Genomic DNA, 129325 nt, shown 5'->3' on the forward strand with positions numbered 1-129325 from the left:
TGGCAGTCTTAGGCATTCGAGGCTGAGGTTTGTGGCTGCGTGACTCCCATCTCCGCCCTCATCGTCACGCGGTCTTCTCCTCGTGTGTCTCTGTCTTCGAATGGCTACTGTCTTCTTCTAAGGACACCGGTCATACCGACTTCATCTTAACTGATTAGACCAGTAACAGTCCTATTTCCAGATAAAGACAAATTCTGAGGTGCAGAGACTTCAGCATATGCTCTGGGGGGTGGGCACAATTCAACCCAGTTGAAGGGGACCAGGTAAACATCACACATTTAAGTCCTAAGGGCAGCTCATAAAGCAGCATTTTTGTTTCATGAGACAAAATCTTATTTGCAAGAAGTACAGAAAACACAGAAGCGTAGTTTCAAAACTGCAAATTTCCACGTAACCCCTGTTCAGGTTATGAAACAGAATCATGCTAGTAGCAGAGAACCCCTCTGTGCACCCCTCCTCCGTCAGAACCCTCCGGGGTCCACCCAGCCTCCGACACTTAATTCAGTGGTCATGTTTCCTGGTCTCCTTCAATCTGTGACGGTTTCTCATTCTTTTATCTTTCATGACCTTGATATTTTGGAAGAGTTACTGGTCACTTATTTTGTAGAACGTTCCTCAATTTGGATTTGTCTGAGGTTTCCTAATGATTGGGTTGAGGTTATGCATTTTTGGCAAGAATCTCGCAGAACTGTGCCCTTCTCAGCGCCTCCCATCAGTTGGTACACGATGTCCTCACATCTTATTGACCATTTGATGAAGGTGGCGTCAAGTTGGCCAACCATCAAGTTAGTATTTTTCCTTTGGTGAGAAGATCTTGTGGGGATACACTGAGCCTGTGTACACATCCTGTTTCTCGTCATGCTTTTGCCCACTACATTTAGCATCAAGGATTCCTATCTTTAACAGTTACTCTGTTTTAGAGGATCTTCTGTTCACATCATGCCTTCTAGCTCTAGTTGGTATTCTACCATAAAGAAAAGCTACCTCTTCCCCTCATTATTGATGTCTATTCCATGGTTTATGATCCATTACTAGCACGAGTTGTTTCTTCAAATCGTTCCAGATTTGGCCATCGGAAGAATTAAATTGGCTCTGGAGTCCTTTTTCATGTTCCCCTTTCCATCCCCGTGATTTTACGAGCACTCTCTTACTTTTTTGGCATCACAGATGTTCTGGGTTTGTTTTAGAATTTCCCTCCTCCAGCCCTGGAATCAACTATTTCCCCTAGGAGAACCAGCTCCCTTTATAGGATAATGGTATTTAGAAACCAGTATCTCAATACTTGGTGTGCTCACTGCTGCGGGGTGGGGGGGGGGGGGGTGGGGTGGATCTTTACTTTTAGACCTTCCTCTCAATAGACAAAACTAGGAAAGGTGTATATCTATTCTATCTCTATTTCTCTATGCACCTGTACATATACAAACCATGAGTTCCTAACATCTCCAACTTCAACACCACAGGGTTCAGTCTAGCCTTTCCCAACTTTTGTTTATATAGAGTCAAATCCTGTTTTCCAAAGTTGCTGGCTGTATGCTAGTTTTCTCTCCTATTCCCCTTCAGTGTGGTACTGTCACTCATCTGTAATATAGGCAGGTTCATTCATTACTTTGTATTTCGAGTTCCCTGAACATGGTTGATTTTAATTATTTTTGGAGTATTAGAAACATTACTATGGCTCTGAGTCAAGAGCTAAACAAAAATGTTTACTGAAAGAGGGGTCACTTGTCCTGAATACCTCATTCCCAATCCTTACTTTCCACACTAAACCCACTAGTAACCAGTCTCATTAGTTTCTAGTTTATTCTCCCTTCCCCCGCCCCCCCCCCCCCTTAAGTTCATTTATTTTGAGAGAGAGTGCACATGTGACTGGGCCAGGGGTAGAGAGGGAGAGAGAATCCCAGGCAGGCTCCACACTAGGAGTGCAGAGCCCGACACAAGGCTTGAACCCATGAACTGTGAGATCATGACTTGAGCCAAAATCAAGAGTTGGACGCTTAACCAACTGAGCCACCCGGGCCCCCCATGCGTATTTTCTTATATTGCCTTCTTTATTACATGATGGTAACCTGTAGACACTCTTGCACTCTGTGTTTCTCGCCTCGTAGGTCCTGGAAATGACATCAATTCCTAGAGCTCTTCTCATACTTTTTTACATCTGTAGGACTCCCTTTGCATGGAAGTGTCATGGTTTATTCAATCACTGTGTTTAGACATTAAGGTCACCTCCAAGTGTTTTGCAGTTACAACCAACGTTGCAGTGAGCAACTCTGTGCATATGTGCTTTTGCATTGTTGGAAGGTATCATCAGGGTATTTTCCTAGAAGTGACACTGCTGGGTCAACAGTGCGTGCGTTTTTGGTTTTATTAGTTTATGGCCAAGTTCCTCTCCAGAAAGGCAGGACACGTTTGCACTTCACCAGCAACATCTGAGTTTCACCAATGGAATGTGTTGTCAAATTTTTCTTAACTTCTGCCAGTCTCCAACCTCATAGGTGAGAAATGGTTATCTGTTTTAATTTGAATTTCTCTACGTTTGAATTTTTAAATTATATTTTAGGGACATTTAAAAATATTTTTAAAACTATTTTTTTTCTTGCATTTTCTAGGACTTTAAGTTTATTTATTTTGAGAGAGAGAGAGACAGAGAGAGAATGCAGGGGAAGGGAAGAGAGTGACGGAGAGAGAGAATACTGTATATATGCACGGGCCCTTTGAAGTTTCCCATCGTGACTTCAACCAAGTAAGTACTCTTATCTAGTAAATACCAATACAATACGAGATGCTCTACTATGGGACTAGGTTCTATTTTCATTTGAACACCAAAGCACATGTAAATTCTTATTCCCAAGAAACACAGGTTAGGTATATCCGTTTGACTCTCTGTATAGTCAATTGTTATTTATTATAAAGCAGGGTTTTCTTTCTTTGCATTATTGTCGTTTATTTATTACATTTCATTATTTTATTACTGACTACAATCAAACCCTATGCTGTCAACCTTAGTACTGAGCTTCGACACGGTTTAACTAGCTGTAAGAGAATGAATATTTAATATGTTCCAAAGCCAGACATAATTCATTGTTTGAATGATTAGACACATTTTGGGATCATTTACCTTCCCACCCTCTTGACTGTTAGAAGATAAATAGGGACTATTTTCCTGCTAACAGGCTATTTTAAAATTAAAAACAACCTGTGTATGAAGATCGAGTTCAGCTCCCATGCTGTTTGAATTATATTATCAAATTATATGCTACTTTTTCACAAAGCTGCTCCTGATTCAGTTGTCTTTGATTCGGAAGACAGATAGTAACACTGCCTTTATGAAGATGAAGTCCAAAGGTAACTTTGGAATGTTACCTGTTAAGACATTGAAAGTTGTTATTTATTTTGTTAGTGACTGATTTTCTAGCTCTTGAATGTATCCGTAGATGCTGCAAAAGTTGATCAAAGATCAATTAAAGACTCAATGATGGTATTAAACATTCCATGATGACAGGGGCCAACATCACATGTTCATGACAGGGATAAGAAAATGAGCGAAGAGTAGAAACCAGACCCTGACACTGCTCTTGTCAACTGACGCGGAGGGATTCGTCGCATGTATTTCTGAAGGGCAGATGAGATTTGCAGAGAAAAGTAGTAACGAATTATAGAAGTCTACTACTCACCCCTGCTGCCCAAGACTAAAGCCGACTAAGGTTGCTGCGGTAGGGGCCGTAGGAGGGCTCCGTGTTTCCTTAGGGTATGAAAATACACGTGCTCATCTGCTGTTGTTTTTACCAGGAGTTTCCCCTCTTACGCTTAGGGGACACAGCGTGGAAAAGAAACACGTTAAGCTTTTGGAAAAGTTAACAACGGCTTAAAAGCAGCAGTTTCCAAAGACGCATCCCCTTCCTGGCGTAGAGCATAACAAGCCCGTGTTGCCCCGACTTCTTCTACTCATCACTGAGGAGCGTGAATTGTTAAGAGCAGTACATTTGAGTTGTGCACGTTAAGGAAAGACAAGTTGATAATAACAATACTCGGGAAACTTGATTTTCTCTCACCTGTCCCTCTGGCCTCCAGGAGCTAGTGAAAACAAACCTAAGATAACACTAGGTGATTTCCCGCAAGAGTGATGTCAGACCTTTGACAGAGTATTGCTGAATCTTCAGGGAACACCTGCGGAGAGTTGCTGAAGTGAGTGAATTCAAAGTAGGTTCATACTCAGAACTTCTTTATTAACCCTTCTTATAGTTTGTATGTACCTTTGTGCTCACCGAGAAGTAGGAAATACTTCCTTCCATCGTCAGCAACCAAAAGAATTTCAGTATTGAAGAGGGTGATCACATTTAAGCAAAATTTTTACAAAGGGTGTTAAACATGCTGACCCTTTAAAAGATCTGCTTTTTAAATAAGCGTAAAAGCTGTGGACTACAAAAAGACATTAAAAAATGATGTGGTCATAATAAAAAAGAACACTTTTATACATAGGATTTTATTTTGCACTGCTGTAACAATTTCATTATAGAACAAGGGAGAGAGAGGAAAAAAAAAAAAGGATAAAAACCACCACACTGAGTAAATTACTAAAGCTTTTCTACTTTCAACAGGATTTTCCATCTGGTAGATTTATTGTCGTATCCCCTTCAAAACAGACAAGATGCTTACCATATTTTAAAGATTATAGGTTGCCACTGAAAGAAAAATTTTACACAGTCACTGTACATCAAGGTTGAAAAACTGTCCTGCATGAAAAATATACTTAGAAATCATGGGAATAAAAGCAAAAGAAAACATTATTGTGTTGAAGGAAAGATTAAAGTCCTCACAATGCGCCATCTAAATGTGGACATTCATTCTTCTTGGAGTCGCTCAGGTGTAGGGAGTTCGTGCTTCTGCCCAGTTCACTCATTATACTGTGTTTTTACCCGACAGTATTCATTAAGGCAAACAAATCCTTTTCTGAAGAGATCTTAAAGAAACTGTGGACATACAGCAAACTTTTGGCATTAAAACAGGTTAACGCACACATAGCCTTTAGTAAATGTACATTAAGCATATTTTCTTGGACTAGTGACAAGAAAGGATGAACATGCTTGTTAACAATGTCAAAAAGTTTAAAATTCAGTGTCCGAGCAATTCCTAACAATGCTTCTGTAGCTTTAAGCTCTAAACAGTATAGAATTTATGCAAATGCATTAAAGAATTCAAGCTTGGCAAATTACACCCAAGCAGGTTAAACTGTATATACAGAAAGTAAATGATAAATACAGAATTAAAGGAGTCCTGGTTTTCCTTATAGCCTTGAAAACTGACAAACTTCTTGAGGACAGTTCTGTAATATTAAACATTAGGTCACCACGGGTGTTGGGAAACCTAACCACACAAACTGATTTAAAATGCTCAAGATGACTCTGTAGTGTTTAATACAGTTCAGTTCATAGGTAAGGGCACAAGACAACATTTAACAAAAATAATCACATCAATTGACCTAGAAATCAAATGCAAATAGATATGAATACAATCTCCAAAATCTGTCTTTTTAAGTGAACATTAACCATTTATTCAAAGTTATACAAGAATTTGAAGGATTAAAGTCTCCTGTGACATAAAGCCATTTCAAACAGTTTCATGTCGCAGCTGAGCAGGAGGACAGAGTGAAAGAGGAAGTGAGTAGCCGCATTGGGGCAGCGAGACAGTAAACAGGGACTCAACAGCAGCCACCCCCGGCCTGCTGTCCTCCCTGATTGCCCGCGTGTGTGGCATTGGTAGCAGCGTGCTGAGGGCCAATTTTAATGCCGTTTGCCTGAAATAAAAGGGGAAAGGGATTAAAAAAAAAAAAAAAAAAAGTTAACGGGATCCAACCAGATAATACGGTTTAACTAAATTTAAAGAACCCCGTGGAATTCCCAAGGACATGATTTTACCCAACAACTCAGAAAAACAATACAGATGAAGCAGATTTTCGCAACACTGGAAGGAGTGTCTCCCAGGGGCTGGGATTTCCTTCCTTTTAAAAATAATCCTGTGGAAATGTTTCTGGAAAGAATTCCTCATCACACCAGGTACTTAGGAGTAAAAGGGAACCAGGCAGCGCTGCCCTTCAGGGCATTCTCACGACGGAGAAACCGTCTGAGAGCGGGTCTGCCGGTAACCTTTGAGAGAGAAACGCAAGGCAGAGTCTGCGCGGCTCCACGATACAACGTAAGGCCTTTTCTCTGGACGGCATTTCTGTTCCGTGTTGAGTCAGCTGTACGGGCTAAGGGCATATGAGTGTTCTGTGTCATCAATAATTTCTATGATCCCCAAAGACATGGCAGCTTGCCAAGAAGCCACACACAGAGTAGTTCTTTCATTCATCAAACTCACACTTCTGTCTTAACCCGCACTCCCTCAAGTGGGTTTTACCTAAAAATACAACACTTTGAGCAAAGTAATACGGTAGCTTCAGAAATTAAGCTCTTAAGGAAACTTGACGTCACAGTAAATCTCAGATTTATAGTGCTTGGCAGTTGTTCTGCAACGGTAGTGGCCTTGGGGTTTCTGGCACTAGCTCAGTATTGACAGCAGCTGATGTGGTTTCTTTTCGCTCTTTTGACTCCTCTTTAATAAAAAGCATGCCCTATGGCTCATTGGTTTTGCCCCCTCTGGGCTGGTAGCAGCTTCTTGAGGAATCAAGGAGTCAGACTTGGCACCGGGCCAAATAAATCGCACGGCCTGTTGGCTCCTGACAGCACATTACAATCAAAGCTGCGGCAGGCACAGCAAAGCAGTCAGCTACTATATGAAACCAGGCAGAAACAGTGAGCGTGCCCTTTGAAACAGAGGCCCAGTGGCTGTTCAGTTTCTATGGCATTAGTCTCCGCACGGTGTCGTCTTTAAATTAACTCAAAATCTACTGCCGCGTAAGCTCAGAAGATAGGATTGAGAAAACATACTCCTCCGAATTAAAAGAAATGAGAAAATCGAGTACTTTCTGGAAACCTCAGGCAAACGGTCGTCTGTTTTAGCAAAGAATATGGAGGCAAATAATGAAGAGCCTCGTTCATGTACAGGCCAAGAGCCACACGTGCAGTAAAGGATTTCTAACACGAAGCTTTCCTAATTGCAACTGTACGAGGAGTAAGGGCTTTTCTCTTGGAAGCACAAAGTCTTACCACGGGAATGGCAAAAATATTTATGTAAGACTAAATAATACACTACATATTGACATAAACATTCTGAAATAAGTAAGAATAAATGCATAGTGGGGATTTAGGTCAGAACGATGCCCTTCGGTAAACACTCTGGATTGTATGCTTCGAGGCTTTGTATTTTATCCTAATCATATTCATCAAAACTGGCTCAAAATAGTTCTACAAAAAGGACAAAAACAAAACCAAAAACAACGCTAATTGCCAATTACATACATTAGTCTCATGAAAACATACGATGCTATACAGGGAGTAATTTCCAAACTAGATATGTCCCTCTTTCATACTAGACAACAGAGAGAGCATCCTGCATTAGTAGCATAGTATGGGCATTTACACACTAGAAAATGATTCCCCAAAGCAGATGACACCAGATGGACGTGTGGATGAAAGTGGAATTTCTCCTCTCTTGGGAGGATTTATCTTATTTTGCATTGCTTGCAATAAATGGATAGGGTTACTTATTTTAATCCATCTTCAGAAAGTGATGCTCTATTAGAACATAAACATTTACCCATTAGAAACATATAACACATTTTTGGTTAGATGATCATAAACTTAGTGTGTTAACTGATGTCATAAATTCATTTTAGGAATTAAAAAGAATAGAAAATCATGAATCTATGTAGTAACTAAAATTCAATTCTAAATTAATATTAGCCAATAACACACACACACACACACACACACACACACATACCTCATTATTAATGTCAAAGACTCCTTCTTGGATTTTTTCATAAATTTCTTTCGCTGTATTAATAAATGCCTGAAATATAAAGTAGAGAAACTGATTCCAATTATATAAAACCACAACAGTAAAACATTATATAAAAACTCTGTAGAATATCATGACGTTCCATACAAGAAAATCAACCGATGTAATACACCATATTAACCAACAGAATAAAAGAGAAAACCCATATGATCACTTCAAAAGAGGCAGAAGCCGCATTTAACAAAATCTAACAACCTTTCATGATAAAAACACTCAACAGAATAGGACCACAAGGGGATTTCCTCAACCTGATAAATAGCATCTATGAAAAATTCACAGCTAACATCACAGCAAGTGGTGAAGACTGAACATTTTCCTAAAGATCAAGATCAACCACAAGGCAAGGATGTATATGAATGTTCATTATTTGTAACAACAGCCGAAAAGTGGAAACAACACAGATGTTAGTCCACTGAGGAATGAAAACCAAAAGGTGGTATAACCTTATAATACAGTATTACTCGGCCTTCAAAAAAAAAATGAAGTACTGATTCATACTACAATGTGGATGAACCTTGAAGACATCATGCTAAGTAAAAGCAGCTACATATAAAAGACCACGCATGGTAGGATTCCATTTACTGAAATGTCCAGAAGAGGTCAACCCGTGGAGAGAAAAAGTAGATTCTTGGGATTAGGAGAAATGGAGAGTGACTGCTAATGCATATGGGCTTTCTTCTGGGGTGATAAAAATGTTCTGGAATCAGACAGTAGTGATGGTTGTGCCACTCTGTGAATACACTAAAACCCACTGAATCGTACCCTGAAAAAGGGCGTATTTTATGGTGTATGAACTATATCCCAAAAGAAAAATTCATCCCTGGGGGGGGCAGGGAGGGGATGTGCCGCAGAAATACCATAACATGGGAAGAGCACACGCGAGGAAAAGACTTCAGTGAGGATGAACTCCAAAGGCTTCCATGCTGAAACGAGCTTACTTTCAGAGGCCACTGTTCCACACAGGATCGTTTTTGTCAGGACAATGTATTACTTAACACACAGTTTAAGAGGGAAAGAATCAACGGAAACTTACGATAAAGAATTAAAAGCTGTTCAACTTTTATGCCACACTGAATAAAGTTTCACCCTTTTTCCACATAGCAACTACTAAGTTGACAAAAAAAATCAGTGTTAAAATACCAAACCAAATTAAGCCTCTAAATACCAAAATTAACCCACAAGCGTTCTATATTTACATAAAATATTAAGCAGTCGGTAGAGCATGCGACTGACCCTTGATCTCGGGTTTGTGAGTTCTAGCCCCATGCTGGGGGTAGAGATTACTGAAAAAATAACTAACTATGGGGCGCCTGGGTGGCTCAGTCGGTTGAGCGTCCGACTTCGGCTCAGGTCATGATCTCACGGCTCGTGAGTTCAAGCCCCACGTCGGGCTCTGTGCTGACAGCTCAGAGCCTGGAGCCTGCTTCGGGTTCTGTGTCTCCCTCACTCTCTCTCTGCCCCTCCCCCGCTCACCCTCTGTCTCTTTTTCTCTCTCAAAAATAAATAAACATTACAAAAAATAACTAAAATAAAAAATAAATATTAAGACATTTTACATAAATATTGCCAATGCTACAGAAGGGGTTTATAAACTCACGTTCTAACCAATCCGACCTGAGAGGTCACAGATCATAGTATTAATATTATAAACCAGGTCCTCTTCAGTGGGCAGTCTATGAAAATCCACAAAACCAGGCTATTCCCCACCAGCACTGATACAGATTTAATCCCAAATTTAAAAAGTAAACAGGTTCATGGGGAGGAACCAATCATACCTTTCGTCTTTTCTACACTGGAAGCATCTGACTGCTGAACTTGCCACCGGAGCTTTTGTTTCCTAATTAACAGGACTGATATGTTTTCACCTTTAAAGGCCTTACAGCTCCCCAGAGTAATCAATCTACTGCGGCTCAATTACTGCACCAAGAACACACCAGTCAGCGAAGGAGACGTGAGCGACTGCGGCAGGAGCGCAGAGATATGAATATGCATAAACTCTAAGTGGCTGATCGAATCATCAGAGAGGGTCATGAGAATTTGCAGCAAAATAATGAGAAGAATTAATCACTGCAGATTCACAAGGCACTTAGGAAGCGAGTGCGCTTTTCGTGTGTGTGCTGAGTTACAGCGACGTGAAGGAGACACTGGCTTCCGGCCAACTATGAATTGATTCACGTTCTTCAAAACTGGAGTTAACCCTTATAAATAAAGGAAAACTTAACTTTATTTCCAATAACATGTCAATTATGGCGATGACCTTAGAAACCAGGCTAACTAAATATTGAAGTCAACAGATTCATAAATTCACAGGGCTGGAAATCCTTGAAGGGACACCCGCATGTGTACATCTCCCTAGAACATCAGACAGAACTGCAGGATCCCATAAACGAGTTCATACAAACAGGCATTTGTACCATGAAAGTCATTACCTGTGCCAATTTATGTAATAAATGGACTTTTTTCCTAATCTGTTGATGAATTATTTTAAAAACTGGCTCCAGAGAGATATGCTATATGAAATTTCCTAAGTCACTTCTAATTTTATTACATGAATAGTACTTAATACTTGATTAAGTAGCTTTAAGAACAATTGTACCCAATGAACTTAAGATGTATTTTGGATCTGAAAAAACGTAGTTAATTTCATCACAATTGAAATATAACAAATGGTTGTATTTTCTTTCATGATTCCCACCATCTCAATGAAATCGTCTTCCATGCTACATTTACTTGCCATCCAACTCATGATTATATATTGCAAACACTAAAATATCTTCCACCCCCTCCAGGCATATATTGTAAGAAGAACACACATATATATATGTTAGAACACTAACATATATGGTGTTATAAATACATATATAAGAACACACACACATATATATGGGTTGTTTTATCTACATGGCAGCAAAATTAATAATACTTAATATGTATTATTAAATGATTAATGATTAATTTTAAGGAGTCCTCAGTTTAAAACCCAATATAATAAATATAGACATCAGTGCACGTGTTTTAAAAGTCTGCGGCTATAGACAAATTGTTGAATCCCCAAATATAATGAAATTACCCAAACACTGTTAAGGCTTATTCGCCACGAAATGAAACTTCTAAGATAAGAGCCTTGGGTGTTACAGACAATAGCTGTCCCCTAAAGCTGCAAGCACGTTAAGAAGTCGGAAAGACAAGACATACCTCTTACAATAATTGGCTAGTATTTTAATTGCTCATTTTGTTCTAGTCACTAAAAAGCAGTCCCCATATGTATTTTTCAAGGTAGAGATGTAACAATGTGAAATGCCTCTAGAACACAGACAAAAATGAGGCAATGAGCAATGATTTAACTAGATACTACTACAAACCTTTACATTAAAACTCATTGTGCTTTCACAGGACAGTCTTAAACTTGAAATTCCTTCCAATTTTAACCAGTTTCACCTTTTCAATTTCCCAAGCTATACAAACAAATTCTGAGGTGGGGGCAGGGGGAAGAAAAGGGGAGCCTGTGTGAGGGCGTGTCTGGGAGTGGGAGGCGGGGATGAACATGTGCAGTATCAGAGGCAGAGGCAATGGGGGAGCCTGCATAGGGCGGCAGCTGTGGGGGCAGCAGACTTGTGGAATCTCACAGCTCCTGATGGTGGATGGAGTACGGCGCTGTTGATGATGGCTCGTCTTTAAGGAGAGGCTGTAACCTAGGGAATTAATCTGCAATACCTATTTATTATCAGAAAAATGAAGCAAGCTGATGGCACACCTACAGAAAAGTTTTAACATTAACTTAACATTAGTGCAATACTTTCAAAACAAGATCACCGCGGGCTTTGTGACCCATCAGTCGGAACTGTAAGCAGGAACATCAGAACGACAGTCAAATCTGAATATTAATAAAGAGGGTGCGGAAGAAGAAGAAAACATTTGCTGAGAAACCCAGGTCAAAGGATTTTGTTATTAGCACTGTGAAACAAACACTATCTAGGCAGGTCCACAATTATGCACAGGTAGCCAAGTGCATTTGGTAAGCCTCTTGCTTTCCTGCCCGGGACTCACGCCAGTATCAGAGGCCCGACTCTCTCTTCATTTCACCATTAGCTCTCCCTCTCTGCCCTACTTTGATTAATTGCCACGGTCAGTCCTTCACCTTCGTTAGCCATTAATTGCCTTCCACCTCTGACACTAATCTCTCAACCGTTGGCAGTAGTTATCTAATGGTCCTAATACCCAAATTTAAGTAAATTTTCAGTGACTTCCATAGCAAACATTAAAATAAACATAACCATAAAGAAGTACAAATGCATTAAATTCAAATAAATATTCAACACACAAGCTGATGCATAGCCTATCATTTGTCATTTCACCCTTGGGTGAAAGGGCACCTATTAAATTGTTACCTTAGACTCAGCACTTCCCTAGGTACTATGGAAGATACAGGGAAGAGGTGGATACAATTCCTACTGCTGCCAAACTAAAACAATTTAGTTGGGAGAATCTGAGCACAGGGGCTTAAATCGCTATTGAAGATGCAGGAAAAATACACCTTCCGCGCTGACAGAGGGAGAACGTGTGCAGGGCGGGACTAAGGCAGGCCCAGATGCAGGCCAAGGACAACGTGCCTTTCTTCACAGCCGACGAGACAGAATAGAGGCAAAGGGGAAAATAGAGTAACATGTCATTTTTCTTATGGTTTAACAGTTTTTAAAGCAAAATAGTGAAAATAAATTGTCTGCAACAGAGTAGAAGATTTTAAATTATTTCCTTATGTAACATGCTGCCATCTGGTGGCAAGAAAAAAATGTCTAACATCTGCGAGGTAAGAATTCCAAATAAATCAAAGTATCTTAGTTTCATTTAAACATCTTGAACAGGTGCACTCGGCTGGCTCAGTCGGTGGAGCACGCGACTCTTGATCTCGGGGTTGTGAGTTCAAGCCCTATGTTGGATGTAGAGGTTACTTAAGAATAAAATCTTTAAGAAAAAATAAACATCTTGAATAGATGCTAGACAGTAAAGTATCCTGTGAAATCAGTGAGTCTGGTTTCTTTTTGAGAACGGGGAAACACGAAGTAACTAAAATGCTGTTTAATTTTCTTCTCATTTCCTAATCAATGCCATGAACATTACAGGTGTCCATCTGACCCCTGAATCTAATGACAACCGGTATTACTAAGTACTCACTATGGGCCAGTCAACCTGCTAAGTCATTTGCACAAGTTTGCATTATTTTTGAAAGAAATTTACAGTATGTATAAAAATAAGGAAATGCATTTATTTTCTTTCATTTGTCTCTAAGAAACTCTGTGGGATGAAGCAGTTATGCCAGGAAGGCTAGCGGAATGGCCACAAGTGGGGCTCTAGAACCAGACTGTCCAGGTTCAAGCTCCAGTGCCACCTCTTACTGGAGGTGTTGCTCTGGACCCACTGCTTCACCTCTTGTTAACTTGAGGATAATAATGGTGCCTATGTCATAGAGTCTTTGGGAGGATGAACGCAGACCACTGAGAACAGTGCTTGGCGCATACTTAAGAACTCACTTCTTGCTAGCTTTCGCCATCAGGAAGGTGTGCGGGCAATGGCGTGTGGGGGCAACAGAAGAGGGTACACGTGCTGTATGTGAATGTGCCTTGACACATTGCAGACTAAAGGAAAGAAACAGTGATTGATACTCTTTGGTGAATTAAAATAAAAAGCAAACATTTAAAAAGTAAGTGAGAGGGGCGCCTGAGTGGCTCAGTCGGTCAAGCGTCCCAACACTTGATTTTGGCTCAGGTCATGATCTCATGGTTTTGTGGGTTTGAGCCTTGCATCAGGCTCTGTACTGACAGTGCAGAGCCTGCTTGGGATTCTCTCTCCCTTTCTCTCTGCCCCTCCTCCACTTGCTCTTGCTGTCTCTCAAAATAAACTTAAAAAATAAAGTGAGCAACATAAAATGTGTATAGTGAGTACTGAAGAATCAAATATATTGAGAGCAGACTTAAATATGCAAAGACAGGGAAGACTTGTGAAAAGAACATTAGACTAGAATTCAAGATTAGGCAGTTTAAACACAAAACTCCTTCAAATTCTGTGGCTTTAAAATGTTCTGATTCTAGAGGTGCCTGGGTGGCTCAGTTGGTTAAGCATCCAACTCTAGATTTCGGCTCAGATCATGATCTCACGGTGAGACTGAGCCGCGTGTCAGGTACTGTGCTGACAGCATGGAGTCTGCTTGGGATTCTCTCTCTCTGCCCCTCCCCTTGCTCTTTCTCTCGCTCAAAATAAATAAATGAACTTAAAAAAAATGTTCTGATTCTATTTTAGTTTCACTGAGAGAGAACTCATACATACATTATCCAATACAATGGCTTTCAAATTATATTTCATGCAGGGGCCACCTCTTGGGGTGAGGAAGGAAGTAGGGAGAGCCCTATGAACCTCCTCTTTCCTCCTCATTTTTCATGGCATATCCTTCTCTGTCTTTATTTTTTTAAGTTTATTTTGAGAGAGAGGGTATATGTGTGTGGGCAGGGGAGGGGTAGCAGGAGAGAATCCTAAGCAGGCTCTGCACAGCCGCACACAGCCTCATGTGGGGCTCAAACTCACTAACTGTGAGATCATGACCTGAGCCAAAATCAAGAGTCCGTCGCTTAACCGACCGAGCCACCAGGCGCCACTCTGCTTTTTTTCTTTCACGGTTTTCTGTGTTTCATTAGAAGCAAGAGGGCCACTGCTAAACCCACTGATCTACAGAAGCTCTCATTGTATAGAGGGAGGACTCTCTAAGAGTGGGCTGCAGAAGGAGAAATGACTCGCCCAAGACCACGCACAACTGCAGCAGTAGCAAGATTAGGAGGATTAACGTCCCGTCCAGATGTATCTTCCTTTTATCAGGATCACTTCTTAGCTTTAACACAACTCAAGGGAATTTTCATTTATATTATGTTTCATTTTATTTTATTATTTTACTATGAAGAAAGGCTGGCTGACAACAAGGAGACCAGTACAGTCTAAACCAATAACCCGGGTAAGAAATGAAGGCCTGCCAAATTAACAGTGGTGACAAGAATGGAAAGTAAAGATCAAACTTAGTATCTACTTTGGAGAAATTAACAGGACTTGGTAAAGAACAGGGCAAGAATGGTAAGGTGTTTAAGGATGACTCCACTTTTAGCTGAAGTGACTGACATGGAAGGGTATGCTGTGAACTGAGGTAAATAAAAAAGGAAAAAAAAATCACATTTCAAGGAGAGAATGAAGAGTTTGTTTTAGACACATGGAATTCTAATGCTTATGTCACATGCAAGTGGGAAATTCTTGGTAGTTGATCTACATAACTGTGTGCCTATGTATGAATATGCACAATGAATGTGTGAGTGTGTAAGTGTGTGATATGCACTTATCAGCATGACTTTCTCCAGTAATGTTTAGCTACCTTGGCTTAGGAGAAAAAATGGTTATAACTTTCAAAATCAGCTTGGCTTAGATGATCCTTCAAGTTCCCTAAGGGTGATGGCCAAACAAGGGGGCGAGGAACTGATGCTAGTCAGCAAAATCTTCTAACCAGGCGAGGAGAGTAACAAACATTTATTAAATTAAACACTCCTCAAAGGACGCTGGAAGCCTCGTAAGGTCAAGTCAAATTTCCAGTGGAAAGCTGTGTGGTAGCCTTGGCACTGAGAACAGGGTTAAGGGGAAAACAAAGCCTTCAGTTCACACCACATTCCAGCTCTACAGCAACGCCTGTTCCACCATTTAGAAGGCAGCCCAAGGCGAGTAAGATGTCCTCTCGATGCAAATTGAGTCTGTTGGTTTTCAAGTACTGGGGCAGGACACAAATACTAGCGAAGGGCCTTGAAACTGTTCATCTTTCTAGTTACACAAGTCATGTGTTTTCCCTAGACATAGAAATCCACCTATCCTATCTGTGTGGATGGCTTGGCAAGTTGCTGTAATCTGTCTGAGCGTCGTTAGCTGACCGTGCTTTCAGCTATTATCTTGGCTCTATCTTTTAGGACGTTAGCAGCTAAGCCAGGAATTTCCAGTCTTGATTTTCCAATGTTCCATTTTTTTTAAGATTTGATTTTTTACAGTTTATTTACTTAACTCATCTCTACCCCAACATGGGGCTCGAACTCATGACCCCTAGATGAAGAGTCATATGCTCTTCTGAGAAGCCAGGCACCGCTAAAGATTTTATTTTCTTATTTTTTTAAATGTTTATTTGTTTTTGAGACAATGTGAGAGACAGAGTGCAAGCAGCGGAGGGGCAGACAGAGAAGCTGAAGTGGGCTCCAGGCTCTGAGCTGTCAGCGCAGAGCCTGATGCAGGGCTCGAACTCACGAACCATGAGATCATGACCTGAGCCGAAGTTGGACACTTAATTGACTGAGCCACTTAGGCGCCCCTAAAGATTTTACTTTTAAGTCCTCTCTACATCCAAAGTGGGCTCGAACTTACAACCCCAAGATGAAGAGTCACAGGCTCTACTGACTGGGCCAGCTAGGCACCCTAATAGTTTAAGATATTTTAAATTACTAGACTTTTGCCTCAAAAATTTTTGATGTTTATGTACTTTTCTGATTTCCCATAAACTTTCAATTCTAAGTAAAACTGATGAGTATAGGGAAAAATAATTCATCAAATGGCTAAGAGAGTGAGAATATCTGATAAAGAGACACTGTTTAGAAAATGGAAAGTCTAACCACTATTCACACCACAATCACCAGTAGGTCTCACAGGAAATATAATACTGTGAGTTTGGGTAATGTACAACTCTGAGAAAATGAAATTTTACTTTATTGCAAAAATACACAGAGAAAATCAGGGAAAGAATTACAGGAAAAAATATATATTTATATATATATATATTTATATAGAATTTCACATATATTTATATATGAAATTTACAAAACTATTAATTTATACAGTTATATATAACTATATACATACACATACACAATTATATATATAATTACATATATATAATTATAATACCTCACTTCTGGGGTATTGTGAAATCATCAGAAAGTTAGCATGAGTCTTTTCGGAAGGGGTATTTTTCCTAGCCTGCCATAACCTTTGCTACATTTATCCCTGGATCTAAAAAAAACTTTTCGAACTACAAAGACCCTAGGCAGCTACTGAAGGAAGCTCCTGATCACAGGAGGAGCCAATCTGATCATTTGGGTTTTCAAAAATCACACAGCTTTTAGAATGCTTAGGGCAAAGTAAATTTAGGACAGAATTCCACCTACATGTTAACCAGTGGGACCAAAGCATAACCTGATTAAAGGCTGAAGTAAGAGAGACAAGGCTGAAGTAACGAAATAAATAGTGAATCATGCAAACATTTGTTGTCTCCCGTGCAGGGGAGACCCTGTGCAAGGCGCTGGGGATGCAGAGATGAAGACAGCCTGGGTTTTCAAGGAACGTGGCCAAGTGTCATGATAGAGACCTAAAGATAAATTCATGCTCAGGAGGAGACTGGAATGAGCACAGAGAAGAGAGTATACAAGTTTTAAGTGTGTGTGCACGTACGTGGTGGCTGGGGGGGAGGGGGGGGGGCAGGGAGGGTGTGTCATGGCATTCCAAGAGGAGGTATGAGGCTTCATTATATCCCTGAAAGAAACAGTAGGAAGAAAGGGCATTCCAAGGGCAGAGAGCACTTTCTGAGGAGGTGGGTTTAAAGAGCGCCACCCAGCTGATAAACTCGTAGTTTAATATAGAAAGCACATCGCGTGGTGTTGGCAAATAAAGGGACTTGTCTTCCAAGCTAAGGAGTTTGATTCTGAAGAGGTGGAAAACCCACCACACGCTTTTAATAAAATTGGGGAGCAACACTCAATTTTCATGTTTTGAAAGATCTCAGAGGTACCAGTGTAGAGGACTGAAAAATGTACAACCTGGAGAGAGATTTAACAGTAGAGATAACAAGACACAACCAGAAAGCAATATACATTAACTGAATACATGACTATGAAGGGGTAGGAAAAAGGACATAGGCTATTGAAGATTCAAATATCCCTAAGGGACTGTTTAAGGTAAGAACAGAAAAGCATTTGTTAGGACAGGCAATTAGGAGGTCCAGGGTGACCTTGGCCAAGGTAGAGGAGTCAACCTGTGAACTGAGGTGTCAAAAAGAATGAGGAAACAGAGATGGAACTTACTAGAGGATGGAGGAGACCATCCAAGAACTGGGAATGACAGGTTTTGCTTTTCAAATGGTTGAAATTTGATTATGCAATTACGTGCTGAGAACCAAGAATCACTAGAGAAAAAGGATGAAAACATTTGAAGGAATGTCTCTGAGGAAGAGGAAAGGACACTAGTGGGCCAGGTTCTTCTGTTAGGTAACAGAGCTGAATGAACTTCATTGTCTCTACACTCCCCAAAGCCCGCCAAGGAGCAGCAGCGCGGTGACCACCACTTCCAAATGCAGGCTCTCAGGCCACACCCTGACCTACCAAATCGGAATCTGCATTTCAACAGGATTCCTAGGTGATCTGAGAAGCACAGCTCTAAACACAACTGACTTGGCAAAAAAAAAAAAAAAATCCTTTCCTTTTAATTTATTTATTACAACTTTTTTTTTTGGTAAATGTTTAGTTTTGAGAGAGAGAGAGAGAGAGAGAGAGAGAGAGAGAGAGAGAGAGAGAAGTGAGTGGGGGAGGGGCAGAGAGAGAGGGAGACAGGATCTGAAGCAGGCTCTGTGCTGACAGCAGACAGCCTGTTGCAGGGCTCGAACTCATGAACTGTGAGATCATGACCGGAACTGAAACCAAGAGTTGGATGCTTAACCACCCAGGGGCCCCTAGAATAGCTGTCTCATTCTTTTAACTCCTCATATGATCCACTTTCCCAGAAATGGGCCCTCCAAGGTTAGGCAGTAAGCTGAGAAGAAATTCCTGTCTGAGCCCAGAGCATGAGGTTCAACCCACTGTGTTAAACTGCCTCTCTCCTGGAGGATGGCATGATTAGGCGAATCCAAGTCCTTAGAAAGCAAGAAACAGAAGACACTGTACTCAGAGCAAACGTCCCTGAAATTAATTTCCTATGTGCTCCAATGCCGAGTCTGAGCCACTAAGAATCTATGGACCCCGTAAAAGTAGCATATTTAGCTCTTCTGTTTCATCGTGATTCCTCTTTCGCTCTAATTCTAGCTGGCTAATTCTTGCTCACATCTTGGAGACAGTATACTGCAATTTTATGAGCTGTGTCCTTTCCCACTGAGGTGTTGGCTTTCCTGCCACAGGCACAGGCACTGGCACTGAGCACGTATCACAAGGCAGATGCCGGAGAAATGCTTAGCTCTCCTCCTTCCCTCTTCTCAGGGCAGACACAACACCTGTTAGTCTTTTCTGACCTCGGAGAAACTAAGTACTTGTTTTCCAACATTAATTGCTGAATGAAATAAAAAGCATGCCATTCATACTTGATATCAGATATTATCAAGGAATTACTGCTATGTTTGTTAGGTATAATAATGGTATCGCGTTGTAGGTTTTTAAATTACTGCCAATGAAATATTTATAGGTAAAATATTTCTGGAATTTCTTAAAAAACAGAGGACATAATAAAACAAGATCATCAAAATGTCAAAATGGTGATAACTTCTAAAGCCTGATGACAGATATATGGGTTTACTTTTTTAAATGGTGACAACTGTTTAAATTGATTTAAAGTAGCAGTGCCATGAATCTTATTGTGAGCTGACCAAAACGCTTTAATACAGCTGATGTAGAAAAATAAACTCATGCATAAACATATACCATCATAAAAATGCTCTTTAATGATATACCTAATTGGGTTTTAAAGTGTGACACGCACAAAGGTCATGAATGAACTGAGTTTGCTTTAAATATTAATATAACTCCTTCTTTGATTACTTCTGAGCAATCTTACTAACAAAGTCTATGTATGCATAATAATCCCAACAATAACTTTATTATTTGTTAGGCATAAGCTAAAACACATAATGTTTAACATGGAAGAACCTGGTTGTTTGTATAAAAATCTGCTCTGTGCAGAAATGTGACAGAGACTCATCAAAGAGCCATATTTAACAAAAAAAATTAATAACTTAATAATTTGAAAAAGAAATGTGTTCTTTGTAAATTCAAAAAATATCACTTAAGCTTTTATAACTGTGCTCCATATCCTCAAACTAGTATTTTTAAAAAATTTTTTTAATGTTTATTTATTTTTGAGACAGAGAGGGACAGAGCATGAACGGGGGAGGGTCAGAGAGGGAGACACAGAATCTGAAACAGGCTCCAGGCTCTGAGCTGTCAGCACAGAGCCCAACGTGGGGCTCGAACTCACGGACCGCGAGATCATGACCTGAGCCAGAGTCGGACGCTCAACCGACTGAGCCACCCAGGCACCCCTCAAATTAGTATTTTTTAATAGAACTGTGAGGCTTCTTAATCCTTAAATTTTTTTTTGTTTTAATTGCCACTATGATCTTTAAGAATAGGTTAAAGTTATTTGTATGTGGTTATTGTGTATGTGTATTTGTATGTATATTTTGATCAAACTTTTTGAGATAATTAGAGATTCACATGCAGATTTAAGAGATAATACAAAGAGATCTTGTGTAACCTTTCCCTGGTTTCCCCCAATGGCAGTATCTTGGAAATGTATAGTACGTTGTCATAATCGAAATGTTGCAAAGGGACACAGAACATTTCTGTCATAAGGATCCCTCATGTTGTCTATTTACAATACACACTTCTCTTCCACCCTCCTTAAACTTGGCAGTGACTGATCTGCTCCCATTTCTCCAATTTTGTCATTTCAAAATCAAAATCATATAAATAGAACCATACAGTATGCAACCTTTTGGGACTGACTTTATTCACTGAGCAGTTTTCTGGAGACTCATCCGAGTGGTTGCATGTATCAATTGTTCCTCCCTTTTTACTTGTTGAGTAGTATTCCATGGCATGGATGGATGTACTGTTATCACTTTGTCTAACCATTGGTCTGTTGAAAGACATCTAGGTTGTTTCCAGTGTTTGGCTATTGTGAATAAAGATGCTATGAACATCTATGTACCAGTTTTTGGGTTAAACAGAAATCTTCATTTCTCTGGGATAAATGCTCAGAGATACAACTGATAGGTAATTGAATGTCTAGGTTTATTTTAAATTTTTAAGTAATCTCTACACCCAACATGGGCTTGAACCCACAACCCTGAGATCAAGAATCGCATGCTCCACTGACTGAGACAGCCAGGCACCCCTAGTTTTTTTTTTTTAGACATGTATTTATTTTTTATTAAGTAAACTCTACCCCCAACAATGGGGCTCAAACTCAGGACTCCTGAGATCAAGAGTTGCTTGCTCTGCTGCCTGCCAGCCAGGCATCCCTAAATTGTTTGCAGAGTGGCCATATCATTTTACATTCCCACCAGCAATGTAGGAGTGATCTAGTTTCTCCATATCCTTGTCAGCATTTGATATTGTCGCTTTTTTATTTTAGCTATTCTAATGGGTGTGTAGTGTGCTATCATGGATGTTTTAAGTTGCATTTTCCTAACAGCTAGTGATGTTGAATACCTTTTTAAGTGCTTATTTTCCATTTACATGTCCTTTGTGATGAATCTCTGGTCCCAACTTTTGCCCATTTTCTAACTGGACTGACTTTTTTTCTTTTTTTTAACTATTGAGTTTTGAGAGTTTTTTTTATTCTAGATACTAGTCTTTTGTTGGATATTTGGTTTATAAGTATTTTCTCCCCGTCTGTAGACTGCCTTTTTGTTCTCTTACCACGATCATTCACAGAGCAAAAATTTTAAAGAACTTACCAATTGTTCCTTTTATGGATTATGCTTTTAGTGACAAGCATGCCTACCACTAGATGAAGATTTTCTCCTTGTTGCCCATAAAAGTAAGTATCTGAATGTTTTACATTTAAAAGTATGATCTCTTTTGAGTTAGTTTTTGTGTAAGATGCATTTTTTTTTTTCTGTCTATGGATGTCCAATTGTTCCTAGAACACCATTTCTTGAAATGGCTATCTTCCTCTGTGAGTTGTTTCTGCACCTTTGTTAAATCAGTTGGGCATATCTGTGTGGGGTCTATTTATGGATCCTCTATTCTGTCCCACTGCCGTATGTATCTGTTCCTTTACTGGTATCACATAGTGTACATTAGGGCTTGAAATCAAAGAGTGATTCCCTTATTCTTTTTCAAAATTGTTTTAGCTACTCTAGGTCCTTTGCCTTTCTACCTATATTTTAAAATAATGTTGTCAAATATCTACAGAAAAATCTTACTGGAATTTTGATACGAACTGGGTTAAACCTCTATGTCAATTTGTGAAGGAGTGACATCTTTATTAGGTAGGATACTCCAAACAATGAACATAGTATGTCTCTCCATTTATTCAGATCTTCTTTAATTTCTTTCATCCGCATTTTGCAGTTTCGAGCACACATGTCCTGTCCTGTCCATGTTATTTTTAGATTTATACTAGGTATTTCATTTCCTTTTTGTGGGATTATAGATGGTATTGTATTTTAAATTTTGGTGTTCATTGCTATACACAGAAATACAATAGATCTTTTAAAGTAAACTCTATGCGCAACATGGGGCTCAAACTTATGACCCTGAGGTCAAGAGTCACATGTTCTACTGACTGAGCCAGCCAGGTGCCCCAGAAATACAGTATGTTTTTATATATTTGTCTCGTATCTTGTAATTTTGCTGAACTCACTTACTAACTAGCTTTTGTGTGTGTATGTAAATTCCTTGGAATTTCCTAGAGACAATCCTGTCAGCCACAAATAAAAAGTTTTACTTCTTCTTCTCTGCCTTATTTCCCTTTCCTGCTTTATTGCACTAGCTATGATTTCCACCAATATCTTGAATAATGATGAGCACAGACATCCTTGCCTTGTTCCTGATCTACGGAGTAAAACATTCAGCCTAATGTTAGCTGTGGGTTTTTGTAGATGCTTTTTAGTAAGCTGAGAAGTCTTCAATTCCTATTTGAGAAAGTACAGTATGTTGTAGTTCATTTTCATTCAAAGTTCAATGTATTTTTAAATTTCCTTTAAGACATCCCCTTGGCCCAGATTATTCAGAAGTGTGTGTTGTTCAGTTTCCAAATTTATGGAGATTTTCTTTCCAGTTATCACTTATTGATAACCAGAGCTAACAGAATTGAAAGGAGAAATAGGCAAATTCATAATCATAATTGGAGGCTGTTATCGATTTCTAGTTTAATTCCACTGTCTAGTTTATTTCCAGTTGCTTTATTGGTTTTTGCTTCACATTATCTTGCAGCTGTATTCTTTGGTACATACACATTTAGGATCGCTAGGTCTTCCTGGCAGACTCTTCTTTTATTATTATATAACGTCCTACTCTGTCTCTGGCAATTTTCTTTGTTAAGTCTAAAGAGAGCCACACGTGCCTTCCTCTGATTAATGCTTGTATGATCTATCTTTTCCAATCATTTTATTTTCAACTTGCCTGAATCATTGTATTTGAAGTGAGTTTCTTGTAGACATCCAGATCGTTGTTCTTTAATCCTCTTTGCCAATTTCTTTTGATTTGTGTATTTAGATCATGTACATTTCATATAATTATTGCTATGTGAGGGCTTAAGTCTGTCATTTTGATTTTTTTGTTGCTGTTTTTCGTTTTCTTTTTTCTGCCTGAGGGTTAATTGAACCTTTTTAAAAATTCCATACTGATTTATCTATTTTTTAGTGTATCTCTTTGGAAATTTTTTAGTAGTTACTCCAGGAATTGCACTTATATGTATAAACTTTATATAGACTTTACATATCTACACATATAGATCTACACTTTATGTATCTACACATATAACTTATCACAGTCTACTAGTGTCATTTGAGTGTCATAGGAACCTTACCTCCCCTGATGTCCCCTTTCTCTGCCATGGTTTATGATATTTCCTATATATATACCATTAACCATACTTTTGGTTACTGGTATTCCTTCAAAGATTCCTTCTTGTATCATTTCATTTGTTAGATAACTTCCATTAGCCACTGTTTTTGTAGCAGATCTTGTATTAGTAAATTCTTAGTTTTCTTTCATCTGATGTTTTCATTTTTCTTCATTCTTCAAAGGTATTGTTGCTAGTTCTAGAATCCTGAACCCTGTTCTCTTTCAGCTCTTGAAATTGCTGTGTATTTCTGACTTCCATGGTTTCTAATGAGAAATCTGCCGGCATTGAATTGGTAAGGTGTTTCTCACTGCTCTCATAATTTTTGTCTTTAGCTTTCAGAGATTTGACTATGGAAGAAGTTTGGCTTGGTGTGAATTTGTTTGGGTTTATCCTGTTTGGAGTTGGCTCGGCCTCTTGAATCTGTAGGTTTGTATCTTCTGCCACATTTGAAAAGTTTTCAGTTGTTATTTCTTTGAGTACTTTTTCAGGACCATCTTTCTTCTCTCCTTCTAGGAATCTGGTAACACAATGTTAGAATTTGGGTTATGGCTCCACAGGTCCCTGAATCACTGCTCATTTTTGTTTTCCAGTCCATTTTCTCTCTGTACTTTAGACTGAGTGGTTTCTATTAGTCTACCATCCAATTCACTATTTCTTTCCTTTGTCCCCTTCATTCTGCTGTTGATCTCATCCACTGAACCTTTGTCAATTATTATATTTTTCAGTTCTAAAATTTCTATCTGGTCCTTCTTTTTACCTATATTTCTTTTTTTTAATGTTTATTATTATTATTATTATTATTATTATTATTATTATATTATTATTATTTGACAGGGAGAGAGAGAGAGAGAGAAGGAAAGGGAGGCACAGAGAGAGAGGGAGACAGAGAATTCCAAGTAGGCTTTGTGCTGTCAGTGCAGAGCCGTATGCAGGGCTCAAGCTCACAACTGTGAGATCAAGACCTGAGCCGAAATCAAGAGTCAGATGCTTAACTGACTGAGCCCCCCAGGTACCCCTTACTTCTATTTCTATTGACGAGACTATTTTTCACTTGTTTCAGGCATGCTCCCGTTTGTTAAGGCATTTTTATGATGGCTGCCTAAAAAATCTTTGTCAGATGGTTCCAACGTCTCTGTCATCTTACTATTAATATCAATTGATTTTTTTTCCCTCATTCAGTTTGAGATCTTCCTGGTTCTGGATATGAAGAGTTATTTTCTAATGAAATATGGACATTTGGGGTTCTACATTATGAGACTCTGGATCTTATTTAAACCTATACTTTTGGGGTGCGTGGGTGGCTCAGTTGGTTGCGCGTCTGACTTCGGCTCAGGTCACAATGTCACAGTTAGTGAGTCTGAGCCCTGTGTCGGGCTCTGTGCTGACAGCTCAGAGCCTGGAACCTGGAACCTGCTCTGGATTCTGTATCTCTCTTTCTCTACCTGCTCATGCTCTGTCACTCTCTGTCTCAAAAATAAACATTGAAAAAAAAAATTTTTTAAACCTATACTTTTGCTGGCTTCCTCTGACCCCAATCCCACAGGACAATGGTGAGTGTGGGAGAACCTTATTACAGCAAGCTGATGGTAGAAGCAGCACCATCATTTTCTGTCATGTCTGGCTGTAGTAGAATGGTTATTTTCTTGCTAACAGGCTTTCCTGGACCTTTGACTAGAAGGTAGGCTTCTCTTTTTCCCCCTGCACCTGCTGGTCTTTCTGGATTGCCAGTTTTTCTAGCGCCTGATCTGAAGAAAACCAAGGGAAATCACTGCTGTGTCACTTTCCTCAGATCCCAAGGTCTCTAGATGGTGTTTTCTCCACCTTCAGGTCTTCTTATTGTTTTACATATAATGTTCAGAGTTTTAGCTTTAGTTGGCAGGTGGAAGAGGTGAGGAAGTCCATTTCTATTTGTTCTAGATGCAGAAGCCCTTTGGTTATTGCTTTCATGGTCAATAAGTTCCTAAGTCATGTAGAGATTCAGGTTTGATTTTGCTCTTTGTGGATCACAGAATGGTCCTCCACCTTCTCAAAATACTTTATCATGAAATATTTTTAGCTATTAGGAAAAATCGCATGGATGATTATATTATGTAATGCTTGTCTATGATCTTTTAAAATGGGATTTAAAAAGATTATTTCTTAATATCCTTGGCTTCTCAGAGACAAATTAATTTACATAATTAAAGTTCTCTCATGAGTATGGGAAATTCCTGCCCAGATTGATTGATTGATTGATTGATTTATGTTTTTAATGTTTCTTTTTTGAGAGACAGAGCACAAGTGGGGGAGGGGCAGAGACAGAGGGAGACACAGAATCTGAAACAGATTAATTTACATAATTAAAGTTCTCTCATGAGTATGGGAAATTCCTGCCCAGATTGATTGATTGATTGATTGATTTATTATTGTTTTTAATGTTGTTTTTTTTTGAGAGAGAGACAGAGCACAAGTGGGGGAGGGGCAGAGACAGAGAGGGAGACACAGAATCTGAAACAGGTTCCAAGCTCTGAGCTGTCAGCACAGAGCCTGATGCAAGGCTCTAACCCACAGACTGTGAGATCATGACCTGAGCCGAAGCTGGGACGCCTAACCGACTGAGCCACCCAGGGGCCAGAGCCCCAAGACAAAATGTATGTAATTATTATTAACCACATATACGGGATTTTTGTAATAAGTGCTGCCAAAACATTAATGGAATTTATTTAAGTGGTCAGCTGAATGTCAATAGTAATTTGCTGCTTACAAATAAAATACCTATGGTTTCTGGTTACGAATAAGTAAAATGAACAAAATCATCAGAAACAAAGCCAGAAATCTGGGAGTACTTTATAGTAGTAGATGCTCTGTCATCCGACTTCAGAGTAGTTTTATTAACTTAAGTATCTCTACACCCCATGTGGGACTCAAACTCACAACCCCGAGATCAAGAGCTGTATGCTCTTCTCACTGAGCCAGCCAGATGCCTCATAGTATGTTAGTTTGTTTGTTTAACTAAATGTAGACAGTTTTGGCTTTAGAGCTCTCAAAATAAATAAGAAAATCAATAACAATCAATAAGGATATGTTTCAGAGGTCTTGAAATCTCCACAACACATCGGCCCTTATGGTTTCAAATATAACACCTCTAGTAAAGGAGTACCTCTCTGAAACAGGTGCCTTTACATGTCTATTCTAAGTTGAACAAAGAGGCAGAACAAGTTTCTGGATTTGCTGTGCAAAATGCAGTATTACTTTTGTACGTTATCAAACTGTAATTACTGGCAACTGGTAAAGCATTAATTGGTGGTTGTAGGAAATGTAGGAAATGCATTGAGGACAGTCATAGAGCACTTCTTCAAGTAGAGATAAAATCTTACCTAAGAAATAATTTTCCAGCAAAAATATCAATGCTGTTGAATAATTGTAGTCTATTTCTGGGTTCAAAAGTTAATTCAAAGAGCTCCAAGTACATTCTTAATAAATATTTACTCACTGTTTACTACATGAAAGGCATTGTGTTAGCTACTGTCTAGGACCTCATCTCTGTTATCCTTAGAAAAAGGAGATTTTTAAATCATTTAGTTTCTAGAGTCCCTTTTTGCAGCTGCTGCTAAGATTCTTACCCAGAAGGTGGCATTACTCTAGGGAAATTACTTATTTTCTTAGCCTCTTCCCTGCTTTTTTTTTTTTTTTTTTAAGATATTGTTTTTAAGCAATCTCTACACCAAACGTGGGGCTCAACCTCACAACCCCAAGATCAAGATTCACATGCTCCACTGACTGAGCTTGCCAGGTGCCCCAGCCTCTTTCCTGCCTGTTATAAAACAGAATGTGGCAATACTTTTACCTTAGAGAGAATTAACTGCCTACTCATCTATGGTATATAAATACCATACCCAAATACAAAAAGCATAAAAGAACATGATGTGTTCAGAAAACTTGTAGCAGTTCAGGCTGATCAATGAAAATCACGGAGACACTTTAAATTTTACTAAAGATGGCAGAATTCCCATGCTTTGTATGCTACATAGTAAGAATACTTTCCCTATTTAAGAAAAAGTAGATACAAATAGCTACGAATGTTTAGTGTCTTGATACCTTTCTCAATTTCATTAGTGTTATTTTTTCCCTCTCAGGATAAATATATACAAAGATGTGTTAAAGCATTTTGGCTTAGAGAGAAGGTTCAGAATATAATTTAGGAGTCTGATTTAAGACGAATGCTGTAAGACAAGGCATTTCAAACAGAAAGAATCTTCCTACTCTATGATAATAAAGACTAAAAAGGTTTAGAAGAGACATCAAAAAGTGAATATGAAAGCACACAATACATTCCAATTAAGTAAAAAAGATGATGAACATTTAAATGGGCCATTTATTTACCTCTTCTACATTGGAAGCAGTTTTAGCAGAAGTTTCCATGAAGATAAGTCCATGTTCTCGTGCAAAAGCTTCACCTTCTTCTTTTTTCACTTCTCTTCTAGATTCTAAATCACTAAATATAAGGAAATAAAAGGCCACATTATTAACCAACACAGTATAAACAGAGGCATCGGTGGAAAGTGCACCATGGGATTCAAAGTTGTGCTATTTTTTCAATTAATTTTTACCACATTAAATAGCACAACTGCACTATTCTAGGTCTTATGAAGGTCAAAACAGTTATAGCACAGTGCTCAGTTTCAAAGAACAAACAATCCAACAGGAGAAAGATTCTGAGTCAGACTTCTACAACGTTAAAAGTAAGGGAAACCTACTTAGAGCGTCTACCCAACACTCTGCTTTTGAGTATAGTGGGTTCCCAAAGAAGGCAACAGTTTTATTCAAAATAAAAATTTGAATTACACTACTCTCATCTTTCAGTCAGACTGAGTTTCTATGAATGTGATTAAAAAACAAATCGCATAGTTTTCAGAAGCTCTAGGAAACTGCTCAATAAAATCCAAAGCACTAAGGAAACATTAACTAGATTATTAATCTCACTTGGTTTAACTCCTAGTAAAATCATTAACAGAGATATAGAGAAAGAAACGAAAGTCTAGGCCAGGAGTTTTGGGGGAAAGCATGGGATTCATTTTTATCCTACAGGAACCGTTCTGGTAAGGTGGGGGGAGAGTAGCAGTCTTTCGAGTGTGTTTTACTATAAGAAGTTCTAAGCTTTAGTATAAAATGTTATCTTACTGCAAAAGATTTTAAGCACACAGGAAAGGACGAAGAACAGACTCCTCAGACTTCCACCTAGCCCTGACATATTAGTTTGACATTTGTATTAAATTTCTTTCCTGATGAGAAATAAACTCGAGTTACAGCTGGTTCACCTCCTGTGTGCCTGTCTGTTCCTGATCTCATTCTTTTCCCTCTTACATCTAAGGTAACCACTTGTCTGTATTTGGTGCTTTCACTCTCATGCGGGTCTCTTATATGTATACTTATGTTTACAGCCATACAATAAAGAGGGTTTTTTGCACATTAAAAAAAATTCAGGTATAACTATCATTCTACAACTTGTTAATTTTGGTCAACATGATGTTTTTCCATTATCAACACAATATATGTAGATCTAGTTTCTTAATGTTTTACTGCTGTATCATAGTCCACTGAATGCATGCAACATTATTTATTTTTTAAATATTTGTGTGTGTGTGTGAGAAAGAGAGAGAGAGAGAGAGAGAGAGGAGCGGGAGGGGCAGAGAGGCAGACACAGAATACGAAGCAGGCTCCAGGCTCTGAGCTGTCAGCACAGAGCCCGACATGGGGCTCGAACTCACAAACGGTGAGATCGTGACCTGAGCCGAAGTCGGACGCCGAACCAATTGAGCCACCCAGGCACCCCAACACAATTTGTTTTTTAATTTTCCATTTGACAAAGTAATTTCTAATTTTTCATTATTATAAACAATGCTGCGATAAAAAATTTTCACACATGTTGGTGTACATGTGCCAGAACTTTTCAAAGGCAGTGTTTTTCAAACTGGGCCATGACTCAGTGAAATAGTAAGGAATAAAAGAAAATATCAGAGTGCATCACCCACTGTCTCATGGAATTTGTTTTTACGTAAGTACACACATACTAGGGCATGATATAAAATGCATTTATTTTAAATCAAATCAAAAAGCTCAAAAGCCATTGTACTTGAATATATACTTAGTATAAAGTTGCTTCCCAAAACAGTTGTGTAATTTATACTCTCAGCAGCAGTGTTTGAAAGTTCCCATCGTATCACAATCCTCATCAACACGTGATAAATTCACACCCCTTTAGATCTGGCACTCCGAAGAACATGACCAGTATCGCACATCTATGTTAATTTTCCTTTAGTTCAGCATTAGTTTCATAAACGCCTAGTATCATCATTATTAAATTAGAAATACAGAAACATCCGGGGCGCCTGGGTGGCACAGTCGGTTAAGCGTCCGACTTCAGCCAGGTCACGATCTCGCAGTCCGTGAGTTCGAGCCCGGCGTCGGGCTCTGGGCTGATGGCTCAGAGCCTGGAGCCTGTTTCCGATTCTGTGTCTCCCTCTCTCTCTGCCCCTCCCCCGTTCATGCTCTGTCTCTCTCTGTCCCAAAAATAAATAAACGTTGAAAAAAAAATTAAAAAAAAAGAAATACAGAAACATCCAAGAAAAGGAAATCATTTCATTTGACAAATATTTACTGAACGTCTTTTATAAGCCAGGAATTTTACTAAGCGCGCTTGGGATGCACTAGTGAACAAGTCAGACAAAAAAGGGCGCATTCTGGGTAGAGGACGGACTAGACTACTGAATAAAGAATATAGTGTGACCGAGTGGTCAATGCAGAAGAGCAGAGTAAGCAGAGTGAGGAGAGCCAGGGAGAGGCGGAAGGTTACTCTAGAAAGTAGGGCAGTCATCCCCAAATCGACTTACTTCTAATTTCTTTCTTCTTAGTCCTGGTTTTCTACTCCACAGTGACCTTTGTCACACATATGCATAACCATGCTCCAGCTGCAACTTCGCGCCCTACTTTCCTTCACCTGTCCCTGCTGCCTGTGTCACGACCTCTTTTCCATAAACACAATTTTTAGTGACGAATTAATAATATCCATCACAATTCACTAAACCATTTTTACTAATGGATGAGGAGAGTGACACGGAATGAACTTGGTACTGTGTGAAGTGTTTTACATGGATTATCTCATTTAATTCACTTGACAGATGAGGAAACAGAGGAACAAAGAGGTGAAATAAAGCATCCAAGTTCACATTCTAGGAAGAGCTGGTAGAGTGATTCCATCCAGACTACTATTATATAAGGATTACTATTCCTGATAAAAACTGACTGGAGAACTTTTTGTCAAATATGGAAAAATAGAAAGAAAAAAATTACCCATAATTTCACTTTCCACAGGTAATGAACATCTTGGTGAACATAATTCTAGATTACTCCTTTATTACTGTCTATTTCTTCCCATTGGAACATGCTCATACCCACTGTTGTATTTTGCCTTTTTCTTCATTTCCTGTATATTGTGGATCACTTTCCCATATAATTTTGCAGTCTTTCACAGCACTATTTTTACTGAGTGCACAGTAAAGAACGTTAGTATTTTATGCAGATTTACATTACACAAACTAGAGATGAAACAAAGATGTTTCCTCTATCTAATGTTAAAGTAATATCACTGTTTCACCTTTACAAAGTTCACCAGGAACTGGATACCTTTCAAGCTGGCTGACCAGAATAAGCTGTCAATTATGTTTACAAAGTTGTTACTCAGGACATCATCAGTCACCACTGTTTATGTAATTGAACCTTCTGAGTGATTCTGTAACTATCACAGTTGTTACACGTTTAAAGTAGTTTACAATTCATAAAATGTCATCTAAGCATTCGGTGGTGCAAGTCTCAAAAAAATACTCCTGAAAATCTGAAATGTTAGAAAGTTTGATATAGAATATTACAAAGGGAACCACAAGGGTATGTCATACTACTGTTCATTTAGATGCCATGCTATGAGATGTTAGTGGTAAGATGAGAACAAAAAAGGAAGGCAAACTAAGTTTACAAATATTATAGCACAGGCAACTATCCAACTATAATCTGAGGGCTTCCTGTGTGCCAAGCCCTTTCCTACATTTGGGAACAGACCACTCAGCAAAACAGACAAAAATCTAAAAACCCCTGGCCTCATGGAGCTTACATTCTAGTAGGAATAAAAAATGGGGGGAAAACACTAGCAACAGTGATGTGGAAACATGTTCCTGGAAATCAGCCTCCTCTTCTATCATTCTTAAGGGAATATTAGCTTTGAATTACACGAAATCTTCAAGAAAATACCTTTCCCCTCAAGTACCTTTATCCCATTTTAAGCATAAGCCATATTTAAATAATACCTTATTTTGGGATAAAATTACGGTTTTCCACTCCCGCTATCTCTGATTATGTCTGCATTTGCAAATGTTATCTTAGCAAAGAGGATTAAAGACATGTACGTTTGAGAGATTGTTAAAAATAAAAAAATAAATAAGTGGCAATTTAGGATGCACGATCTTTTGGGGCACCTGGCTGTATGAGTCAGTAGAGCATCTGACTCTTGATCTCAGGGTCATGCTTTCGAGCCCCACGTTGGGCATGAAGCCTACTTAAAAAAAAAAAAAAAAAAGGAAACATAAAAGGCAGCACAACTTTCTTTTATCACACCCTTCTTTACTTGTTTCGTCAGTTTTCCAGGCATAAAAATCATATCGTTGTCTTTGACTTTCATTCCCAATAATCCCACTTAAATGGTTTCCATTACTTAACTATCCTTCCTTCCTAAGGCATTCATAACCTATACCCCCTTTTTGTTTAGGGCTTGTATTATAACCCTTGACTACCAAGAATTTTTCATCTTTGTAGGCTCTGCTTCCTATTTCTTGTGTAACCAGTTTAAAATGCCATAGTAAGAAAAATCTGTGTCATCTGTCACTCTGACTAGGCCACTGCCCTTCTCAAATCCCTTCACTGGCTCCCTACTGCTTAATTCATCTAATTCAAAAATTGCCTACTCCCTGTTCCCATGTCTACCCCAATTCACCTCATCTAATAATAATTACCTCATTTATCTCTGTTCATTCCTATTCACTCTTTGCATGTCATACATTCTTCGTTCCTTTCTCCTAGTTTCTTCCTTAAAATGTCTTTCCACAGCTACTATGCTTAAATTATAAGGGCCACCCATCTCTACTCATTAGAAACACCTCTTGTATACACTATGCTTTTCCTTTTCACTTAGACTATAAGCTCCTCATGGGCAGGAACAAAATTTAAGCCATCAGTAAGTGGCCACCCACCATGTTTGAGACACAAGGAAAACACTGGTGAGATTATAAGTATGAAAATTCTCTTTATTCTCCAAAATTCTTCTCTTATTATTTCATACCTCACCACTGAATGGTAGTAAGAATACTTCCATACTACAAAGACTAAAGTTTCCCTACAAAAGCCTTAATCTTAAAAGGTTTAGTGAGGTAATTTAAATGAAGAATAACCACGAAAGGCCTTGGGCAAAGGCCAAGATGATAGACACTTCTAGTCACAAAGAAGTAACAATTGGCCTTTTATAATTGAAATATCACTTAATATTTTCTCTTGACAGCAAACCTTGATTTCTATTAAAATAACTTTTTCTAAAATGAAATCTATACAATACAATGCTATTTGCTATCTTACTGGTTTGTTTCTACAACTTTATTGTAGTATAACTGACACAGAAGAAACCGCACATTTAGTATAAAATGGTGAGTTTGACAGGTTGACATGTTTACCGTGAAGCCATTCACGTCTCCTCCTTTTCCTCACACCCCACTATAATCCATCCTTTCCTTCCACTTTACCCTAGGCAACTTATGATCTGCTTTCTGCATTTTCTAGTATTTTATATATGTCTTCACTACTATAATTTATATAATTACACATCTTCATTTTTGTCTGGGTTTTTTCACTCAGCATAATTATTATTATTTTTTAATGTTGATTTATTTTTGAGAGAGAGAGAGAGAAACAGTGTGAGCAGGGGAGGGACACAGAGAAAGAGGGAGAGACAGAATTTGAAGCAGCCTCCAGGCTCTGAGCTGTCAGCACAGAGACCAACACAGGGCTTGGACTCAGGAACCGCGAGATCATGACCTGAGCCCAAGTTGGATGCTTAACTGACTGAGCCCCCCAGGCACCCCTCAGCATAATTATTTTGAAATTCATCCACTTTGCTGCATATATCAATGGCTCTTTCTTCTTTATTGTTGAGTGGTATTCCATTGTAGGACTATAACACAATTTATCCATTCACTTATTATTGGAAATGTGGGTTGTTTCCACTTATGAGCTATTATAAACCAACCTGCTTAGAGTATTTGTGTGTAATTCTTTGTGTGGCCCTACGAAAACGTGTTTACATTGAATAAATACCTAGGAACGGAATGCCTAGGTGTTTTATCGTATGCATGTTTAATTTCTAGAGAAACTACCAAACTGTTTTGCAACTGGCTGTATCATTTTACATTCCCATCTGCAATATGAGAGTTTCAGTTCCTCTACATCCTTGCCAATACTTGCTACGTTAATCTTGTTAATTTTAGCCATTGTAATGAGCGTGAAATGACTGAGGTTTTCTTTAATGTTTATTTATTTTTGAGAAAGAGTGAGAGACAGAGTGAGAGCAGGGGAGGGGCAGAGAGAGGGAGACACAGAATCTGAAGCAGGCCAAGGCTGTGAACTGTCAGCACAGGGCCCGATGTGGGGCTCAAACTCACAAACTGAGATTGTGACCTGAGCCGAAGTTGGACGCTTAACCGACTGAGCCACCCAGGCATCTGGTCTCCCAGATTTTTAAAAAAATGCTTACTTATTTTGCGCGCAAGAGAGAATGCACATGCGTGAGCACCAGGAGGGGAGGGGCACAGAGAGGGAGAGAGAATCCCAAGCAGGATCTGCACTAACAGTGCAGAGCCCAGCATGGGGCTTGATCCCACCAACTGTGAGATCATGACCTGAGTCAAAATCAAAAGTCAGACTCAGCCACCCAGTTGCCCCCCCACCTCCAGTTAATTTTTGTATATGGTGTGAGGTAAGCGTCAAGGTCCCCCCCACCCCCCCGCGGCTATCCAATTATTTCAGCACCATTTGATGCTTTCCCCCACTGAACTGTCTTGGCACTTTTGCAAAAAATTAATTGACCATGTATGTATGAATCTACTTCTGGATTTCTCACTCTCTTCCACTGGTCTATGTCAATACCAGACTAAACTGATTGTAGTACTTTTATAATAAATCTTGAAATCAGTACAGTGCAACCAGTGAATCCCCCAACTCTGGCTATTCTATGATCTTTGCATTTTCATACACATTTTAAAATCAGCTTGCTAGTTTCCACCTTCTTAAAAAGCCTAAAGAATTTTGGTTGTGGGGCGTGGGGAGCACCTGGGTGGCTGGGTCGGGTAAGCGTCCGACTTCAGCTCAGGTCATGATCTCACAGTTTGTGAGTTTGAGCCCCACGTCAGGCTCTGCACTGACATCTCAGAGCCTGGAGCCTGCTTCGGATTCTGTATCTTCCTCTCTCTCTGCTCTTCCCCTGCTCACATGCCATCTCTCTCTCAAAGATAAATAAAGATGAAGAATTTTGACTGGGAACACAATGAATCTTTAGATCAATTTGGGAAGACCTGCCATCTTAAAAATGAGTTTTCCAATCAATAAGTACAGTGTATCTCCCCATTTATTTAGGTTTTGCTTTTTTTGTTTGTTTTGATTAAAGGACTCTACATATAAGAAAGTAATCATCTAATATTGGAAATGTAGGAAGACCATGGTAACTAGCTTAGAGTTGGGGGGATCAAGTAGATGTGACGAAAATACTTTCTTAAGAATTGTTTAGGGATTATTTTTTATTGAGATATAATTGATACATAATACTGTGTAAGTTTAACCTGTACAATGTGCTAGTTTAATACATTTATATGACACAGTATGATTACCACCAAGGTGTTAGCCAACACCTCCATAATCTTAATTATCATTCCATTTTGTAGTGAGAACACCTTTGTACATATTATGCTTTTCCTCTGCATACCGGGACTATAAGGTCCTCAGAGGCAACAACCAAATTTAAGTCATCAGTAAGTTGCCACCCACCAGGTTTCAGACACAAGGAAAAACACTGATAAGATAGAAGTCTGAAAATTTAGAATACGAGTTTTATTTATTGCCACTGTAATTTTCTACTAAAATTAGTGAAGCCTTTCCCACACTCTGTAAGTTTAGAGAAACTATGGCCAAAAAAGTTTTCCCGTGTACTATTATTTTAAATGTAGAACACAAAGACGTTCGCTGCAAATAATGCTCCCTAGAGATATAAAATGAAATGAGATTAAAAAAACAACATTAGGATAACATGAATATAAAGCCTTAGAGGTAAGTTTAAAAGTACTAATGTGATATCTACTAAAGAGTATTAGAAGTGTTTCAGGGCTTTCATGAAAATACACCTGAATAATATATGTATTATATGAACTTTTAATGCACATTAAGTCATAAAAAAAAGAAAAATATTTTTTCTTAACTCTGCACACATTGTTACTTCTACTGTGAAGTATTTAAAATAATTTGGATAACATTTAACAGTGATCTACAGTGTTTTATTTCAATTATGAATCAGATGTACTTCCTTCAGATTATTCTTTAAAGTTTGCCTTCCAACCAAAACTATTTCTAATAATAATAATAACAATAATAATGATGACAATGATGATGATGTCCCACAAATCGTATCATCTGTATTTTAAAACTGGAAGAATCACCTTAGGATTTTCAAAATTTTGCAATTTAAGACACCAATAACTTACATTTGGACAAACGTAGAAGATAAGCACTCTAACAGTTATCACACAAACTGCTATCCACAGTCTACATCGTTAATGCAAAAAAGCTTTAGATAATCTTTTTACCTTTTATTTCCAATAAGCATAATGACCATGTTGGAATTGGAATGCTGGCGGGCATCTTCTAACCAGGTTGTTAAGTGGTTGAATGTATCTCTCCTAAAAATAAGAGAAAATTTGACCGCTATTTTCAAAGTGTTCCCCCTAGTAGTGTGCAATGAACAGCACACATTCCATTAAAGGTTACTACTTTTAGCCATATCCACTTACGTAATGAGAAACAAATCTCAAGTATGGTTACCTGGAAACGAAATGTAACCCCACTTTAGAAAACTCCAATGTGTAAGTAATATTACCAAATTGATTAACTTAGGTGTTTATTTACATAAGAAAATAATTTAGTTGCAGATTTCTGTAGTAAATTTAAATTCAAGACACCTCAGTTTTAAGGTCAAAGGCAAAGCCATACTCTGATAACCGGCAAGTGTATTTACTTAGAGGAAGTCTCTGCACTGACCAAATGGATGGACACATCCCACGTTCTCACCTTGTAATATCATACACTAGCAAAGCGCCTGCCGCACCTCTGTAATATGACCGTGTGATGGAACGAAAGGATTCCTGCCCTGCCTGTGAGGAAAGAAAAGGTTGAGAGTTTTCTTTAATAAACTGTCCTCTACGTTTTCTTTTCATTCATATATAGAATATGGGCAGGTAGGGAATGAGCGTGCAAAGGGAAAGAAAATCTAACTTCACCAGTCTTAGGAAAAAGTCACAAAATACTACCACGACTGCTCAAGTCAACCAGACGCACATGCCCCACCCCCCCCCCCCCCCAGCCGCCCCCAACAAGACCTCTAAACCTTTTTTGGCAATCCCTGACAACCCAATTTACTGAATGGCTTCACAATACATGAATCATTATTAGAACACAGAATGGACTCCTAGCAACTAAGCTCTGAAGACAAATTTGAAAGGAAGCAAATAACCCAGAGCCTCACATTTGAATTCAATAACCCACTCCCTGGGGCAGCTGTTGACACTAGAATAAATAAAGTCCATTGTAAATAAATGATGAATGACATCTTTACGCCCACCATCTGCTGGTGTAAAGGTTGTTGGAAGGCCAAGGATGCAGATTTTATCAGTTATATCATAAACTGCAGTGAGCTTTCAACAGTCATCAGATGGAATTCTTTGAGCAATCATTTTATTATGAAAAACAGAAAATCGTTCTGAATTTAATTTATATAATTTTTTTCTCCACACTTAATCAATTTCCTCTGTATTTGATATATAATGCTTGTCAAAAAGCAACAGGATGTAAAAGTCTTCTTTTATCCACTTGTGAAAACAGACTTCAGAGATTATGCAAAATTAGCTAATTTCTCTCTTTTCCGGGTGGCACTAAGGCTGGTGAGGGATATACGGATTGCCTCAGGGTTTAAAAGTGAGACAGGTCTTATCAAAAATACTCACATTTTTAATCACTTTTCTACCTTTAAGAAAAGATACGTATGTAAAGTAAGTAAACACAAAAGCCAGTTTTCACAATGTTTTATATTCAAAATCTACTAACCTGAAAAATATTCATGTTTGTATTCTGAGTTCTTACCTTCCAATCTAACTACTCAATCCTTCCAACCCTCAGAATTCACACAGCTCAAGTTCTGCCTTGTTCTAACACTCAACACCGTCATTCCTTGTCTTCTTGGCCCTCCCACTATACTCGTCCCCTCCGGTGCTCCCCCGGAGACGGTGCACCCAGCGTCTAGAACCGGGTCTGGCACACAGGCATGCGGAGAAAGCCTCTCAAATGAAAGAATGAATCCTAACGTCTTAATCAAGTACACAAAATGGTCATTACTCCATTCCACCTAAAGAAGAGGACACTGGTAAATCCTAACATGCGAACATTCAGTAAAAATAACTTCCCCTATGTGAAAACTAAAAATGAGACCTTCTCTTGGTAACTTGCAAACAATTCTGGCACTTTTAGAATAATGTCTTATGCTAAACTGAATACGGAGAACATAAAAGAACTGTACAAATAGCCAACTCAGTTCATATAGTTTGAGGTTAAAACATTAGGTGATACTAGCTGGAAGCATGAAATTCATTAAAATTGTTTTTATGTTATTTATTGAGATGTATCTTTCCAAAGAAGTCCTTTCAAATCCAAGTTCAAAATGTAAGCATTGTGGGAATTTTTTTCAACTGCTTATTAGTGTGGGAAAACTAAGGACTACATTTTTAAGAGAGTCATTCACTATGAATTATATATACCAACACAGGAGTCTTGGTAAATAATACAAAAAAAAAAAAAAGATTTTTAGTAAAAGGGAAAACAGATTTTTAAAAAGAAGAAAAACAAATCTATACACCGTTTCCATTCTTCCCGTATTGTTTTACCAAAAACAAATGTTCCAGTATGGAATTTTGTACACGATGCATCATTTTATACTGAATCCATTCAATCTGGTTTTGCCTACCGTTACAAATTAAACAGAAACTCGAGCAAATAAAAAGCCAAACATCCCCAGTGAGGACTATGAACATAACTATACATCTTAGAATCTAGATTACTTTATAATAAGCAAAGATCAGGATTCAGAATAGTTCTGAATTCTTGAGACCTGACTGGTAAGAAAGACATCCTACACACTGGTCTAGTGTGTTAATGGCATTGATGGCCTTGAAATAAATCTTGCCCAATAAAGTTTTTTTTTTTTTTTTTTTTTACTATGGCGTCCTTAACTATTCACAAAATGTTTTAACATTTAACAACTACCTGCATAAAGCTAGCCCAATGGTTAATTACCTTGAACATATTAAGGCAAAGTAATCTAGCTTTTAAAAAATACATTAAGAGGGGCACCTGGGTGGCTCAGCTGGGTAAGCATCTGACTCTTGATTTCGGCTCGGGTCATGATGTCATGGTTCGTGGGTTTGAGCCCCATATCGGGTCCTGCACCGACAGCGTGGAGCCTGCTTGGGATTTTCTCACTCCCTCTCTCTCTGCCCCTCCCCTGCTCACGTGTTCTCTCTCTCTCTCTCTCTCAGTAAATAAACATTAAAAAAATAAAAATAAATAATTAATATAACCTGACCAAATGATGATCAACCTATAATGTTTCACACAAAAATGAATGTCAACTTAGGAAATATAGATGTTATTTTGATCCTCTACAATATAAGGTGTTGGCCTCAAGAAATTTTAGAAGCTTGAAACTGAACAGCATTTAGCATTATTTGTAGAGGGACTCCTAATAGTAGCTGAAGGTTTTAAAAAAACAAAAAGCATTTAATGAAACTGGAAATTGGATGACTGGCTAAGTGAACAGCACCAAAAAAACCTGGTTAGAGCAGCCATAAGTTTATCAGCTCCCAATATAGCTGTTTGAGTTCTGTAAAAAATCAGCAAGATGCCCAGATATGCAAAAAAGAACCGAGCAAGCCAGCCTTGCCAGATAATGGGAGGTGCTCATTTTCAGTGATGCTTAGTACGAAACAGTCATAGGGCGTCTGTGAAAAAGAATCTTTACAGACCTTTGTTTTCCATGTGAGGATTGCTAAATCAAATAAACTTGATTCTTTAGCCCATTCATTGATTCATGTGTTAATTTTAAGTGCAGTCTCCCCGCAGTGTGGGGCACAAACGCATGACCCCAAGATCAAGAGTTGCATGTTCTACCAACTGAACCAGTCAGGTGCCCATAGCCCATACCTTTAAAACTGACTTCGGTTGGCAGATAAATATCCCCCAAATTGGCTTCTCCATGTGCCTGTCTGTCGCTAACAATTTTTGTGGTAACCAGGCCGGGAACTTAACTCCTCCTCCTCTCTTGTTACCTCTAGAACATACAACTTTACACACATCAAGCTATCGCTCAAAAATTCCTAACCACCCTGAATTTAAGTCTTGATCTCTTGGGAATCTGATCTGTTTCTCTAGAATTGTATCTTCTTATTCGATAAAAGTCTTGTTCATACAGCCAACTTTTTTTCCTACTGATACTCTGCCTATCTTCTGAACATTCCTGCCTTTGTGCCTGTGTAACTCTGCCTGAAGAACTGCTTTCCTCCACCTCCCCAATTTCCATTTCCTCTGAGGACCAGTTCAAGCCCCCTGATTCTCTCACAAAGCTAGGAAGCTAGTCTACCACAGCCCGTAGTTATCTAGTTCTCCTCACACACCCAAGAGCACGTCCATGTGATCATTTGGTTCTGGTATTATTGATTATATAAAAGGTACACACTGTTCAAATGCTGGTCTTGTTTCCTCCTTAGTTCTCCTTGAGGGATAGCCTAACTCAGAACACTGAAGTATATATGGCAGGCTCTCAAATTATGTTACCTTGATTGATCCCAAAGGGCTGATAAAGTTAGAAAAATAAGATTTGTGACAATCAGTATTATAGTAATGCCTCTGTTCCCCGTTAGTCATTTTCTAACAATCCAGCTATATAGAAGCCAGCCAAGCACCAAAAAAGAAGAAAAAAAGGATTTCTAAGTAGCCAAGTTAAGTTGTCCAGGCCCAAGAATGAAATCTCAGGTACCTGACTAACAGACTCAACCTAAAAATGTAGACCTGTGATCAAGGAACTGCTCTCATTAAGGAAAAAGACTTTGAAATCTACATGCATGACCAGACTTCTGTTTTGGATGACAATAATATCAGTAAAAATCAAAGTGATTTTTAGGCTGCCTCAGTCACCACAGCAAGGACACAGAAAAAGTCAACCTGCACGATTTAAAGCTTTTTAAGGGAGTTTCCTACACAAACCAAAGTAGATCATCTTGAGAAGAGAAACATGGTTGTGAATATCTACGTTAAATTCTTTCAAAAAATTAAGAATATTTACTTAAAAAAAGAGAGGATTTCAGACTCTTTTAACACCACCACTTAAGAGAAACTGGAGACCGCAGATGGGAGGTAAATAGGAGAGTAGAATGAATGTCTAAGGTATTTTCCTGCCCCTGTAGTTGTTCAAGAGAAGGCTGATGACAACTGCTGAAGGGGGCAAAAGCCTCCCCACTCCCGGGGCGGGTGGGATGGGAGCAGAGAGGAGGGGCAGAGGCAGGACTGTGTCCCAGTGCTTGGTTCTAGGCCCTCTGCCTGGTCAGCCATCCTTACCGCCGCACTGAGCTATAAAAAACACCCATTGTTTTTGGTAAGAAGTTGAGTTATAAATGGACACATTTTACAAAGGACCAAAAAAGGCCTGTGAGGTGCTAAAAAGGTACTTTTTAGCATGCAGGCACATGACTTCGCACATTTACCAATAATACTAGTTCCAATGTATTGTTTGATGTATAAAATATCTGTAAACTTAAAGTATTTTGAGGGACGCTGAGAAGAAACCTAGACTTAAAACATTTACGCTACAAATTTGGGGGGAGAGAATTAAATTTTTTTGGATATACCGGAAAAGGTAAATGAATCAAGAAGATGTGGTATACATATACAATGGGATACTACTTAGTGATCAAAAAGAATGAAATCTTGCCATCTGCAAGATTTAGATTCCATCCAACATGGACAGAACTAGAGTGTATTATGCTAAGTGAAGTAAGTCAGAGAAAAACAGATACCATATAATTGCATTCACATGTGGAATTTAAGAAACAAAACAGATGACCATATGAGAAGGGAAGGAAAAATAAGATAAAAACAGAGAAGGAGGCAAACCATAAGAGACTCTTAAATACAAAGAACAAACTGAGGGTTGCTGGAGGGGAGGTGGGGAGGGAGATGGGTTAAATGGGTGATGGGCATTGAGGGCACTTGTTGGGATGAGCACTGGGTGTTATATGGAAGTGATGAATCATTAAATTTTACTCCTGAACCAATACTACACTGCAGGTTAATTAACTTGAATTTAAGATAAATACATTTAATTAAAAAAAAAACTCTACTTTGATACATTTTCCACCTATCAGACTGCAAAAAAGAACACCCAATATTCTGGCGGCTCACTGTTGACAAGGCTGTGGGAAAACAGCACTTGCTGTATCAGTGGACGCGCAAAGTGGAAGAATCATGGGTTAATCTCCAGCAAGACCGCCTATGCATTTATTTTGTGCCTAAACAATCCCACTTATAGGAACCTACCCCAAAGACATACTGGGTGAAATGCAAGTTAGAGGCAACAAAACAACTTCAGAAGGTCAATGGGGCTGGGGTGGGGACTGTTTTAGATTAAAAGAGTCACGATAATCAAATGCAAGGGAGATCTTGATTGAACCATGGAATTTTTTTAAGTGAAAGTACTTTTTTTTTTTAAATGTTTATTCATTTTTGAGAGACAGAGAGAGACAGAGCATGAGCGGGGAAGGGGCAGAGAGAGAGGGAGACGCAGAATCCGAAGCAGACTCCAGGCTCCGAGCTGTCAGCACAGAGCCCGACACGGGGCTGGAACTCACGAACTGCAGAAACATCTGACGTTTCGTAATTCAAAAAAATAAGAAATGAGAAATCCCTAAAACTTGAAAACAAACAAACAAATGAACCTAACTGTATCAAGTTGGTGGCACAATCGATTCAGATGAGAACTGTTCCAGGTTAGGTTAAAATAGTACTTTCATTTGATGCCTCCAGGGGTACATGTATGCTAAGGGAAAAAGAAATGCAATAAAATCTTAAACTACAAAAAAGAAAAGAAAAGAAAAGAAAAGAAAAGGAAAGGAAAGGAGGAAGGAAGGAAGGAAGGAAGGAAGGAAGGAAGGAAGGAAGAAAAGAAAGAAAGAAAGATGTGACAAAAAACATAAAGAAGAGTAAGAACACAAAACAAAGTGGGTAAAAGCTGGATGAGGGTGTGAGAGCGAGAGTGGACTTCTTCCGTCCTCCTTCCATCAGTCACGGAATAAGAACTGGCTACAATTTGTTTTCTTCTTTGATTTACCCTGACAGAGACTAAGAACATCACACAGTCGACTTCTGATAAAAGAAAAAAAAAATTTGCACAGGGCCCAAGGAAAGTGCTTTAAGGGAGGGACTGTTACACTGTTACCACTGCTACCAGCAAGCCCTCCGGGGACTATCTGCTGGCAACTATACTTACTATTTTCAAAAAGGCAAAAAAAAAAAAAAAAAAGCAAAGACGGTGGATGTGGAAATTCTGGGAGAAAACTCCCTATTTTGTGTGAATGGAAATGGATATACAGTGGATGACAAACATCCTAAGATACTGAGTCACTGGGGAAAAAAAAAATCACTTCTTTAAGGCTGATGAAACAAATAATAACATTTGGCATATTTTTCCCTGAAGGCTCTAGGATGGTTTTGTAAATGTTCTGAGCCAGGAATAGACACGATCCTTGCTACTAAAAATGTAGTTTCCTATCCAAATGTATAAGCACGCTGCAAAACATTAACGATACGGAAACCATGTTCCATTCAGATATAAAACTAAGCGTGGAAAGAACCATAATGTGTGTAACAGAGCATCTATTAAAACAGTTTTGGAAGTTAGGTACGAAAGTAAGATGAAAACCTCTAAGGCAGAGATTCAAGAAGCAACTTTCAATAGTAGTAAGTTAACAAGAACTACCTTATGACCGAGCAATTGTACTACTAGGTATTTATCCAAAGGATACAAAAATGCTGTTTCGAAGGGGCACGTGCACCCCAATGTTTATAGCAGCACTATCGACAATAGCCAAAGCATGGGAAGAGCCCAAATGTCCATCGATGAATGGGTAAAGGAGATGTGGTGTGTGTGTGTGTGTGTGTGTATGCACACACACACATACACACACATGCATACAATGGAATATTACTCACTAATCAAAAAGAATGAAATCTTGCCATTTGCAAAAATGTGGATGGAACTGGAGTATAGTATTATGCTAAGCGAAAAAGTCAGAGAAAGACAAGCATCATATGACTTCACTCCTATGTGGAATTTAAGAAACAAAACATGAACATAAGGGAAGGGAAGCAAAAATAATACAAAAATAGAGCAGGAGACAAACCATAAATACTCTTAAATACAGAGAACAAACTGAGGGTTGCTGGCAGGGTGTTGGGTGGGGGGATGGGGTAAATAGGCGACGGGCATTAAGGAGGGCACTTGTAGGGATGAGCATTGGGTGTTACATAAGTGATGAATCATTAAATTCTGTTCCTGAAATCATTATTACACTGTATGTTAACTAACTTGGATTTAAATATATACATAACAAAAGTAGTAAGTTTTCTGAACACTCTTTAAAATCTGAGACAGGCTACTGGTGCCTAGCACCTGCCATGCGGGAGGCCTGGAATTCTTTCCTGGGAGTCATGATGTCTTCAATGGTACCAGTCTCTCCGTTTTAGATAGAGGAAAGAAGACTATCACTCTGCCTTTCTAGAGGAAGTATGAACAAGGTGTTGTTGTTTTTCTAATTCTCTTTCATGCTGTCCAAAATAAGCAATTATGACAGCAATTATTAAATAACCACAAGAACCTGGAGCTCAATACATAACACAACAGATTTCTTCTGACAGATCACTGAAATGTAAAATAATCAACTCATAAGCAAGGGGGGGAAAGACAGGACTAGTTAACCTACAACAGAAACAACTGGGGAATGAATGACTTGTTCAAGGTTCAAAAACTGGAGGGCAGGGAATTATTTAAGAGAACACCTCAAGGACAGAAGGACAACCGGATAAATGAGAATAAACCACAACAAGGTGCTTTGTGTCTATAACGTCACATAATTTTCACTATGAAATTAACCTTCCCTATGAACTATGTACGTTAGCAATAACGTCTCTTGAATGCATCCAATGATCCTACAGACTGTTTAGAATGAGATTCTTTACTTACTCATTCAATAAAATTTACCAAACATCAGCCAGTACACTATGAATGCAAGATACAAAGTTGAGTAGGATACAGAGGGTCCTTTCCCTCATGATTATTATGAGGCTGGTGAACAAACAACTATGATAACAACAGGAGCAGAGCTGTAACAGAAATATACATAAATTATGGGGAGAATCAGCTATCTCATGGGTGTCACAGAGGCTCCAGAATTGACATCTGAGCTGGTCTTAAATGGAAAACGGGGGGAACGTACTTCAAGCACAGCAAGTATTCATGCAAAGTGCAAGGTATGAAAGGCATACCTATTACAGAAGAGCAAGTGGTTTGGTTCACACAACCCTACACGGCAGGATGTGTCCTGCACGAGTTTATTAGCTAAGAAAGCAAGCTAGCTTACATAAAACCACCCACTTCTGAAAAAGAAGAATAAACTCTTTTAACACAGGAGAGAATACTTCCTTTCGGCTGGAGAGCATTAATTTTAAATCTCTAGGAAGGAAGGGACTTTGCATATTTCATTTTTCTCTTTTCCAAGCAGTTCTGAAATCATGTCACCCGAGAGAATATAAATCAAAAAAGCTATGAGACACTACAGGCTCGGGGTGGGGGAGGGGAATGCTAAGAAACAGTAAAAGCATAAATCTTCACTTAAAAAGAAGAGATAAGAAACCACAAGAACCTGGAGTTCAATATAGAACTCTGGAACAGAGCAAGATAGAGATTTAGGGGTTTCCATCTCAGGGATTTACTATGTGATATGTAGGAAGTATCAGGAAACCTAGGTGTCACAACAGCCTGCAGCAACTGGCTGGGTCTTCTTGTGAGATATTCTCCAATCTGTGAGACCGAGAATCCTCCAGGTTCCTTTCTTCAATAACTATTATAGGTGACAGCTAAGAAACTAAGACTGAGCGACAAGAGAAAAAATGGACAGGGGAATATAATGATAAAATTCCCCCATCTTTTAAATTTCATTTACTAGTTTAGAGAATTTGCTTTGTCATAACAGGCGACCTTTTGGGTTTTCTCAATTAGGGTTCTGTAAAGAATTAAGTCCTAATTGCCCTACGGCAGTGGTTCTCAAAGCGTGATCCCAGGACTCCCGGGAGTCCCTAACCCTTTAAGGGTCCATGAGGTTCTCCATTTCCCAACTACTTATTTGTGTGAGGTTGCATTTTCTTTTCTTTTTTTTAATGTCTATTTATTTCTGAGAGAGAGCGCATGCTGGGGGATGGGGCTGGGGGGGGGCGGGGACAGAGCATCCTAGTCAGGCTCTGCACTGACCGCTCTACATGGAGTTCTAGCTCATGGACCATGACATCATACCTGAGCCGAAGTCGGGCGCTTAACCGACTAACCCACCCAGGCACCCCGAGGTTATATTTTCTTCATATACTCCAACTAAACAATACACATTAGACCCTATGCAGAAGCAGGTATGAGAATTCAAGCTGTTTTCTATTAAGCAGACAGTGAAGAGGTTTTTCAAAACGTAACAAAATGACACTCTTCTCACTAGAAAAATAAAGTTTTTGTTTTGGAAAACCAGTCAATTCTCATAAAAATTGCTTTGTTGATCCTAACACATAAGAAGTTTATTATACTTATCTTCAAGTGAATTACTAATTGGGTATTTATAAGTTTCTCAGTTTTGTAATGTAAATATTGATAGCTATAAGGCACATAAGCAAAGGCTCTTTGGAGTCCTCATTAATTTTTAAAAGTATAAAGAAAGGGATTCTGAGACCAAAAAGTTTGAGAACCGTTACCTTAAGGTATCCATTGTATGTAACAAAGTAACTTCTCTATTATACACTTAAGTCGGGAGGAAAGAGAAAACAGTATCCTGTTGTGCCGTTTAGATCACAAACTGGTGCTAAAAACTCTATAGCACAGCATGGAACAGACACTCGGTGAACATAAATGGGAGGGAGAATTAGGGCTGGGAGCAAGGCTGCTTCAAGTGGTTGGGACTAAATCAAACTTCTATTTCTTATGTTTTAAACCAAACTTTTAAAATTAATAAGCGGTCAGATCAAGTGACTCTATCGTGTTTACATTCATATTTTATTTCGTAGGTGTACTTTAGATACGCTGCTTTATTTTCTTAAAAACAGTTTCTGGAGCATTTCCATTTAGACCACACAGCATGAGCATGTGTTCAGACACGTTCACCTACACCCAAGGCCTGTGATACACCTGTTGAAAACACTGCATAAGAACACCTAATCTTTTCTGGCACCACATTTCATCTCACGGCTATGTGGATGCTGGTGCCTAACAAATCATAATAGGCATAAAACGACATTAAAACAAACAAAACAAGACACTGTACTTTCATAGAACAACTTTACTGAGGGCATACAATGTATTTGCTATACTTACCGTATCCCATATCTGAAGTTTTATCTGTTTTCCATCAATAGTTATCATTCGAGCACCAAACTCTACACCTGAACAGACAAAAAAATGATTTGTTACACAAACTAGTGGGACTATATTTCACATTTAAGGATTTTTTTAAAAAAGGATGTTTATTTCCAGGACATACTATCCCAGATGATACATAGATGAACTTTACCAAATATGGCCCCTACCCTGAGAAAACAAATAAACTAAGGCAGAGGTGCTAAAAGGCGTAAGTTAAAGACACAATTAAAATACTAAGATATTCAAGTCTAGTAGAGTTAGAAAACAAACTGTCGTCCTCATGTTTTCATAGGTTCCATAATATAAAAAAACTAGAAATGAGATTCAAGAACCGTAATTATTAGTAACAATATTAAAATTCCTTGAAAACTATTAATATGGTATAAAAATCACTAAAGGGATAGAGGCCCTTCAACATCATAGCTTTGGTTCCCAGCATGGGTTATCAACTAGTAAAGAACTCTCCTAATCCCACTCCAGATAACCACTGTTTAAACATACTTCGAGACGTTGCTCTAAGGGAAGATACACACAGAAGTGTACGTACACTCTATACAGATGGGGGCACATAAGTGCCGCTCTGCAATTCGCTTCTCAGACAATAACAAACATTACTCCGTATCACAAATCTCATTACAAATCAATCAGTCAATAAACTATGCCATTACTTTTGGTGACTGCATGTGTGTGTGTGTGTGTGTGTGTGTGTGTGTGTGTGTTGTGTGTGTGTGTGTGTGTGTGTGTACACACACTTTACTAAGTTGGTAAGCTGGTTACAAATACAGGTCATTGCCGAATTTTCTCTAAGTAGCTAAAACTGAAATGAACTTTCTGCATACATCTTTCAAAACTAAGGATTATGACTAAAGGCAAATTATATGAAATAGAATTGCAGGTCAAAGGGAGTACAACCTTTTTTTTTTTTTTTTTAAACATTTTTTTTAACGTTTATTTTTGAGAGACAGAGACAGAGCATGAGCAGGGGAGGGGCAGAGAGAGAGGGAGACACAGAATCTGAAACAGGCTCCAGGCTCTGAGCTGTCAGCACAGAGCCCGACGCGGGGCTCGAACTCACGGACCATGAGATCATGACCTGAGCTGAAGTCGGCCGCTTAACCGACAGTGCCACTCAGGCGGTCCTAGGAGTACAAACTTTCTTAACACAAGTTAACTACTCTGGCTTTTCTCCTTCATTTATCTTTTTTTTTTCCCTCCTCCCCCCATATCATCTTTTTTTGAAAGTACTCAGTCTGGGTGGCTCAGCTGGTTAAGCAGCCAACTCTTGATTTCGGCTAATGTCATGAATTTGCAGTTTGTGGGATCGAGCCCCACGCTGTCAGTGTGGAGCCTGCTTGGGATCCTCTCTCTCCCTCTCTCTCTGCCCCTCCGCCACTCACATTCTCTCTCACTCAAAATAAATTAAAAAAAAAATTTTTTTAAACATAGGAGGAAAAAAAAGGGATAATTTCAGAGCAGCAAACAGCTGTGAAGGAGACTCTGAAAGAAGTCTATCACTTCTATTACACTGAGTCATTACTGCTTGGAGTGCGCTCCATCAGTATTTAGATCAGAGTCGGGGTGAAGGGAAGACACACATGGTCCTCAGAAACCAGATGTCAACTTGGCAGAAAAACAGCTTCTAGTTGCCCAGGGGAGGGCATAATGCCCAGTGTCAGAATTCCATTTCAGCAGCTCCTGTAACTCCCCCGACCATGATCAGGAAGATGGGACAGACAGGTAATTTGTTCTTTCGTGATACGTAACTCGGTGAAGTTTTTACTTTACATCTTAACAATGATTCCATCCCGGGCCAGAGTCAATACCAGGCAACTAATGGTACATTTCTCAGAATCAGAAATAAAGAAGAGTTAGGGAGACTCAGGAGTCATGATGCACTAGAATGAAAAATGCAAAACTGCAAAATTCTGCCACACAACCATTTTTTATACCTGCCAATCTACATATTAATTACAAGTATATACATATATAAATCTAAAAATATATATAAATACATACATACATATTCACACGTACTCTGTGCCACAGGGTGGGAGACACAGAAAACAACCGCCCACCAGCTTACCATTAACATGAAAATGGGAGTGGCTGAAGGGAGAAACCAGCGGCTAAATACTGTACAAGTGCTCTTTGAGGTATCCGGTATTTAAAAGGAATGTACTAACGTACAATATTCTACGTAGCTAGATATTTAACAAAGTGGAAGCTTTTTCGTGAATCTATTTCGTTTGTAGCCACAAACTAGAGAGAGAATGCCTACTTTTCCTTCCATCATCACAGACGGGCTTTTCACCTCAATCTAAAAATGCGGCATCACTCACTGGGATTAAAGATTTCTTCAATCTAATGCATAATGTCAGACTGGACAAAAAACAACTACAAACTGAAAACAGACCCTTGACTCGTGTTGGATGGGCAAGGCCCAGGGAGTGACATCTTGGGCAGAGGGACACAGATCTGAAGAATGACTGGCATCCACTGTGTCCTGGCAGATGAGAGGCTAAGGACACCCGTGCTGCGGGACCACTGCTATGGTTCCTGCTTCCTGACTCCAAAGATGCTTCGTTCCTGCCCATTCCCAAGTGTAAGCCTTCACTCTCCTGAGGGTTCCATGTAAAATTCCAGGAATTCTAACATATCCCCTTTTGCTTTACCTAGCCACACTTGGGTTTTGGTATATTTATCTCTTTAGTCAAAGTAAGCAGAGAAAGGTTGTTGAAGCTTGAAGTCTTTTAAACAAAGATTTTGCCTGTAAAAATATATCCAATTTTATTATTATTTTTTTTAAGTTTTATTTATTTTTGAGGGAGACACACACACACACACACACACACAGCGTGAGTCAGGGAGGGGCAGAGAGAAAGGGATACACAGAATGCGAAGCAGGTTCCAGACTCTGAGCTGTCAGCACACAGCCCTATGTGGGGCTTGAACTCACAGACCAAGAAGAGATCATGACCTGAGCCGAAGTTGGACACTTAACCGACTGAGCCACTCAGGCACCCCAAAATATATCCAATTTTTAAGATGTTAAATGAAAATCGTATCATATGAAAATCAGAATTTGTTTCTAAAGCAGGGAAATGTCATAATAAAATTGATGTTTTAATATTATTTATCAATAGGGTCAGGATACAGAATTTAAAAACAAGAGGTAAAGAACTAACTAGTTCTTAACAAGACTATTGTATTATCCAGGAACGAGATAAAGAATGCTGGCAGGAAGAAAAATACACCTTTTTTAAAATTTTATTTTAGAGACAGAGTGAGGGTGTGAGTGAGGGAGAGGGGAAGAGGGAAAGAGAGAACCTTAAGCAGGCTCCATGCTCAGTGCAAAATCTGATGAGGGGCTTGATCCCATGACCCTGGGATCATGACCTGAGCTGAAATCAAGAGTCGGATGCTCAACTGACTGAGCCACCCTGGAGCCCCTTTTTTATTTTTTTTATTTTCTGAAAAATACACATCTTAAAGGAAAAACTGACAAGCACTGATTACTGAAAAACTATGATTTGTTTTCCTATCAAATGAAACAAAAACAGAATCTGATTTCAGTTTCAGAACTGTAACTCCTTCTCATTAACCTACTTGTAACTGGGCTCAATACATTGTGTGACTGGGCTCAATGTAGTCTGTGTGGCAAAAGAAAATGCTGAAACTTAAGTGCACTATAAGACTCAGAAACAAAAACTGAAAACCTTATTTCTTTTCTGGGTTATTAAAAATTTTCAATCTTTTTTCTTAAGTGTATATGGGTGTGTGTGTGTGTGTGTGTGTGTGTGTGTGTGTATTTATATATATGCTTAAGAACTCAATTTAGACACACTTTCCTATTTTTTTTCAAGGGATAAACCATCATCCCCTATGCCCTTGAGGTTCTCTTCTCAGATGCATTTTCAATTAACAGCCAATCTGGCTGCCAGAGAGATGGTCTGTGGAGCCAAATGCAAGAAGGCCTCATTTACCTGATGTTGTTAGGGAGCGATGCTTATTTTTTCAGTTATGTTATTCACTTGCAACCTTCCAAGACAAAATAGTCTGAATGTAAATGGATACTTTTTAACTGCCTCTAGATCATTATCATCCTTGCGCAGTAAGAAATGTGAAGTCTTGCAAAAAGAAAACAGAAAAGAAAAGAAAAGAAAAGAAAAGAAAAGAAAAGAAAAGAAAAGAAAAGAAAAGAAAAAAGAAAAAAAGAAAAGAATGTGAAGCCTTGCAGGGTAACCACTTGTTGAGCATTCAAAGATCGATGTCTACTAATTGTGGGACTGTGTGCAAAATGTTAAATCTCTTCTGCGTCAGTTTCCTTATCTGTAAAATGATATTAATAAAACCCATCTCATAGGATTTTTTTCAAGATTGAAGGGTTCCTACACACAAAACAAGAGCGGGGCTTGGCATACAGTAAGTACTCAGTATGTGTGAGCTATAATTATTATTCCCTACTCTACACCAAAATTTCTATACCACCACTCACATAACTAATGATGCCTAGCCGTTTGAGAAAGGGCCACTTGTCAGAGCCAAGTGACCATGGGGCTGTCACAGCAGAGAGCAGAGCCACAACAGCAGAACACAGGGACCTGTGCTGGGACCTAGACATTGTGGAGGTTCAAAACAGAGACTTGTGGGAAGAAAGCTTTATGTCCCTAGTTCTAGAAACAAGGGAAAAACTAGATTATTGAAGAGTAACTTCCTTAACTTTCCATGAAAAAATGAATAGCACCTTTAAGGTAAACCACTAGAAGTTTCCAACTGCAGAGAAAAAGATCATCATGCCCTCAACTTGTAAACTATTCCAGAGATTTTGGTCATAAATTACACAAACAAAACAAAAAGGTGCAAATATTAGACAAGGAAAAATTTATGACTTACAGATAGGCCAGTCTGGGCCAGTCTACCCAGAGCATGCAAAATAATTAATTTCACAAAAGTAATGGTGAAAAAAAAAAAAAAACCTACCCACAATAGTAACAAAATAAACTTACAAAAAAAAGCACAAGGCCTATAAGAAGAAAATTATAAAACTTTACTGAAGAGCATTTAAAAAGTTGGGGGGAAACGGGGCACCTGGGTGGCTTGCCTCAGTCAGTTAAGTGTCCGACTCTTGGTTTTGGTTCAGGTAACAAAACCCACAGTTTCATGGGTTCGAACCCTGAGAGTCGGGCTCTGCACGCCCTGCACACTGGCCATGTGGAGCCTGCTTGGGATTCTCTCTCTCCCGCTCTCTCTGCCCCTTCCCCTCTTGTGCTCTGTTTCTTTCAAAATAAATAAACTTAAAAAAAAAATAAAAACAGTGATCAAGAAAACTTCAAAAAGGAAAAATGTCAATCACATATTAATTATACTACAAAGTTACTATAAATATCAGTAGTATATTTTCTCATGAAATAGAGAAAAACAGCAACAAAACAAAAACCCAAAACATAAATGGAATAGATTTGAGAGTCCTCAAACAGACTTGCTTACCTATGGAGACTGAGCATATGACAAAGGTGATGGTTCAAGCAGGAAAGAAAGATGGATTATTTAATTAATGGGTGTGGGGCTACACGTTATATATGGATTAAAGAAAATCATATACGTGGCCATACACCAGACAGGGTATGAATTTACAGTATTAGAAAAGTACTTAAGAGAACAGGAAGTAATTTTTGTACTGGGGAGCCTTCCTTAGTGAGGCCTGGAAGCCAAAAAGAAAACCATCAACAGATTTGACAAAAAAAACCCCACAACAACAAACCAGTAATAGAAGGGGCAAAGATAAAAACAGGTAATTCAAAGAGAAAAGACACAGAAGTGGATCTTAAACATATGAAAAACGCTCAGCCTCACTAAAAATTAGAGAGCAGGAAAGTAAAATAATCACTGTTCTCTGCCCATTTCACGAAGAGCAAAAACACGACTAAGCCACAGCGGAGGGAAGGCCCAGGAGAAACGGGCACTTCAGTAGCCACCGGTGGAGGGAATGCACATCAGAACAGCTTTGTGTGTGTGTTTGTGAATACATTTAAAACCCTAAAAGGCTACAAACACATCAGTGGTTGCTGGAGGGCCAAAGGAATATTATATAGGGAATTTAACTTTCTCTGGAGTTTTGTACAATGTTTTCATAATAAGCACACCCTGTCAAGGAAATACATTTTACTATTCCAGTAACATAGACTCTGAGATCTAAACTCGATGTTCACAGAGTGCTTTTAAGCTATCTCCCTAGTTCTTGGCAATGTTATCTCAGAAAAGTGAACCCCAATTAAATGAGGGGTATTTGTAACTGATCTGTGGGAAGCCTGACACAAGAAATGATGCTTCAATTCTACAACCTTTACCCCCAAAGGACACTTTCACTCCTCAGTCATTTCTTATAGGACGGCTGCTTTAAGGATGTGGGGGAGTTAGGCAGGAAGGTGGCACAACATATGCCTAGCCTCTATATCACTGTTTGTTGAACTGTCCATTAATAGATAGTGAAATAAATGTAGTGGGCATCAGTGGGCTATAACTAGAATTATTTCTACACAATATAATTGAACAGCATTAATCAAATGTATGCATCAAGCACTGTCATGTGAAATGTTTTTGAAATTTTCTCCCCAGAGAGATAGTATATTAATTTAGAAAACATTTACAGAGTCTTTTTATGTACCAGGCACTGGAGATACAGCAATGAACAAAACTGATAACAGTGCTATCACGAACTTTACTCTTATCCTGGTGGGAGACAACATTCACTTATAATCACCTGTATAAAAAGTTAAGGAGAAAAATAAATCTAGGCAAGAGGATGGGTTTGGGTGGGGGGGGGGAAGGCTATGTGTGTCCACGTGCACTTGTAAAGGCCTAGGAGGGAAAAAATCAGGAGCTATTTGGAACACGTTAAGTTTGAGATGCCTAACAGACATCTAAGAAAGGAGATGTTGAGTAAGCAGCCGGATATGTGCACATGGGGAGAAGAGAGCCTCGTTGGAGTGAGTTCCAAAAAGAAGGAGGGGAAGAGAAAAACCAGAGACAGAAATTACCAACAGTCCTATCTGAGGACTTTTGCCAAAAGGAAACAGAAGGACTGAAAGCTGGAAAAGATAACAGTCATGAAAAATGACAATCAAATGGGGAAAAATGAGTGACATTCGGGAAAAAAAGAACTGCTGAAGCAGTGTTCTTGAGTGGGCCTTGGCTAGCAACTTGGAGTTCATCCACAATAGCGAGGAGAAGGCTAAGTTCATGGGCACAGCGCAGGTAGGTGGGTCTGTGTGGTGATGGAAACCTGTGAAAATGCTCCTGTTCGCCTTTGAAATTTCCTGAAATAGAGACCAAGGCTATCACATGAGAATGAAGACAGGAAAGGTGGTGCCTGATTACAGAGCAAGAAGGTGTAACACAGTGGTACAGGGAAGTGGAGAATGAATGGATTGGAAACAAAGTGTAACTGTCAAGTGGTTAGAAGTTAGTGTCCAAGAAACTAATGAGACTAGTTAGCCGGGCTCTGGGTTTTTCAACCAGCAGGATGGAGTAGATAGTTAGAGTTGACCTATGGGTTAGCCACAAAAGTGAGATGAAGCAAGAGAGGGGGCAGGAGTTGAGTGTGCATGCCGGGGTGATGAAAATGACAATTATAATGGTTAGAATTAAAGCTGGGCAAGGAGGAAAGTAGGACCACAAGAGGGGTGAGAGTACAAAGACAGCAGGACCAACGGATTATAGGACTGATGGGACAAATAAATCATTAGTGTTAGCAACTAGAGGGCGTGAGTTGGAAGGATGGGAGGACAACCAACCAGATGCATGACACTCAGATTCTGGAAGTGGTTCCAGGTACCGGTAACGACCAGGTCCTGGGTGTGACTATGGGAGTGAGTAGCTGAAGTAGAGAGGAAGCAAGAACGGAGAGGCCAGGATGTGTGTGGGTGTGCACTCGCATGTACGGACAGGTCAACTGGTTTACAAAACTGGTAAAAACCACTGCTCCAATGCTTCTCAAGCTTTTCATATGAGTCACTGGGAGATCCTGTTCAAATGCAGAATTTGACTCAGTAGACTCTTTAACAAGCTCCCAGAGAATAAAGATGCTGCTGGTCCAGTATAACAGCACTTAAATACACCCAACGTTCTACTCTGGACCTTCAGTGTAATTATATCCGGGAAGCTATCTGTAAATTGCCTCTTTGATTACTATTGTTAACAATTCTCACTGAGATAGTAGTCAAAGGGTAATGAGTATTTCACGGACTCATCCTTGTCTTTTATTTCCTCTGTTCCATCATTTAATACTTGGTCATGACCTGACCTTAGCGTTCTCACCTTCTCCTATTCATCAGGCAAAGTATGCAGCAGAATCAAGATACTGTCTTACTCACATCTATTGCAGCAAACATTCCAATGTTCCTTGAAAACAAATACATGCTAATGACCAGAAAAATAAACTGTCCGGATGGGTGTGGCAAGGTAGAGCAGTCAAGGTGGAACCAGAAAAACAGAAACCATATTTAAATATTTAAAACAGAGGCAATTTAATGTAGGGAGTTAGTTACAGGAAAGAAAAAGCTGAGAAGCTCAAAGAAGGGATGGTAAAGAAGCGGAGACACTGGCACCAGCCGGAAAGTGCTGCCATCTCTAGGCTGGGGGGACACAGAGAGAAACCAGGGTTAGCAGAGCTCAGGAGACAGACCATCAGTGGGCCTGTCGCCGCCAGGGGTGGGGCTGGAGTCTTACGAGGACGAGACAGAAAAGAAGTCCCTTGGCTTCCCTTGTGCTTTTAGCTTCCTACCTCCTGGAGGGAAGCCACCGGTACAGCTGCCTGAGTTGCGGTTTTCCAAACAGCTCCCTTTGGTCCAACCCCTTCTCTCTCCACAAGTACAGCCCATGCCGCTTTCTGAAAGTAGGCTCAGGCCCAGCCTCTCCATCAGATGTGCCACAACACCTTAGAAATTTCTATGAAAGCTTCAATGAGAAAAGGAAGACACTCTTGTTTAATTCCCTACGCTAAAAACCACTGTGTGCTTAGTTGTGTCAGGACTGAATCAGGCTTAAGACACCGCTACCGAGGTTCAGACTTACTGGGCAAAGAGCAGATCGTACACAAAACTGAGCTCACCAAAGTTAACCTACGGAATGGGGACCAGCATGAAACAACAGTACCTGTCTCACCCTTCATTACTGTATGTACTTAAAACGGAATTAAATGAAATCAATTAAAATGGAATCGGAATATTCTGACAGGATAGCCATCTGGGAAAAGATTTCAAGGTATCTACAAAATACATGTGGCTTGATTGAAAGCTATTAATTTATCTAATAATTTGATTAACAAACTCTGTTTGATTTGGTATTTTAAAAGCACATAGGACATGAGACTCAACTTGCTTAACGGTGATCTAATGATACCTGTGAAAAATAAGCAGTCACTGGCTGAGAAGATACACCAACCTATTAGTTGTAAAATCTAAGTAGATTTCAGTCTAACAGTTACCGGTAACGGTCTCATTTATTCTTTGCAACTTAGGACACTAAAACTGCCTCCTGGCAGTTTTTCTCGATTAATAATTACTATCTAAGTAAACCGAGAGCGTGTATCATGCTGCCAGGCACTGTTCCAATGTTTCACATTTATTAACTCATTTACTGCCCACAGTAACTTTGTAAGATTGGTACCACTCTTATCCTCATTTTACAGATAAAAGAATCTGAGGCATGGAGTGGTAAAGTGGATTACCCAGCTAGTTAGTGGCACAGCCTTGATCTGAACTCTGGCAAGCTGGTCAGTCTCTGCTCTTACCCCTGTGCTCTCTTGTTTTGCAATCATTTGTTTCATCATTAAATACAATCAAAATCTTAAATATGTCTTCTTGCTGTTTTCTGACCATTTTTATAAAGTTGGATGATATTACTTTCACTATACTTGTATTTTTTTTTAAGTGATGAAACTAACCTCTGTACAGCAACAAATCTAGTGTCACTGATTCTTTCTGACTCATCACTAATAGAATGGATCCTCTCTAGCACATTCCATTTCCACTCCCCCCAAATTTTTAATGTTTCTCATTTCTTGTGGAACACTTACCGATAGTAAGGTCATGCACTGGCTGAAACCTCTTGTCTGTAAACTGTAGCAATAAGCATGATTTACCAACACCTGAAAGTTAAAAAAAAAAAAAAATCATGAGACAAAACTCACAGAAATTAAGAAACACTTTACAAAAGCACACAGAAAAGAGGCAGCCAGGGTTTCTGGTGCTCTGTGAACAATCTATCAGAATTTCTCGGTGTTATAATTTCTTGGGAAATTACGGGATTGATGATTTATTTGAGAGAGAGAGAGAGAGAGAGAGAGAGAGAGAGAGAAATATCTTAAGCAGGCTCCATGCAGTGTGGAGCCACTGGGATCATGAGTTGAGAAGCTTAACCACGCAGGCCACCCAGGCACCCAGGGATTGATGATTTATGTAGAAGGTGTTAATCAATCCCAAACACCTTCTCATCCATTGTTATTCATTTGATATTCTAATCCGAAAGATAAGTGGCAGGAACTCCTTCCTACAAGACACCTAGCTGGTCCCCCTAGTAGCCCCTTCCTACCACAGTACTCCAGCCATTAAGGGTTCCTGCACTTTGTTTTTCTTGTCACAGTGAAAATATGTAAAAACAAGGTAATCTCCTTTGGTAGTTTATCTTACCTACGAACAAACTAGCAGTTAAGTGCTGGGATCAACTTCGGTCTATTTTCTGGCTAATTCATTTCAGGATCGACTAATCTGAATTGTGTCCCTTCAGGGGCACCTGGGTGGCTCAGTCGGTTGAGCGTCCGACTTCGGCTCTGGTCATGATCTCACAGTTCATGGGTTCGAGCCCCGCATCAGGCTCTGTGCTGACCGCTTGCTCAGAGCCTGGAGCCTGCTTCGTTCGGATTCTGTGTCTCCTTCTCTCTCTGCCCCTCCCCGGCTCACGCTTTGTCTCACTGTGTTTCCCAAAAATAAATAAATGTAAAAAAAAAAAAAAAAATTAAATTGGTCCTTTCCCTCTACTACCAAATTTCACTTCACTAAGGTCATGAATAACTTCCTCGGCCCTAAATTAAAGACAAATTATCTGTATTCATCCTACCTGTCCTATGAGAACAGGTTTACTGAACACCACACCATTTTCCTACTCATTTTCAGGCCCTTTTCTTCATATATGCCTCCGACTGCTTCCTTGAGAGCACCCTGCACTTGGTTCACCCTTTCACTCAAAAGGCTCTACTGAATGCTAACTGTGCTCTGCACTTGGGACTTGAAGACACAATCCTGTGGAATGCTTCCTTCGAGTACAGGTAGAGAAAATAAACAGAATGAATGCCAAATAATCTATACGCACTGCAATTTAGAATTATAAATATTGCCTTTTGAAAGAAGAGAGTACTGTGAGGAAGAGTAAGAAGATACGTAGACTGAAGGGCTGGAGAAGGTCTTTCTGGAGACGTGACACTTGAACCAAGATGTTCAATGTCTTCTAGATTATAAACTCAACGCAAGAAGGATGACAAATATCTTGTTGTCTTATGCCAGAGATAAGGCCATTAAATGATTCTGGTGAACAACTGGCCCTAGTGTCAAATGTCACAAAGATTGTCAAAATGCCCAATAAACAAATCAAAGAAATTTGTGTGTGTGTGTGGTTATGGTTTGGGAAATACTTTATTTGTTCCATGTTTTTGGAATGTTTTAACCAAAATAAACTGGAATTTCAAAACATCTGACCTGAGTTTTCTTCTCTTTTCTTTGATCTATGATTTCTTTTTTTACATTACAAAAGGTGTAAAGCCAAACTCATTTTAGCAGATTTCTAGCTTCTTTGAAAAGCCTTTCAGGTCTGCGACAGAAAGGAAAATTATTATTTTTTAGGTGTCAAAGTACAAAATAAGTGAACATTCGCGATATGGATCTTCAGGGTTATTATTATTATTTTTTTTTAAGATTCAGAAAAAAAAAATTAAGTACAATCTATACCCTAACATGGGACTCGAACTCATGACCTCAAGATAAAGAGTCACATGCTCTACTGACTGGGCCAGCCAGGCACCCTGAGGGGATTTCTTTGTTTTTTAAAAATATTTTTCAGGGCAGTTATTTCGTTTCACAGCAAAACTGAGCAGAAAGGACAGCCAGTTCCCATATATTCCCTGCCCCACAGGAGCATAGCCTCTTCCACCATCACCATCTGCACCAGAACTGGAACTCTGACTACAATCCATGAACCCGCAATGACACGTCATCATCGCTCAAAGTCCATGGTTCACGTTAGGGTTCGCTGTGGTGTTTGCCTATTCTATGGGTTTTGACCAATGTATAATGTGTTCCCCGTTATGGTATCATACGGAAGAGTGTCACTGACCTAAAAATTCCCTATGCTCTCCGTCCCTCTCTCACCCCTAACCCCTGGCAAGTGCTGATCTTTTTACTGTCTCCACAGTTTTGCCTTTTGCAGAATGCCATATAGCTAGAACCAGCCTTTTCAGACTGGCTTCTTTCACTCAGTAATATGCCTTTAAGATTCTTGTGTCTTTTCTTCATTTCTGTTTTTTAATAGCCCAAATTTTCCCATACAGAAAAAAAACGTAATTAATTAAACATCACAGATTTTATTACTGGGAGACCTCAAGAATCACCTAACAGTCTGGTAAGCACGTAAGTGATACAAGAGCCTGAAAACCGTTTCTTACCGCACAACGGGATGTACTGTTTTAGTACCACTAACACCACTTACTCTGACCAGGTGCAACTTACGGATAGAATAAGGCTTGCTCTTTGGTTCTTCGTTTAAAGACTCTGTATTCTTTCCTCAGGTAACCACAGTACTTTTCAAGTTAGAGGGTTTTGGTAATTTGCATACTCTGCAGGACATCCTTTATTTAATATCTGTCCTCTTTATGATATAAAATTGGCAAAAAGCTCCAGCGTTTCTTTCACCAATTTTCCAGAGTCTCTCTTAATCCTTGATATTCAGAAAGTTCTTTAAAAGCATCCTCCCTATCCTTTCAGCTGTTTGTTAGTCTAAATGTCAGATCCCCATTCATCAATGGCAAAAATGTGCTCCGACATTTTTACATACTTGATGAAATTCTATATATTTTGTGCAATCTGTAACTGATTTATCTTTCATTTTCATGGAAAATAATAGTCAAATATGTTGATTTTCCTGGAGGGAGACACTTACAAAAAATAAATGAGGAATAGTTTAAGTGGCCAACGAATATTTTCATGTTATTATAACTGTATTATCAAGAACTTTGAAATATTTAATAATTATGATTCCCAACAACAGTTAAACTTGTACAGAGCCTCCCTCACGCCAGATATCGTTCTAAGCAATTTCCATATGTCAGCTCATTTAATGCTAAGAACAGCATAGCATAGGGGTTAGATTTCTGACTCCAAAGCCACACCACACTCCTTGGGTTCCAATCCCAGCCTTGCTAATCACTATCAACAGAACCTCAAGTGAGTTACCTTCTCAGTGCCTCACTTTCCTAATGCGTAAAAAGGAGGAGAATAATAGTACCTATCTCATATGTTTATTGGAAGTATTAAGTGAGTTCATGCATTAAGTGCTTACCACAGTGTCGGGCACATAGTAAAATTCAAAAAAGAACTCAACAAATGTTTGTTACCATTACTACTACCACTATCATTTATTACTCTATGTATACTTTAAGCTCCCTAAAAGCATGAAGCACCTTTATTCATTTTCAGTTTGACCACATGTACTTCCAACGATTTTCCAAAATTCAACCTTGCTAGAAATATTTGGATACGTACTATGTTCTGAGGTTAAGCAACTGGAATGTATCAGTCAACAATAAGATAAAGGCCCTGACCTTCTGGAGAAGAGATCATGAACAAACTTTTTTATTCTTTTAAGTGTGTGTGCGCACATTTGCACGTATGTGTGTATAGTGGGGGAAGAGGGGAGTGTGACGGACGGACGGATGGATGGATGGATGAAGACGTGGTAGTGTAGAGTGTTACTTGGTATGGTACAGAGAAAAAGCAGAGCAGGGGCGGCTGGGCGGCTCAGTCGGTTAAGCCTCCTACTTCAGCTCAGGTCATGATCTCGCGGTTTCTGAGTTCGAGCCCTGCGTCGGGCTCTGTGCTCACAGCCAGGAGCCTAGAGACTGCTTCGGATTCTGTCTCCTGTCTCTCTGTCTCTCGATAATAAACACACTTTTTTTTAAAAAAAGGGGGGGGGAAGCAAAGATATGCAATGCTGGGGGGAAGGAAAAAGTGTGGTGTTTAAATGAGGTGGCTGCTCACTGAGAAGGTGAAGTTTAAGTAACAACTTGAGGAGAGGAGGAAGCAGGCAGGTGGATTACTGAGAGAAGAACACTTTAGGCTAAGGAAACGGCCAGAGGAAACGCTGTCCGTGGGATGTGTGGGAGAAACTGCGATGAGGCCAAATATGGCTGCAGCTCAGAAGGCAGGGGAGAGTCCTGTCCCTAAGAGCAGAGGTTGCAGGCATCATAGGGGCCTGGTCACACAGACCCCACAGGACTTTTAACATTTACTTGTGATAAAACGGCCGACTCACTGGAGGGTCTTTAGCAAAGGAGTGACAGAATTGGAAGTAAATTCTAAAATAGTCGTTCTGGCTGCTGCAGTGAGAATAACCTGTGAGCACAAGCAGAAGCAGAGAGACTGGTTAAGGCGGCTTTCCTCAGTCAGGCAAGGAATGGTGTCTTGGACCAGGGCAGCAGCAAGGAGGGGTCTGAAGTGACTGAATTCTATGCCCGGTTTGAAGTAGAGCCAGGATAATGTGTTGGTCGTGTGGATGTGGGTTTTGAGAGGAGAAAAGCATGAAGCACAGCACCAATGTTTCTGCCTGATCAAATGGGGGAATCCGTGAGATGGGGAAAATTCTCAGGAGAGCAGGAAAGATCATCAATTCCAGTCCAGTTATCTCGAGTTGGGGTGAGCAGGCAATAGAATATAGGAGTTTGGTATGTAAGTTTAGACTACAGGGAAGATGTCGAGGTCGGAGATAAAAATTAGAACTGTCAGCATAAGATGGTATTTATTTTTTTATTATTTATTTATTTTTTTAAATGTTTATTTATTATTGAGAGACAGAGAGGCACAGAGTGTGAGCAGGAGAGGGGACAGAGAGAGGGAGAAACACAGAATCCAAAGCAGGCTCCAGGCTCTGAGCTATAATAAGCACAGAACCTGACGCGGGGCTCGAACTCACAAACTGTGAGATCATGACCTGAGCCGAAGTCGGTCGCCCAACCAACTGAACCACCCAGGCACCCCTTTAAGATGATATTTAAAGCCACAGAAAGAGAGGGACCAGCAAAAAGACACGCCGTTTTATAAAAGCACGTTTGTTTTGTAACAATTAAACAGAAACCAAGCAAACATAAAAGCGGCCCCTCCAAATCCAACTACTACTGGTTTTCATTCTATACCTGGAACCTGAGAGGCCTTCCTGCGTCCTCTTCTCTGCCTCTCCATGCAGACAGACTCCCACGGCTGGTTTCTCGCCACCACAGACGCCTTCTCTGGCCATTCTATGTTAAGTAGCTTCCATTCCCAATCGCTCTCTATCCATTAGAAGTTTCTGATCTTTAGCAAAAAATCCCCAAATCCACATTGGGCCTCACCCCCAGAGGTCCTGACTGAGCTGTCAGCATTATGCAGTGGTTACAAGCACTACGTGGGTGGCCTTGGATGAACCTCTAACCTCTGTGGTGTTTTTGCCATGTAGAAGCTTTTATAGTTTCAGTGTCCTGCTTGTTTACTTTTGCTTTTGTTGCCTTTGCTTTTGGTGTCAGATCCAAAAGTCATCTCCAAGACCAGTGCCAAGGAGCTTATGGCGTATGTTTTCTTCTAGAAGTGTTATGGTTTCAGGACATTCAAGCCCTTAATCCGCTTGAGTTAATTTTTGTGTGTGATGTGAGACAGTGGTCCAGTTTCATGCTTTTGTATGTCACTGTCCAGTTTTCCCAACATCTTTTATTAAAGCGACTGCCCTTTCCCCACTGTATATTCTTGGCTCTTTTGTCATAAATGAGTTGACCATACATGTGTGGTTTATTCCTGGGCTCTCTATTCTGTTCTATGGACCCTCGTGTCTGTTTTTATGCCAAGACTCCACTGTTTTGATTACTACGGCTTTGTAATATAGTTTGAAATCAGACAGCATGATGCCTCCAGCCTTGTTCTTTCTTAAGACTGCTTTCGCTACTCACTCTTTGATTAATACAAATTAGTGTACTTAATGCCACTGTCAGAGTTCCTACCATGAAGTCACCTTAACTTTTTCTTTTACTTTGGGTCCAAGTCACCATCATCAGGACAGTATTGTGGTGAGGACTGAGTACCTAAGTCCCACATGAATGCCAAATAAATAAAAGCAATACTCATTAAACTGCATTCCTAAAGCCTCACCCTAGAGATTCTGATTCAGGAATTCTTTGGATGGACCCCAAAGTCAAGTTAATAAGCCCCCTAGCGAGTTTTAGGCCATGTGCCCTCCACAAAAAACAATGGCCCTAGTGCCAGGTGTTCTACTGAGATTTATTTTCTTAGTCGTCAATTGACCTCACCAATTTCAAGATAATTTTAAAAAATTGATAATGGCTCTGTTTTTAAAATCATAAGGCACACAGTTTATTTTAAAATAAAAATTAGGGGCGCCTGGGTGGTGCAGTCGGTTAAGCGTCCGACTTCAGCCAGGTCACGATCTCGCGGTCCGTGAGTTCAAGCCCTGCATCAGGCTCTGGGCTGATGGCTCAGAGCCTGGAGCCTGTTTCCGATTCTGTGTCTCCCTCTCTCTCTGCCCCTCCCCCGTTCATGCTCTGTCTCTCTCTGTCCCCCCAAAAATAAATAAACGTTGAAAAAAAATTTTTTTTTAATAAAATAAAAATTAAAAAATTTAAGGGGCACCTGGGTGGCTCAGTCAGTTGAGTGTCTGACTTCGGCTCAGGTCATGATCTCAGAGTTTCTGAGTTCGAGCCCCACATCAGGCTCACTGCTGTCAGTGAGAATTCAGATCCTCTGTCCCTTTCTCTCTTTGCTCCTCCCCTGCTGGTGCGCTCGCTCTCGCTCTCTCTCTCTCTCTCTCGCTCTCTCTCAAAAATAAACATTTAAATTTTTTTTAACTTAAAATTAAAAAAAGTAAAACTTGAAAAGTACCAGAACCAATTCCTAACCACTTTTGTCCAACTATCATTCTGAAATCATGGCTGCCTATTTATATCTATTACACTTGTAGATGTAACAAAATTTAACAAAAGTTCCATGAATGAAGGACCTATCTCATGACTAAAAGTAACTCACTGAAGAACTATGTATGTTATTTTTCTGATTTTGAGTCTTCTCTTTTTTTCTTTTTGATGAGTCTGGCTAAAGGTTTGTCAATTTTGTTGATGTTTTTAAAATTTATTCATTTATTTTGAGAGAGACACAGAGAGACAGAGAGAGAGAGAAAGAGAGGGAGAGAGAGAGAGGGAGAGAGAGAGAGAGAGACAGAAAGAATGCGAGTGGGGAAGGGCAGAGAGAGAGGGACAGAGAATCCCAAGCCAGGCTTCGAGCTGACAGCAAGGAGCCTGATGCAGGGCTCAAACCCATGAACCATGAGATCATGACCTGAACTGAAATCAAGTGTTTGAACGCTTAATTGACTGAGCCCCACAGGCGAACCCCAATTTTGTTGACCTTTTCAAACAACCAGCTTCTACTTTCACTGATCTTTTTTCTTTTAGAGAACTGTATGTTTTAAAGTCATACCAAAAAACTGACAGACCTCCGACACAGATCATTCAGAGATGTGGTGAACTGGCTGAAATATTCGTAGCTTCTTTTGCAAACAGGAAATTGTATTCTTCTCTGCACAACATTCCAAATTGAGAAACACGAAAAAACAATAAAGTCTGCTCTTTTTAAACAGAAAACTAATAAACTCAGCATGGTAGGTTAGAAAGAACACAAGCTCTCCAATTGAAACACCAGTGTTCAAATCATCTATATCATTTTATAACCTGTGACCTTGGACAAGTTAGATAGAGAAACTGAGCTCCATTTCCACATCTGTAAAATGGGAAAAAGAAAATAAAAATATAGTATTCCTACTTCAAAAGCATACCATAAAGCTTAAATGTGGAAACTTCAAATTTTGCAAATTCACAAGTTAATAAAAATGTTAAGTTGAGAATTCTTCCAGATGAATATGGCTGAGGAGCAAATCTCCAACCAAATCTACCTGACCTTGAGTTCAAAATTTTAAAAACATATTTTCTACAATTAAGTGAAGAAAACATCCATAATCTATAACTTTCTTTCAAGTAAAATGAATTCAGAGTCACTCTTATGCTACTGGTTTTCCACACACTGTCCCCGCCTCACAACTAAGACAGCAATCCTCTCGACCACTTCCATTAGGTACTGATCTGGCCCCTTATTGTAACAGGCTGAAGAGTAGCCCCCAAAGAGAGATGTCCAAGGGCTAACCCCTAAAACCTGTGAATGTGACCTTGTTTAGGAAAAGGATCTCTGCGGATGTAATCGGGGATTCTGAGATCATTTCAGCCTGGATTTTGGCTGGGGCCTGAACCCAGTGACAAGTGTGCTTCCAAGAGAAAGGCAGGGGGAGACAAACATACACACAGGTGACAGGCTATGTGAAGACGGAGACAGGGACCAGAGCTGCGCTATCACAAGCCAAAGGACACCCGGAGCCACCGGGAGCTACAGGAGACACGGGAGAAGTTTCCCTGGAGCCTTCAGAGGGACAGCGGCCCTGAAGATAGCTGGACTCTGCACTTCCGGCCCCCAGAACTGTAAGCGAGTTTTGTTGTTTGAGGTCTGAAGGCAAGTTCGGGGGCATTAGTTACAGCAGCCCTAGGAAAGCAACCCGCTTCTCCAGAGTCATCGTTCTTTCCTCTCCTCCTCCTGGGACTTTTGTGTTGTTAGTCTTCCAGGTGTGTTGACTCCACCTGTAATAATGTCTACCGTAATCAGTAAAGTGCCTCAAACACCAGAAATCGTAAGAGCAGTTAAGGGAAGGGGAAACAGGGTCTACAGAGCACTTATGGCACAAATCTATCAGTGAAGGCTAGGAGGAAAGGTGAGAGATGGCCACTCAAAAAATATTTACGGAGTACTTATATTCCAGGCACTGGTAAAAATAAATGAATAAAAATAGAGAAACTAGACAAAGTTTCCAAGAGGATGCAGCTTTCAAAACACGGGATACCTTTTCCCTGAAAATGGGAGGTACAGAAACAAGTAGGCTGATGACAAGGCTGAAAGAGTTGCTGAAGAATCAATCAAGTGAAAAGGAAATAGGAAGTTGTGGGGATACAGCCCTCTTTCCCCTGAAGCAAATCATCTGCCACTACTTCTGTACCTCTGGTTTACAATATTAAAGTACTTCGAGTACTTTAAACACTTCTGGGATGAGACCAAAACAATGAGTATGAGTAGAGCAGATCATGTCAGTATTTCTCACACATCCGGCCATCTGCACATATTTATTTAGCATACTTTAAGTGTTCTTTCCCCAAATACTCAGTGACTTTTTTCCATTTAGGTAATGGTTACTTATCTTTACAACTTAACTCAAGTGCCTTAACCCCTAGGGACCTTCCGTAATACTGAATAACTTCCCTTCACAAAGTGAGTTAGGTATTCTTCGGATTTTGAAGTATGGAGACTTTCTGGCCGTGTGTGGTTTCAGAAGAAAAAACTAGATGCTCCGTTGTAAACGCTGGAAAAGAAGAACACTAGTGGCCGCCTGTGATGATCTCACTCACCTTGGGCATGGCATGGACTCTACGAAACCACGTCTGGACTTGAGCTCAAGACCAAGAGGTGAAGAAGTCAGGCCTCACGGAGGGCAAAACTCATTTTAAAAAACAGGCTTAGGAAGAGCACCAACCCTACTCCTTACTCAGCTACTCTTTGCTGAGGACCCACGACGGACGCCTTAACTTGATAGCTTACCCCTTACTCTGCATTCTTTATGAAACCTCTTTGCTTTGACCTCTCCCATTGTATTGATTTTTTCTCCCCCTTAGTTTTCACCTAATGTCCTTTTCTGACTCAGGATCTCATCAAGGACACCATGTTAACATTTGGCGATGATGTTTCCTTAGGCTCTTCTTGGCTATGACGGTTTCTCAGACTTTCCTGTTTTTTGACCCTGACAATTTTTAGCAGGACTGGTTAGGGTGCCGTAGAATGTCCCTCAAATGGAATCTGTCTGACTTTTCCCCACATGACTGACTCAAGTTACTGATGTTTGAGAGGAAGACCACAGAGATAAGAGTAGTTTCTCACCTCTACAAAGGTACCTACTATCATAACAAGGGTACATACCATCAACATGACTGATTATTCCTGATCACCTGCCTGAGGTAGTCTGACAGGTTTCTCCACTGTGAAGTAACTCTGTTTCCTTCTCTTTCCATACTATACTCTTTGGAAGGACATCACTACGCTTAGACCACCCCTTGGGGAGTGGATCTTACCAAAACTGTAACTACTGATCTGTTTCTCTTTGTAAGTTGTCATCTTTTACCACCACGTCTCACTGCTCCTAGCCAATCTTCTGCCCTTTCATAATGCTTTAACATTACCATTGTATTTATTACCTATATATTCAAAAATAAATTTAAAAAGAGCCTGTATTTGATGTACTCTTCTGAAATAGAAAAGTACCTGAAAATTACCTTCATCTTTAATTTTTGCTTCTTTAAGTTTATTTATTTTTGAGAGAGACAGCGACAGTGCGAGTGGGGGAAGGGCAGAGAAAGAGGGAGAGATAATCCCAAGCAGGCTCTGCACTGCTAATGCAGAGCCCGATGTGGGGCTCGAGCTCACAAAACCGTGAGATCATGACCTGAGCCAAAGCCAAGAAACAGACAGATGCTTAACCAACTGAGCCAACCAGGCACCCCTTTAATTTTTCACTCCATGCAACATTCTTTCCTAAATCCTGTTAATTACTACTCTCATCAGTAACTACTTCATTTTCACTATCACTGCCTTAGATAAGGCCTTCATTACCCCCTACCTGGACCACCATAATAATCATCTAACTATACTCCAGCTTCCTAATCTGTCCTATGTATGACTGCACCAGGGATGAATGAGAAAAGAAGGAAGGGATTACATTTAACATCCAGTATGTCTCTGCCACTGTACTACAATATGAATATACACACATGTGTGTATTTAGTATCTTTAACTAAATTTTTTTGTTTATTTACTTTTGAGAGAGAGACAGAGACACAGACAGAGTGTGGGTGGGGGAGGACAGAGAGAGAGGGAAACACAGAATCTGAAGCAGGCTCCAGGCTCTGAGCTGTCAACACAGAGCCCGATGTGTGGCTCAAACCCACAGACCATGAGATCATTACCTGAGCCAAAGTGGGACATCTAACCGACTGAGCCGGCCAGGCACCCCTTTAGTTTCTAATGTAATCATAATTCTAGTCTGGTATTCTTTTCTTTTAAAAACTTCCACCTATTCTACTGTCTACAGAATAAAGTTCAAATTCAACCATACTCTATCATGATTTAGGTCCAACATGTGTAATGAATTTATCTTTCTGAAAATCTTATTTCCAGTAACTATCTGACACGGGACTATACTACAGTTAAACTGGATAGTTTAGGGGCACCTGGGTAGCTCAATCGGTTAAGCATCTGACTTTGGCTCAGGTCATGATCTCATGGTTCACGAGTTCAAGCCCCCCCCCCCCCCCACATGGGGCTCTGTGCTGTCAGCTTGGAGCCTGCTTCAGACCCTGTATCTCCCTCTTTCTCTGCCCCTCCCCTGATCGCACTATGTCTCTCTCTCTCAAAAATAAATACACATTAAAAAATAAAAAATAATAAACTGGATGGTTTATACTGAAGAACATATAAGGCATGGCACTTAACACATGTATAATAAATGACCACTAACTTGGTTTTTTCCTATTTGTACATTCTGATTATTTACCATTTCTACTTGTCTAAATAAACCCTACCCATTTTTCAAGAACCAGCTTGAACACTATCCTTTTTTTTTCTTTTCTTTCAATGCTCAATTTTTTTTCCTGAAATGCCATCTTACTCTGAGGTTTCCAAGAAGAACCGGCATTCTGGATTCTGGAACTTCTTTATGATAATTCCAAGCTTTTCCCAGTACCTCCGTCAGAGCCCTTGTCACATTCTATCAGCACTGCTAGACTATAGACTCCTTAAGTCTATACCTAATTCACTTTTAAATCCTTCACAGTAGAATCTGGTCCTGTGCTTTACATTTGGAAACTTTTACTATAAAAGCCTTTTGCATTTCAAAGTACACCGCCAGTTTAAGAGAGAACAAATGTACCGGACTAGATCTGGATCCTGTGCAGGACCCTGGAAGGAAAAGCTGTTTCAGGTCTCCAGGCCTTGTTTGCTTGTCTGTATAATGGCAACCATACCACTTACCTTATCCGTAAGGTTATTTTGAGGAATGGAAGAGAGAGCACACAGATCACGAGTCTGTGCTTCTTTTCCCTTCCCCAGCACTGAAAGGCAGGTTGACACTTTATCCCATGCTAAGGCATAGTACTCTACATAATGCTTTAGTAAGCACTTATCCCCTTACACTTTTATTATTAATTTACACATCTACTTTCCTCCCTCAGGAAGAAATTCACCGCTTTGTGTTTTGAAAACCACCTTGCACTGTGGCCCCGCCTAGAAGACACACGCTTGCTTAGTGCATGTGGCATTCACGTACTGCCTGCTCACTGAAAAGGTCACACGGTGAGACTAGCCTTTTCTATGTAATGACAAGCTCTAGTAGTCTACATTAAAACAACAACAACGATTTCTCAGAAAATAATTTACTAATAATAAATAAAAGCTTTTTACTCGACAGTGGATTTTTCAGGGAAGAGATGCTAGAGAATGAAAACCTTACTGTGCTGAATTAGAATCCCCTCTCTGATTATCATCTGCCAACCTCAGTGTAATTTTCCTTTGAAAAGTTCAGCTTTTTAGTGTGTACACAAGTTATCAATCAAGCGCCTCCTAGCTCCAAACCTTCACTGCCTGCTGGAGAGACCAGAACATCTCTCCCTTGCCAGCTGGCGTGACAGCAAGTGTCGTCGGCAGAAGGCAGCACTCCGTAGCTCTCCTAGGCCAACCTTCCCTAGTGTTCCTTCAGGCCGCTTTCCCTGAAGGTCCCAGCACAGCTCCTCCCCATGGAATGCTTCCCAACAGCACACGGACTGATGGCAGCTTTCTAACCTACCATGGCCCGTGGGTGAAATTCTCTGCCACCCAGTGGGCCTCGGCCATGCCCCTCCAAAGAGGTCTGGACTCCAGACTGGCTCCTTCCTTCCACGCTTGGAGGATGTGCCTGTCTGCCACGACTGTATTCATCGGAGATCTCTTTAACCTCGTAGCCAACTCCCTGTTACTCTAATCCCACGGTATAGTTAATGATTCTTTACATCAGACTTTCCCTGCTCAAATTCCTAAGCGGTCTCAGTCTCCTAGCTGGAGTATGACTGATCCAACCAGTATGGTTAACAGAACCTTCATTAAGACAAACCAAATTTAATCTGGCGAAGTTGAGGGTTTCTGAATATAAACCAAGTTTAGATTTTCTCAGGAAAGGCCTAGTTTGTCTTTTTTGGGGAGAATGCAAAAAAAAAAAAAATACAAAACCATATGCAATTTAAATTTTAAAAAACTGTAAAACAAATTGGAGCACCTGCTAATTTCCATGGGGAACAAATAAAACATTAAATCTACTAGCAAATAAGACAGCATAATGTGGTAAAAACGGCATACCTTTCCTTTCTTCCAACTCCTGGGACCTTCCCCCACTCATTTTAATGGTGGAAAACGGCTAGAGTGTTTGAGAAGAATCAGAATGAAGAAAACTGAAGTATAACTACCTCTCAGAATCTTAAGAGTATCACAATTTGCTAGAATCATAGAGGTCCTCTGTGCTCTGTTTTGTAAACAGCAGGCTATAGCCAGTTAGGTCATGAAATCAATTTAGTGGATCACAACGAGCATAAAAAAAAGAACTAGAAAATAGCAAATATTAGACCGTATGTACTGCACAAGGGTAAGTACTGTTTGGAAACATCTGTTTTAAAGGGATGTATGCATTGGGGTGTCTGGGTGGCTCAGTCCGACTCTTGACATCAGCTTGGGTCATGATTGTGAGATTGAGCCCGTGTTGGCTCCCACTGGGTGTAGAGCCTGCTTTAGGATTCTCTCTCTCCCTCTCCCTCTGCCCCTCCCGTGTGCACACACACGCACATGTGTGCTCTTATTCTTTTTTTTTTTTTAAGAGAGACAGATGCACTTACACGTACATCTGAACCCTGGGCTGCAATCAAATATGTACCTATTACTGTGACTTACAAAAACAAACACCTACCCAAATAAATAAATACAATTTAGGTATCATGAGTCATCTACCAGATGATGATTCTATTACAGAAACCTCTTTGTAAAAAGATTTTCCTGTTAAATGAAATTAGGATGACCCCATCCCTGCTTTGCCAGGGGAAGGCTCAGTTGTTTTCCTGACAAATTCTGAATCCGTTTGGATGATAAATTATACGGTTTCTCTAAAGCAGGGATTCTCAACGTATGGTCCTCAGACCAGAAGCTTCGGCCATTACTCGGAAACTTGTTGGAATGCAAACGATCAGTCCCACCCCAGCCTTCCAGAATCAGAACCTGTGAGGCAGAGCCCCGCAATCTATGTCTTACCAAGCTGTGCCAGTGATGCTGATGTGCACTGAAGTCTGAGAACCGTTGCCCTAGATATAACCAACTAAAATACTGCTTTCAGTGTCTAATTGTCTTCAGTTTAGTTTTCCAGCGATAACTAATCTGCAGCCCCTACGTGGTCGGTTTAACTGAAAATGCTGGAGATGTTTCCCCACGGTACAGGTAAAGTTCAAAACAGGGTTAGCCTGCTTTCCACTTAGCAGCTTTGGTAATTACCCAGCTTAGAACGACTGGGCTCCCGCTACCTGTCAAATACCCAACGGACCCACTTCAATGCAGATACCCTTCCTTCCGATTTTATTGCATCTATGGGCTTCTGTACTCAAGATATGCTCATATGCTTTTGCCTTGTTTAAAATATCTGCATGGTTTTTGACAGTCTGAAAGTGAAAACAGGCTCCCTCCTCACACACAATCTTATTTGATCACAACAGTAAGCCTATGAAGTCAGTCAGAGCAGAAATGATAACCTCATTTTGAAGATGAAGAAACTGAGGTTTAAGTGATATGCCTCAAGTAAGAGGCAGAATTGAAACTCCAAATCGGGTTTTCTGATTCGAAATCGTATTTTTCCACTATGCCATCCAACCTCCTCATTTTGTTCTTCTCAGATACCTCACAACCGATACCCTTCCTAACTAAAAATAATGTTATCTCACTTTCCGGGTATTATTAGTAGTAATACTAAGTGGAAGAAGACAATATTCTATAACTAAGTGACTCTGACAGGGCAGGAATTTAGTGAAGAAGGTTTTAAGAAAATGAATACTATCTCCTTGACACTGACTTGACCCCAACAATGTTTCCGTGAATATATCAGGTACATTACACTTTAATCTGGCTATTTTCCTAATCCTTTCATAAGCAAAGATTCCAAATAAGAACTGCAGCATCTCAAGAACACATTTCAAGGAAGCAGCTTGCAGAGAACACTTTTCCATGATGTTACGGAAGAAGATGTTTACGGATATAAATATACACTATAATTATTACACAGTAAATTTACTGTCTGTGGTCTCTAAATAGTACGTTCTGATACAAATGAGATCAAAGTTCAAGGCTGTAAGCAAAAAAACAAACAAAACAAAACCTATTTCATGCAGTTTCTACATTATATTGGCAAGAGCCCACGGAAGTACATGGTAACAGTAACTAAATCAAACTGCTACATTCCTAAACATAGACTAGGCACCAGTCAACACAGACAATGCTGAGATCAGCCTGCTGAATTTAAGTATACAAAATATTTATCAAGCTCAAAATTAGATATTCTAAGTCCGTATTTTTAGTGAAAAGTGATTTGGCAGTATCTATCAAAATACAAATATAAATCCTAGTCAGCCACAAATTTTACTTCTTCCAAAAACCCACAATTGTGTTATGCTGTGTACTAACAATATTCACCAACAGGTGTAAGTGAACATTTATTTCTGGCAACCCAGCATCAGAGCACCTTTCTTTGAACTCCCCAGTAGCCAGGACACAGACATGTGACCCAGACTCAGCCGGTCACATGCTCTTGTCCAGAATCTGGACTCGAAGGAGGGCTCCAATAGCAGACACTATAAAGAGAGAATCTGCGGTGCCTACAGTGGAGAGGAGACATATGCTGGCACATATCCGGTGTCTTCTTTAGCAACCTATACTTAAAGCAGGGATTTGGCTATGTTTTGCCTTCCTTGGTTTTGCCATTTCCAAGCTTCATTCTACTGCTCTCCTGTCGATTCTATGAACATTCAATCTTTCCAATAAAATCTTCTGCTTAAATCAACCATGGTAGGCTTCTGCTGTTTGCTACGACCAGGAAAAACAGAATGCGGAACTGAATAAATCATGGTTCAGCTATGCAAGTGTTTAGAAAGAATGAGACAGATTTACCTGTGATGAGATGTTAAGACACCTAAGACGTATCAACAAGAAAAAAAAATAAAGGTGTAGAACAGTACTAATCATACAATCCTATTGGTAAAATAGGGACACATATATATACACGCAAGCTTACAGATGTACAGAAAATTTCTGCAAGGATACATAAAACCATTGTTTACCATACTTACATAAGGCAGTATTTAATTTTCATTTTTCATCATGAACATTTATCACTTCCATCATTAAAATACATACATAAGTTTTTCAAAGGATCTACTTTAGCATCAAACACTATATAATCAATACTTTTACCAGCCTCATCTAAGATCTCCATACTGACGCGGCTTTTAAATAACTAGCAAAACTTCTTGCGTAACCAAAAATAGTTACGTTAAATGTTGGTCTGTGGGGAAAATTACAGGAGAGCCTGTGAGTAAAATAATGTGCTGTGAAAAAGATTCTGATTTCCTTTTTTAACTCCTAAAAGCCACAAAAGAATACTAATCAGTAGTACTTTTTAATCAGACTTACTTATAGCTAAGCCTGAAAATTCACATACTCCTCAAATCCAACATGGTCTTTCCCTTTTTTTTTTTCTTTAATTTGAGAGAGAGAGAGAGAGAGAGAGAGAGAGAGAGAGAGAGAAAGCACATGTGCTCAGGGGGCAGAGGGAGAGAGAATCTTAAGCAGGCTCCTTGCTCAGCATGGAGTCTGACATGGGGCTCAATTCCATGACCCTGGGATCGTGACCTGAGTCAAAAATTCAAAAGCCAGATGCTCAACTAACTGAGCCACCCAGGTGCCCCCGTTTTTTCACTTCTTTCTTTCTTTTTTAGTATTTATTTATTTTCGGAAGAGTGCAAGTGGGGGAGGGGCAGAGAGGGGAACAGAGGATCCAAAGCAGGCTCTGTGCTGACAAGCTGACAGCAGCAGTGAGCCCTATGTGGGGCTTGATCTCAAGAACCGTGAGTAGGAAGCTTAACTGACTGAGCCACCCAGCTGTCCCAGTGTTCTCACTTCTAAGGTAAATTCTCCAAGAAAGGAAATTTGAAGCCAGAAAGAATGGAGGAAAAAAGGCCAAGAAAGAAAAGAAGATTAGAAGTTGGAAAGGGATCACTAATTACTGTCAGAAATCTGAGTTAAGGGTAAAAATTTATCCCATATACTTGCTGCTGTCAGCGCAGAGCCAGCTTCAGATCATCTGTCCCACTCTCTCTCTGCCTGTCCCCCCATTCACACTCTCTCAAAAATAAACATTAAAAAAAGTCTTATCCCATTTAGAGATGGGGAAGGAGGGTTCTTTGAAGCTATCCAGAGGATAAACTAACTCTTTATTAAAGTCTGCCACACAATGCTCTTCACAGTATGGCCCCAGATTCCTTTAGTTTTAAGCCCCCACAAAATCCCGACAAAACCCCTATCCTCCCATACTCTGTATAACCTTCCTGGCAAAGTAAAAGCCTGAGGAGCTCAGCTCAATTCTCTGTTTTCCACATAAACAAATATGAAGTAGGGGCAAAAGCACAGATTCTACAGGATTGTTAGGTGGGGGGGATTACTGAAATAAATGAGATCATGTCTGCTGGTATCACATACCTGATATATCATTTGTAAAACAGAGTCAACAGGAACCTAGGATCACTGTGAGTACATGGAAGGCCATTACACAGCACTCGGCATACAGCCGGTGCTCAATAAATGTTTGCTGGAAGTCTGAGTCTGTTATGAGCCATTCATTCCAGTTAGAACGAATCCTCTCCATGCTCCGTCAGTACTCTGTACCTATTGCTATGCCACTGTCTTGTAATTATTATGGCAAATTGGTTCCCCTGTAGGGTGGAATACTTTTGTTCATTCTTCTAATTCCAGCACAAGAACTGCCTAAACAGTATCTTAAATTTCTTTAACAACAAAAACAAATCCAATTCTCTACTCTGCATAAATTCCATCTTCCAAGCCTTAATATGTGTTAATCAAACCTCTGTTTGAACAACTCCAGTAACAAACCGACTCACGACTTAACAAACTCTTTCCATTTCTTTTTTGTTTTGTTTTGTTTTATTTTAAAAAATGTTTTAGTAATCCCCACACCTAATGTGGGGCATGAATTCATGTCCCTGAGATCAAGAGTCACATGTCCTTCCAGCTGAGCCAGCCAAGCATCCCACTCTTTCCCATTTCATAGGGAGTCCAAATCTATCTCTTTTACTAATGGCCCTCGGGGCACATGGGTGGCTCAGTCGGTTAAACATTCGACTCTTGATTTTGGCTCGGGTCATGATCTCACAGTTCATGACTTCCAGCCCCACACTGGGCTCTGCGCTGACAGTGCAGAGCCTGCTTGGGATTCTCTGTCTCTCCCTTGCTGCCTGCCCCTCCCCTACTCACGTGCACACTCTTTCTCTCAAAAGAAGTAAATACTTAAAAAAAACTAACTGTCCTGGTTCTGCCCATGAAAAGCCAAAAAGTATAGGTTTAAGTCGCCCTTATCTGACAGTCACCCAAGTATTTAAAAGTCATTATTATATTCTCCTTTAAGTCTTCTCTTTTTTGGGGGTTAAAATGCTTCTGTTATTTCGGTGGGCAGGGGGATAAAAGAAATGTTTGTTATTTCAGTTGTTCCTACAACGTCATGGTTGATACAGCCATCACACTACCCTGATTAGCCTCCCGAGCATACACTTCAGTGTGTAGACATCCCCCTGAAACAAGTTTGCATAACTGAATTGTAGTTGAGTTCTGACAGAATTATTACCCGCCTTGTCTGTATATTATACCTAGCATCACATTTATTCCTTTGTTGGCTTTATTACTCATCTGAGTCATACTGAACCAAGTCATATAAAACATGAAGTGTTTAGACATGTGCTATTTACCAGCTGACTTCCATCTTGTATTTGCATGGTTGTTTTTAAAATAAATATAAGGCTTTACTTTCATTAATTTCCATTTTGCTAAATTTAGCCAATCATTCGGCCTGTCAAGGTCATTTTGGATTCTGTCTGGTATAATCCACACATTAGCTCTTTCAACCAAATTGGATCTCATCCAAGTTGTTACTAATGTGAAATGTAAAAACAAAAGCCAGGGCTGAATGCGGCAGCGTGCTCCCTACAAGGGCAGCCCTTTATGGATACAGTTATTCAACCAGTTAAAAACCCACCTAGCTGTGGAACCGGTAGAATTTCTTCACCTTATACCAAAGGTTATATTGAACAAGGATAACAAATACCTTTACTTAAAGAACAGGTGAATCAATTCACCATGTATACAGTTATTATTGCTTTAATTTATAATAACTCATTTCCCTACTTATTAATTTTTATATCAAGTTACGTAAAGCTTTGCGCATGAGTGATTTTGGAAATGTGTACTTTTCCTTTGACCTTCAAAATGGTTAAAACTGAACTAACGATACTTTGCCCAAGAAGATAAAAAGATACTCTTTGATCAACAGATTCACTAACAGCAAAGACTTCTGAAGATCTAAAAAAAACTGCCCGAAGGGGTTCAAAATCAAGATAACCCATTCAAGAGGTATCTCAGGTACCAAGAATGAGTGTAAAAGAAATTGGGGTGGAAGATAACCATAGACCTTAATAACCCTTTCCTGAACCGAGGTGAAAAAGAGCACCTCCTACCTGATATTGTTTCAATCTCAAGTGGCCTATGAGGCTACCTGACACAGGAAAGGACTTTCCTTTATGGAGTCCAAAGAAAATTTCAGGATCAAGGAACTGCCATTTTGCAGATTAACATGTGATCTTGTTTCCCTCAACTCGAGTAATTACAGTTTGAAATAACCACAACGAATAGCTTTTTCTATAGCCAAGACCTCCTCCACTAATTTAATTTTACGATGCTCAACAGATTCAAAAAATTACCTCTAGGGGTGCCTGGCTGGCTCATTTGGAGGAGTGCACGACCCTTGATCTCGGGGTTGGGGTGTAGAGATTAAATAAATAAAACAAAAAAAAAGGAAGAAGAAAAATTATTTGTAAGGCATTACTATTAATAAAGTACTTTGCAGCTTACAAGATACCTGCACACATTTCTTACTTCAAACACAAAAATCCTGTGGGATAGATATTAGCCAGGCATCCCTACTGTCTTTTTCTAGATGAGAAAACTGAAGTGGAAGAGGTCTGAACTTCACCAAGGTAACAAGTAAGCAGAGGAGCCCCCGCACTACTCAAGATATTGTAATTACAGATACTAGCTCTTGGAAAGTTTTCAAGAGTGCTGCCTAAGCTAAAATAACCAGAGGACTTAGAATAACAGTACAATTAACTCTTGAACATGGGTTTGAATTGTGCGAGTCCACTCATACATGGATTTTTTTCAATAAATACAGTATAGCACTGTAAATGTATTCTCTCTTTATAGTTTTCTTAATAACATTTTTACTTTAGCTTCCTTTATCATAAGAATATAGTGTATAATACATGTAACATACAAAAATGTGTTAATTGGCTGTTTATATTATTGGTGAGGCTTCTGGTCAACAGTACGCTATTTGTAGTTAAGTTTCTGTGGAATCAAAAGTTACCTGTGGATTTGACAGTGGGGGTTGGGGGGTGCCCCTAATCTTTATGTTACTCAAGGGTCAACTGTACTGGCCTCCTAGATGCAGAGTAATTATTGCTAAAGGTCGACAAATGCTGAAGGAGGAGCTATTCATCAACATTAGTAACACTGGGGGGCCTGGGGGCAGCAGAACAAGCGTGAATCCGCCACTTACACTGACATATAAACTACATAAATGAAAGGAAACAAATTATTGACACATGAATTTCAAAGACAGCTATAAAGTTTGAAAAAAACAAAAACCAAAACTTACAGCATTGGTGAAGAAGCCTATAGGGTGCGCTCGGCAGGTACTATACTCATTTTACAAACAGGAAACTCAGGAATTTTAATTAATTGTTCATTTGCACAAATAGGAGTTAGTGGCAGGTATGCTCTTTCCATTAGACTCTTTCTACATTGTCGTATAAGGAATAGGTGACACTATACACGCTTGGAAAATGTGACCACAGTATTGCTTCCTATGTGGGACACCCTGGGACATGGCAGGACACAGTGCCGGCCTTATCCAAAAGCCCATGGCAAATGGGCATGCCTGTGATCTATGCCTTGATCCCTGCCCATGCGACTGAACAACGGTGAGGCCTCATAGTATAAATTAATTCAAATTCCATCAATGATTAAATTCTCCTAGTAAAAGCCTCTCAGAATTTTTAAAAATAATACAGCAATGGGCTTTATAAAAAACACAGGCCTTAAAAAAAAAGACAGCTTAGTAGGGCTGAAAGAACAAAAATGAGAGTTAACTATCCTGGAGAATGATTTAGATTTGCAGGTAAAGCAGAAGATGTGCACGCCTTGCACCCACAATTCCACCATAAGGTAAATCTCCAGAACGCCAGCATATGTGTTCAAGGAGGCAGGCACAAAAATAATCCACACAGTGTACTGTCTTTTATAACACCACAAACAAGCCGGCCTAAAATTTCCTTAAGGGAAAAGAATGAGAAAATTGTGGTATAGTCAAACAACAGAATATATTTAAAATTAAATCAATAGAATATAATTAAAATTAAACTAACAATTAATACTAACAAAACAGAGCAAAATACATTAATACAGACAAGTCTCAAAATAATGCTGAACAAAAACATTTGAGAGCAAGTACACTAAAATTCCATTAACATAAAGTTGAAAAAATACATAAACTATTGTGCACTGTTTACAAATGCATATACACATATGTAATAATCATTTGGAAACCTTCTTAGAAATAATAAACACTAAATTCAAGAGAGTGGTTATATCTAAGTACAAAGGGAGGTGCAGGATATACAAGGGGCTTCAACTGTATCTGTAATATTTATTTCCTAAACAAAATAAAATAACAACAAAATAACCCCGATTCCAAAGAAAAAAGGAAAAATGATGAAAAAGTACATACTAGACAAATATGAAGGAAAAAATAATATTCAAAATATCAAACACTTGTGTACTGAAAATTACACTACCAAATAAACAGTATGTAAACAAAACAAACACCCCACAGCACGTAAAAAAGTAGAGGGTAACTTAATGACCAAGAATAACTAACTCTTCAGCGAGATGTAAAGACCTGAGCCATATACACCTTACAAATTAGCAGTGAAATTTCCGGGGGGGGGGGGGGGGGGGGGTAGGGAATCAATCTAACAGAACATTAAAAAAAAAAATCCATTCTCATACTAGATGTTAACATCTACCTCAAGACTCAAGAAACTATTAAGAATATACAAATAGCAAGTCTGATCTAATGAACACGTATGGAACCCTGAACCTACAACATACACAATACACTTTTCAAGCACACACGGAATATGTATATACACTGACCAAGTACCTGGCTACAAAATTGGCCTCGAAAACTGAAAAATCAACGCACATAGTCTACACGCTGTTACCTATATGAAATAAAGTCAGAAATTGATAATAAAAAGATGGGCGGGGTGACTGGGTGGCTCAGTCGGCTAAGCGTCTGACTCTTGATTTCAGCTCAGGTCACGGTCTTACAAATCATAAGATCAGATCCAGTTGGGCTCTGCGCTGACAGCATGGACGAAGCCTGCTTGGGATTCTCTCTCTCTTTCCTGCTCGCACTCTGTCTCTCAAATAAAATAAATTTGAGTAAAAAGGGGGAGGGTGGCTGGGTGGCTCAATTGGTTAAGTGTCTGACTCTTGATTTTGGCTCAGGTCATGATCTCACAGTCCTGGGATCAAGCACTGTGCTGAGCTCCACACTGAGCCTGGAGCCTGCTTGGGATTCTCTCTCTGCCCCTCCCCTGCTCATGTTCACTCACTCTCCATCTCAAAATAAATAAACTTAAAAAAAAATAATATATTTTTAAAAAGCCAAAAACCAAAAAACACACATCCCTAATTATCTCAAGGATTGAAAGAGAAGCCATAAGAGGAAAACATTTCTGAGTGACCTGTTCTCTAAGACTTGTTTACAGTTTTTCTTAGATTCCTATGGGCACTCTTTAAATTATTATCAAAACTTCTTTTCTGGAGCTAGTTGGAGAAGGTCTCTGTTCCTTATAATCAAACAGATCCTTCCAGAACAAAACTCTATAGAGTCTTTCTAAGTCATTACTGGACTTGAATGGTCATGTAGACTAGATTAAGCAAAGCTGCTAAAAACACAGGTGTCTGGAATAAAATAGATCTTGATAAACAATTTTGGATCTTGTTAAAACAATGCTGATAAAGTAAGGAACTTTCCATAAGAAAATGTCTGTACACATGCAAACAAACATACTAAGCGCAAGAAAACACCAACATAGGTTAGGAAAGAAACAATTCAAGTCAAGGATAGTAGACTCCTCGAAGTTATCAGCTGGCCACAAACTAGCAAGCTAAGCAGGGATTTGGGGGAGAAAAAGACCAACATATTAGGGTACATGGAAGACAAACAATTATTTTTGCTATGCCAGCATTACTCAAACGCTACACAGCACTGGCCAAGTTTGTGATACTTTTTCAATGCACATGGGGAAATTATGGTAACATTCAGAGAGCAGAATAAAACGATGAGATAGTAACTATTTCTTATTCAAGTCAGTATTATATATATTATTTATTCATTCCATTTTCTAGATGAGGACACCAAGGTAGATTAAGGATGTAGCCCAAGCTCATACAGCTGGTAAGGAGCACAGATGGGATTTTATTCTTGTTTCATATAGGATTTTATGGTTGTTTTACCTTTTCTCCCTGTTTTGTATGAGTGGAGGTGGCATCTGGTTTAGTAAAGGGGACCGAGGGACTATGAGCTCCCACAGCAACTCAATAAACCCAGAAGTTGGTAAGCCAACAAAAGAAGTCTGATAGAGGTCATTTGTGGGAATCAAGAAATACATATGATATGAAAGAGCACAGACTCTGGAGTCAGAAAGACCTGGGTTCAAATTCCAAATTCCAGCTTAGTCAGTTACTAGCTGTGTGATAGGACAATTAGTCTCCCTTTCCTCACCTGTAAAATGGAGCCTTCATCATGGATATTACTGCTCAGATGCAATGAGTTATGTTAGAAAAAGTCTCATATGTGTAAACATACTGATTGTATATTTACATTCTTCCCATCACACTGTGGTCTTTTAAAGAGGAATCAGAGGAACAATGCCTTTCAAGACCCACTATCAGAAATAAACCAACATATGTATATCTACTTTTATAAAAAGTAATGCATACTATCATTAACATAAATGAGAAGGGTTCTCTCTTTGCACTGCTTAATGCGTGCCCACTTCAAAAGGTGTATACAAAGTCAAGTATTAATGTTGCTTTTGACTTCAATTTAATTTTCTCCTTAGCCCTCTATGGTAGGCAGAATAAGGCCACTCCCCACACATAAAGAAATGTACACCCTAATCCCTAGAAACGGAGAGTGAATATGTTACTCTAGTGGCAAAGGGCACTTTGCAGATGTGATTAAAATTACAGACTTTGAGATGAGATTATCCTGGATTATCCTGACGGATCCAATCTAACCACACAAGATTTTACAGGCAGAGAACCTTCACGGGCTTCGGTCACAGCAGAGAGATGGGATGACCCAGGAAGAGTCAGAAAGACGCAACCCTGGAAGGAGGAGGCCTGCTGTTGCTGGGCTTGAAGATGGAGGGACGGGGTGAGGGGCCCAGGAATGTGGGTAGGTGGTGGGCTCTAGAAGCCGGGAGCGGCCCTCAGACAGCCAGCAAGAGTATGGAGATCTCAGGCCCACAGCTGCAAGAAAGGATACTCTACCAACAACCTGAAGGAGCAAGACCCTCAAGAAGGGAACCCAGCACTGCTGAAACCTTGATGTCAGCCTGGCGAGAAACACGTCAGACTTCCGACCTATGCTGACATGCACGTGAACTTCTGCAGAACTTTAGAAGTGGAAGGTAAATTTGTGTTCTCTGAGCTGCTTTAATGTGTGGTGGTTTGTTATGGTAGCAACACAAAACTAATGTCCCTTCTCTCTCCCATTTGAGTTAATAAAACCACCCCAAATTTTAATACAAATGCCCTTAAATCCTTTTTGAAACCAAAATAAATTGTCCAAGGCATGTAGCCAACCCAGTAGAGGCTACCTAGCACACATTCATGACGTTCTGTGCCAGGCACTGTGTTGTGCCTGCAGCATGCATCCATCAATATTCATCTTCTTCCTTACTTCCTCAGATTTGACTGGAAACACAGTAACTGTCAGCTATACCTGAAAACAGGAACGCTTGGGAGAGCAAACTGGGAGGAACTTAAAGAGCTACACCGCAATTACGAAGACTAAAAACTTCTAAGAGGTGGAGGCATGGGAAGAAATACATAAATAACTTGCCCCAAACGATGCAGCTCAGTTTTTTTCATTTACAAAATGGTAACTTCCTGTATCTCCTGACAGAATAGAAAATGAAAAGCTTTTGATATTGTATACAAACTATAAAAAGTGTGAAGAATTGCTCATGAGAATCTACTACATAGTGCCAAAAACTAATGCGATGAAGAATTCCATATAAATTCAGCCTGGATATACCTTAGGGATTAACTTAAAATTCCAGAAAGCAAAAAATCTGATAATCAAAAAGGAGAATAAATTCTAGAAAAACAGACACAAAAGGCTCATGACAGACTTGCAGAGGAATGTCACAGTACGACCACTAAAAAACAGCCCTTTTAAAAAATATAGATGTACAGATGTCTGGGAATGGAAGCTGGTGCAGCCACTCTGGAAAACAGTATGGAGGTTCCTCAAAAAACTAAAACTAGAACTACCCTACGACCCAGCAATTGCACTACTACGCATATATCCAAGGGATACAAGTGTGCTGTTTCGAAGGGACACATGCACCCCCATGTTTATAGCAGCACTATCAACAATAGCCAAAGTAAGGAAACAGCCCAGATGTCCATCGATGGATGAATGGATAAAGATGTGGTGTGTATACATACATATATATATATGTATACACACACACACACACACACACACACACACAATGGAGTATTACTCGGCAATCAAAAATGAAATCTTGCCATTTGCAACTACGTGGATGGAACTGGAGGGTATTATGCTAAGTGAAATTAGAGAAAGACAAATATGACTTCACTCATACGAGGACTTTAAGAGACAAAACAGATGAACATAAGGAAAGGGAAACAAAAATAATATAAAAACAGGGAGGGGGACAAAACAGAAGAGACTCATAAATATGGAGACCAAACAGAGGTTTAAGGGAGGGGTTGTGGGAGGGAGGATGGGATAAATGGGTAAGGGGCACTAAGGAATCTAATTCCTGAAATCATTGTTGCACTATATGCTAACTAATTTGGATATAAATTAAAAAAAAATAAAAAATAAAATGAAAATAAATAAATAAAAAAACATATAGATATCCAGGGGCACCTGGGTGGCTCAGTCGGTTGCATGTCCATCCAACTCTTGATTTCACGTCAGGTCGTGGGATCCAGGGTCGTGGAATGGAGCCACACGTTGGGCTCTACGCTGATCTCTCTCCCTCTGCCCCCCCCCCCCCCCCGCTTGTGCTCTCTCTCTCTCAAACAAATAAATGTATGTATGTATGGGACTCACTGCAGATCTTCTAAAACAGCATGTCCAAGGATAAGACCCAAGTTGTTTGAGTTGAGAAATACTGCAGGAATTAAAATGGGAGTGACCACATGTGGATGATAGCGGAGGGAATCCAGCATCTTTCTGTCAGGTGTCTTTTATTTCCAAGTGAAGAGTAGCTGGCATGTATTGTAAAACTTGCAAATAAACAAAGCTGATGAAATCAAATGGGAAAGTTTCATGGAGAAAGTTAGCAAGGGGGACAAGAGAGGTCAGTCTGTGGCTGCATCTTTCGTAGCAAAGGACACAGCCTCATGGACCAGGATGAGCAGAGAATAACGAAACGGAGCAAGCACAGCTGGGCCAGAGTGAGAAAAACAGCTGAGCTGGCAAAGTAAGGATCTGCTCAAAAAACCAGCAAAATTACTGGCTACTGCAAGAGGCAGCGAACCGGCGAGATAAAACGAGGGAGAGGGAGCCGTGGGGCAGATAAAGGAGAAAATTAATTTCATGTTGGAGCCAGGGGCAGGAACAGAATCAGAACGAAGGGGACAAGAGCACTGAGGAAGAAGAGAGGGGCATTATTTGAGATGAGGCGGTGACAGGTTCACCAGGCGAGGACACGAGGACTATGGCCTTTATGGTTCAATAAAAAGTCTCAGTAGCAATATAAAAGTTAGGGGAAGCATGCAGCAAACAAACCAATTAGGAGAGAAAAGGAAAGGGCTCGTCAAAAATCTTGAAAGACATGTATAACATGTATAAAACAACAATTTAAGTAGACCAGAATACACTAATTTCTAGATGATGTTGAAAGGTATGTTTCAGACATGTTTCAGCTTTCTCAATTAATAAAACACAGCTAAAAACAGGTAAAACTAAACAATACAGAGATCCACAAGCTACACAACTCTGAAGAAAGGCAAGGAAGCTAATGAAAGCCTGGGAATAGAAACAGTGGGTGATGACGATCTGTATTTCTTTAGCATGGGTGTATAATTTATTACTGTTCCTTAAAGCTATTAAACTGTGAGGGTGCCGGGTGTCAGTTAAGCATCCAACTCTTGACTTCGGCTCAGGTCGTGACCTCATGGTTGTGGGATTGAGCCCCGCGTCGGGCTCCACGCTGGGTGTGGAGCCTGCTTAAGATTCTCTCTCTCTTTACCTCTGTCCCTCTCCGGCTCATGCACACTCACTCTCTCTCTCTCATAATACCTACTGTGGTGATCACTGTGCAATATATACATAAGCAAAATCATTATGTTCTACACCTAAAACTAATACAATGTTGTAGGTCAATTATATCTCAATTTAAAAAATACATTCAGATGACACTGATAATGTGCAACCAGGCTGCTCTTATTTACTTTCTTATATAGCACCTGTCCTTAAAAAGATTTTAAGGAAAAACAAAAACAGCACATGGGAGTGGGGAGCAGGGGGAACAAACGATGAAGGAAGAGTGCAGGGGAAGAGTATGACGCAATAGGGAGCAATGGGGTTTGTTAACAATCTTAGAAGAACGGATGAGTAAGAATGGGTCAGGTGGAAAAGCTGCGACCTAACCTTTCTTTTCATCTTTTTGGGGGCACGGGGAGGTATTTCAGATAGAACACAACTGGGTTTGTGCTTTGTGTGTCTAGTTGAGTGGCATGGAAGGGGTGGGTTAGTGATGAGGTTAAAAAGGTAGGCAGCTGCCAGCATTTTAGGAGCAACAATTAAAGCTTTATTATAATTTTTTTCTTTTTCCACATTTGGTAATTATCTGATTATGCTATCAGGCCAGGCTTGTTAAAACCCAATTTCCACCGTATACCTAGATTTAAATGACACATTTTCCTAAATGACTTTTCAGGAACAAGACACTGCCAATGAAAAATTTTAAAGCTCTATTTTAACTGCATTTGGCCACAGAGTAAGAAAACAATTTCAACAGTATCATCATCACGTAAAAAGTTTTAAAAAAATCTCTTCTATGAAAAGGGACTTCTGAAAGACAAAATGTGCATGGTACTTTCACATTTGTCCTCATTTTATCTCATTACCGAGAGAAGGAAAGGCTAAAAATGACCATTTATCACAAACTAGGGAAAGTGAAAAACAGGAAAAGTAGCGATTTCCTTCATTCTAAGATATGTATTTTTCAGACTACAACTTACATAAAAATCAGGATAGATATCACACGACTGATTTAACATCATCTTTTTTGTGGGAAGGGCCACATTAAATGTATTTTATAACTATGCACATATTTTGAATTAAGGAAACATAGTAAGGGATTTCGGCCAAAATCAATTAAAAAGGGGGCAAAATCGGGCAAAAAAACCACCCTGCAGTCAAGTTACTAATGTGTATTAACACGAACCTAGCGGCCTGTCTGGCTATTCTTTCCCGAATTTAACGAAATGTACAGGGCCTTCCTTCCACTAGGCTCTTCCTGAAATGCAAAGCTATACTAAGCATCTTCTCTGCCCTCTAGAAGTACATAATCAAATACAGATGACTACAGAAGCATCTATGAAACAGTCTGGCATTAATATCAGAAAAATATGAAGCGTGACACATCCAGATAAGGAGTAGAAGTCATTGCCAGCCAGGATACCAGAAAAAACCTGAGACATCAAAAGAGCTTAATATATGTGAAAGCATTATGGGAGACCTGGGTTAGACTTTGAAGGACTGATGGAATTTCCACACAGAAGGCATTCCAAGCAGAGGGAGCAGTAGGAACCAGGAAAGAGCACAGAAATCATCCACTGGGCCTCACTGGCAGAAGGTAAGAATAGTGGGAAAGAAGGCTAGCAAAGTAAAGGGAGGCTAAAATATGGAGTTCCTGGAAAGTCAGCTAAAGAATGTGAGCAGACAACAGTCTCCCCTAAGAGCCAGGTTTCAGGAATATTAACCTGACAGTAAACGACGGAGACTGGAATGGGGAGAAAGTACTGCTGCATAGTCCAGAGTCAAGTATTCAGGGCCTGAAGTCGGTGAGGATGATAGCAAAAGTCAAGAAAGGAATGTCTTCCCTTTAAACCGCCTGGGGTTGTTTTTGAATGAGGGCAATTCCAAGAGCACAGAGCACCAGCTTGCTAATCTGCGCAGCTCCACGACTCCCAGCACAACACCCCACGCACAGTAGATGCTCAATAAATAAGCTGAAGAAAGGCAACCTGCAAAGGCTAATTTGCTAATATGCTAAATGTCCATAATCACTCTTCTTTCTACTTCTCGCATTCATATAGTTACTTCCTCTCCAACTTGGGTTTACAGCCTAAATAAAAATTTTCCAATAGGTGTTGGACCCAATTACTTCTCCTTCAAAATACGCGACAGCTTTTTAAAAGTATGTAAACTTGCTACTGAGCATTTGCAAAACATTGCTCTACCCAGGACTTTACACAGAAAACCATCCAGACTCCATAAAGACACATATCAAAAGATCTTGCTAAAAAGGAGTATTTACAGCAGCAAGTTTTTCTTCTGGGCCACAATCAACATGCTTCTTATCTAAGTGAATTTGCTACATCACTAGTGCAACCACAAACTGCTGCTTACATTTCCAAAGTTGTGCAAAGGGCCCAAAGTTGTGCAAGAGTCCTCACTGAAATCAGACTCTGGTATATAAATAGTTATAACACCTGAACAAGCCTTGGTTTTATTATTAGATTCAAAGTAATGCCAAAATCACAAGTATTAAAAAATATTTTACGAGTTTATTTGTCTGTGAAATATACTCGGAGCTTATTTCAAGTGAAAATAGCTGTATTTCTTTCTGCTTCAAATGTACATCAGGTCATCTGAAAACTGGCAGTCGTGACCCTGCCCCTGATATACCCAAGAAATCAGTGTCCCTGACACACAGGCACACGCACGCGAGCACACACCCAGAGCACTGAACGGCCTTGCATCACTATCAGATAACCCCAGTTTACACGTGGCTAAAGTCGACAGAACTTTCACGCTTTAATGACCTCGAAAGGGATTCCCCAGCCGCCCAGGTAATGGAACGTGACTTACTCTGACTTGGGATTTGAGAGTGTTAAAAAAAAAAAAACAAATTTTAAAAAAATGTTCTGTTCTCTCTTTCTCAGCTGGCTGTCCCACAGCACGAGCAGTTTGCCCAGCCCCTGACAGATGCATGTAGGCTGAAGAAGGTGGGACCGATCAGGAAACCCAAGACCCTCCTCCCATCACCTCCTCTGCCTGCCTTTTTCTCTCCCGAGGGCGGCGAAGAGGCCCAAGGTGAGGGGCGGCGAAAGAGTGCAATCATCTAAGTTAGGCCCTGGCGGCCCTCGGCTGGGCCCGTTCCCAGATCTTGAGTCGCAAACGGCTGCCGAGGCCCCCGACTGCAGGGCAGCCCGGGGCGGGGGCCGCGGCCCGGGCCTGGCCAGGCCGCGGCCGCTCGCAGTGCCCACGTCACCAGCTCCAGCACTGCGGAAATGGAGCGGCGCGGCCGGGAGGGAGGCGCCGGGCGGCGTTGGCGCCCGCGCCGCTGCCAGACGCGGTTTACCCCTGAGCCCGGGCCCGGAGGCCGCCGACACCCGCCCGGCCGCGCCCCAGGCCCTCACCTGTGTCGCCGATGATGATGTACTTGAAGAGATAGGCGTACGCCATGGCCGCGGCCGCTCGGTGCCAGGGCACACGGCTCCTCCTCCTGCTACTGCTCCTCCTCCTCCTCCGCGCCCCTCACCCCGGCGCCGCTCGGCCTCGAAACGCCAGGCCCCGCCCGCCGCAGCCGTCACCGTCAGCCGCCGGGAGTGAGGGGCCGAGAGGAAGCCGGACAAACTGACACTCGCAGAGCCGATTGAGACAGCACCCGACCGAGCTCCCTCGAACAATAACAGCCGCCGCGGCGCCTCCGCCCCGCCTCCGCGTCGACCCGGAAGTGCTGCGGCCGCCGGCGCCGCCGGAGGAAAGAGGAGGAGCCCCGCACGCCGGCCGCGCCCCGCCGGCCGCGCCCCGCCGGCCGGAGCCCCGCCCAGCCAGAGCCCCGCCCCGCCCCGCCGGAGCCCCGCCCAGCGCCGAGCCGGCCGCGCCCGTCTTCCCGGTCCGCCCCGAGCCGGGGAAGGCCGGGCGCCGGTCGTTCAGGCACGTTTGAGCGGGCGACCCCGGCGGCCGGGAGGCCCAGGGGGAGGGGAGGGAAGTGGAAGGTTCGGTTCCGTCGCCGCGACGCGCATGGGCGCCGCGTCCTTCCGCCCTGCGGTGGGGGCGCGGGGCACGTTGTGGGAAGGCGGAGGTCGCGTTCCGTGCCGGGCCGGGCTTTGGGCCTGTGGAAAGGTGTTTTGAGAACGCGGGAGCCGCCGGGGTGGGTGGAAGGGCGACGGTATTTCCGTCTGGGGGTCGGGGGCCTGACGGTGAAAGTGGAATTTTTTGTAAATTAGAAAATGTGAAGAAAATTATGGTATGCCCCTATGGTGGAATATTACGGCTCTTAGAACAAAGCCTGACAAGCAAAAACACGGCACAGAAATCGGTGTATACATGTATGTTTATATTCTGTGTAGTATTTATATAGAAGATATTCAGTGTAACAATTATATGCTAAATATGTCCGTATATTTATAAATTGTATTTTATTGTTTTATAGATAACGCGTATATTTCTACCATTGTGTTAAAAAAAATAAAAAGGCAAGGAAACACTGAAATACCCGTATGTGGGTAGTCACACTGAGAGGAAACACAACTGGTTCCAAGGGGAGGACGGATGGGAATGGAGGAAAGAGTTACTTTTCTCTGAATTTTTCATGTGCAGTTTGAACTTTTTTGCGGTGTTCTGAATTACCTATTGAAAAAATAGGTTTTTTAAGGAGTGTATTTTGAGAGAGAGCGTGCACGAATGGGAGAGGGACAGAGAGAGAATCCCCAGCGGATTCCACACTTGTCAGCGCAGAGCCAGATGCTGGGCTTGAGATCATGACCTGAGCTGAAATCAAGAGTGGGACACTTAACTGTCTGAGCCACCCTGCCACCCCGAAAAAATATATTTAAAGGAAAAAGCAAAGTAGCTGTTTTGCTCATTCCACTAACCTTTATTGAGTTCATGTTCTGTTTCTGTATTGCTAGGCACCGTAACTGAAGGCAGACCCTGTTCTAAAGGAGCACAGTTTTGGAAGAAGAGGAAGTGTCAGGGTAGGTTGCCTAGAGAACATGATGTTTGAACCGGGAACATGAATGATGAGTAAGAGCTTGCCAAAAGGACGAAAGTTTGGGAATGGGAACTGAAGGCACAAAGGAGCACAGTGTGCAAAGTTCATGGCTCTGTTGAAAGAATTTAAAGTTGTGCCCGGAAGCTTGTTCACTAACCCATATCCTCTGATGTTGGCAGTGGAAGGACAATCATCGCGGGGGGGAAAGTCCCTGGGATTTAGTGGTCCTGGTTCTCCCTTTGGGGATCTCTCATTATGTAATTCTACTGACCCCTTCATGCTGAGCCGGCTATGGCTGGTTGCTTACAAATACATGGTTTGAATGGCCTCATCAAGTATGAACTCACAGGTTGTTTTTGGAGTATTTGGAGGGGATTTAACTAAAGTTTCAGGGACAGGACCCAAGAATTTGACACGATGGACACCTGGGTGGCTCAGCAGGTTGAGCATCCAACTTTGGCTCGAGTCAGGATTGATCTCACGTTCGTGAGTGTGAATCCCACATCGTGCTCTGATGTCAATGCAGAGCCCACTTCAGATCCTCTGTCCCCTTCTCTCTCTGCCCCTACCCTGTTCACACTCTCTCAGAAATGAATAGACATTAGAAAAAAATTTTGACGTGAAAAGTTACCCGGCATTGCATAAACTCGTTCACTCATTTTTACTTTAGGAAAGGGGAGGTCCCTGCCCGAGGCCTCCAGGTTCCAGAGGCCGTTTTGTCCTTCCCATCTGAGTGCCTTCACTCAGGTCTCTCATGGGTGGTGGACATCTAGAATGTCTCCTCCTTCCGGGAGAGACTCAGTTGCTTTCTACTCTCGGAGGCGTGGCCTTTAGAAACAGCCTCAACAGGAAAGCTCTGTCAGGGTGACACAAAAGCTGAGCATCCTTAAGAGTCCGAAGCATTCCCATACTGTTAGAGGAGGGGAGTTGCTGGAGAAGTCACTGGGGCCAGGTCACGCAGGGTCTTGTAGCCATGTGAGTATGCATATGGTGCTTTACCAGATGGACACGGGGGAAACAGGAGAAAGATCAGAGTTGAGTGTGTAAAGAAATCAGAGAAGTGAAGGTAGAGCTATAGAGGCGGTGCAGTGTAAAACAAAACAAAAACTTAGGAAGCCTGGCCTGTGACGCTGCCATAACTTGTGAAAAATCATTTGGCCTCTTAGAGCTCCCTGCCCCACTTGTGCTCTGTCTCTGTCACTCTCAAAGATAAATAAACATTTGAGGGGCACCTGGGTGGCTCAGTCAGTTAAGCGGCCGACTTCGGCTCAGGTCATGATCTCGCGGTCCGTGAGTTCGAGCCCCGCATCGGGCTCTGTGCTGACAGCTCAGAACCTGGAGTCTGCTTCAGATTCTGTGTCTCCCTCTCTCTGACCCTCCCCTGTTCATGCTCTGTCTCTCCGTCTCAAAAATAAATAAAACGTTAAAAAAAATTTTTTTTAAAGATAAACATTTGAAAAAATTATAAATAAATACATGCATACGTAAAAAGTGAAGGAGTTAAGTGTTAAAGGGCTATTCCAAAGTCTAAAGTCCAATATTATGTCTATCCAACCTCCAGGTCTGAAGCTACCTATAAAGCATCAGTAATCCTTCTCTCATGACAACGTCAGGGCCACATGAATCAATGCGTATTGTTCTTGCACAGGACCGATGTGCATTACTCCACTGCTAAGATGCACAGAAGTAATGATCACTTGCTACCTAGCAGTATAATCTAATGCAAAGAGCAAAGACTCGATTTTCAAGTCTTTCTTTGGGCCTCATTTTCCTTATCTGGAATATGTAGATAATAGTTGCCTCACAAAGTCAATTTAGGATCAAATAAGATGTTCTATGTGAATGTATTTTGTAAATTATGAAAAATATATACTTAACACATAACTCTTAGTATTGCGTAAGTATTTAAAATTACCACGAGGGACTAAAGGCCTAGTCAATAAATGTATAACTTCATATTTTAAAAGTCACTTCCATTCCATGCTCTATTTTATGTCTCTACCTTTATTTTTTTCCCACATGTAATTCATCATGTTTTGTTGTATTTTCTCATATGCCTGTGTGCTATCTTAAATCCTCTTTGAAACAATACAGAGTATAAGTAAAAATAATAGAAACTGCATTTGAAACATTTTATTTAGCCTCCAAAATCCGAAAACATTTTTCAAGAAAATTCCTCAGGCAGAATGATATATATATAAACCTCTTTCTCCCTAAGTAGTGGTATACTTCCTGGGATTTTCCATTCAGTTTGATTATCAGCTATTTCGCTCCTTTGGGAATGAATTCTGATAACGTCATCTCTCAGTCGTGCATCATATATGGTCTGAAGATCAAAACTGAAATTTAAAGATTGTTAAACCACATTTTCTAAGGTCTCCTCATTGAAGTTCTCCATGACGTTTTTTTTTAACGTTTATTTTTTGAGAGACAGAGAGAGCATGAGCAGGGGGAGGGGAAGAGAGAGAGAGAGGGAGTCATAGAATCCGAAGCAGGCTCCAGGCCCTGAGCTGTCAGCACACGGCCCGAGGTGGGGCTCGAATTCACGAACTCTGAGATCATGACCTGAGCCAAAGTCGGACGCTTAACCGACTGAGCCATCCGGGCACCCCAACATGACATTTTAAAATACAGTGCTAAATCGGAATTTCGCATTTTCCATTCCCAACCACACTTTTCTTGTGTTTAAATTTTCTCTGGTTTTGATTGCTCTCAGACTGTGGAAGGAGGGGGAGCTGTGAAGTGGTTTGGATGGAAGAGGGGTGGTTAGAAATACTGTAATCCACAGGTTCTTTAGTTTCCATGGCCCCTTAGCTAGTCCTTGATTGCACTCAGAGGCTCTGTGATCCTCAACAAATTGTATGCAAAATGTTGTATGTATTTGCATATGTGTAATTTCATGAGAGAGATTCTTGCACAGGTCCATGACCCAGAAATAATTAAGAACTACTATGAAATATTTTCTTTCAGCCATTTTTAAATGCCATGATGGAACTAATTTTCCAGCAAATACTTAATATTTATTAAGTATTACTGAGCTTAATAAGCTCAGTGCCAGTGTTGGAAAAAGAAAGAAGTAGGTTCAAATCCTGATTTTACTATTTATCAGTTGATAAATTGATAGATAAATTACTAACCGCTCTAAGCCTTAGCTGAGGTGACACAAAGTGTCTAGCACAATGTCACGTTCATAGTAGACATTAAATAAGCACATTATTTCCCGTTTCCTTTCATCCTCTCCCATTCTCTCACCTCCAACCTCTCACTAAGGATGGTTAGGAGTTACATGAGCCCAAAGTAGATTAGTCCCCTTGCGCGAAGCCATGGATAGCTTTGGCCTACAAAGCCTACAGGAGAGGTAATGTATCATTTTAGAGGACAGAATTTTGTTCTGGGAAATGAGAGTACGTTTTTACAGAGGGAGAGCCATTTAAGTTGGGCCTTAAAGGGCATCATCATCTTTCATAGTGATTGCTTTACCTGAGTCATTTCAGATACTCCAACAGCCCTCTCCTTTGTACTTTGCTCCCTTTATCCGCCTCATCTGCCATTTATATCCTAGTTGGGGGCGGACTTAATATTCCCTGTTTCATTTTCTATTTGTGGCCTCTTCCTGACCACTTGTCAAAGCCAGAAATGACTATTTTCTCTCTTCCACTCCATTCTGCTCATCTTTCAAAAGCTTAATTGAAGAGTACACATTTAATGATCACAGATTCATATCCTCAGTCAATGCGTGTGTAGGTGTTTGAAGAAACTTTCTTTTATGTGTAGGCTATTCTTTTTTCCAGTGGACTGATCATTTGTAATAGGATGTAATAAGTGCACAGACAAGAGGAACAGTGAATATTGGAATAATAATAAGCTTATATTATAAAATAGTAGCTTAAAAAGTATAACTACATAGAATAATTTAATAATTAATCTTTAAAAAACTTTAAACTGAGTTAAAACCCAGGCTAGTGTTCTTAATTAACTACTTTTCTAAGTCCTTTACATCTGCCTCATGCTTTCAGCAGAGAAAGTGGTGTAGAGACGGCCCAATGTTGAATTCCAGGAGGCCTCTGTCTTCTCTGCCACTAACTGGCTGATTTTGAGAAAATTCTTCAAACTTTTTGTCATCTGTTCAACAGAGATAATAATTCTGGTCGCTTACATAATGAACTTGCAGAGAGGTAGATGCAAGAACACTCTGAAAAGCATGTCGTTACCAGGAGTAATTATATATGCCAAATTGCAGGTGAATGATTTTTTGCAAATATATATAAGCATAATAAAACACCACCTCCTACAGAGCCATATACCATCAGCAGTGTGTTATTATCTGCAATGTTAGTTTTTTGGCCAGCAGAGACTAGAGCATGAAATTGCTTCAAACCCTTCTCTCCATTTGTCTCTAATGTGTTCCAGGTCCCGGGTTAATTGGTAGGTGTTCCTTGTTTTGGAAAAGTTGGGTTTGGAATGAGAACAGGGACGCATGAAGAGTTTGGCTCACATTGGCTGAAGACAGAACCGCTCCCTGTCCCATGAGTGCTTCCATTTCTTTTCATCTTGCTCCCTAAAGTTCTTCAAATTTTGAAAAAGAGAAATCCATTTTCTCTCCATTGTTGAAGAAATGATAAGCTAGCTGTGTCCCAGTGGGAGATGTGGACACAGAAAACCTTCTGTCACTGATGTCTTTTGAGTGAGAAGGGATCTTAAAAATTAAGTGGTGCAGGGAATTATGAGATCACATTTCAACCCTCTGCTGTCTCCCCCTCCCACCTGTGTAATTTTTATCTCTGCTTCTCACAATCTCACTATTAGAAATTTCAACATATGGACAGAGGAAAATGATCACCACAGAATCATATTTCACTTGTAATCTAGAGAAAACAGAAGTGTATTTCCCCAAAGTAATTTTTAAAAATAAAAGGGGGCACCTGGGTAACTCACTTGGTTAAGTGTCCAACTTCAGCTCAGGTCATGATCTCGCAGTTCGTGGGTTTGGGCCCCGGGTCAGTCTCTGTGCTGACAGCTCAGAGCCTGGAACGTGCTTCAGATTCTGTGTCTCCCTCTCTTTCTGCCCCTCCCCTGTGCACACTCTGTCTCTCTCTCTCAAAATAAATTAAAAAAAAAAAAAAAAGCATTAAAAAAAAGAAAAAAATAAAAAAGTTATTATGGGTCACCTGGCTGGCTCAGTCGGAAGAGTGTGTGGGCTCTTCATCTCGGGGTCATGAGTTTGAGCCCCACATTGGTCTAGAGATGACTTAAATAAATAAAATTTAAAAAATAAAAGTTATTAAAAGAATAAATATGTTCTTCAAAATTTAGATTATACCTAAAGGCTCATATTAAAAAACTTGCAAGGCTATGGGGCGCTTGAGTGGCTGAGGCAGTTAAGTGGCTGACTCTTAGTTTCAGCTCACATCATCATCTCACAAATGGAATCAAGCCCCACATCAGGCTCTGCGCTGATAATGCGGAACGTGCTGGACTTCTGTCTCTCTCCCTCTCTCCTGGCCCCTCCCCCCATCTCTCTCAAATCAATCAGTCAATGAATAAACTTCTAAAAATCTGCAAGGCTAATAATTTAGGTTTGTGCCAAGAATTACTGCTGCACTTCTGCTCTTTTAAATTCTCAACTTGGGGAATCTAGGGATCCATTCTCAAGAACCTCTTCAAATAAACATAATGAGAAAGTACAGTACAACCTTAAAACAGCAATAAACATTTATTGTCGTACAATTTTTGTGCATTAGAAGTCTAGGAGCAGCTTAGCTGGGTGGTTCTGGCTTGGGCTCTCACATGGGGTTGCAGTTCATCTTTCAGTCAAGGCTGCAGTCCTCCGAAGGCTTGGCGGGCTGGAGATCCACTTCCAAGATGGCTCCAGCACTGTTGGCTGTTGGCAGAAGCCCTAGTTCTATACCGCATGGACCTTTCCACAGGACTGCTCGAGTGGCCTCCACATGGCAGCTGATCACAAGCCCAGAACCCTAATGTCTCCCATGACCCAGCCTCAGAAGTTGTATACCATCAACTTTCACTTCTGGTATATTTTTTTGGTCCAGTGGATGCACTATGATAAAATGAAGGAAAGGACTACACAGGGCATTCACACCAGAGGCAGGGGTCACTGAGGGTTATCTTAGAAGTCATCCTAGAAGCATCACAACCTGAAGAAATCAAGAAGTGAAAACAGGAATCTAATAAATGTCTCACTCTGTGAAATCAGATACTTTGGGGTCAAATTAGGTCCATTTAACCTATCTGCAATAAAATTTTACTCTGAATGGATGCGTTGATGAAGTTTATTCTGGTTTTGGCACTTCTAAAAACATTTTCTTTCTTTCTTCCTTTCTTCCTCTTCTTTCTTCCTCCCTTCCTCCCTCCCTCCCTCCCTCCCTCCCTCCCTCCCTCCCTCCCTCTCTCTCTCTCTCTCTCTCTCTTTCTCTCTTTCTTTCTTTCTTTCTTTCTTTCTTTCTTTCTTTCTTTCTTTCTTTCTTTCTTTCTTTCTTTCTTTCTTTCTTTCTTTCTTTCTTTCAGTAAGCTTCGTGCCCTGGGTGGAGCCCAATGCAGGGCTTGAACTCATGACCCTGAGACCAAGACCTGAGCTGAGATCAAGAGTCAGACACCCAACTGACCGACCCACCCGGGCGCCCCCTAAAAATATTTTATTTATTTATTTGTTTATGTATTTATTTTTTAATGTCTATTTTTGACAGCGGGAGAGCACTTGTGCAAGCATGCATGGGGGAGGGGCAGAGAGAGAGGGGAACAGAGGATCCAAATCAGGCTTCTTGTGGACAGCAGAGAGCCCAATGCAGGGCTCACACTCACGAACCAAACCATGAGATCACCCCCTGAGCCAAAGTCAAATGCTTAACACACCCCTAAAAATATTTTAGATAAAGGACCTGAAAAATAATAATTTTACGATTGGAAAAAGTAGAGAAAACATATTTTTCAGTTTTTAAAAATTATATTTCAAAGCATCTGTTTTGAGGACAGAATACAATGACGAAGTAGCTCCCAAGTAGGGTTTTATTTTTAAAGTTGCTGCTTGCTTCTATCCCAAGTCCTTAAGGATTCACACGTTTCAACAGAATAAGCAAATTATCTCCATCTTGTCATTAACTTCTTTAAATAATTTTACGGGAACTCAGTAATTTTTCTACCTACAAGAAGTCTCGTATCCAAATATTACAGCAGTTGATTATGCATTTTAAGTTTCAGGTTGGAAAAAATCTAGAGTAAGCAGCTGTAGGGGAAACCTTTAGTTAAACAAGTTTAAGGTACAAATAGAACTTGACTATCATCTTATTCCCTAAAAGTAGGCTTTTCTGATACCAGAGGTTAGTAATCTTCATTAGAAGAACTGCATCAGTCTGGCATCTTATTTTGAAGTCTTCATTACTAGACAGCGGAGAACATTTTTTTTTACCCTTAGTAAATGGGTAGTATTTAAATTTTCTTGATACAAATTACACAAAAGTGTCTGCTAGAAAGGCAGATTATTTGACATTGATACAATGTGCTTTGTGTTACTTTTTCCTTTTGAAAAACCGATTACAGACCGAGAACTCTCTTTGGAACTAGAGGGCTCCTCTCTTTGAAACAACTGAATGCAGTTCTGTAAGGTCACGCTTTCATTTCACCCCAGAAGACATTCAATCCAAACACGAAATATGAGATTTCTCATCTGAACTCAGAGATAAGCCATTTTGCTTCTTTACAGAAATACAGACTAATTACTAACTGAACCTCCCAAACTGAATTACTTACCTTTTCTTTCTTGGAAACAAGCAGACATGAAGAAGTAAATATATATAACGTATTCTATTAGGAGTGACCCAGGATACAGGAAATAGAAACTGGACTCAGTGTACAGACATCCCTCAGTTAACATTTATTCACTTAAAATTTTGAAGTCACTAAGTCACTAAAGTAAACAACTAATGATTAATTTTAATACAAGAAAGAATTATTTGAGATCTGCCATTTACATGCCAGGAACTAAGGATACAGAAAGAGGAAGAGATTTATTATGAACCTAATAAAGCTTAAGTTCAGGGTCCCTCGCTTGCATGAAACCCTTCCAAGGTGAATATGTTCATGTGGATAAGTTTCTCTTTGGGGGGTAAAATTTGCGAAAGTAAGACATTTAAATTTTTTTTAAATTTTTTTTAACGTTTATTTACTTTTGAGACAGAGACAGAGCATGAACAGGGAGGGTCAGAGAGAGGGAGACACAGAATCTGAAACAGGTTCCAGGCTCTGAGCGGTCAGCACAGAGCCGACGCAGGGCTTGAACTCACGGACTGCGAGATCATGACCTGAGCCGAAGTTGGCCGCTTAACCAACTGAGCCACCCAGGCGCCCCTTAAATTTTTTTTTTTTAATGTTTATTTTTGAGGGAGAGAGAGACAGAGTGTGAGCAGCGGAGGGGCAGAGAGAGAGGGAAACACAGAATCAGAAGCAAGCTCCAGGCTCCGAGGTGTCAGCACAGAGCCCGACGCGGGGCTCGAACTCACAAGCTGTGAGATCATGACCCAAGCTGAAGTCAGATAGATGTTCAACCGACTGAGCCACCCCGGCGCCCCAAGACATTTACACCTTAATCAGTAAATTCTGTTTTCACACTCATTTCAGACCTCCTATTTATCACATGTGCCCTTGTGTTGGGAGATACTACAGTATCCACGATTGTTATTATTTTTGGGGTACTGATGAAGGGAGAGTTGAATTGAGACACATTTGGCCTCAGAGGGTACACTTATTCAATCACTTGTGTGTATAGCTGAATTACTGCAAGTTGTCCATTGTAGAAATGGCTTCCAGGAATACCGTAATCCCTAGTGTGCTGATTCATACCGCGTCACATGGTGTAGAGGTCATGTCTTAATATAAGCAAGTCCTACTGGATTAGTGTTCTATTATGGAGTAACAAATAAATAACACATAGTAGCAATTCTGCCGTGCAGAACTGTAACCCATCTGCATGGTGGTGATGTGTTCTCCACTCAAGGTCTCAAAAGGCTAAAACCAAGATGTCAGTTTAGTTGCATTCTCTTGTGGGGTCCTTTTCCAAGCTTACATGATATGGCAGAATTAAGTTTCTTGCTGTTGTATGATTGACATCCCTATTTCCTTGCTGGCTGTTATCCAGGCACTGCTCTCAGCAACTAGAGGCTGCCTGTATCCATGGCTGACTCCATCTTAAAAGCCAACAATCAACAATCTGTTTTTCATTTTTAATATCTTATGCTTTGAATCTCTTTGTCAGGAAGGCAAAGTCCTTTTAAGGACTCAACTGGTTAGGTCTTGCCCACCCAGGATATTGTCCTCTCTTGAAGTCAACTTACTTGGGACATTAATTACATCTGTAAAATCCCTTCACTGCAGCATCTAATTTACTTTATTTTCCTTATATTTTAATTTTTAAAAAAATGTACATCCAAATTAGTTAACATATAGCGCAACAATGATTTCAGGAGTAGATTCCTTAATGCCCCTTACCCACTTAGCCCATCCCCCCCTCCCACAACCCCACCAGTAAGCCTCAGTTTGTTCTCCACATTTATGAGTCTCTTTTGTTTTGTCCCCCTCCCTGTTTTTATATTATTTTTGCTTCCCTTCCCTTATGTTCATCTGTTTTGTTTCTTAAAGTTCTCATATGAGTGAAGTCATATGATATTTGTCTTTCTCTGACTAATTTCACTTAGCATAATACCCTCCAGTTCCATCCATGTAGTTGCAAATGGCAAGATTTCATTCGTTTTGATTGCCGAGTAATAAATACTCCATTGTATATATATATCACTTCTTCTTTATCCATTCATCCATCGATGGACATTTGGGCTCTTTCCATACTTTGGCTATTGTTGATAGTGCTGCTATAGACATGGGGTGCATGTGTCCCTTCGAAACAGCACAGCTGTATCCCATGGATAAATACGTAGTAGTGCAATTGCTGGGTCGTAGGGTAGTTCTATTTTTAGTTTTTTGAGGAACCTCCATACTGTTTTCCAGAGTGGCTGCACCAGCTGGCATTCCCACCAATAATGCAAAAGAGATCCTCTTTCTCCGCATCCTCGCCAACATCTGTTGTTGCCCGAGTTGTTAATATTAGCCATCCTGACAGGTGTAAGGTGGTATCTCATTGTGGTTTTGCTTTGTATTTCCCTGCTGATGAGTGAAGTTGAGCAGTTTTTCATGTGTTGGCCATCTGGATGGCTTCTTTGGAGAAGTGTCTATTCATGTCTTTTGCCCATTTCTTCACTGGATTATTTGTTTTGATTGGACAACTGGAAGAAACTTTGTGTATAGAAGGGAGTGGAAGGATTGGGGGACATCTTGGATTTCTGCCTACCACACTTACTATGCCCAGCACTGGACATATGAGGGTTAGTGGAAGGTGTACCTCTTATAAAGTTTTTCAAAACACAATATATATCTTCAAAGACTTGGAAGAAAAATTCAAGCCTAAATAAAATGAAAATTTATTCAAAAAGCTTATGCATCTCTAACATCTCATTTTAACTGCACTGTTTTGATTAAAACAAAAACAGAATTACAGACTCCTAATTTATTCATTAGAAACCTAAAGGTTTTTATTTATTAAAAACAAAGCATTCATAAAAAATTAAGACCATGCAATAAAAATAATAAAAAGAACTGATAACATTAATAAAAATTATCATATCATGGAGAATTAAATTGTAACAAAAGGTTTTACAGAACACACAAGTTGTTCATTACAAGGAAGAAGCAAATTTGGGGGCACCTGGGTGGCTCAGTCGGTCAAGCATCCAACTTCGGCTCAGGTCATGATCTTGCATTTTGTGAGTTCGAGCCCTGCGTTGGGCTCTGTGCTGACCCCTCAGAGCCTAGAACCTGCTTAGGATTCTATGTCTCTCTCTCTCTCTCTGCCCCTCCCCTGCTCATGCTCTGTCTGTCTGTCTGTCTCTCTCTCTTTCTCTCTCAAAAAAATAAACGTTAAAAAAAAGAAATTTTGAGAAGAGGCAATAAGTAGGTTAAGTGCCTGTTTTGGGCTCAGAGGAGAGGGACCCTGCTCTGATCCCTCTACTTGAGTGCATCTTGCACATTACAAATACTGAAGCGCAGAGATCGTAGGTTTTCTTTCTGACGTCATGGGAGAGGTTGGTAACCGGCAGAGGATCAGAGATTATGGGAGGAGGAAGTGAAAGGAGTGCTGGCTCTGAGGCTGGAGGAGACAGACTGAGAGCAGAAGAGTGTTTGGGTGAGGAGGAGAGCTGCAACCCGGTCCGTGGAAGCCAGGGAATGGGGAGCTGATCCAAGCTGGCCACCTGAAGTCACCCAGGTAGGTGTCTAGGCAGATCAGGATCCCTAGACACTTGTTCTTTTTTCCCTCTCTTCTGCTCAGCTGGGGGAGCTTTGAGAGGTGAACTTCCAGAAGGGAATGGATTTTTGTGAGGTAAGAGAGAAGACAGGCACCCACCCTGGCTCCATGAGGAACTTGACCAGGTCACTCCTCTTCTGGTGTCCTGGTGGGTCCGGGGACCACCCGAGGGTCCAGGTCTCGCCCACCCCAGCTTGCTGACTGTGTGTCCAGAAGGACCTGGAAAGAGAGAAATTAAGCACCCTTCCTAGGTGTTCTGCCTGATGAAGAGGGTAATGCAATTAATTGAGGTAGAAGACCAGCGTGGGAAAGAGGGAGAGAATCAGGGTTCCGTTCTGGGCATACTGAAATGCCAACAGACGTTTAAGTGCAGATGTCAAATGAGCACTTTGAGTCTGGAGCTTGTGGGGAGTGGTCTGAGCCAGAGACAGAAATACCCTGTAGCTGGTACTATTGTTGGAGACAAATGTTTTTTCAAGTGCTTGATAGACAGTTGTACTTCCTCCACTACAGATTATGTACTTGTAACGTCCACGTATTCATCTATTAAGTCTCTGACAATTATTGTTAAAAATTCCCTATCGGCTTTACACAACTGAAAATGTGTGCCAGACCATGCCAAATCATCTAATCTTCACGACAAATCTGATAGTTTATTTCAAATCTTTATTTTATAGAGAAAGAGATGAAGGCTTAAAGAGATTAAATAATTTCTCATGGCATGACAGCTATTAAGTGGCCGTGCTGGCAGCTGGATATACGGGTCTAATGAGAGTTCTGACCTCCACACACAAATTTAGAAGTCATCAGCACATAACACCTAAGAAAAACGTATTTGTCCTCCACAAGGAGGTGATGGATGTGTTCTGTTCACCAAGAAGGGATATACTGGGTCTCCCAAGAGAACTCACAGGATGGTGTGTATAGTAAATCAGGATTAGAAGCCTGATTTCTCTGCACATCAAGAGAGAATCCATCTTTCAGGAATGGACTCCCATTAACCTCATTGATGAGTCTGGTTTTTAAATGCAGAATGTCAAATTGCAATGAAAAATCACTGTCCCAGAAGACAGGAATATGTAGAGTCCGTGCAACTAGTTTGCTCTTATTCTGGACAAAGGAGAAAGCATATGGCCACATCCAATGACTTTAAGCTAAGAGAACGAGACGTCCCTCTCACTTTGGGGATAGTCTTTCCAGGGAAGAACACGTGGCTGATCAGCTCATTTGCTCTCTCATTTTATCATCCGATTGTCTCCTTCTGACCTGCATGACGTATCCATTTGGCCTCTGACGGCATTTATAACCCTGGCCCAATGTCCTTAACCAAGTGCCAAACACTTTGATGCAGGGAGAACTCCCCCGAGGCATATTTCAATAGAGAATGCCAACTTTTATCTCGGCGATCTTCCTTCTTCCAGCCTCTAAGGCTGACCAACCTTCCTTCTGATAGATAGTCACTTCAGATACTTGAACAAATTCAATCAAATTACCATCAAGCCATGGCCCTGGGATCCAATCTGGATCTTTAGGTCATTTCCATAACTTTATTTTGCAGTATATTAAGCCCTCAGCCTCATTAATTACCAGCCATGTGATGTGGCCAAGCCTTTGAGTCCATCTACACCTTAGTTTCTTAGTCTACAAAGCGGGGAAAACAATATCAAAGTCATAGGGTTACTGTGCAGTTCCCGGGATGTGGGAAGCTCTCAGTAGGTTTTCTGTTATTATCATCATTATACGTTGAATTTTAACATTAACTCTCTCCAGCACAGAGCCAAATACAGGGCTTGAACTCATGACCCTGAGGTCAAGACCTGAGCTGAGACTGAGGGCTGGACACTTAACCGACCGAGGCACCCAGGCACCCCAAACATTAGCTCTCAAGGTACAAATTTATTTCCAAGTTCTTAGGTAAAACCTTGACTATGATGGCAGTCACAGGTGATTTCAAGGATAAAAAATGAGACAGTGGCTTGGTAACATGAGCTTTAACATTAAATGGAAAAACAAATATTCAGAGAAATTTTTAAAAATTAGGCTGGAAACATTATGCCATGTTTTATTTCTTTTTTTTAAATTCTTATTGTAATAGCCCCCTTTTAGTAGTTTGGTAAAGCTCATGGATGCCTTCTCAAAATGATTTTAAAGATATAAAATAAATATAGCAGGTTACAAGAAATTAAATTATATTAGAATTATTACCCAAATATTACCCAAATTTGTGTTAGAGTAATATATGATCTTCCTTATTAACACATTAAATAAAAAGATATAACAAGAGGTCTAATAATGACCATAATTAGCAGTTGGGATGAGTGTATATAATATGACAAGAATCTGTACCAATTATATTGTATAGTGAAAACATCTATATTTCTATTGGTGACAAAGCCATAACTGCTGCTCATGCTGTGTTTTGTTGACAACAATCATAATGGAAGAAAGTATTAAATTTCAGCTGGAGATAATAAAAATAAAGATGCAATTTCTCCATATTTATATGGTTCATGGACCTCAGTTTAGGAAACTATGTGTCAGAGGATGGTAGTACAGACACCAAAAGAAGAGAGAATTTTTGAGGGAGGAACTGATTCATGCAGTCAGCGGAAAGATTAGAAATTATGAAGATGAAAATGCTGATTGGGTTTATCATTTAGGAGATCATTGGTGAACAGTGAAGTTTCATTAGAGCAGTTGGGGGTATAAATCAGATAACAGTAGTTTAAGGATGAGTGGGGGAAGGGAGTAGAAACACGAGGAACTGGAGAAATAAACACAGACATCACTTTTAAGGGGCTTAGCTGGGAAGGGCTTGAGAGGGAAGTACCATAAGTATAAAGTGCATGAGCCCGAGGGAGGGCTTGTTTAGTAGGAGAGAGGTCTGCGAGCGTGCTTTGTGCAAAGAGCCATAGAAAGGGGGAGGTTGGACAGTCAAGACAGAATGAAAGTGCATGATGGAGAGAGACGTCTGATGAGGCAGGAGGCCTGGGGACCAAGAGAGCAAGCAAAGGAATCCACTCTGGACTGAAAGAGGAACACTGCTTCTGCAGAGAGGACGGAGCCACGTGGAAGCCAACGCAGAGAAGAAGCTGGAGTGGTGACCAGAAAGGAAAATTTTGAAATCGAAATCTATGCCTTTGTCCTACCCTTTGCTGCCATTAGCCCAAATGGGCATGTTCTCTACTCTAAGTAGAGGCAGTAGGATCTAAAAGCTTATGTAGCAGGTGGGATGTTTACTTCTATAAACAACAGAAAGCCCAGCATTTGGGATTTATTGTTTAACTTTGTTGGCTTGAGGAATAAAGGTGATTTACTGGTTTACTCAACTGAGAAAGTCCAGAGATCAGTGAGCGGTCAGTTGTAGCATAGCTGCCTTTTTAAGAGCCTTTCAGCTCTGCTTGCCTCTAGGATTTGGCTTCAGGTTGGCAGCTGCGTGGCTGAGGAGGTCCAGGGTGCACCACACCCCGGTTCCAGGGAAAGTTCCAGGGCAAACAAGTTGCTTCCACCAGGTGTGTTCTTTTCAGAGAACTCACTAGCAGACCTCCCCCTACAGCCCATTGGCCCAAATTGCATTCCCATTCCTGGACCATTCCCTGTGACAGAGAAATTTCATTCCGTGGTTGGCTTACCAACCACTGGGTAAGTTCCTGAACCATTACCAGCCCAAGGCACCGCACTCCCTAAGATGCCGCCATTCTCAAGCAGAGCATTGACACAGGCAAGTGTATGTCGGATATTTTGAGTTTTCAGAATGCTTTCCAGCAGAAGCCAGAGATGTAAAACATGCTAAGATAGATGGCGTAGTCCTGCAGAGTGAACAGCTGGCCAGCCTGAAATGGTAATTGTGCCCTGCTGCTAAGAAATCCTGCTGTAGACAAAGAGACCCACCCTTGAATTTCACTGGCTTCATAGGGAGGTGTGGTACAATAAAACATATATTTGGTCCTTGTCCCTGATTCCTGGCACAGAGCTCCTAAAACCCTCGGAATTTCGTGAGCAACAGGAGTATCTTTTGTTTTTCATAAGGAGCTCCTTTTATTACACTTGATAATGCTAATTGATGTGAAATTTTGTGGTCCTGGAGCAAATGTTCAATAAAGAATTCTTGAGATGTCTTCTGTGCAAAAAAAAGGTGGTGGGCAGGACCCGTGGGCAGAAAGAGGTGCACTGAGGCTGTGAGGAGTGACTGATTTAAAAAAAAAATTATGATTATTTACTTACTTATTTTGAGAGATAGAATGCGAGTCAGTGGGGAAGGCAGAGTGAGAGAGAGAGAGAGAGAGAGAGAGAGAGAGAGAGAGAATCCCAAGCAGGCTCCAAGCTGTCACCATGGAGCACAACACAGGGCTTGAATTCATGAACCATGAGATCGTGACCTGAGCTGAGATCATGACGTGAACCCAAATCAAGAGCAGGACGCTTAATCCACTGAGTCACCCAGGGGCCCGGGAGTGATTGATTATATACTTCCAAGTTGGGAGGGGGTTAGGGGTAGAGTAAGTCTCTAAGGGATTAAGAAGCAAGGTTTCTAGGACCTTGAGGGGTCATTTACTACTATCTAGTAAAATCTTCACCATGAGACCCTTCAGATGTATGTCAGTGGGCCATATGCTTGGAGGATGATTGCTAATCTCTATCTTGGGGTATAGAGAGACAAAGGAAATTTCCAAGGAGATTTTTATATGTTAATGAAGACTTCCAGGATCCTGGAGGTCCAGCTAATGTCAAGCTAAGGTTGCCTTTTGACCCTAGCAAAAGTATTAACATTGAGGCAGTTGAGTTTGTGGAGGAAGGTCACTTAGCCTGTCTCAAGGACTTGTCAATGTGCTGTGAGTTGAATAAGGAGAAATCTGAGGGGCTGCTGGGTTGGTGAACACATGGAGGTGCTGGGAGGCTGGTACTTCCTGAAAGTGCTTCTCTTTCAATTGGCTGTTCCCAAGTAGTATCCTTTTATAATAAAAGGGCAAATGCCAGTGAATGTTTCCCTGGGCTTTGTGAGGACTTCTAGCAAATTATCAGACCTGAAGAGGGGGTCCTGGGCTGTCAGCAATAGAGGTGGCTCCTGGGACTTGCAATTGGTATCTAAAGTGGGGGCAGTGTCATGGGTCTGAAGCCCTCAAACTGTGAGATCTGATGGTATCTACAAGTAATGGTAGAATTGAGTTAAAATTTTAGGGTTCCCAGTTGATGTCTGCTGAGAATTGGAGAATTACTTGGTGGGGTTGGAAAACACCCTAGGAGGATATGGATATCTGAACAAGAATCTGGAAGGAGAGGGGTGAGCAGGTACAGGGGAGGCGACCAACAACAGCTACTATAAGTATCACAGACCTCAGAAGCCAAGAGCCTGGGGTTCAAATCCTGGCTCTACCTCTTTGCAGCTATGTGATCTTGAACAACTTAATGAACCTTTAAAAGCCTTATTTTCTTTAATGAGAAAAAATAGAATAGCTTCCTCACAGATTAGTCAGTGGATTAATGACAGAATGGATACAAAGAGTCTTAAATGTCCTGGCCCGCAGAAGGGACTTGGTGCATGTTTCCTTCCTTCCTGTTCTTCAGTGCATTAGTTTACGGTTTAGCCACCTGATAATATCTGAAGGGATCAGCACTTTGCTGTTTCCAACAAATGTTTTTTGAGGCGCTAATATCTTCTAATGAGAGCCTGAGCCATCATTGAAACCATTAGATCAGGAACATTGCAGATGGTCCCTGTACAATGTGTTCATGTCACAGATGGTTCACAATAGCAAATCTGTATTAATAAGCATGAATAGACATATCAGTTTTAGCTTTGGGCTTTCATTTCCTCCTTAAGTATACTATTGCTATATAAAATAAATAAAATATGCACACATATTTTCATATGTTTCATCATTAGGTGAAGATGTATAATTGATGTGGAGAACAAAGTCAGAAGAAATACAGAAAAAAGGGTTCCTAGGTGGCTCCGTCGGTAAAGCATTCAACTTTTGATTTCAGCTCAGGTCTTGATCTCAGAGTCGTGTGTGAGTTCAAGCCCTGCATTGGCTGAATTGGGCTCCATGCTGGGCATAGAGGCTGCTTAAAAAAAAAAAAAATGTATATATATACACACACACACATATGTATATATATATACACATATATATGTATGTATGTACATATGTGTGTCTGTATATATATATACAGACATATGTGTATGTATATATCCTATATATAAGGAATTAATGACAACTAATTAATTAAAAATTAAACTTCCTTATAACTTACAGCCCATTGGCACGTACTTGAGACAGGCTGAGTGACCTTCCTCCAGGAACTCAACTGCCTCAATGTTACTACTTTGCTAGGGTCAAAAGGCAACCTTAACTTGGCATTATCCAGACCTACAGGATCCTGTAAATCTTCTTTAACATATAAAAATCCCTTTGGAAACTTCCTTTATCTCTACACCCCCAAGATGTTAGCAATCATCCTCCAAGCCTATGGCCCCCTGATATACATTTGAAAGGTCTCATGGCTAAAGTTTGCTAAATAGTAGTAAATGACTCTTCAAGGTCCTGGAAACCTTACTTCCAGATTCCTAACAGACTTATGCTAAGCCCTTCCCAACCTGAAAGTATATAATCAGTCACTCCTCACCACCCCAGTGCAGCTCTTTCTGCCCAAGGTCCTGTCCCGGTGCTTTGATAAAATCACCTTTTTTGCACCAAAGACATCTCAAGAATTCTTCCTTAAACATTTGCTCTGGGGCCCCAAAATTTCACATCATAATGACCCTCATTCTACTGCATCTTCTTGCCTTCAAACACAGGCTTTTGTGCATTCTGTTTTCCCTGTTTGGAAGGTAACCCTTACTTTTCTTTTGGAGTCCATGTAAATCATCAGTTTTTCTGGAAAGCCTCCAGTTTTCCAGACTAGATAGGGCCTTTTGTTATTGTTTTCATAGCTTTGTGTTTTTGTTATCTATTGCCATGTCACTAACCAACCCTCCCCCCCCCCACCACCCTGAAATTCAATGGTTTAAATACTAATGGTATTATTTACCATGATTCTTTTGATCAGGTGGTTCTTCTGCTTCCCATGGTCTTTACTGAGGTGCTAAGGTAGCTGGAAAGTCACAAGCCTGGCATATCATGCTGGCCACCTGCTGGGAGTTTAGCTGGAGTTGTTATGTTTGTAATATCCCAATAGTTACATGGCCAAACCAATGCCAACATGGAAGGGGATGGTACACAGGGAAGAATACCAGGAGGCATGATTCCTTGAGGGCCACCCAAATCTAACCCATCCAGTGAACCTTTCCTTCTTAGTACTCATCATTGTTTATTATTATATATTTGGGCATGTTTTTTAAGTTCTTTTAATGTTTATTTTTGAGAGAGAGAGTGAGAGAGAGAGGCAGAGCAGGAGTGGGGGAAGGGTAGAAAGAGAGAGGGAGACACAGAATCTGAAGCAGGCTCCAGGCTCTGAGCTGTAAGCACAGAGCATGATGTGGGGCTCGAACCCACAAACCACCAGAAGATGACCTGAGCCGAAGTCCAACGCTTAACTGACTGAGCCACCCTGGCGCCCCTACAATTATATATTTGGATGTGTTATTGTAATCTCTCTCTCAACAAACTCCAAGACCCATGAAAACAGGGATATTTTGGGGTTTTACTAACCACTGTGGAACACGCCGTTAAATGCACTTTATTTTTAATTTTTAAATTTAATTTTACTTTATTTTTGGCACTTTAAAGGTTTTGAAGAGACTCAAGTGACTGAGAACTTAACCACAGGTGCCACCATGCAGGGCTTGCAAAAGAGATTGGTCCACGAGTGACCTGACCATTGCTAGTTGATTACCCGCCTCCATACCATTCTGGAGACAGTTGCAGGTGTTCTGTGCTCCCTCCCCTTCTTGGCTGAGGGGTCGGGGGTGCTTCTCTCTCACCTCCAGTCCAGTGAGAGGGATTTCAAGAACTATTTGGAGAACTTAACATGTGACCCCTGGATTCTGATGCACCATCCCTGCTAACCTCTCATTGCTTGCAGGCCCCAGTGTTGTTCATGGGCATCAGATCCTGCAAGGAACCTTCAGGAACCTCTTGCTGGGCACTCACTCTGAATGGAGGAATCTCTACGTGTCCGGAGCAGACACCCAATGGTGTCTTCTGTGAAACAACATGAGCTCTATTTACTGAGTTCCATCCACGTACCACAGACATCACATATATTATTTCTAATTCCTATGACAACCCTGCGAGGTGGGTAGGTTTCATTCACCTTTCACAGATGAGAAAACTAAGGTTGGAGTACTTATCCAGGATCACACAGCTAATAAGTAGCACAGTGTGCTTTGAACCTAGGTCGATCTGTCATCAAAATCCATGTCCTTTGACTAATGCCCCACTGTCACAGGTCAGGCAGACGTGGAGAAGAGGTCTTTGGGAGAAGACAAAGAGACCCAGTTTGAGGTGCAAGATATTTACTAGGGATCAACACTCATGAAAGGAAGTGGAGAAAGCCGTACTAGCAGGTGGAGAGGCTATGCTGCATTGCAGGCCTCTGCTACCCTGCGGGAGCTCTGGAACAAATTTGTCCCCCTTCAGGTGGAAGGCTGGGCCTTATGCCTCTGCCTCACCAGGCCCAGGAAGCAGGCTTCCCTGACTTGATGGTTAGTTTTTGTGTTAACTTGACTGGGATATGGGGTGTCCCGGTATTTGACTAAATGTTATTTCTGGCTGCGTCTGTGGGAGTGTTTCTGGATGAGATTAGTATTTGAATTGGTAGAGTGAGTGAAGCAGACTGTCCTCCTCCGTGTGAGTGGCTGAGTGGCATCATCTCGTCAGCTGATGGCCTGAATAGAATGAAATAAAGAGGGATATATATACATATATATGTGTATATATATATATATGTGTGTGTGTATATATATATATATATGAGTTCTACTGGTTGTGTTTCCCTTGAGAATAATATACCCAGGGAGTGCATGTCCTCGGGCAGGATGGCTCTCGGCAGCTGAGACCAGCTCCGAAGTGACTGACAGCTGGAGGCCATCTGATGACTGCACAACCTGCAGCTGGGCAGCTCATCCATCCCTGAAGGGCTCTTGGCAATATACATCCCCACATATATGTGTGTGTGTGTATATATATACATATATATATATATGTATATGTATATATATATATATCCCCATGAACTGCTGAGCTGTTCATCTAAGTTTTCTTTCAGTATTTTCATAAAAAAAATCACACTATGTTATTATTCATTTTAATAATATTATCTTGAGGGGTCCCGGGGCGGCTCAGTCAGCCGAGCATCCAATCTTGATTTCAGCTCAGGTCATGATCTCACGGTTCCTGAGTTCGAGCCCCACATCAGGCTCTGCGCTGATACTGTGGAGCCTGCTTGGGATGCTCTCTTTCCCTCTCTCTCTCTGCCCCTCCCCTGCTAGTATGCACATGCTCTCTCTCACTCTCTCCCTTAAAATAAATACACATTTAAAATTGTTTTCAAAATATAATAATAGTATCTTGAGATTCATTTAATAGCTTATCAGATTTGAGTATGTGACATCTATGTTTAAAATCTGACACCTGGTTAAAAATGGGAAATTTTATGTTATGTGTATTTTATGTTATGTGTATTTTATGTTATGTGTATTTGATCGCAGTAAAAAAAAAATCGAGAACAGCTACGTATTACCTATATGCGGGTCTAAATCCCTTGTGGTCCACTAAACCTATCAGAATCAGGTCGTAAACTGCATTTACAAACTTTTGTTGAGAGCTCCTCCCTCATTCCCAGTTTTCCATCACTGGCTCCCTCACTTCTAGACAATGCTTCAGCAATATTGAACTTCTCACTGATTCTAGAATATTCCATCTTCTGTAACTATTCAGCATTATTGCACTTCCCAGATTATCTCCATCATGCTTCTCTGACTTCTCTATCTGAAGAAATCCTACTGATCCTTCAAGATAAAATGTAAATATTACTTGACTCCCCTAGCAATTTTTGTTGTATGCCTGTATTTTCCCACTATGTAGCTCCTAAAGTATTCTTGGCTTTTTATGTACATGCATGTGTATGGTATATATGCATGTGCATGTATACGTACATGTTTATCATTGCATTGTACTAGGACGGTTTGGGCTGCAGGTAACAAAAAATAGGTCTTGCCTCTCACTGGCTCCGTCCCATTAGCCTATAATTCTGCTTAATGTAGACACCACAGAATCCAGTGGATATGTTTCCGTTCTTAATTTACTTGACTTCTGTTCTAGTTATTTATTGCTGTGTGTGGTATAATAACAAATTTGGTTTTTGTCTCAGGTTCCCAGCATGGAGCTTCACAAATCCTTGGAATTTCCTGTGTGATAGGGCTGTCTTTGTTCTGCTAATGAAATGAGTCATGGTCAGACCATAGAGAGCTTCTGGATGGGGGCTTGTCACCAGAAAGAGCAACCACATGATTAGAGGGCTAGGGCATTCAGCAGCCTCTAGGGAGGGGAGCTGGAGATTGAATTCAGACACGTGGTCAGTGATTTAATCAATCTTGCCTGTGTAATGAAACCCCAATAAAACCTCTGGACACAGAGTTTGGAGGAGTTTACTGGTTGGTGGACATATTAAGATGCCAGGAGGGTGATGTGCCCTCATTCCATGGAGACAGGACATAGAAGCTTGCATTTGGAACCCTCCCACACCTTGTACTATGTGTATCCATTATAATAAAACTGTAATAATAAATATAGCACTTTCCTGAGTGCTGTGAGTCACTCTAGTGAATTACTGAACCTGAGGGGGTCGTGAGAACCTTTGAATTTGTATTCAGTTATTCAGCAGTGAGTGTGGCCTGGGGACCTCTTGAGACTTGTAGCTAGCATCTGAAGTGAGGGCTGTCTTGTGGAGGACTTTGCCCTTAACCTTTGGGGTTATGCTGTCTCTGGATGGAAAGTGTCAGTATACCAATTGGAATTGAAATGAAACACTGTATAATAAACCATTCAAACACAAATTTATTTAAAAAAAATTTTTTAATGTCTATTCATTTTTTGAGAGACAGAGAGAGACAGAGTACGAGTGGGAGAGGGGCAGAGACACAGAATCCGAAGCAGGCTCCAGGCTCTGAGCTGTCAGCACAGAGCCTGACTTGGGGCTCGAACTCACGAACTGTGAGATCGTGACCTGAGCCAAAGTCGCAGTCGCAAACCGACTGAGCCACCCAGGCGCCCCAATACAAACACAAATTTAAAAATCACGATTTTTCACAGCTCTGTAGGTTGACTGAGTTCAGCTGAGCGGTCCTCACCTGAGGTCTCTGGTGCAGGTGCAGGGAGAATGGCAGCTGTGGCTGGGCAGATGGAGCCTGGGCTAGGATGGGTAGAGCAGCCAAGGCTGGCTGGACATTTCTCTTTTTGGCTAACTTGGGCTTTCTCACGGTGCGGTGATCTCAGGGAAGTCAGACTTCTTGCACGGTGGTTGGCTTTTCCCTGAAGGAGCATTGCAAGAGACAGGAATTGGAAGCTGCTCGTCTCTTAAAATCGAGGCCAGAAGACGGGCATCGCACCACTTCCATTGTATTCATTTGGGGAAATAGTCACAAAACCCACCCAGATTGAAGGCGGGGGGTACATAGAACCCTACTTCTGAGAAGAAGGAGCATTGTAAATAATTTGTGGCCCTTTTCAACCTGCCTCATCTTCTCTTTGGCATTTGGTACTGTTCACCACAAATGATATGACACGTCCCCTGGTTTTTCTTTGATCTCTGACTCGTTTTCTTTAGCCTTTTTCATTGCTATCTTCTTTCCCCTACTACCACTTGAACATCCTGTCCCCTTCTCTCTCTCTCTACTCATTTACCCTTGATGATCATATCTACTTTTATGACTTCAATCACCACCAAATGGCTGATTGATCAGGCTGATGATTCCCCAAATCTCCAAAGAAGGTTACTCTAATCTTCTAATTCATATAGCTAAGAAACATGTACAGCACCTGAGGTAGGTGTCTCAACAGGCTCTGTGCCTTTATTAGGGCTCCCACCCAACCATGGTTTTTATCCTAGAGCTGGCTGAGTCTTCCTTATTTTCCTTCCTGGACAGTCTCCTGCTTCCATCCAACTGTAACACATTCATGGCAACCTCTACATTTCCAGAATGACCCAGGTAGTAGGCAGTGGAACCCCCAAATGCCCAAAAGATATGGGAAGGCTGACTAGCTGTATGAACAAGAATGATTTACGCGAACTTTTAAAATATTTCACCGTAGAATGTGCATTTAGTGATTTCCAGGTCATTCAGCTATAAGAAGCATAGATATAGTTTACATGTTTCTATTAATTGCATTTTATCATAATTACACTTTTATAGTTAAGAAGTGAACAACTCAATTGGCCAATTCATGATCCATAGCACCTATTCTTAAAAAAACCATGTCCAGCTAGACCCTTTCTCACAGAGCACATAGATAGGACATTCAATCATAAAAATAAGCTGTTAGTTGTCCCTGAAAATGTACTTAAAAACTGATACAGATCTGAAAGATCCATTTGCTTAAAAAAAAAGAAAAAAAAATTGACTATGTATAGTTTCAATGAATCCTAATTTTGTTTTACTTATACAACAAGTTTTGTTAACTTTGCTATATTTATACTTGAGTTTTGTGTTAGAAGCCCATTTCTGTGTCATATCACTTACTAGGTTCAAGGTGCAAGGACTTATGTGCTTCTATGGGCCATCAATGTGGCTTCTTCCTTATAACTGGTCCAAATCTGGGACAGATCTTAGTTATCAGTCCACTGTACAAGTATTTCCAATTTATGGATGTTCCAAAATTTGGCACCTTCAATCTGGTGCCATCTTCAACAACACTTAGCAAACATTTATAAAGCACTGTGTTCCATGTTACAGAGCCTAAGGAGTTAAGATCAACGAGGGAGAGAGGAGTCACAGACAACTGACAAGACAGTATACCTAGATGAGAGTGTCAATGAAGAACAGGCTTATTGTAGCGTGCAGGGAATTAACTGTTGTTTCCCACTGGAGGCAAGAGAGGGATAAGCATTCTAGACAGAAGGGACAGAGCAGAGGCATGGATCAGGGAAGTTCAGGCTGTGGCTGGGAATAGTGAGTAAACCCTTTGCTATGTGAAGTGTGAAGAGTATGTGAAAAGTGAGTACCAGGGAAAAAGATTGAATGAAAAATTGGGATAGCATCATGGAAAGCTTCATTCAGAAAGAGGAAAGTCATTGAGGCTTTTGAGCATAAAATTGGGATTTGCTCCTAACACCGCTCCATGACTGTGTCTCTCAAGGAGTGTCATGTCAGCGCTTCACTGCACAGGTGTCTTGTTCACACTCTTTCCTGACAGGAAAAGAATCAGCTTAAAAGAAGAAGCAAAACAAAACAAAAAAATCCTATCCTTGAACTCAGTTCCTTTCTGATAACTTTCTCCCTAAATAGCAAAGCCTATCAGAATAGGCTAGAATCTGTATCTGGATAACCCCCCCTCCGCCCCGATTCGGTTTTTAAAAACCTTTAACCCATCACCATCAACAAAAATCCTCTTTAAAAAAAAACACATGAGATATATAGTTATTGAAGAAAATTTAGAAAATGCACATAACCAAAAATGTAAAATTAAAATTCACTCATTAATCAATGCCTCAAAAACAACTGTAGTTGAAATGTTGGTATATGTTCTTCTGTTCAATGTATTATGTATTATCTCTCTATGCACAAAATGCTTGATTTATAAAAACTAATACAGGGGGCGCCTGGCTGGCACAGTCGGTTAAGCGTCCGACTTTGGCTCAGGTCGTGATCTCGCGGTCCGTGAATTCGAGCCCTGCGTCAGGCTCTGTGCTGACAGCTCAGAGCCTGGAGGCTGTTTCAGATTCTGTATCTCCCTCTCTCTGACCCTCCCCCGTTCATGCTCTGTCTCTCTCTGTCTCAAAAATAAATAAACATTAAAAAAAATTTAAAAACTAATACAGTTAATTTTATAATCTGCTTTCTTAATACTCAGTGACAACCATTCCTTGTCATTAAATATTTTTCTATAACTTCAATTTTTTAGGTCAGATTTATTGAGGTATAATTTACATGCAGTAAAACCCTTTTTAAGTGCTTAGTTTGATGATTTTGAAAACTATATACAGTCATGCAAGCCCCACAAAACCAAGATACAGAACATTTCTGTCATCCCCATGTTTCCTTTCTCAACCCCAGTCTGGCAACTACAGATCTGATTTCTATTCCTATAGCCTGCTTTTTTTCCAGAATGTCATATAAATGGAATCCTACAGAACATAGCCTTTTATTTCACTTAAAATAAGGCCTCTGAGATTCATTCATGCTGTTGAATGCATCACCGGTTTCTATTTATTGTTGAGTAGTATTCCATTGTGTGAGTATACGACGATTATTCATCCATTCACCTGTTGATGGACATCTGAGTTGTTTCTAGTTTTCGGTGATCTTTTGTAAAGCTTCTGTAAACATTCTCATGAAGGTCTTTGTGTGAACCCACATCTTCATTTATCTTAGATAAATTCTTAGGAGTGAGGTTGCTGAGTCATATGGTAGGTGTACATTTCACTCTATAAGAAGCTGATGAACTGGTTTACGAAGTCGTGCTACCATTTTGCATTCCCACCAGGAAGGTACAAGAGCTCTGTTTGCTCTGCATCCTCACAGCATTAAAAAAAATGTAGCCATTCTAGAAGGTGAGAAGTGGTATCTTACTGTGATTGTATTTTGCATTTCCTTGACCATCAGTATCTCTTTTTTAAACTTTTTTTCCAATACGTTTTTCTCTCCTTTGTTTCTATTTTTTTCTTTTTTAATTTACATCCAAATTAGTTAGCATATAGTGCAACGATGATTTCAGGAGTAGATTCCTTAATGCCCCTCACCCATTTAGCCTATCCCCCCTCCCACAGCCCCTCCCGTAACCCTCAGTTTGGTCTCCATATTTATGAGTCTCTTCTGTTTTGTCTCCCTCCCTGTTTTTATATTATTTTTCTTTCCCTTCCCTTATGTTCATCTGTTTTGTCTCTTAAAGTCCTCATATGAGTGAAGTCATATGATTTTTGTCTTTCTCTGACTGACTAATTTCACTTAGCATAATACCTTCCAGTTCCCTCCAGTAGTTGCAAATGGCAAGATTTCATTCTTTTTGATTGCCAAGTAATACTCCATTTTATATATATACCACATCTTCTTTATCCGTTCATCCATTGATGGACATTTGGGCTCTTTCCATACTTTGGCTATTGTTGATAGTGCTGCTGTAAACATGGGGATGCACGTGTCCCTTCGAAACAGCACACCTGTATCCCGTGGATAAATGCCTAGTAGTGCAATGGCTGGGTCGTAGGGTAGTTCTAGTTTTAGTTTTTTGAGGAACTTCCATACTGTTTTCCAGAGTGGCCGTACCAGCTTGCGTTCCCAAAACTTTTTTTTTTAATGTTTATTTATTTTTGAGAGAGAGAATCACAGATCGAGCAGGGGAGGGACAGAAAGGGAGGGAGACACAGAATTCGAAGCAGACTCCAGGCTCCAAGCTGTCAGCACAGAGCCCAATGCAGGGCTCAAACTCATGGACTACGAGATCATGACCTGATCTGAAGTTGGACGTTTAACAGACTGAGCCACCCAGGCACCCCACCCCCCTGCCCCATCATTGATATTTCTTTTATGATGAAATGCCCATTCAAATAATTTGCCCATCTGGGGGAAAATTGTTTGTCTTATTGAAAGCAAGTTTATTTTTATAACTACATGAATACACCCAAAGGAGATCTGGGTTTGGAGGGGCCTACAGCATACAATTCAGAGAGCCCTATTTCAGGAAAAAACCATAAAATTATTCATCCAAAGCTATAAGGACCTTTCCCAGTGTTATAAAGGAGGAAATGAGGGGCCCAAAGCTTCACTTTCATTACCTTCACTGTAAATCTGACCTAGATAGGACATAACTGCTTTCCTTAATACTGTATTATTATACATTTAAATTCTTTAAAAAATAAAAACATTGAAAACCACATTCGAATGAACATCTTACAGCTAAATCTTGGTATAGATATATTTTCAATTCCTTCGTGTAATTTTAAAGAAGTAGAATAGCTTGGTCAAATGGTATGATCCTACTGAAAATTTTTAATACAAGAATTGGTACTATTTATACTTCTTTTTTTTTAATGTTTATTTATTTTTGAGAGAGTGTGAGTGGGGAAGGGGCAGAGAGAGAGAGGGAAACATAGAATCTGAAGCAGGCTCCAGACTCTGAGCTGCCAGCACAGAGCCCGATGTGGGACTCAAACCCACGAACCGTGACATCATGACCTGAGCCGAAGTTGGACGCTTAACGGACTGAGCCACTCAGGTGCCCCGATACTATTTATATTTCTAACTATATGAATATCCTCCCCACCATCACCAATTATGGTTGGAATCTTTTTTAAAAAATGTTTACTTATTTATTTTGAGAGAGAGAGAGAGAGAGAGAGAGAGAGAGAGAGAACATGAGCAGGGGAGGGGCAGAGAGAGAGGAGAGAGAATCCTAAGTAGGCTTCCCACTGTCAGCTCAGAGTATGATGTGGGGCTCAAACTCAAGAACCATGAGATCATGACCTGAGCTGAAATCAAGAGTCAGATGCTCAACTGACTGAGCCCCCTAGGCACCCCTTTTTGCTTTTGGTTTTTAATGATTCCTTCCCCATTTAACTTCAATGAAGTTTCTACCTTCTCTGTGTCACTGAACCTGGTACGTCACCAAAAATCTATTTCTTAAACCCAGTGAATTCTTTTCACTTTTTATCGTCTTGTATCTTCTTGACTTTTCTGTGTCATTTAACATTATTGAACATTTCAGCTTTTTTTTTTTTGTTTGTCTTTTGTGGCACCATTCCTTCAGTTCTCCTGACATCTCTGTGGCCAGTAGTCTTGTCCTTCTCTGCCCTGGACCTTATTTGCTTTGCCCAGCTCTTCAGTGTTGTTGCCCATTAGGGTTCTTTCTTCAGCTCCCTTCTTTGTCCTTTTCTTCCCTTCCCACCCGTGATGGCTAATTTCGTGTGTTATCTTAGCCAAACCACAGTGCCCAGATACTTGAGCAAACATAATGCTGGAAGTTTCTGAGAAGGTATTTATTAGATGAGATTAACGTTTAAGTCAGCAGACTTGGAGTAAAGCATCTTATCTTCATAATGAGGTGGGCCTCATCCTTAATAGAAGGCCTTAATAGAAAAAAGGTTGATCACCATCAAAGAAGAAGGAATTCTGCCAGCAGAATGCCTTTGGACTCTGGCTGTATCACCAACTCTTCCCTGGGTCTCCAGCCTGCCAGCCTACCTTGCAGATTTTAGACTTGCCAGGCTTCAAAATCACATGTGCCAAGTTCTTAAAATCAATCTATCTATCTGATATACGTAGATATACAAATACCTAAGGACATCCATTTGTATGTATTGGTGGATAATCTATATATATGTCTACACGTGTGTGTGCATGCATATGTATGAATCCTACTGGTCCTTTTCCTCTGCACCACCTTGACTAACATACCACCATGTATCAGAGTGGATTGCAAACTCAGAATCTCTGAAGGCGTTTTGTTTAGAATACAGAAAACACAGTTAGACTCTTCCTCACAATTTGGCTTCAATAAGTCTGGAACTGGGCCTGGGAGTTTTTATTTTCACAGGCTGCTCAGATGATTCTAATGCAAGTGGAGAAAGATTCACACTGAGAAACACTGGTTTGTATACTCCTCATCAATTCCCCTGTCATTATCTATTGTTTATCTATTACTTACTTAACTATTATCTATAAGATGATTACTCCCGAATCAATATCTCTAGGCCAGAACTCCCTTGCCTTCCAGATGCTTATAACTGTCTGCTAAACATTTCACCTGCTTATTCCTTGGGCAACGGATCTCACTACTTCCCCTCTAACATCTTCCATTCTCATTTTATTTTATTTTATTTTATTTTATTTTATTATTTTTTAGTGTTTATTTATTATTGAGAGACAGAGGGAGACAGAGCATGAACATGGGAGGGGCAGAGACAGGGGGAGACACAGAATCTGAAGCAGGCTCCAGGCTCCAAGCTGTCAGCACAGAGCCCAATGCGAGGCTCGAACTCACAAACCTCGAGATCATGACTTGAGCCGAAGTCGGACGCTTAACCGACTGACTGAGCCACCCAGGTGCCCCACCAGTTCTCATTTTAATGACTGATACCTACATCCATCCACTCACTCAAAGGAGAAAGCTGGGAACCTTACCGAACTTGAACTCGTTTCTCCTGCTTCTCCACCTTCTTACTACCTTCATATCTTCTCTACCTGTCCACCCCACTGCCAGCTCCAAGATCTGAACCACCCCACCCTCTGGAATAGTTGCAATTAACTCCACCTCTTGTCTTTTGCCCTCTACTCTCCCAATCCAATTCCCACTGCTTTGCCAGATCCATTTTCTAAAATGCCAATCTGATCATTCTTAATCCCTTTAATTGCTCCTACTTCTCACAGGACAGAGTCTTAATTCACAGGATGATACAGAAACACTCTGTGCCTAGCCCTGCTCTACGTCAACACACTACCTCCCTTCCCAGATAGGCTGTAGCTATACCCAGGTATCTGTAGCTACTTAGGCCCATCAGGCTATTTTTTGCGTATTTAGTATACTGTTAAACTGATCTATCCCCCAGAATGTGTTCTCTGCCATCCTCACCCAGAATATCCAGCCAGTGATCACTCAAGGTTACTCAATCACTTTGCGACTTTCCCAGGTAAAATACATTTTCCCCAGTCTTGCTCTTACTTTGATCATGGCACCTGAAATATTTTTTTGCATTTATTTATTTACATGTGCAGCATGTAAATAAATGGCAAATAATTTTCTACTAGATTCAGAATTAATTTTTCACTTTTATATTTTGGGTATCTAGCATGGAACCCAGCATATAGTATAGATGTATGCTTGTGCCTGTTGAATAAATGAATGCATTAATCATGGTGGAAAGAACATTGTTCTAAATAGGGTCTGAAGATCTGTTGTATGACATAGTGACTACAGTTGATAGCACTGTATTGTATAATTGAAATTTGCTAAGGGGCGCCTGAGTGGCTCAGTCGGTTGGGCGTCCAACTTCAGCTCAGGTCATGATCTCGCGGCCCATGAGTTCCAGCCCCGCGTTGGGCTCTGGCTGACAGCTCAGAGCCTGGAGCCTGTTTCAGATTCTGTGTCTCCCTCTCTCTCTGAACTCCCCCCATTCATGCTCTGTCTCTCTCTCAAAAATGAATAAACGTTAAAAAAATTTTTTCAAAAATTTGCTAAGAGACTAGGAATTAAATGTTCTCTCATACAAGCATATATCTGTATATATATGTATTCATATAGACATGGTGATATGTTAATTAACTAGATGGGCAGAATCCTTTCACAATGGATACTGTATCAAATCATCATGATGGTATACTTTAAATATCTTACAATTTTATTTGTCAATTATGCCTCAATAAAGCTGGAGGAAAAAAAAAAGAAAGAACACTGTTCTAGAAGTTCAGTTATGAGTCTCCTCCTGGCTCAACCACTCACTGTTAATTTACCTTGGACAAGTCACTAACCAGTGGTGTCGAATATAGATTGCAAAAGAAGGATTAAGGAAACTGTGACTTCTTTTAAAGTTTATATTCCACCTAGTTCCAAAGCACATAATGATTGATTGATTATGGGGGGAAAAAAAGAAAGAAAGAAAGAAAGAAAGAAAGAAAGAAAGAAAGAAAGAAAGAAAGAAAGAAAGAAAGAAAGAGAAAAAAAGTAAAATGGTGAAATAAAGCTACGGGTGAAGTTGTCATTCAAAAATAGGCAGTGGAGGGGGGTGCCTGGGTGATGGTTGGGTGTCCCACTTCAGCTCAGGTCATGATCTCATGGTTTGTGGGTTCGAGTGCCATGTTGGGCTTTGCACTGACAGTGCAGAGCCTGCTTGGATTCTCTGTCTTCCTGTCTCTCTGCCCCTCCCCTGCTCATGCTCTCTCTTTCTCTCTCTCTCAAAAATAAACATTTTTAAAAAACTAAATTTAAAAAAAACAGTGTAGGGGCACCTGGGTGGCTCAGTCAGTTAAACGTCTAATTCTTGATCTCATCTCAGGTATTGATCTTAGGGTTGTGAGTTTAAGCCCCACATCAGGCTCCAGGCTGGGTGTGGAGCCTAAATTTAAAAAATAGGCAATGTAAAACAAAACAAAACAAAACAAAACAAAACAAAACTAGGTAATGCAGTACAGGTCCATAATAGAAATGGATAGAAAATTTGGTTCTGATTCATGGCAAACAAAATAAAGAGGAGAGCACTCTCAGGAGACTGATAGGGTTAATAAGATAAAAATGAAGAACTTACTTTGAAGGAACATAATTTTTCCTGGCATTGAAGCCTGAGAGAAAAATCTCCCCCTCACCCCCAGCACACAGTATTACTATCTGATTTAATGGCTGTCTTAGCTTGGGTTTCTTGGAGGTGGAATCCAAGATGGCGTTTCCTGCACGAATCATTTAGGGAGGGAGAGTTCTCAGGAAAAAGCTGGAAGGAGGTGAGGGAAGCAGAGGAAGAATCCTGGCAAAGATGCAGTTTCAACTGAAGACAGCCTGGTCTCATAAGGGGCTCTGTAGCCTTAGAGGCATCACGGGTGGTCTGCCTGGCTTTTGTAGCTTTACATTAGTCAGTCATGGGCTATGGTCTGCCACTGGAGTGGAGCTCAGTCTGCCATCCCCCAGACAGTTCTAACCTGCTGGTTGAGAACGCTTTTCTGGAGAAGGGTTTTGACAAGCACAGCAGCTGGGGATGGAATGCATTGGCACTAGCCTGGTGAAGGGCTCTGGGTGTGGTGGCAACAGTGTCTCTTGTAACATCCCTAGTAAACACATAGGGACAATCTGAATAACTTTCTTCAAGGCTCTCTTTTGGCAAGATAGTGGCAGAGGACAAGCAGAATTCAGTAAAAGCGATTCTATTAAGTGCCAAGACCGTATGACAACATATACATCTCAGTGGGGACCGATTGTAGTTCAGAGACATGTTTTGGACAATCTAAGAAATGGATGGACTGCTTAGTTTTTCTTTTTTAATGTTTGTTTATTTTTGAGAGACAGAGAGAGACAGAGTGTGAGTGGGGGAGGACCAGAGAGAGAGGGAGACACAGAATCGGAAGCAGGCTCCAGGCTCCGAGCTGTCAGCACAGAGCACAACGTGAGGCTCGAAACCACAAGCCATGAGATCATGACCTGAACCGAAGTTAGATGCTTAACCTACTGAGCCACCCAGGTGCCCCAGGACTGCTTAGTCTTTAGATAAGCTTCCTTGAACGTGAAATCTTAAATTTAAGCTCTTCATATGAAGTAAGCTTCAGAGAGTTCTGAAAGAGTTCTCCAGAATTTCAATTACACATATTTAACAATGCAGACTAGAATCAATCCACAGGCTTTGAAAAGAAAGACAAATACTTTATTTATTCATCACTTCTACACCATCTACTTTGTGCCAGGCACTAGTCTAAGTGCTGTACAAATATTAATTCATTCAATTATTGTAACAAGTCTGTGGTGGATTTTATTACTATTCCTATTTTATAAATGAGGAAATTGAGGCACAGAGTTTAATCGCTCAAAGCACACAGTTAATAAATGGTTTAGGCCATTTACTATGTAAGGTAAAATCTAATTATGACTGTTAAGATGCTTAATTAGGAGTAAAATCAATTAAACTTTGCATTTCCAGATCAATTTCAAACTGATCCATCATGACTATGTCGACGCACTCAGAGACCTCAAGGAATACGGAAGCCATAGTCTGCGACCAATGGAACCGTGTCACCTGGTTAACATGGTTTGTTCATCTTTGTGATTTTAACAATTTTTGCCTTTAAAGTTACAGCCAACTCTCAATTACGTGAGTAATGGGAGGTCATAGATAAACTCAAATTGTAATTAGAACAAATTTAGAGGAAATCTTTTTTAAGTCCCAGAGCCATGTGACAGTCTAACGAAAGTTCTAGATTTCCTCCCCGCCAAAATGCACATAAAGACATAAAATTTTTTTCCATGTAGTTTCAGGGAGTTCATAGATTCCTTTACACCTCTGGGATTTTAGAAAGAATTTTTAAAAATTGAACAATTAGCCATTTTGGTGATGTCAGAGCCTTCTGAGACAAGCCAGAACAGTGACATTCCCCTTCATAGTGGCCCCAGGAAAACTTGCATGTGTGTATGGTGGACTTGATATTTATTGAACTCATGGGACTCTCTGGGATCATATGACTCAGTTGGTCCTCTGAGTTTCATTCCCAGGGAGAACAGTTAATTATATATCTGCCTATACATCCTTACTATATTTTAAGTCTTTTGGTGGCAGGGACGAAGCTTGCTTATCTTTATAGAATCCATAGGAGCTTATCAACACCTCACAGAGCAAGGGATTAGAATGAAAACATGACATTTCAATGCAGAAGTTTTGAAATGGGGGAACATCTGGATGCATCAAAATGTGAATATGACTTTTTTTTTCTTTTTTAACAAGTAACATTTGGAGCAAATATCACTGACTTTCACGCTCTCATCCCATTCCTGAGCCTTGTAACATCCTCCCGGGATTGGATACCTGTTGTGCACAATTCTTGGCAAATAAAGACACTCTGAAAGTTAAATACTTGATATCTACCAAAACAACTGCATCAAAATGACAGAAAAATGTGTATTCTTCTCTATACATTGAATTGACTTATCGACTTTAGGCATAATAGGGTTCTATTTATTTAGATGTTCCGGTTTCCATAATTGCCTACCTGAACTCAGGTAGACTTGGTATGAGGTACTAATTTGAGAATGTCCCACTAGAGACCTGGTAGAGACCACTCTAGCAGCCAAGAAATAGTTAAATAACAAAGCTCTGGCAGTTAGTTAAGTCCCCGTTGTAACTGGAGGAGATATTGATGAGTGCAAGGTAGTTTATTACTATCACTGTAAATGTGTATTGAAAATGTACTATGAGGGGCCTCTGGGTGGCTCAGTTGGTTAAGCATCGAACTCTTGATTTTGGCTCAGGTCATGATCTCATGGTTTGTGAGATTGAGCCCTGCATTGGGCTCTGCACTGACAGGGTGGAGTATGCCTGGGATTCTCTCTCTCCTTATCTCTCTCTGCCCCTTCCTCCCTTTCTCTCTCTCCGAATAAATATATAAACATTAAAAAAAAATGTACTCTGAACCAAGTGTTTACATCTGACTTAGCTTTGCGAATAAGCCCATGACATAGGATACTGGTTGATTTTATTAGAAACTTTCAATTTTCTGAAGTGGTCATACTATTTTATACTCCCAACCACAGTGTGTGAGAGTTCCAGTTCCTCCGCATCCTAGCTGACCCTTGATGTTATCAGTCGTTCTAATTTTAGCCTTTCTGCTAAGTGTATAACATTTAGAATCTCATGGGGACTTTCATTTGCATTTTCCTGCTAACTTATGTTGAGTGCCTTTCTTTATGTTTATTGGCCGTTCAGATATCTTTTTCTGACAATGTCTATAGTAGACTTTTGTACGTGATCTTGCTGGTTGTTCGATTTCTTTTTATGGATTTTCAGGACTTCTTTATGTACCATATCTTCAGGATATGAATGTGCGTGTGTGTGTGTGTGTGTGTGTGTATACACGTGGCTTATCATTTCATTGTCTTTTTAAAAATTTTTTTAATGTTTATTCTTTGAGAGAGAGAGAGACAGAGACAGAGTGTGACCAAGGGAGGGGCAGAGAGAGAGAGAGGGAGACACAGAATCTGAAGCAGATTCCAGGCTCTGAGCTGTCAGCACAGAGCCCGACGTGGGGCTCAAACTCACGAGCTGTGAGATCATGACCTGAGGCAAAGTCAGATACTCAACTGACTGAGCCACCCAGGCGCCCCTCATTTCATTGTCTTAATAGTGTCTTATAAGAAGATGTTTTAAATTTTGTTGAAATCCAATGTAGTATTTTATTCTTTTTTTTACTGGCTGAATAATAAGTTCATTGTATGGACATATCACATTTTTTTATTGATTCACTAGTTGATGGACATTTGGATTGCTTATGCTTTGGGGCTACAATGAATAATACTGCTATGAACAGGCTTGTGTAAGTTTTTGTGCAGACGTATGTTTTCAGCTCTCTTGGGTATATATCTAGGATTGGAGCTGCTGGGTCATATGTTGACTCTACGTTTTGCTTCTTGGGGAACTGCCAAACTAGCTGCACCACTTTAAATTCTCACCAGCAATTTCTCCATATGCTTTGCAACACATGTAATTATCCAATTATCTGTCATTTTGATTAATAGACAGTCTAATGGGAGTTAAGTAGTATCTCATTGTGGTTTTGATTTTCATTTCCCTAATAACTAATGATGTTGAACATCTTTTAGCATGTTTCCTAGCTTTCGTATATCTTCTCTGGGGAAATGTATATTCAAATCCTTTGCCCATATTTCAGTCAGATTATCTGTCTTTTTATTATTGAGATTTAAGAGTTGTTTTGTTGTTGTTTTGTTGTTGTTGTTGTTGTTTAGAGACAGAGTGTATGGAGGTGGGCAGAGGGAGGAAGAGGAAGAGAGAGAGAAAGGGGGAGAATCTTAAGCAGGCTCCACATTCGGTGTGGAGCCCAATGCAGGGCTCGATTCCACGACCCTGGGATCATGATCTGAGCCAAAATCAAAAGTCAGATGCTCAACCAACTGAGCCACCCAGGCACTCCAAGAATTCTTTGTATAAACTTGATACTAGTCTTTGATGAGATATCTAATTTTCAAATATATTCTTCCATCCTGGGGGCTGTCTTTTCCTACTGATGGAAACCAAATAAGACTATCTTAGTTTGGAGTTTTTCCAGACTCTAACCCATCACAGCATCACATGTGATCATCAGAGTTTAGCCAGGGTCTCCCCATCCCAGCAACACCCCTCCCTGCTCCTCCCTGGTTCATCTGTGTGTGGGCTTGACAGATGCACCCAAGGATGAAAGCAGCCGATCTTGGCTCACCTAGAAATGGTCACCCTGCTTTGGAATTGAGTTTATACTTTGTTTCATTCACAGCTCTTCAGTAGCTTTTTGGTTTTTTTTTTTTTTTAATGTTTATTTATTTTGAGAGAGAGAGTGAGAGCAGGGGAGGGGCAGAGAGAGAGAGAGGGAGAGAGAGAATTCCAAACAGGCTCTGCACTGATAGTGCAGAGCCCCACACCAGGCTCGATCTCCCCAACTGTGAGGTGAAATTTCACCTGAGCTGAAATTAAGAGTTGGACGCTTAACCCACTGAGCCACCCAGGCCGCCACCCCTCCCGCTTCAGTAGTTTTAATAAAAAAAAAATATGGAGAGCTTTTTGCTTTAAAAATATATTTCCTCCTTGTTTTAGTGGCCTTTCCCCTCTTTTCTTCTAGTCTTAATTGGAGGCAGAACGCAAGGCTAAAATAGATACTATATTATTATTTCACATATTAAAAAAACCCCAATAACATCTCCAAAGTCATTCTTATTTTGGTGGCAAATTTAAGATTTAGACCTACTCTGTCTGACTGCAGATCTCTCGTACTTCAATGTTAAAGTATACTGTATCCACAGAAGAAAGGGTTTCTGCATATTCAGAACCGTCTTTGGGGCTATACACAATCTGCAAAAAATATTTCATTTTCTTAAAAAAGTAGATGTCTCATAGAATCTCTCATATCAGCTACATAAAACGTTGGCAAAAGATATTTGTAGATAGAGGGGTTTTCCTCAGATCCCTCTTATCTGAGTGAAGTTTCCTGTTCAGCATTTGTTGCCTGGTGCAAACTTGTACAACGATAATAGAACAGAAATAGACTCGTGAGGAACGCAGCTGTAAAAACTCAGGCTGGGGAAGGAGGAAGTTCTGGCCCCAAATCAGAACAGACTCTTGTGTCACCACTCCTGGTTAGGAAATTATACCTCTTTGTCACTAGCATTTTCGATGTGTGTATATACTTAAGTTAATTGCCTAATAATATTTCACTCGTTCATTTGGTCATTTAACAAACACGTATTTTACGCCTGGTATGTGCCAGGCGTTGCTAGGAGCTGGCTATGGGGTAGTGAATAAAACCGTCTTGGGAATGTCTTCCTGAACCTTAGCATATATGCACCTCATTCACAGTGAGTTTTTCCTCTTTTTATTCTTTTTTTTTTTTTTTAGTTAGACCTTGTACTTTCTTTATAAACCCCAAGTTGTTTTTGTGCTCTCTTCCTAGCCAGACTGTGAACTATTTGAGGGTAGGTGTCCTATAATCGTCATTTTTGTCAGCAGATTCTAGCATGTGTGCTACGACTCTTGGTAGGTTCTCAAGACATGTTTGTTGACGTGACTCAGTCTCTGTTGGTAAGATTTAGGAGAGTCACCTAAACGGGCTATGCCTGACATTTGTAGCAGGCAAACTGTGAATCTTGTTTCTTGAGAAACAGGTGCACTATGGAACAGGCATGCTTCTGGAATAGGTGGTATCCTATTATGTGAGCCACCTAGAGGCACCAGCCCTGGCGTGTCTCCACAGGATGTCGTTTACACC

The 129325-nt window shown here is 40.4% G+C and overlaps 1 protein-coding gene across 2 annotated transcripts; it reads right to left on the reverse strand.

The window, feature by feature from the left end:
- Nucleotides 1–4461: 4461 nt before the first annotated feature.
- Nucleotides 4462–90121, reverse strand: RAB2A (RAB2A, member RAS oncogene family). Of its 2 annotated transcripts, none has more exons than XM_027042923.2 (8): nucleotides 89794–90121; nucleotides 58032–58103; nucleotides 47912–47979; nucleotides 37258–37340; nucleotides 36777–36869; nucleotides 28216–28327; nucleotides 7879–7947; nucleotides 4462–5791 (listed from the first exon to the last, which is right to left on the reverse strand). In XM_027042923.2, exons 1-8 carry the CDS (start codon nucleotides 89837–89839, stop codon nucleotides 5696–5698), a joined length of 639 nt encoding a protein of 212 aa, XP_026898724.1. In that variant the 5' UTR covers nucleotides 89840–90121; the 3' UTR covers nucleotides 4462–5695. The 2 variants fall into 2 exon arrangements, with proteins under 2 accessions (XP_026898724.1, XP_026898725.1); XM_027042924.2 differs by lacking the exon at nucleotides 89794–90121 and adding an exon at nucleotides 71785–71839.
- Nucleotides 90122–129325: the final 39204 nt, after the last annotated feature.

This window comes from Acinonyx jubatus, chromosome F2 (assembly GCF_027475565.1).
Source record: "Acinonyx jubatus isolate Ajub_Pintada_27869175 chromosome F2, VMU_Ajub_asm_v1.0, whole genome shotgun sequence".
Classification (NCBI taxonomy): domain Eukaryota; kingdom Metazoa; phylum Chordata; class Mammalia; order Carnivora; family Felidae; genus Acinonyx; species Acinonyx jubatus.

What these genes read in the sequence shown, in the direction of transcription:
- RAB2A (XM_027042923.2), bottom strand. Translation starts at nt 89,839, where the DNA reads ATGGCGTACGCCTATCTCTTCAAGTACATCATCATCGGCGACACAG. An exon ending in CATCATCATCGGCGACACAG is followed by an intron (nt 58,104 to 89,793) that starts GTGAGGGCCTGG and finishes TTTAACTTTCAG; the next exon opens with GTGTTGGTAAATCATGCTTA. An exon ending in AGTGCATGACCTTACTATCG is followed by an intron (nt 47,980 to 58,031) that starts GTAAGTGTTCCA and finishes TTGTCTGTTCAG; the next exon opens with GTGTAGAGTTTGGTGCTCGA.